This window comes from Rhinopithecus roxellana, chromosome 12, assembly GCF_007565055.1.
Source record: "Rhinopithecus roxellana isolate Shanxi Qingling chromosome 12, ASM756505v1, whole genome shotgun sequence".
In the NCBI taxonomy this organism is placed as follows: domain Eukaryota; kingdom Metazoa; phylum Chordata; class Mammalia; order Primates; family Cercopithecidae; genus Rhinopithecus; species Rhinopithecus roxellana.
In genome coordinates, this window is record NC_044560.1 from 85,782,136 (window position 1) to 85,926,314 (window position 144,179).

The 144,179-nt window shown below is 46.1% G+C and overlaps 2 protein-coding genes across 4 annotated transcripts; both read right to left on the reverse strand.

The window, feature by feature from the left end:
• Positions 1–44,576: 44,576 nt before the first annotated feature.
• Positions 44,577–49,348, reverse strand: SMIM12 (small integral membrane protein 12). Of its 3 annotated transcripts, none has more exons than XM_010385169.1 (2): positions 49,233–49,348; positions 44,577–45,514 (listed from the first exon to the last, which is right to left on the reverse strand). In XM_010385169.1, exon 2 carries the CDS (start codon positions 45,507–45,509, stop codon positions 45,231–45,233), a length of 279 nt encoding a protein of 92 aa, XP_010383471.1. In that variant the 5' UTR covers positions 45,510–45,514; positions 49,233–49,348; the 3' UTR covers positions 44,577–45,230. The 3 variants fall into 3 exon arrangements, with proteins under 3 accessions (XP_010383471.1, XP_030798643.1, XP_010383472.1); XM_030942783.1 differs by having other exon boundaries at positions 49,011–49,248; XM_010385170.2 differs by lacking the exon at positions 49,233–49,348 and adding an exon at positions 46,723–48,912.
• A 1,701-nt stretch (positions 49,349–51,049) lies between these two features.
• Positions 51,050–119,157, reverse strand: DLGAP3 (DLG associated protein 3). The gene is made up of 12 exons (XM_030913701.1): positions 118,958–119,157; positions 96,557–96,639; positions 93,631–94,788; positions 89,414–89,619; positions 89,016–89,088; positions 76,332–76,545; positions 75,752–76,065; positions 75,252–75,337; positions 59,236–59,720; positions 58,187–58,278; positions 56,631–56,774; positions 51,050–55,904 (listed from the first exon to the last, which is right to left on the reverse strand). Exons 3-12 carry the CDS (start codon positions 94,735–94,737, stop codon positions 55,686–55,688), a joined length of 2,940 nt encoding a protein of 979 aa, XP_030769561.1. The 5' UTR covers positions 94,738–94,788; positions 96,557–96,639; positions 118,958–119,157; the 3' UTR covers positions 51,050–55,685.
• Between the last annotated feature and the right edge of the window lie 25,022 nt (positions 119,158–144,179).

Sequence of the window (144,179 nt, forward strand, 5' to 3'; positions counted from 1 at the left end):
GCTTGGTGGCGGGCGCCTGTAGTCCCAGCTACTCAGGAGGCTGAGGCAGGAGAATGGTGTGAACCCGGAAGGCAGAGCTTGCAGTGAGCTGAGATCGTGCCATGGCACTCTAGCCTGGGCAACAGAGTGAGACTCCATCTCAAAAAAAAATTTAAAAAAAAAACCTAATTCCATCTTCCCATCAGTTGTACAAGTTAAATAATACCTTTTCAATTAAATTCATTTTCTTTTTAAATTAATCAGAATCCATTTCTATTGCTTTCAACCAAGAGTCTTGACTGGTAAAAAGCTTGTATAGTTCTCTGACACAGTCCATAAATGTCATTATCCAATCATTCATTAAAAGGTTGACCAGAACAGACCAGAACAGTCTCAATGCAGGCAACCAGCAAGCTTTTGGAAACCACACTTGAAAGTACTTTGACTGACTAATATCACATACATGACTGTAATGACACGTGGTAAATATCATGACTGTTCATTCAACAAATACTTACAGAGGGCCTGCTGTGTTCTAAGCATTGTACTAAGCTCTGGGAATTAGTAGAAAACAAAAAGATCTGGTCTCTGTTTATGAGGAGCTGAGAGTCTAACGGGAAAAGCAGAAGTTAAATAAGCATGTAAGATCACAAAATATAAAAATACTATGAAGGAAAATAATTTCCCCATGAGAAAGAAGAAGAAGAATATCTAATTTACCAGAGGATTCAGAAGAAATGGAGTCTAAAGTGTAAGTGGATATTGGGAGTAATCCAGGAGAAGAGAAGAGCATATACAAAATAGCAAAATAGCTAATGAGAGAACCTGAGAAACCTCACTATACAAAACAGATAGAGATACTGGGTAAACAGCAATCCTATTACTGGGTATATACCCAAAGGAATATACATCGTTCTATTATAAAGATATGTGTATGTTCACTGCAGCACTATTCAAAATAGTAAAGACATGGAATCAACCGAAACGCCACTCAATGATAGACTGAATAGAGAAAATGTGGTACATATACACCATGGAATACTATGCAGCCATAAAAAGAAATGAGATCATGTCCTTTGCAGGGACATGGACGGAATTGGACGCCATTATCTTCAGCAAACTAACACAGGAACAGAAAACCAAACACTGTATGTTCTCGCTTATAAGTGGGAGGTGAATGATGAGAACACACGGACACCCGAGGAAGGACCGACACACACTGCGGCCTGTGAGGGGTGCTGGGGAGGGAGAGCATCAGGAAGAATAGCCAATGAATGCTGGGCTTAATACCTAGGTGACGGGATGATCTGTGCAGCAAACCACCATGGCACATGTTCACCTATGTAACAAACCACACACTGTGCAGGTACCGCTGAACTTAAAATAAAAGCTGAAGAAAAAAATAAAGAAATGCTGGGTAAATTTTTACAAGCAACTTTTCAAGTGTAGCACTGAGCTAAACATAAAGACAACAAAACTAAAGAGGAAATTAAAACTAAAATGAATATGTGGGTACCAGTGCTTTTTTGTTGTTGTTGTTGTTGTTGTATTTGTTTTTGTTTGAGACAGAGTCTCACTCTGTCACCCAGGCTGGTGTGCAGTGGTGCAATCTTGGCTCACTGCAACCTCCACCTCCCGAGTTCAAGCAATTCTTGTGCCTCAGCCTCCTGAGTAGCTAGGATTACAGGTATGCACCACACTCGGCTAATTTTTTGTATTTTTAGTAGAGATGGCGTTTCACCATGTGGGCCAGGCTGGTCTCAAATTCCTGGCCTCAAGTGATCTACCCGCCTCAGCCTCCCAGAGTGCTGGAATTACAGGCGTGAACCACCGTGCCTGGCCTACCAATGGTTTTTGTTGTCCTGCTTTTGGTAACAAGGGGTTGGCTTCTAATGATGATGTAGGAATAAGGCACAAGGCTTTGGGCCCACTTGAGGAGGTTAAACTGAGACTCCTGCATAAAGCCAGTACACTGTCTGTCTCTCTCAGCCCTGGTTCTAGTAGGAGGAAAAACGCCTCACCTGAGATTTGGTAACCACTGCTCTACATGATATAGAGTTCAATTTTCTTTTTCTTTTCTTTTCTTTTTTTTTTTTTTTTGAGACGGAGTCTTGCTCTGTTGCCCAGGCTGGAGTGCAATGGCGTGATCTCGGCTCACCGCAACCTCTTCCTCCTGGTTTCAAGCTATTCTCCCACCTCAGTCTCCCAAATAGCTGGGATTACAGGCACCCGCCATCATGCCCAGCTAATTTTTGTATTTTTGTAGAGACGGGATTTCACTATGTTGTCCAGGCTGGTGTTAAACTCCTGACCTCAGGTGATCCACCCGCCTCGGCCTCCCAAAGTGCTGGGATTACAGGTGTGAACCACCACTCCCAGTCTAGGATTCAATTTTCTACTCCTTGCAAAGTCCACATACCTCCGACCTGAGAAATTAACATAATAAAGAGTCCTTGTCTAATGTGAATCTTAGGGTACCTAGAAGAAACTGACAGAAAATTATTCTTGAGAGATGTTTCCTCAAGCCAGGCCACATGGAAGTTCCATTTCTAAAAGCCCTACCATATCTGAACACCAATCCAAAATGACAAAATACACCAGAAAATAATGCACCATGAATGGGAGTATGCAAAAACAATATACAGAAGAATTTCACTTCCAAACACTTCAAATCATTGAACCATTGGTCAGGATTTTAAATTAATGTAATAAGCCAGGTGCAGTGGCTCACACCTGTAATCCCAGCACTTTGGGAGGCTGAGGTGGTCAGATCATTTAAGGTCAGGAGTTTGAGACCAGCCTGGCCAATATGGTGAAACCCTGTCTCTCCTGAAAATACAAAAATTAGCAGGCGTGGTGGTGCACACCTGTAATCCCAGCTACTTGGGAGGCTGAAACACGAGAATCGCTTGAACCTGAGAGGCAGAGGTTGCAGTGAGCCAAGATTGTGCCATTGTACTCTAGCCTGGGCGACAGAAAGAGACTCTATCTCTAAATAAATAAATAAATATAAAATTTATGTAATAGTTTGAATTACTGGCTTCAATACTTTATCCTTCCCTGCATCCACATCCTTGCCCTGGCCCCACTGTAGGCAGAGTATACTTTTACACCTTTCAGCTTAGAGCTTGGCTAGGTGCCTTGTTTTGGCAAACGACTTGAGAAGGAAGTAGCCATGGACGATTCCCAGACTCAGCTTTAAGAAGCCTGAATGCTTCTGTTTGTTCTTTTGTGCCTCTGCGATCATCACAAGAACTTCCTCGGGGTAGCTGCTGCCTTTCAGCCAGCGCCCTGAATGAACACTAGAAGCAGAACTGCCCCCAACTGACCACAGATCTACAGTGAAAAGTGGAGCCACATCGGCTGCCCCAGTTTTAGGCAGAGGCCCCCAGCTGAGCCCAGCCTAGTTCCAGCCAGTCAACAGACTCATAAAAATATGTGATTTTTGTTTTAGGCCAGTGAGTTTTTGGGTGATGCGTTATATAATATTATTATGAAAATATTCATGTGATATGAACAAGTATGCTTTATATTATTGAGAAAAAAACAAAAAGGTATCAAAAGTGAGGGAAAAAAGGTGTTTTTCTAAGTCCATGGAGAAAGAAATCTAAATCAAACACAGAAATAATTTTAGAAGTTATTGAATTTAAAAGCTAAGGGAGAATTCTGCTTCTACTCACAAATGACACTTATATGCAAACTTTCTTCCAACCATAAACAACTACAAAACCAGGCAAAATATATGAAGCAACTCCTTTTGGACATTGAACAATAGGCAGTGAAGAACTCTGAGAAAAGGGAAATAAAGTGAGCCGTACCATTGCCCCAGTTACTTGTGAAAACAGTTTCCAGGCTGCAGAGCAGGGAAGAGAAACCCAAACAGAGACCCACAGTCTTGCTGAATTGAAGAGAAAGAGATCAGAATTCAGGGAGGCAAAAATGTCCAGACTTTCTGGGGCAGAATACCACAGAAGATGGGGCTGCACAGAGAAAGAGAGTTCCAGAGATCTTCAGAAGGGTACCCTTGAGTGTTTTCCTAAGTAGCAATCACTACATGTATAAGATGAAACTCCTACGGCAATCATCAATAAAAAACTGTAAGCTGAACAAATCCTGGAGCTCCACAAGGCTAAGAATAGTTCATGTTTGCATCTTCCAGAGTGGAAAAACCATGGCATACACGGGGCATTGGATAAAGTCCTGACATTAGCATCACATAGGAGCAGGCTAAATTAGCCCCACATGAAATGATCCTCTTGACTCACCCTAACAAAAAAAGCAAACCTCAAGAAGATCTAATATCCCAACTGGCTCAACTGCATGGCAGAGCAATTCCAATATTTTATAAAGGAATACAACAAAACCCAGCATCCAAAAATTACAACTTACAATGTCCAACACCCAATAAAAAATTACCAGGCATGCAAAGAAGCAAGAAAAAGTGACCCAAAACCAAGAAACTATTTAATAAATAGAAACAGGCCCCTAAATAACAGAAATGATGGAATTAGCAGAAAATGAATTAAAAGAGTTACTTTATAAATATAAAAATATATTCTCAATGATATAAAGGAAAACATGAACATGCTGAAGAAAAAAAGGAAAATAAATTTTAAAGACCAAAATGGGATTTGTAGAGAGAATAAAATACAATATTAGAAGAAAAAAAGTACATTGGATGAGATTTACATTAGAATAGACACTACAGTAAAGATGAAGACACACCAGCAGAAACTACTAGAAATGAAGTGCAGAGAGAAAGTCATTCAAAAAGATTGAGCAGAGCATCAGTGACCTATGAGACAGTATCAAGTAGTCTAACAAAGAGGAAGCCTGAGAAGTAAAAAGAGAAAAGAGGGATTAGGAACAGCATTTAAAGAAAAAAATGACCAAAAAATTCAAATTTGATGAAAATAATAAACTCACAGAATCTCAACTAAGAAGCTCAATGGAGACCAAGCAAAATAAATATAAAGAAAACCACACCACGGCACATCATAATCAAAACTTGAAAATCAGAAATCTCAAAAGCATCCAAAGAAAAAATATTACACACAGAGGAACAAAAATAAGAATGAAAGAAAACTTCTCATCAGAAACTAAGCAAGCCAAAATCAAGTGCAACGTTTTTAAAGCTAAAAATAAAAAGAAAAACAAATAACTATCAGGCTAGAACTCTAAACCCAGAGAAAATATATTCCAAAAATAAAGGTGACTGATATATGCTACAACATGTATAAAAACATTATGCTAAATGAAGGAAGCCAGTCACAAGGACAACAGATTGTGTAATTTTATTTATATTAAATGTCCAGATAGACAAATCTATAGAGACAGAAAGTAGGTTAGTGATTGCCTAGTGCTGGAAGCTTGGGGGGCAATGGGAAGTGACTGCTAATAGGTACAAAGTTTCTTTCTAGTATTAAAAAAAGTTTTAAAATTGACCATGCTGATTGGTTACACGGCTCTGTGACTATACTACGGACCACTGAATTTGCATACTTTAAATTAGTGAATTGTATGTTATGTGAATTATATCTCATCAAAGCTGTTGTTTTTTTAAATGAAAGCTAAACAAAGACATTTTCAAACAAGAAAAAACTAAGGGAATTCATGCCAGCATATATGCACTACAAGACATGTTAAATGAAGTTCTTCAGGAAGAAGCAAAATAATACAGATGGAAATTTGGATCTACATAAATGAATGAAAGAGAAAATATTGTAAATGTGTAGGTAAACATAAAAGACACTTTTTAAAATCTCATTAAAAGATAACTGTGGCTGGGCACTGTGGCTCATGCCTGTAATCCCAGCACTTTGGGAGGACAAGGCAAGAGGATTCCTGAGTTCCAGACTAGCATTGGCAACATAGGAAGACCGCATCTCTACAAAAAAAAAAAAAACAATTAGTCCAGTGTGGTGGCATACACCTGTAGTCGCGGCTACTCAGGAGGCTGAGGCAGTAAGACTGCACAAGCCCAGGCCTTTGTGGCTGCAGAAAGCCATATACGCACCACTGCACTCCAGTCTGGGTGACAGAGTGAGACCCTGTCTCAAAAAAACAATAAAAATAAAAAAGATAATTGACTGTTTGAAGCAAAAAATAATGTTATATTGTGATGTTTATAGCATATGTAGGAATAAAACATGACAGTAATAGCTCATAGGCCAGGAGAAGAAAAAAAATAGAAATATACTATTATATGGTTCTTGTATGGGAAGCAGTATAATATTGCTTGAAGGTAGAATGTGATAATAAGTTAAAGATTAATATTGTAAGCCCTATGGAAATCACATTAAAAATATTTTTTAAAAGAGGTATAACTCACAAGCTAGTAGTAGAGCTAAAACATAATCATGTAGCTTCCACTTCCATAAAGATGACCTAGGGACCTTAGGACCAGAGGAATGACATGAGATGACAAAGTTCACTGGATTTTCTTTTGGCCTCAAAAATCCCAAATTTGGAGGTGAAGAAGCTGGCAACCTTTAAATGCCAACAGACACAGACCAAAAATAAAGCTCCAACAAAAGCCTACTCTCTTTAGCCAAAGGACAAGAAAACGGCAGCACAGAAAGAAAGAAACCTTTAGACAATAACCACTCTACTCCAGGAAAACACCAAGAAAAAACGATATAACTCACAATGTTGTATATGTGTACATTTGTACATAACGTTGTACAGTGTAGCCACACTCCTATCTATACCAGCAAAGATTGAGTGAGGAGCCTAGACGTTTACCTTCATTAGGCTACAACAAGGTGCTTCCAACACCCCTGCCAGTGTGATGTAGAGAAAGCCAAGTAGGGAGCCAGGAAATAAAAGATATACATATTTGAAAGGAAAAAATAAAATGTCCCTATTTGCAGATGACATAATTGTCTATGTAGACAACCATCTGTATTTCTAGAAGATAGCACTGAACTTAACATTAAAGTTAAAAATACAATACCACTTACAATAACCCAAAAAAATTGAGGTGTAAATCTAACAAAACAGGTGCAGGACTTGTTTCCTTAAAACTACACAATGCTGCCGGGTGCAGTGGCTCGCGCCTATAATCCCAGCACTTTGGGAGACCGATACAGGCAGGTGAACTGAGGTCAGAAGTTCAAGACCAGCCTGGCCAAAATGGTAAAACCCTGTCTCTACTAAAAATACAAAAATTAGCCAGGCATCGTGGTGCACGCCTGTAATCCCAGCTACCTGGGAAGCTGAGACAGGAGAATCGCTCGAACCCGGGAGGCAGAGGTTGCAGTGAGCCAAGATCACGCCACTGCACTCCAGCCTGGGTGACACAGCGAGACTCCATCTCAAAAAAAAAAAAAAAAAAAAATACACAATGCTTATGAAAACAATATTTAAAAGAGCTAAGTAAGTGAAGAGACATGCTATACTCACGGATTGGAAGATTCAACATAGTAAAGATGATAATTTTCCCCAAATTACAGAATTAATGCAGTTCCTTTCAAAACCCCAGCAAGTCTTTTTATACACAGAGACAAGGTCATCCTAAAATTATATGGAAAGGCAAAGGAACTAGAATAGCTAATAAAAACATTGGGGGGAAAAGAATATAGTGGGAGAAACCAGTCAACCCAATTTCAAGATTTATCACATAGCTACATAAGCCGAGCCACATGGTGCCATGCAGGGACAGACACATCAGTGGAGCAGAATAGAGACTTCAGAAATAGACACACACAAATATTCCCAACTAATTTTTGAGAAAAGCAATTCAATGAGGAAAGATAGTCTTTTCAACAAGCAGTGCTGTAGCAATTGAGCATTCATAGGCAAATAATAATAACAGTAATAATACACTTCAACCTAAGTCTCACACCTTATACACAGTGGATCATGGACTTAAATGTAAAATCATAAAATTTTAGAAATGAAATCTAGGGCTAGGCAAAAAATGTTCTTAGGCTTGACACTAAAAGCATGATCTGCAAAAGGAAAAACTGATGAATCAGACTTCATCAAAATTAAAAAATGTGTGCTTTGTGAAAGACCCTATTAAGAGGATAAAAAGACAAGCTGCAGAGAGAACAAAATATTTGCAAACCATATATCCAACAAAGGACTAGTATCTAGAATATATAAAGAACCCTCAAAACTCAACAGTAGGCCAGATGCAGTGGCTCATGCCTGTAATCACTGCACTTGGGAGGCTGAGGTGGGAGGATCACTCAAGCCCAGGAGTTCGAGGCTGCAGTGAGCCATGATCATCCCACTGCACTCCAGCCTAGGCAACAGAGATCCTGTCTCGAAAAAGAAAAAAACTAAACAGTAAAAAAAAATCCAAACAATCCAATTAAAACATGGGCAAAAGATGTGAAGAGACATTTTACTGAAGAAGATATACAGATGGCAAATAAGAATTTGAGAATGTACCCAACATCGTAAGCCATTAGGAAAATGCAAAGTAAAATCACAAAGAGGCTGGGCACAGTGGATCATGCCTGTAATCCCAACACTTTGTGAGGCTGAGGCAGGTGGATCACCTGAAGTCAGGAGTTCAAGACCAGCCTGGCCAATATGGTGAAACCCCATCTCTACTAAAAATACAAAAATAAATTAGCTGGACGTGGTGGCGTGTGCCTATAATCCCAGTTACTTGGGAGGCTGAGGCAGGAGAATCACTTGAACCCAGGAGGTGGAGGTTGCAGTGAGCTGAGATTGTGCCACTGTCCTCTAGCCTGGGCAACCTAGCAAGTCTCCATCTCTAAGTAAGTAAGTAAATAAATAAATATAAATAAATAAAATCACAATGAAATATCACTATACACCTATGAAAGTGGCTAAAATAAAAAATAGTGTCAACACCAAATGCTGGTAATGATGCAGAGAAACTGGAATCCTCATACACTGCTGGTTGGAATGTAAAATGGTGCAATGTTTCTAGAAAACAGTTTGTCAGTTTCTTTAAAAAGTAAACACACAACTATTACATGACCCAGAAATTACACTCCTGACATTTATCCCAGAGAAATGAAAACTTTTGTTTACCAAAAAAAAATCTGTAGACAAAAGTTTATAACAGCTTTACTCATAATAGCCAACAATTGAAAACAACTTTAATGAGGGAATAGTTAAACAAACAACAGTATATCCATACTGTGGAATACTACTCAGTAATAGAAAAGGAACAAACCATTGATACATACAACCTGGATAAATTTCCAGAGAATTATGCTGAGTGAAGTAAGCCACTCCCAAAAGATTAAATACTATATAATTTCATTCACATAACATCTTCAAATTAAGAAAATTATAGAAATGGAAAAAAAGTAGTAGTTGCCAGGGGTTATGGAGAAGGTATAAGTAGAAGGTAGGCAGGTATGGTTATAAAACGGCAACATGAGGGTGCTTGTGGTAGTAGAAATATTCTATATCTTGACTATATCAAAGTCAATAACTTGGTTGCAATATTATGCCATAGTTTTGCAAGATGTTACCACTGGGAGAAATTAGATAAGGATTCATGAAATCTCTCTGTATTATTTCTTACAATTGCATGTGAATCCACAGTTATCTCAAAATAAAAGTTTAATTTAAACATGTAATCATACAAAATAATTAATTCAAAAGGAGGCCAAAAAAAGGAAAAAATAAAGGACATATAGGACAAAGAGAAAAAAAATAACAAGATGATAGATTTAAATCCAACTATATCAGTGCTTACATTAAATGCAAACGATCTAAGCATTCCAATTAAAAGAAATTACAAAATTGGATAAGAAAGCAAGAGCCCACTATATGCTGCCTACAAGATACTCACTTCAAACATAAAGACATAAATAAATTAAAAACAAAAAGAATGGAGAAAAATATACCATGCAAATACTAATAGATAACTATATTAGTGGCTATATTAATACCGGACCAGCTAGACTTTAGAACAAGGAATATGACTAGGGATAAGAGGGGCATCTCATAATATAAAGGGATAAGTTCAAGAAGATGTAGCAATCCTAAATCAGTATGCACCTAGTTACAGAGTCTCAAAATTACATGAAGCAAAAACTCATAAAATTGAAAGGAGAAACAGATCTACAATTATAGCTGGAGATTTTAGGCCTCACTTTTCAGTGATTGATACAAGTAGACCAAAATATATATATATATATATATATATATATATATTAGTGAGGATTTAAAAGCCTCAAAGAATACTATGAAGCAATTCAACCCAACTGACATTTTTACAATTCTCCACATATTAAGCACAGGGTATACTTTTTTTTAATTCACATGAAACGTCACCAAGATAGACCAAATATTAGACCATAAAACCAGTCTCAACAAATTATAAAGATTTGGATCATGCAAATTATGTTCTTTGACCACAATTAAATTGAATTTAAAACTAAGAAAGATGCCTGGGAAAAACAAAACATTTGGAACATAACACAGAGAAATAAATCAAGGGTCAAAGAAGTTACAAGAAAAATTAGGAAATACTTTAAACGAAATGAAAATGAAAACACACACAAAATTTGTAGAATGCAGCTCAAGCAGTGTTTAGAGGAAAATTTGTAGCTTTAAATGCTTATATTAGAAAAAAAGAAAATACCAAAATCAATAATCTAAGTTTCTACTTTCAGAAGCAAGAAAAAAAAAAACTGATCCCAAAATAAGAGAAAAAAATAATAAAGATAAGAACAGATGGCTTATGCCTGTAACCCCCGCAATTTGGGAGACCAAGGCAAGTGGATTGCCTGAGTCCGGGAGTTTGAGACCAGCCTAAGCAACATAGGAAGACTCTGTATCTATGAAAAATTTAAAAATTAGGTGGGCATGATGGTGTGTGCCTGTAGTCCCAGCTAATCAAGAGGCTGAGGTAGGAGGATCTCTTGAGTCAGGGAGGTCAAGGCTACACTAAGCTATGATCATACTATTGCACTCCAGCCTGGGTGACAAAGAACGACCCTATCTCAAAAAAAAAAAAACAAAAAAAGAACAGAAGTCCTTATGAACAATAGAGAAAAATCAAACCAAGCTGACTTTTTAAAAATAAATATACAGATAAATAAAGTGGATAATCTACCAGCCAGATTGAACAAGACAAATAGAAAAAGACACAAATTATCAATATCAAGTAAAAAGAGTACAGATCCTACAGGTATTAAAAGAATAATAAGGATATATCATGAATAACTTCATGCCAACAAATTCAACAATATAGATAAAATCAGCACATTATTTGAAAATACAAACAATCAAAGCTCGCTCAAGAAGACATAGATAACCTGGACAGTCTTAAATAAAGTTCATAGTTTAAAACCTTCCCACAAAGAGGACTCCAGGCCTACACGACATCACTGATGAATGCTATCAATCGTAAAGAAAAGGCATTAACACTTCTACACAAACTCTTCTAGAAAACAGAAAAAGAAGGAATGTATCCCAACTTAATTTGCAAGCAAGCATCTGCCTGAGTAAAATAACAGATACTCACAAAAAAGAAAGAAATTACAGACTATAGCCGGGCATAGTGGCACATGCCTGCAATCCCAGCTACTTGGGAGGCTGCGGCAGAGAACTGCTTAAACCCAGGAGGCAGAGGTTCCAGTGAGCCAAGGCCGTACCACTGCACTCCAGCCTGGGTGACAGAGCGAGATTCCATCACCTCCCCCCCACCAAAAAAAAAAAGAAATTACAGACTAATACCCTTTGTGAACACAGACACATAAAATTCTTATAAAAGTGTAGTGATATATAGAAAAGATAATACATTATGAATAAGTGGGCTGATTCTTGGAATGCAGGATTGGTGTAACATTAGAATATCTGAAACACATCATCTCAAAGGATGCAAGAAAAGCATTTGACAGAATTCAACACTTGATGATTATAAACTCAGTTTTCTAAGAATAGACTTCCTCAATCTGGTAAAGAGTGTCTATAAAAAACCTACAACTGGGGCCTACCATGGGGAGGGGGGAAGGGGGAATGATTGCATTGGGGAGTTATACATGATATAAATGATGAATTGATGGGTGCTGACAAGTTGATGGGTGCAGCACACCAACATGGCACAAATATACATATGTAACAAACCTGCACATTATGCACATGTACCCTAGAACTTAAAGTATAATAAAAAAAAAAAAAAAAAGAAATGCAGACTCTCAAAAAAAAAAAAAAAAAACCTACAACTAACATCATACTTAGTGGTAAATTAGGCAAGGATGTCTGACCACACCACTTCTGTTTAATATTTTACTGTCCAGTGCAGTGAGACAAGGAAAAGGAAATAAAGTGATATATCTTGTAAAGGAAAAAGTCAAATTATTTTTATTCTCAGATGACATCATTATTTAGAAAATCCTAAGGAATCTACAAGAAGATACTAGAAATAATAAGTGAATTTAGCAGATCTCAATTTATAAGGCCAATATACAAAAATTAACTATATTTTTATACACCACAAAGGATCATTGGAATTGGAATTTTTAAAAACACTACTTGCAATAGCATTGAAATCATTTTTTAAAAAAAACTAGGCATCAATTTAACAAAATGTACAAGACCTCTACTCGGAAAACTATGACACATGGTGAAGAAAATTAAAGATCTAAATAAGTAAGATAGATACCATGTTCATGGATAACAAGACTCCATGTTTTAAGATGCTGGTTCCTCTGAAATTGATTTACAAATTAAATACAACCTGAATGAAAATCTTAGCACGCTTTTGGATAAAAACTGGCCTAGAAAAAGAACAAGATTGGTGTATATACCTTACCTATTTTCAAGATTTACTGTAAAACTACTATGATCAAAAGGGTGTGGTATCAACATAAGGATAAACATATAGAGAAATAAAACAGAATAGAATCCAGAAATAGACATATACATATATAGTCAGCTGATTTTTGACAAATATTCCAAAGTAAATCAGTGAGGTCAGGATTTTTTTTTTTTTTTCATTAAATGGTGCTGGAACAATTGGATATGGAGAAAAAAAATTCATGTCAGCCTATACTTCACACCATACATAAAAATTAACTTAAAATAGATTTAAAAGCCTAAACATAAGAGCTAATAATATAAAACTTCCAGAGAAATTCTTGATTTAGGTAAAGATTTGTGACATTGAATTCCTAACAACACAAGCACAAACCATAAAAGAAAATAACGATAAATGGAACTCCATAAAAAGTATTAACTAAAAGACATGAAATGATGCTCAATACTAGTCGTTAAGGAAATACAAGTTAAAACCACAACAAAATGCCACCACAAAACCCTGTAGACAACCTAACATGAAAAAAACTGATCATGCCGATAACATGGGTGAATCTCAAGAGCATGCTAAGCGAAAAAATCCAAACACAAAAGATACCATGTAATTACATTTACATGAAATTCTACAAAAATAAAACTTTAGTGAGAGAAAGCAGATGAATAGTTACCAGTTTCCTGATCTATAAAGTGGAGGAATCATCTCCGTAAGTACCTACCTTCTTCACAGGGTTGTTGCAAGTATTAAATGAGAATTAAATGAAATAACCTCTACAGAGCACAGTATCATACACATAAGAGTTCAATAATTGTTAGCTGTGTTTTAAAATGATTATTATTGTGGTAGAGCCTGCTAGGATTCACTCATATCACGTTGCCCTCTTCTTCCTGATAATGCTGCTGGACCTCATTTCTAGACTCCTTGAATCTAGGAGAACTACACAACTAGTTCTCACCAATAGAATTAGAGTAAAAATGATGTGTGTTACCTCTTAATAAGGTAGTTAAGGCTGCATTGCCTTCTCTATGCTCTGTTTGCTGGAGGATAAAGAGGATCCAATGGAGGACTCAGACCCTAGAAGACAATGGAACCACAGCATGACAGGGGCCTGAGTTCCTGAATGACTGCCTGGAGCAGAGCTGTCCCCATTGCACTGGACTCTGAAATAAGCAAAAACCAAACCTTTATCGTGTTAAGCAATAGAGAGCTGGGTTTTTGCTTTTGTTGTTGTTACAGTATTAGTCTAACTAATCCAATATACCCAGATATATGTATAACCATATACAATACTGCTCTATCCTTATCCTTCCTACTTTGAACACAACTCCTCAAAAGCCGTAGTTCATACTGAGCTCAGCCTCTCACTCTTCAGTTTCCATTCCTGGCCCTATACTTGAACCTACATTTTTACTTCCTGTTACAACCCAGAGTCTACAATCATTGATGAGCCAAATCTCCACCAACAGTCCAGGATGTTAAGTAGCACATCTTTATCGCTAGGCAGGGAGGCACAACCAAATGAACATGGCTTGGTGTTTCAAAGACCTAGACTGAAATCTCTGCTCTACAAATTACCAGTCACGTGGCCTTAGCCATGTGATATCATCTCTCTGAGCCTCAGTGTCACTATCTATAAGACTGGGATAATAATGTCTTCTTCACAGAGTTGTTGTGAAGATTAAACTAGGTAATGGATGTGTAAGGACCCAGCACAGCCTCTGACACACGTGAGTCTCTTGGTAGACCCAGAACTACTTTCCCAATCCCCAAAGACTACTAGAGCTGACCAGGCTCCCAGGGGCCAGCATACCATACAGAAGCCTGTGGATTAGTAGAGAGATGCACTCTCAGCCCCAGTAGAAGTGGCATTTGCTCAGCTCTCTTTCCTGTACCCATGGAAACAAAAGTAAGTATAGACCTCTTACTGGAAATACTGTAACAACCTCCTCTAAATCACACACTGACAATACTACCACCAACAGCAACAGTCTGATGATAGCTAAAATCTATTGGGTTTATTGTGTTGTACTCTCCCCATGAGAAAGTTGAGATGCTAGAAGCACATTTAATTTTCACAATAATTCTATAAGGTACATGTTCTACAGATGAGGAAAATAGGGCCCAGAGAGGTTATGTAACCTGCTGGAAGTCACACAGCCACCAGGTAGCAGAGCTAGAAATTAAATGTATTCATATGTTCAATCTTTCATTGATTGGGTCAAGAAATTGTTTCTGCCATGTGCCCTGTGCCAGGTCATATACCGGGCCTGAAGACAAAGATGCAGAGACACAAAATCCTCAAAGTGTCCCAGGGGAAACAGATCATGACTCATTAGCGACAGTCCCATGCAGAATGCAGCCTGTGCCATGGCAATCCCACTCTGGCCCCTTCCCCCAGCTCTGCTGCCTCCAAAAGCTGTGGAACCCCAACAGCAGCCCAGAGATGTTTCCTGAGGCTGCTGTTTTCCTTGGCCCTGAGGTGGGAGACGGTGTGCCCAACAAGGTGGAAAACAAGACAGAGGGTGGGGGAAGTAAGAGGACAGCAAATCTCCCCACCCCATCAACCTGTCTCTGTCACTGGTGGAAGCAGGGATCAGAGGGGGCTGCCTTTCCACCCACCCACCCACCAGCCCGTCCAAGCCATTGTTCCCTTGTTGTGACAGGGGGTTCAACTGGGGCCCACGGACTGGGGGCTTCCTCCCCAGCTCGCCGTGCTTGGACAGCTGGAGGAAACAGGCGGCTGGCCGGCCAGCTCTCCACTCCAACAACAACAGGCTGCCCGCCCACTGGCAGCCTCGCTGGGGGCCCAGCCTGGAGCCAGAGAGGCCACCCCACTCCACCCCATCACTGGCAAAACATGTTTTCTTGTTTTCCAGAGGGGAGGAGGAGGAGTGTACCCATGCTGAGCAAACACAGACACTGATAAGCATGGACAGGCCTGGCTGCCAGGTGGGGCTGCAGAGGCAGGGCCAGGACCAGGCTGGCCCTGGAGGTCATTCTGGCCAGCCTGCCAGGTTCGGAGTCAGGTCGGGGGACAGAAAGCGCCTGCCACTCCAGGAATAAAGCACCCAACCACAAGCCTTTCAGAGAAAGAGAAGAGACTGCCAGGCCACAGATATAATCACTGACCTCAGAAGCACAGCAGGCTAGCCTTCAAGAGTTGGAATGCTCTATCGGGTGCCTGCTCCTCGGCTAGTCTCTATGCCAGTCCCTTTGCCAGCAATATGCTTTTCAGTGCTTGTAGAGACCATGAGAAGTAGGGATTGCTGCCCATGGCCTTCTTCAGATAAGGAAATAGAGGTTTAAAGAGGCTGAGTGACTTGTTCAAAGTCACGCAGCAATTGGTACCCAATTGGGATATTAATTTTTATCTGTCTGACCACAGAGTTCATGTGCTTTTCACCATGCCCTGACTAGTCCCAGAGCCCTTTATATTTGTAGGAGTCTTTAGTTTACAAAGCACTTACCAGGTTATTGTATTAGTTTCCCAGAGCGCTGCTGCAGAAACCATCGTCAACCTGCCAGAGCTGTATCTCTTATCAGAAAGCTCACAACAGACCAGTTAAGTTAACGTCTTAGTTTGGGATCCCCCCTCCTTCACCCAAAGCAGGAGGTAAGGATTTGAGTGCAAAATGGTTTCTTTGGGGGTTGATCCCAGAAAGCTACTATAAGAGAAAAGCTACCATAAGAGAAAAGAGATAAAGAAAGGAGGAAGCCAATATAGGGTGAACAGGGACTGCTGTGGACAACTGGGGCTCAGTCCCATTAGGGACATCTTGGAGACAGCACAGAACAAAATTGTCCCCCAGAGATGCCGTCCAAGCCATTGTTCCCCTGTTGTGACAGGGGGTTCAACTGCAGCCCATGGACTGGGGGCTTCCTCCCCAGCTTTCCGTGCAGGAAGCTGGAATATTTATCCACCACTCCTACACATCATTGGTTGAGAGCTGTCCCCCGCATCTAAACTCTCTAAGCTTCCAGACTGCTCCATGATTAAGCTGAGTATGCTCCTGTATCCAGAGAATGTCCTCAGGCAGAGAAATGCAAGTTGACAGCTGTGCAAGGATGGTCAGTACCGAGAGGGTATGGGTAGGACACTGACAGCCCTGCCACTGTTGGTAAAGCAGGGAGCATCACCCCAATTTGTAGATGTAACCCTTGCTCCCCCAGGCCGCACCATCTCCATACCCTGTACACACAGAGACTCTGGCTGCATTGATACCTCTTTAGCTCTAAGGAAAAGAATGACCTCTCTCCAAGGGTCATAGCTCCTGCAGCCAACCTCACAGCTCTGAACACCACCAAGGGATTACGTCTTGCTGTCCTTGCCAATTCTGACCCTGCCCAGAGAGAGTCCATGTCCTTTAACTCCACTTCACCTCTGTCTTCCATTCCTATCCATGACCTTCCCCTTCAAAAGGCTGAGGCAGTATTTATTTTCCCTCTATTTGGGGGAGGGTCTTAATAGTACTGTCCAGGAAGCAAATAATCAACTCTCAAATACCTTTCAATCATTTCTCCAACTAGGCCCAAGGGCTCTTGTACAAACAAAACCCCTGGTGTCCACCAGCTCAGGGCCAGAGTGTTCCATGTATACCAGAGTGCTAGAATGAGGCCACACCAAGTGCTTCACTGCACAGACGAAGAAAAGCTCTAAAAGCCAAGTGATTTGACCAATGCAACACAGAAAGCTATCCTTCGAGTCCAGGTCTTCGGAAAAAAGGCAGGGTGTGTCCTGCCCCTGGAGGTTTATAACAGATGCTAGAAAGGGGTGCTTTGCTTTTGCTCTACCATCTGCATGTGTACAGGGGTGTGCCAAAGTGGGGGATGGGAGTGGTCAACCCGAGGTATGGGCAATAAGGGGGTGCACTGTCTCTAGCACATTTAAAAAGAACAATAAAGCTGCCTAAAACTCAGCCAGCTTTTTATTTTCACCATGCTGGCAATTCTAGAGGATATTAATGATAAAATACCCCCCAAAGGTGGGCTGCTCCCACCAATCCCCCAGTGCACTGCTGTACTGTGCTCCCCCTCTCCCTTACATGACCATGGCAGACATTACCAATCAATAAGGTCTTTCTCTCCCACTGAAGTGGGAGGCTGCCTCAAAATCCATCTTCCATGCATTACTTTAAGCAACTGCATTCTGAGCTGGCATTGGAACTGATCTCTGGTACCTAAGATCCCTGGAAGCTAAGGGTCGCCCAGGCCCTGTTCCATAGGCTGTTCTCTAACTAGACCCCATCCTGTCAAACTTAACCCAACTCCCCATCCCCACCTCTCTGATTTCACAGTCCTCCCTCATCTTTCCTTACTATCCTCAGCTCTATTTTTGCTCTGTCCTTATCCAACTCCACACCTGCTTCCTGCCCCAGGACACCTAAGGCCCTGGCCTGAGAATTCAATCCAAAAAGGCTTGGCGTCCTGCCAGTCTACCTCTGGGCTGTGCTCTTCCTCTGGCCAGACAGCACAACCCCACAGGGACCATTGGAAGGTGACTCCTCACCTGTGTATTCTGTCATCAATCCAACCTTGAACCCACCGGGGAATCCCCTTCAGGGAGACCAGGCCTTCAGTTCTTATGACTGTCTGAAGTTATATTATGGATTTGCCTAAAGGTTTACTGTCTGTCTCCCTCCATTGGGAAGTAAATTTCAAAAGGGCAGTAACCTGGTGTGTCTTATTCCCCAGTACCTACAGCAGTGCCTGGAACGTGGTAGGCACTCGATAGTCCTCGGTTGAATGAGGAAGTAAATGAGTTTTTGGCCCAGATTCACCTGGGGGAGGCCCCACACTCAGGATGGCTCTGCCTCAGGATGTAACCCCTATAACAGGCACACCTGCCTTTCACCCCACGTAAAACCTCAATCCCTTCTGCCACCCCATCCTCTGCCCATCAGCCACTCCTGTGCTCTCCTGCCTTCCCTCTGTGCTCTCACCTGTCCTCTGGTTCCCTGCAGTCTGGGTCTCTCCCCAGTACTTGTAAAATCAATCAGCAGCCCCAAGAATCGAAAGACAGGAGGTGGAAGAGCAGAGTATTTGAGGGCTAGGATGCTCAGATCAGATAGGCCAAACCAGTCATGTGACTCTGGGCTGGTTACTCAACCTTTTTAAGGTTCAGTGTATCTTCATCAACAAAATGACAAAAGTAGTAATACCCATTTCAAGAGTTCTTAAGGGATTAAAGAGGGAGCTAAAATATACCAGATGTGTAGTGAGTACTCAGTAATGTGTACCATTATTCATACTAAGTTAAAAGGCTTTTACAACAGTCCGGAGGAAAACTTCCAACCCACTCAGCTTCCCCCACGGCTTATAGGGATCCCTGAGAAAAATGTGCACAACTTAGGCTTGCATAGAACACAGGTTGAAAAACACTGGTCTAACTGCCACTTATTTTGCATTGCATTAATGTCCCTAATTCTTCATCCCTCCCTCTACCCACAGGCTATGTCCTAATGCTTTGCAGTTTATCTCACTGAAGAGGTAGAGTTTATTTCCTCACCTTTGAATGTGGCCTGGCCTGTGGCCTACTCTGACCAACAAAATGCAGTAGAAGTGACCACACCAGTCCTGCTGGGCCTCTAGAGGCCTTGCATATTTGTTTCTGCTCTCTTGTGCCTCCACCACAGCCAAGAGAACAAGCCTGGGTGAGCCTGAGAGAGAATAAGGGACATGTGGAGCACAGCAAAGCCATCCTGGTCATGCCAGCCACGGCAGTGTAGACCAGCCAACACCAACTAACCCCCAGACATGTGAATGAGCCCATCCAAGATCAGCAAACCTGCCTGCCCTGTGAGCCATAAGCCCTTACTGTTGTATAACGCTGAGAAAAAGCTGACTGATACATCATCCAGCCAGGTATTGGACCCCATTGTGATCTAGCCTCTCTACCAAAAGCTGACCAGCTTCTGCTCATGCAACCTCCACCAACAGGAATCAGATTACCTTCAGAGGCAGCCTACTCCAAAACTCTGTCTATATTTTGACCTAAAATCTCTCTATTTATACTTGAAGCCTTGAAACAAACTCCTAGATCCACACAAAAGAAGCCCAGTCTCTCTCCTAGGCCCATCTGTGTGTTCATTTAGAATCCATGCAGAATGCTACTGTAGGTGCCCATTCCTGCCTGTGGGGACGGCCCCTCTGAATCCTCCACTGTCCCTTTATCTCTAGGCCATCGTCTCTGGATTCTAAGTCTGGAGCCAAGATCACATACCCCTACCCAGCAGCCAGAAACAGGGAGGAGGAAATATCTTGCTCCCTGTGACCTCCATAGTGAGAGATGGAGCTCTGCTTCCCTCCAGGAATCATGAGATTCCTTTAAATCAAGGAGGAGGCTTAGGGTGCTGGGCAGGCAAAGTCAGGGGACAAGTGTCAACAACAGTCCCTAGCCTCAAAGACCTTATATTTTGGAGTAGAGGTGAGGAGGGACCTTAGAGATCATCTATTCAACACTTTCCAAAGTGTTATTGTAACCACAGCAGACAATTCCTGTTCAACTTTTCCTTTTTTTTTTTTTTTTTTTGAGACAGAGTTTTGCTCTGTCCCCCAGGCTGGAGTGCAGTGGCACGATCTCGGCTCACTGCAACCTCTACCTCCTGGGTTCAAGCGATTGTCCTGCCTCAGCCTCCAGAGTAGCTGGGATTACAGGCCTAATTTTTACACTTTTAGTAGAGTGTAAAAGTGCCACCACACCTAATTTTTACACTTTTAGTAGAGACTGTTGGCCAGGCTGGTCTCGAACTCCAGACCTCAAGTGATCCGCCTACCTTGGCCTCCCAAAGTGCTGGGATTACAGGTGTGAGCCACCAAGCCAGGTCTGGTTCAACTTGCATGTAAGAAAGTTGTGAGTTGGTTTTGAGTCTGCCAGGGACCCTCAGGTCACATAACCAGAGCAGGCCCAGATGAACCAAGCGTGCAACCACAGGGGGATCCTAAGGGCTCAGTCTGAGGAGTGGGGATTGAATTCAGAAGCTGATGCTGGCTGGGCGCGATGGCTCACGCCTGTAATCCCAGCACTTTGGGAGGCTGAGGTGGGCAGATCACGAGGTCAGGAGATGGAGAATAGCCTGGCTAACACGGTGAAACCCCATCTCTACTAAAAATACAAAAAAATTAGCCGGGCGTCTATAGTCCCAGCTACTCGGGAGACTGAGGCAGGAGAACAGTGTGAACCCGGGAAGCAGAGGTTGCAGTGACCCGAGATGGCGCTACTGCACTCCAGCCTGGGTGACAGAGCGCGACTCTGTCTCCAAAAAAAAAAGAAAAAGAGGAAAAAAAAAAAAAAAGAAGCTGAAACTGGCAGGGTCCAGTCAGATCGTGTGTCCCGACATCACCTCATTGTAAGATCCAATAAGATCACGCCTCAGTATCCTAGGCTTATAAAACCTGACTCAGTCCCAGCTCAGGGAGACACTGCTTTGGAAACTACCCCTGGCGTTCTCCTTATTTGTTACATGTAATAAAATCCCCTTGCTAAATCTTTCTTGGTTGTGGTCACTGGATTGATACCCACCAAGAGACCGAACCCATCCGTGATGTGATGAACATTATCAACAGAACACTGTAAAGAGGATGAGAAAGGTTCTGTAGTCAAATAAGTCGCTTGAGAAACACTGGTGAGCTTGGGTTCCTTCATTTCCAGACAGCTCAGAGTCTTTACTATGCCAATGTTCACTGGGAACATCTAGAAGAAATCAACAGCTTTTCCCTGGTTTATTTGACCATGCAACTCGATTCTTGTGGAGTATTTTGTAGGACTCATGTTCAGCAGATCACACTTAGGCAAACTGATCTAACCTAACCCCCTCATTTTCAGACAGGGAAACTGAGGGACTTTCCTGGCCTCACCAGGTCCCTGGCCTCATAAGAGTCAGCTCAGGACTCAAGGAAGGGACCAGTTCCCAGAAAGAGGAAGCAAAGATGGAGGTAGGGACCTGGGCCAAGGAAACTGCTCAGGCGGTGTCCAATTCCTGGTCTGGTGCTGCCTTCCCTGTTCTGTCTGCTGACATGAGCTCACCACCAGGTGCAGCTGAACAATGCACACTCTCTATGCCTTCAGGTCTCACTTCCACCTTCAGGAAACTCCTTCCGGGAAAGAGGGGGAAACATCATGGGCTGCACCAGGCGACTCAGCCCTGCCCCCCAGCTGCCTCCACAGCCAGAGGGAAGGGGCAGGACACTCCATAACCAGCAGGTGCCAGGGCCTGGTTATGAAGTGCGGATGCCGGAGTCCAGGCCCGGATCTGCCACATGGCTGCGTGACCTTCAGAAACAATAGTTAATTCTCTGAGCCTCAGTTTCTACAGCTGAAAAACAAAACACTGATCAGTTGAGACATTTCAAATGAAAGTATCCAGCAAAGTGTAAAGGATTCTGCAAATGTGGAGAGTTATTGTTACATTGGACATCAGATATGAAACAAACTTTCCTCTTTTTCCTAATGAGAGATCCTGAAAAAAGATTTATCAGATGGGTCACAGTAACCCTGGGGGCTTCCCTAAAAGGAGGTGTCTCCTATTTGGTTTAGTTTGACAGGGCTGTGATCTGCCAAGAAACAGAGATAAGACAGCATAATACTGAAGCGTTTATTCTAGAAATATTCACTGAGTGCTGCTATTGTGCCAGAACTTTGCTTATAGTCTCTCTCTCTCTCTCTCTCTCTCTCTCTCTCTCTCTCTCTCTCTCACACACACACACACACACACACACACACAATGTACTCACGCACACACCATGTCAGCTTGCACCTTCATCTCCACACCCTTTCTCTGATGGTCCAGGCTGCCTAGAATGTGCTGCCCTCGCTTCACCTGGTGAATTTCTATTCATCCTTCTCAATTCAGCTGAGGCATTACTTCCTCAGGGAAGTCTGCCCAGCCTCTCCTCCCTCCAGGCTAAGTTGGGTGCCTCCTTTGTGCTGCAACCATGTAGATTGTCATCACTCATCCTCCTATCCCAGAGTGACTCTTACCTGTTTGTACACCTGTCCCCTCTAATAGGTTGTGAATGATTTGAAGGCAATGACCCTTGAGCCCAGCCTGGCTCATACAGGTTGACTGAATGAATATGTGACCCAGCTTTCAGTTCTCCCTGTTGAGGGAAGCCTCAGATTTTGCCTCCTGCCAATCCTTGAGCCAAGATTCCACATGTCTTCATATGTCCTCCCAAGAAAATGCATACCCCAAAGCACCTGAGCACTGAAGGTTTTGTAAGGAAGTCAGAGGTGATGCACACACCGCAGCAAAGCCCCCCAGTACTCAGCAGACACGTGTATCCCCCAGTCTCCTTCCTATCAGCAGTAGTCCTCGGTGGAAGACAAAATGAGGCCCTCACCCCCAAGATGTCCATGTCTTAATCCCAGAACCTGTGAATATGTTAAGTTACATGGCAAAATGGAATTAAGTCTGCAGATGGAATTAAGGTTGTTAATCAGCTGACCTTAAGACAGGGAGTTTATCCTGGTTTATCAAGGGAGTCTGTAAAAGTATAAGAGGAGGCCGGGTATGGTGGCTCAAGCCTGTAATCTCAGCACTTTGGGAGGCCAAGGAGGGCGGATCACTTGAACCCAGGAGTTCGAGACCAGCCTGGGCAACATGATGAAACCCCGTCTCTATAAAAAATACAAAAATTAGCCAGGCATGGTGACACATGCCTGTAGTTCCAGCTACTTAGGAGGCTGAGGAGAAAGGATCGCTTGAGCCCAGGGGGTGGAGGTTGCAGTGAGCTGAAATGGCACCACTGCATACCAGCCTGGGCAGCAGAGTGAGTGTCTCAAGACAAAAAAAAAGTGCAAGAGGAAGGCAGAAGTGGAGGTCAGAGTAATGTGATGTCACTTGAGCTGGCTTAAAGATGGGGAAGGGAGCCATGTGCCAAGGAATGTGTGTGGCCTCTAGAAGCTAGAAAGGATAAGAAAACAGGTTCTCCCTTAGAGCCTAAAGAAAGGATGCAGCCTGCTGACACCTGGATTTTAGCCCAGTAAGATCCACTTCAGAATTCTGGCCTCCAGAACTGTCGGATAATAAATTTCTGTTGCCTGAGGCCACCACATTTGTGGTAATTTGTTTCAGCAACAATAGGAAACTAATACATTCTCTTTCTCGCCCTTGCCCCATACCATGCCCAGACTCTCCTGTCTCAAACAATTCAGTTCTGGCCCAAAACCTGCAGCACATCTCATTCAGTTAAACAAAAGCCCTGCAGTTGCCCAATCTATCTTTTTTTTTTTCTTTTTTTTTAGACACAGAGTCTCACTTTGTTGCCCAGGCTGCAATGCAGTGGCACAATCATAGCTTGCTGCAGCCTCAAACTCCTGTGCTCAAGGGATCCTCACACCTCAGCCTCTCAAAGTGCTGAGATTATAGACATGTGACATGGCACCTGGCTTACCCTCTTTATTTTATTTATTTATTTATTTATTTATTTAGAGATGGAGTCTCACTCTGTCGCCCAGGCTAGAGTGCAGTGGCGCGATCTTGGCCTCTGCCTCCCAGATTTGACTGACTCCCCTGCCTCAGCCTCCCGAGTAGCTGGGATTACAGGCATGTGTCACCATGCTCGGCTAATTTGTGTATTTTTAGTGGAAGGAGGTTTCACCATGTTGGCCAGGCTGGTCTCGAACTCCTGACCTCAAGTGATCCGCCCACCTCGGCCTCCTAAAGTGCTGGCATAACAGGCGTGAACCACCGCACTCAGCCTACCCCCTTTAAATAAAGAGTTCAGCAACCATTTGTTGTTACTCAAGGATATATCTTTTGACAAGAGGGCTTACCCCCTAGCAACTAGTCAAAGCATCCTTCCCAAGCAGACAGTGTGCTCCCTGAGGGAAGTACTGGTAAATGCAATTTTCTCCATCTTATCACTTGTGAAATAAGAACACAGCTAACATGTGGGAGTACCTGCAGTGGGCCAGGGACTATTGTTAGTGTTTCACATGTATTAATTTGCTTCACCCTCCCAACAACTCAGTGCAGCAGGTACTGGTATCATCCCCACTATATAGTAGAGGAAACTGAGACACAAGGAGTTCAAACAACTTGCCCAAGGTCACACAGCTGAGATGATAATTCAGGCAGTCTGACTCCAGAGTCTGGGCTTTTAATCATCACAGTAGAGTCTTCCAGTATACAAGTAAATGAATAAATGAAGTGAACGTGGATGCAGGTGTGGACGTACACCTATGTGTGCAGATGCTGACAAACAGTCATTATGACAGGTCACCTGTGCTTATAATCCCAGCACTCTGAGAGACTGAGGCAGGAAGATGTGCTTAAGCTCAGGAGTTTTAGACCAGCCTGGGCAACATAGCAAGACCCCATCTCTAAAAAAATTTAAAAATTAACTGGCCATGGTGGCATGTGTCTGTGGTCCCAACTTCTTGGGAAGCTGAGGTGGGAGAATGGCTTGAACCCAGGAGATCAAGGATGCAGTGAGCCATGATCACACCACAGAACTCTAGCACAGACAACAGAGCGAGACCCTGTCTCAAAAAACAACGAAGAAAAAGACAGGGCACCTCCCCTCAAGTTTCTCACAGTCCACCTGGGGAAGCAGGGGCGAACTGCATCCGCATCCACACAGAGCTGAGAGTTTTTCTGCGCAGAGCTCTGGGAGCAAAGGGAAAGGACATCTAAATTGGACTGGAGTGAGGGCTCAGAGAAAGCTTTCTGGAAGAGGTGGCACTGAACTGAGTTTTATAGGGTACATAGATGATCACTGAGTGAAATGCAGCAAAGGCACTGGGTCAAAAGACCCTGAGGCCTAAAGGAAAAATACAGGGACAGGACAGGGACACAGAGAGACAGAGAAACACTGACTGCAAATGGTAGAGGCAGAGAAAAAGCTACAGAGAAAGAGGCAGAAAATAGCTGATTGTGTCGTGACTGGCTGCTCCTGGCCCAACCTCCCTCCAGTCCTGGGATAGAAAATAGCCTGGCTGACCCATAGTGTGCAAAGCATTTCCTGTGCAGCCCTGGGGACCCCTGAGCTGTACTTTCTCAGGGGTGGGGCTGGCTGGAGTCTGGGTGTGAGGGCAGAGGAGGAGGGGTCAAGCAGTCCCGGGCCTGGATGAATTCTCCAGAGCGAGAGTGGCTGAAGATGGGAAGGCGCTGGTGTGCATATGTCAGGGTCCGTTTCTGCATACGGGTGTGCATGTGCCCTTGTCCGTGCCTATGTGGGCAACTGCACCTCGACCCATCCATGTGGCTAATCCTGGGTTTCCATGTGTCTCTACATGGGCATTGAAGGCCGGACGGGCACAGCAGGGCACAGTGGCCACCTCCCTATCTTAGGTACTCAGGCAAAGGGCAGGTTGAGCCTTCTTGAGGTTACAAGCCACCTCCTCTGAGAAGCTACCAGCTTCAGTGTTCCTGGAGCAGCTTCCGCTTGACTCCTGCCTGGTCCCCAAGGACACCACCTCCATGTGTCCCTTTATGGGTCAATGAACTAGTCCCAACTTTTACTGGGGACTGAGTGATCCAGAAAGAACTTTCTCTGGAGGCCTTTCCTAAGGAACAGGGGGAGGGGTTGGAGGACAGTTAGGCCTGGTTCCCAGAACCCAGAACATCTCATTGAGAAGGACACCTCCTTTCAGGAAGCTCTCACACTTCCCAAGTGACTGCTCAATGACTTCAGCCTAGTCCTTTTCCCCTGCGCCCTTGTGGAGTCCCTGTCCCCACCCCTAAGCCTCCACCAAGGTTGCTTTTTTTTTTTTTTTTGGAGACAGAGTCTCACTTTGTCACCCAGGCTGGAATACAGTGGTGCAATCTTGGCTCACTGCAACCTCTGCTTCCCGGATTCAAGCATTTCTCCTGCCTCAGCCTCCTGAGTAGCTGGGATTACAGGTACACACCACCAACCCCAGCTAATTTTTGTATTTTTAGTAGAAATGGGGTTTCACCATGTTGGCCAGGCTGGTCTTCAACTCCTGACTTCAAGTGATCCACCCACCTGGGCCTCCCAAAGTGCTGGGATTACAGGGCTCACAAAGTGCCAGCCCCTAAGGTTGCTTTTTAGATTAACTATCTTTAAACCAGCTCTCCCCATCCTGTCTTTATGCACTTTGTTATTTTATTCTCTACCCGTTAGACTTTTCTCATTCCAACACATGGAGATGGCTTTGAATCTAGAGCACAGGTCACTCCTATTCGATGGACCTGATTTCAGAAACATCCTAGCAGTAGCTGAGTGACCACCAACGGGGCTGCCGCAGAAGGACTCCTGCCCAGGAGGGAAGCTGGGCTTTCATCTGCAGCAGGGCAGATGCACCTGCTGCAGGGGCAGTACAGGTGAAACACGGGTTTTCAGGATGCCCAAAATGTACATTCTGGGGCTGGGCACAGTGGCTCACGCCTGTAATTCCAACACTTTGGGAGGCCAAGGTGGTGGAACACTTGAAGTCAGGAGTTCGAGACCAGCCTGGCAAACATGGTGAAACCCCATCTCTTCTAAAAATACAAAAATTAGCCGGGCATGGTGGCAGGCACTATAATCCCACCTACTGGGGAGGCTGAGGCAGGAGAATTGCTTGAACACGGGAGGCAGAGGTTGCAGTGAGCCAAGATCACACCACTGCACTACAGCCTGGGCGACAGAGCAAGACTCCATCTCAGAAAAAAAAAAAAAAAAAAAAAAAAGATGTACATTCTCTTGCTCCCCTCCTATGTTGGAGGTCTCCAGCCCACATCTCAGCCAGGATTACCTCTCCATGACCTTTGGTCTCACACCCTGGCCCATCTAACCACCAGTTAGGATCTTTGATTCCACCACATTTGGACCCATGGAGCTCCCCTGAAAAGTCCATAGAAGAGTTGCTGGGCTGGATGAATGCCAGCTTCATTGGCCAAGCCATGCCAGGCCTTCCTGGCCTTCAGGGTCTGCTCCCCTACTCCCCTGGTTTCCAAGCAGCTGCACCAATAAGGGGTGCTAGCATCCCCGCCTCCCCAATAGGAGAGCAATGAGTTTGTGAACTGAGGAAATAGAACTAACATTTGTTGAGCACATATCCTGTGTCTCCCTTAATCCACACAACAATCCTTCTAAAAGGACGCTGTAATTCTGATGAAGAAGGGCTTTCCAGATATGGCAAGTCAGGATTCAGAGCCGGGTATATCTGATATGTGGAAAGGCCAGCGTCCGCTCCTCCCAGCATATATTTACAAGGGGAGGGTCTGATATGGAAGGAGTGTGCAGGGGGCAGGCCTCTGGAGGAGGTCAGGGCCAGATGACCCTTCTCTGGCCCAGCTCCTAGGACTAGGGCAGAACCTCCGGAAGAGACAGGGGATCTTCTGGCAGAGGCCAAAGAACTTTCTTTCCTGGAGGATTTTGTGAGAGAATGCTCACCAGCTGCCCTGCTTTGGGGGCCAGTGACAAGGTATGATCTGGATGTGGTAAAAGGAACCTTCTTCCGCCTTCTTCATGAAGCTTCAAATGGCTCCAGTTCAATAAAGACCAACGGAAATATGGTGCCACCTGGAACCCGGGCTGTCTGCAAGTTTGAGGGCACCAGGACAGCACTGGACATAGATGGAAGTAATGAGTCCTCCAGCGGCCCTGCAGCCCTTCTGTGGCTTGCAAGCCAGGGCCAGTCATGAACTAGCAGCCTGTGAGCACATGAGAGATAACCCGGGGTCTCTCTGAGTAGGTAGAAGTCTGGGGTTCTAGAAATGGGGAGGAATATGAGGCAGAAAAAGTAGAACATTAAAGCCAGTGTGATTTCATTTGAATCCACAGGTTGATGAGGTCAGGGAAACTCACATCTCATGCACTTTTAGAGACGGGATCAGAAAGGCCAAGTCACTTGCGGGGGTGGAGCTAATGCCGAGCCTTAGTCTCTTGAGCCTGGCTCTACAGCCACATACTTTCCAAGACACCAGGCTACCTGGGCCACTCTTAACACCCGTTTCCAGACCTCACCTCAGTTCCATTTTTAAGGCTAGTGCACTTCTAAGAAATGACCAGCCGGGTGCGGTGGCTCACAGCTGTAATCCCAGCACTTTGGGAGGCCGAGGCAGGTGGATCACGAGGTCAGGAGTTTGAGACCAACCTGACCAACATGATGAAACCCTGTCTCTACTAAAAATACAAAAATTAGCCAGTCGTGGTGGCGCGCGCCTGTAATCTCAACTACTCAGGAGGCTAAGGCAGGAGAATCGCTTGAACCCAGGAGGCGGAGGTTGCAGTGAGCCGAGATCACAACACATGTTCTCCAGCCTGGGCAACAGAGCAAGACTCCATCTCAAAAAAAAAAAAAAAAAGAAAAGAAAAGAAAGAAATCGCCAAAGCAGAGAAGGCTGAGTCCATCCCTGCAAACCCCTGCCCTGCCCAAGAGCAACTGTCAGCCCTGTTCCTTCTTATAACATCACCTGAGGAACCATGCGCCTTCTCTGGGAACTGTGACCCCAACCACAGGCCATTGCAGAAGCTGCCTCGTCTTACCTAACACGTCTTCTTCCCAGATACTATTTAGTAGTCAAGGGACACAAGTACCTGGGCTAGTGTGTCCCTTCTTTAGGATTTTTGGATTTAGAAACCAAATATGATAGTGAGCCCTCTCCTGTGACTGACAGAACCTGAAACACAGAAGACCTGGGGGCTATTAGTGGCCCTGCTTTCCTCCACCTGGAAGAAATAGGTCTGCTGGGAGAGGTTGGGGCCACCCCAGAGAGAGATGCGGAGGTGAGGGGCAGGGAGACAGTACTGGGGAATCTCGTGTCTGTTGCCAAAGCTGCCCTGGGAACTAGTAAGGTCTTTTTGCCTGAACAAGTTGGATTTTGGTCACTTGCCTAAAGCCCTATCCAGCCCCCATATGCCCTTTCCCATTCATCCCAAGATAGGAAGGACAAAGGGCAGCAGCACCAGGGAAAAGAAAAGCCCTGGGGGGTGGGGAGGTAGAGGGAGGCCCCCGTTAAGACTGTCCCTTGGGTTTCTCCCAACAATGGCATGGGCAGTGACATTGTTTGTTTCTGGGACCGAGATCCCTCCCCGGATACCACCACCCCTTGGCTGGCAGTCAGGTGGGGTGGAGGTAAGAATTGGTGGTGAGGCAGTTGCCAGTGTCTTTGGAAACCTGGTGCCCGTGGACCACCTTTCTCACACAACTTCACACGGGCAGGGAGGGAAAGAGGAAGAGATCAGATGGGGACAAGAGAACAGCTTGTTCTATGCTACAGAGCAAGACAGTGACCCCAGGCTTGAATGAAAAGGGCCAGGAGACTTCAGAAACAACCTGGACGCTTACTTGATCACTACTCAGACACCCCAGAGTGGCCTTGCGCGGCCAGTTCTCTTTCCTTTGCCTCAAGATCTACAACTATGAAATGAGCAATGGGAGCAGAACATACTCTGGGCTAGAGACCCTGATCCCTCCCAAGTTTGGGGAAAACTTGGCCTCACATGTGATCCCAGATAGGCTCCTAACCTTGTCACCTGCCAAGCTCCTATGAATTCTAACTGCTGTGACTATCTGGGAACCTACCACGGTAGACCAGCCCACGGAGCCTTCCTAGACCTGTCCAACACCCATGGCCTCAGGTGCCAGGCTTGCTGAGCCTCCACTGTTGGTACAGCTGATGGGAAAGGACAGGAAGGTGGGACAGGGGCAGGGAGGGTGAGTTATTCCAAAGGCAAGATCCAGCCCAATGCTGATATCTTGAGGCCAGTTTGATGTTCACAGCAGACAGATTTCAGAATTAGGGTTTCAGGAAACAGGCGTGTTCAGAGCAGGATCCCAGTCCAGAGCTTAGGAGTACAGACACCCGACCCCGCTCCTCCAAAGGGAGCAGAGAGGGACATTGACAAGGCTAATCAGTGTCAGGAAGCAAAGCAGGGCTGATAAACTGTAGCAACTGGGAATGTGCAGCTGAGGTTAGATGGCTTTGGTCCGGGGGTGCCCAGGACTTATGCACACCAGGATGTTGGCAACAAAGCTAGTAATTCCAGAGACTGCAGCCCATGGAGGCTCAGGGAGCAGCCTGGCTAAGAGTGGTAGGATCGGTGCCTGTAGCAGAGGAGGGAGAGACTTCGAGCCACATGCTGGAACTACAATCGATGCTTGGGGGATGAGTCTGTCACTGACATTAGGGAAAAGCCATGTGATTGTCTATGGTTTCTGTGCCAAGGATGGGAGACAAAGGGAAGAACCTAGAGTGGCAGGTGTTGGGAAAAAGAGTCCTAGGCAGTTGTGGCTTCCCTGGGCCTAAGCAGTCACAATTTACACCTGTATGGGGGCCACAGAACACAAGGCAAACTCTGTCAGTTAGTAAGGCCTGGCCGTGACCCATCCGTGGAGCACAGGGCCTGTTTGGGCAGCTTTCTCAGTCCAGCCCCAGAAGTTCCTGGCATTTGAGTGTTAGACCAAGTGTGCACTGGATTAACTCCACCAATGGAAGAAGAGAACCAATATCAAGAATCCAAACCCCATAGACACTCCAAATAGTAGAGGGATACTATTTCGCTCAGTTCTCAATCACCCAAATCCTTTTTCCTCATTAATTTATTTCCTTCCACTTATCAGGTTCCATGGTTATATCACACCCTCTCGCTCAGCACCATTCAATAGGACATTGTGCAGTGATAGAAATGTCGGTCCCCACTGTCCAATATAATAGCCACTAGCCACGTGTGGCTAGTTAGGAGCTAATTTTTCATTTGTGTTCATATTACTTTTAATAGTCACATGTGGCTAATGGCTACCACACTGAACAGAGGCCTGGTTCTCCTATGCTGTAGGGCAGTAGGATCCTCAAGTCCAAACACTTAACTATATCTGTACACCAGCAATGATTAGAAAGGGATCTCTGCTCAGGGTAGGGCTGAGTGACAGAGACAAGAGGAGAAGGGAAAGAAATGGAAGAAAAACATGACTAGGTGAGGAGCATGTGCATTACCTTATTTTATCTTCACAGAGACCTGCAAAGTAAATATGATTAAGCTCAGATTATAAGTAAAGAGATAGAGACTCAAAGAAGTCAAATAACTTTCCTTGTCACACCATTAGTTAGGGCCAGAGTCAAGATCTGAACCCAAGTGTCTGCCTCCAAAGTCCATGGTTTTCCACCTATCAGACAGCTGAGAAAGAGAGTGGCCTCTTCCTGGCAGTGATGGGTCTCAGAGTTGAGCAGGTCAAATTCATGGGCTGCTAGACAGTTCTCTAACTCGCCTCCTCCAGAGCAGGTCTGCCCTGTTACAACTGCATTGATGTGAACTTCCAGAAATCAGACACACCCAGACTCACACACAAGGCCAAAGGCACATGGCCAGAAAAAATTATCTGTGACTGTGCCATCCATTAGTGCAGATAATTAATGGTCTATTTGATATTCTTGGCATAAAAAAAGGCAGAAATAATGCTTTGTTTGGGCTGATATTAAATATCTCTTCATAGCCCTGCTCTCACTAATTCACTTGCTCACTGGCAGACCAGGCAGTAGGGTCAGAAGTGAGCTACAAGGGAAGGAGATGAGGGTGGAGAAGGAACTCACATTTCTTAGACATCTAATAAGTGCCAGGTACCAAGCGAAAGACTTCAACAGATTATTTCAAGCAATGATCATCCCTATGCGGAGAGTAATCCTCATCTCACAGGAGCAGGACTAAAGCTCAGAGGGGTAGGGTGGTACATGCGCAAAGTTGCACCGCTGATAGCAGTGAGGGATGACTTCAAAATCTAGGTCTGCCTGACTCCAAACCCATGCTATGTCACACTGACCATTGGCAGAGATCTAGAAAGCCCATCACTGCTAATAAAGTGATGGACCTCCTTTCCAGCTCACTCTGGTATCATGCCTAAAGCCAGGCTTCTGTGTAGCCATCTCATCTCCCAGAAGTTCAGGCTCCCATGAGCAGGAGAGGACCCAACCCCCAACCCCATTGTGCAACCAATGACAATGAGAGCCAGGCGTCCCCTTTCTTACCCACCACTTGCCTCCCCACCCCATGGGGTGCTGCCAGTTCAGCACAATAGTGTATTCTGTGTCCAAAAGCCTCTGCTGGCAGCCCCTAGTCTTTTGCAGTCCCTCCAGACAATGGCAGAGCCGAAAAGCCCTGATAGCCAGTGACAAATATATGTGAATGACCAGCTCACAGGAAGTGGCCTTCAATAGTCCGATAGTTTCCTGTATCCTGACATTGTGAAGGCCCACTTCCTGTGCTGTCTCTGAAAATACAGCAAGGCAAAGCTGGGGGTGGGTGCAGAGGCAGGGTTTCCCTGTCTACCCCCTAGCCCAGGCTCCCCTATAATATGCAACTCTGCTTGCCTAAGGATGCCACCAGCCAGTCTCACCTGACTTCTGATTCAAGGGTGAATTCCTGGCTGGTCTCTGACCTGTCCCTTCACCTCTTAACCAAACCCCACCCAAGCCCAGTCAGAACAAAATGACCTATTTTTAAAGATTTTACAGGCTTCCTCAGTCTCACCCCCAACCCCCCTTCCGAGTTCCCAGGCCTTCTCCTGCTGGGAAAGGCTTTCTCATGTCTACTCACATACCTTTGCTGCATACTAAACCCATTTCCGCGTGTCCGCTGGTCACTCAGCCCTGAATGATAACCTTGATAGGTTTACAAATGCTCATTAAGTCACCCTTCAAGTTTATCTTCCCGGAGCCGATAATCACAATGCCTTCAGCTTCCTCCGTGTTACAAAAAGCAAAGCGAAGCAAGAGAGCTGGGGAAGCAGCGAGGCCTCCTTTATCTCTGGCTCCAGCTGGACTCAGGAAAGGCTCTCCCAAGTTGTGCCTCCCCGCAGCACCTTGCCTCCCAGCAGAAGCTGGCCCAAAAGATCAAGCGCACCTGCCAGTTACCAGGAAAGCAGCGGTAAGAGGGAGAACGGATGTCTTCTATGGAATGAGGCACTATGCTAAGAGCTTTCCCCTCACTTACTTGGTGAAGGAGGTAGTAAATCCCTATATTAAAAACTAGGACACAGAGAAGCTAAGTGGCTTTGCCCAGGGTCCCACAGCTAGTGAGAGGGGGAGCCATGTGGCCCACAGCCTAGTAAGAGGAAGCCGACAGTACCCACAGCCTTGCTTGGCACTGGGAAATGGTTTGGATATGGGGAATGGGGAGATTACTCTTTGCTCCCTCCTCTCACACCTGCTCTCAGGACCCTCATATCTCACACATGGAAAGTCATCTCCCAACCTCCTAGCACGGGAGAAACAGTGCTGGAGAGGGGCAGGTGGCTGCACCCAGTCCCGCCAACAGCCTGTCTCTGAGCATTACTCTCCAGGGTAAACGACGGCGGCACTGAATTAGCCTCGGCCCATTGTAGTCACTGGGGTAGGAGACGTAGTGGGGGTGGGGGTACAGGTCAAGAGGTGACAACCCATTCATTCCCTCCTAGTCATTAGAGATCTGAGAGCTGCAGCCCAGTCAGTCAGGAGCCCCGAGCCCAGTGTGTCCAGGAATCAGGGAAAACAAAGAGGTCTCTGGAGATGAAAGGAAAGAGGAGGGGAGGAAGCCCCCACTGACTTTCCCACCCTCCACCCTCCACTGTCCAAGGGGAAGAAAGGCCAAGGGCATAGCGAAGCTGGGAGGAACAGCCAGCTTCACTGGAGGTAGAACAGAGCTCCAAAGCCCGCAGACCTAGGCTTCACTTCCAGCACAACCACTCGCTCAACGTGCGATTCAGTTACTTAGCCCCTGAGTCTCAGTTTCCCCATCTATAAAATGGAGAAAACAACCCCTGCTTTGCAGGGCTCCTGAGAGGATTAAATGAGATATCAAAAGCATCCAGCCCAACACTTAGCCTAAAGGAGCTCAGTGAGCCGTTTTCCTTCTCCTTCTTTTCTGGGATTGTCTGCCTTGGGTTCCCAAGACTAATGAAGTTCACAGGAAAAGCAGGGTGGCTGCCTTCTAGCCCTTTTCCAAGAAGCCAAGGAACCTCTGCAATCCTAGGAGTCTGTGGACCTGGCTGGGCAGAAGGCAGCGGGTGGCTGGACCTAAAGCATCCATCCTTCTTGCCCCTCCAATGCTGGCTTCTGGGCCTGGGGGGACAAGAGGGCATGAGAGACCCAGAACTGCTGACCCCAGAGGAAGATGCAGGATGCTGGGGGAGGGCAGTGCACCATCAGAGGACCCTGAAATGATCTCAAGACCACCTAATAGGGCTGCGTGAAAGACTGATGGGGAGGTGGGCTCCAGGGCCAGGCAAAGCGCTTACTTGTCATCTATGGCCAATTCTGATTCCCAGAAAGTTTCTGAGCCACTTCCCAACCCGCCCTCAGCTTTTATCAGAAAACACATGCACTCAGAGAGGAAAGTCTTTACTAGAATATCAGCCTAAACCAACTCAGTCAGACAAGAAAATCTCCTGGAAAAAATAATAGAAGTGATGTTTGAACTCTCAGTGCTTTTTCTAAACCACTCCCTGCCAGGTGGGGTATGTGGAGAGCTGCAGAGCTCAGCTAAAACAAAGGTGGTGGTGTTACCCCCTTCAAAGTCACTGCTCATGGGGACAGCCTGGGTCACAGCCTAGAGGCGGAAGGGAGTCGAGGCTCTGATAAGGCAGGGGAAGGATGGGACAATGCCTGGGGCCTGCTGACTGTTCCTTCACCCCAGAGACCACAGGGATAATCAGCTCACAGAGCTTTCCGGCCTCAGGCGTTTAGTTCTGACTCTAAGGCCTCTTGTGGGAGAGAGGGAGGAGGACCCAACACCAGCCTCTCCCCAGGGTGGGCTGAGCACCTCCCCATTAAAGGCTCTGGCTGCAGCCACTCTCCTGTGCAAAGGGTTCCCCAGCGGCAGCAGCCCGCTTCATGCTGCTGCCGTCTGTCTTTCTGTTACCGCTGAAATGTGTCCCCACAAGATTCATATGTTGAAGTCCTAAACTTCGTATTTCTTCATAATATGACTGTATTTGGAGATAGGCTTTTAAAGACAAGATTAAGTTAAATGTGGCCATTAGGGTGGGCCCTAATCTAACCCGATGGTGCCTTTTTAAGAGGAAATTTGGACATACCAGGAGTGCACAGGCACAGAGAGATGCCCATGTAAACAGGCAGCAAAAGGGTGCCCAACTGCAAGCCCGAGAGAGAGGCCTCAGAAAAACCCAATCAAGTTGGCCCCTTGATCTTAGACTTCCAGCCTCCAGAACTGTGAGAAAATAAGTCTCTGTGGTAGGTGAGCCACTCTGCGGTGTTTCATTACGGCAGCCCTGACAAACTAACACACTTCCCCTGTCTGGGGGTCATGAGCAACAGTCTGGGGGACCCCCTCCGCATATACTCCCAAGAGCCACAGTAGCCCGAGCAGGATCCCCTCAGCTCAGTGCCACCCTCAGCCAACCCTCAGCTTCTCCAGCCTCCTTCAGAAATCTCTATCTGCCTGAAGGCCAATCAGTGAGCCAGCCAAGGCTGTGTGCAGGTTGGGATTGCTGCAAGACACCAAGGCAGTCCAGGAAGGGCCTGGGGACTCAGAGGGGGCCAGTGAAACAGGGGCAGAGAAGCAACAAACAGCACAGCCAACAGGCCTCAGGGCTGAGGATCATGGTACCCTCATGGTTCCCCAGCTGTTGGCCACAGGGTTACTGTAGGCCTGTTTCCCCACTACACTCCAGCACCCCCTCTTAGAGCCCAGAGAGAAATCAGGGTCCTAAAGTGTGGCTAAATGTATGAAATGGAAAAAACACTCCTAATCACAATAACCAACTTTTCCTAGTGCTAAGTATACGTGAGCCACTGTTCCAGATGCTTTGCTGTGTTTTCCTTGAATCCTCGCGATAACCCTATAAGTCATACATTAGCCCCATTTGACACAGGCGACACTGAGAAGAAGCTTGCAAAGGACTGCAGCTGTGAGAGGCAGTGCTGGGCTTTGAATGGGAGCAGTCTAGCTCCAGAGCTGAGCTTCTTGAGGAGAGTGGATTGCAGGGTGCGAGGTGGGGTGGGGTGGGGTCTGAGCCCATCAAGGCCCCAGCATATATCAGTGAGGTGAGAGCCAGCCAAGGACAGGGCTTTAGGGACAACAGCAGCTGAACAATCCACCTTGTCATCAATCAACCAAATTATAAACATACAGGACTCGCATCTGTGGGAAAGACTGTGACCTCCTACCCTCCCGCACGTGGAGAAAACAGCTTGGAGAGGATCAAAGGGGTAGAGGTACCCTAAGAGTTGATCTTTGGTCTGTGTGCTGGGAAAACAAAACTGGGAGGGGGACAGGAAAAGCAGGCTGCAGCCTTCATCAGAGGTAAGTCACATGAGCCACCAGAGGGGCTGTGGCTATGCCCTACGGCCGGCAGGCACCCAAAAGGGTTGCCCCTCATCGTCAAGTCAAGCAAACTGCAGGCCAGAAGCTGACCTTGGTTTGGCATGATGACAAGGTGCAAGCTGGAAAAGGGAGGGGGCATGGGGCGGCCACAGGGCCAGCTCTGCTAAGAATCCCGTTATCTTGGGGGAGCCATTTCCCACTCCAGGGGTAGAAGGAGAATCGTTGATTTTCTCTCTTTTAATTGAATCCTTAAGAATGACAGACAAGTGGAAAGAGGGTTTCATATAAATACAAGATTTATAGTCTGCTTCTTGAGGAGGTGGGGAAACCGGAGCCTTCCCCATCTCTATTTTCAATGCTTACAGGCTTCACCTGCCGGCCCACCCCACCCTCTTAGGCACGTGGCTAGAGGGAAGGCATGAAGGGGAAAATGGAGATAAAACAGAGACACTCCAGAAGCAGTGGCTCCCACAGGATCTCCAGGAAGTCATTCTCACCCCTTCCCAGGATTCCTCAAACCAAAGGGTTGGTCCAAGGGTCCACCGAGAGGCTGGAGAGCGTCACCTGGTAAGTGCATTAAGAGGATCCCTGGGCTCAGACCCAGGGCCTCGCTGGATTCCTTGGAGTTTTCCCATCCACCCTGCTGAGCTGCTGCAGAGCTTTGATCACTACTACACGAAGGGTTTCCTGAATGCTTTCCTGAGGACATTGTTCCCCACTATAGAGTCATCAGGGTCAAATTCATCATGGGCTATCCTGGTCCAGGTCCTACCCAGGAGGGAAATGCAGTCTTCTGCCCAAGTCCCAGTCCCCTAGAAAATTAAGCCAGCAGTTTCTTTAGGTTCATCCCATTACCAGCCTTGGGGAAGGTAATGCTGTAGCAAAACACAGCTGCCATTAGCTCTAAGCTGCCAGGAACCTCAAAGCACACACCTGGTGGCCCTGCTCCCTATCCTTCTGAGACCTGTCCCCACACCCAGCCCCAGTACCTGCTCCATCCCAGAATCACACTTCAGGGCCTCTTAATTCATTCAACATTTATTGACAATGATCATTTGTGAGGTACTCTGCAAGGGGCAGAGGAGTAAGAATTGGTCCCTGCCCTCAAGGAACTCACAGTCTAGGGGGGATACAGACACACACCAATCCCAGTGCCTTGTAACAACATTCTTACAGTAGAACGAACACAGGGCTAGAGAAGCAGAGCAGGAATGACAATCTGTGCTTAGGAAAACTGCATGTGGCCCCGCATGCTAAATCCTGTAGTGTAACTAGGGGTTTACCAGTTACCAGGCAGCCAGTGAGGGAAGTACCAGGGAGGCACAATGTGTAGGGCACATGGAGGTCTCAAAGTTTAAATGGGCATAACATATTCAAGATGTGGAAAAACTAGGTCCCATCATGGGGAACAATGGGAGATGAAGCTAAGGAGGTGGGCGGGGGCACGATGGTGAAAGAGCTTGCATGACATGCAAGGGCCTTTCATTTGCTTCCTGTAGGCGAGGAGCCAGGAAGGTCTTTAGAAAGAAAATGCTTGCAGAATGGGGAGAATTTTCAGGAAGAGGTCAAAAGCTCAGGCAAGAAACGAAGAGGACCAAAAGCAGGGGAGTAAGGGGGAAAACAAAGGATGGATTTCAGATGCAGAAGTGGCCACTACGGTGGGTGATGGAATCCATGGGAAGGAGGAAGGGCAAGATCAAAAACAACCTGAACAACAGGACAGAGGGAAGAGATTCTGCCAGACACTGCACTACGTGTCTTATAAACATAAACATTATGTCAATGTCACCACTCTGTGAAGTGGGCAGAATTCACCCCATTTTACAGATGATGTTCATAAAATTTAAATAACTTCTCTAGTCACACAGCTAGATTACAGAGTTAGGCTTCAAACCCAGGTCAACATTTCAACTATTACACTGTATGGTAAATCTAGACAGAGATGGGTGGTATGCTGTTTTGGATAATGATCTAGAATTTAGGGGGAAATTCAGAACTAGAGATATACATTTGAGAGTCATCGCCACTGGGGTGGGTGAAGCCACAGATGAGGCTAAGACTGTCCAGCAAGAAAACAGAGGCAAGAACGAAGCTGGAAGAACACTCACATTAGAACAGGAGGGAGCAGGGACAGGAGAGCTGAAAAAGGAAACTGAGATGTGGTGATGTCAAGGGAGAATCCTATGAAGAGAATGTTGTGTACTGCAAAAAGCTAGAATATGACCAGTATAGTAAGATTTGCAATTACAAAGGCTTTGAACCAAAATGCCCTCACCGCTGTATTGGTGGAGGCAGATAGCAAGCAGTAAAGAGCAACAAAGGGCATAGGGATGGGGTTGGGATCCTCGAGGAGCTTGGATTTAAAAAAGATTACCTTGGCCAGGCGCAGTGGCTCAAGCCTATAATCCCAGCACTTTGGGAGGCCGAGGCGGGCGGATCACGAGGTCAGGAGATCAAGACCATCCTGGCTAACACGGTGAAACTCCGTCTCTACTAAAAATACAAAAAATTAGCCAGGCTTGGTGGCGGGCGCCTGTAGTTCCAGCTACTCGGGAGGCTGAGGCAGGAGAATGGCGTGAACCTGGGAGGCAGAGCTTGCAGTGAGCCGAGATCGCGCCACTGCACTCCAGCCTGGGTAACAAAGTGAGACTCCGTCTCAAAAAAAAAAAAAAAAGATTACCTTGAAGTGTTGCAGACTCTGTTGCCATCCACAACCCATGAAGGAAGAGGGCCAGGCGAGATGGTTATACAAATTACTCCAGCTGCACTTAGCAGCTTACGCTCAGAGAAGGAGAAATGGACATTGGAGCGGGGGTTGGAAGTGAAGAAACTGGGCACTGACAGAGGGAATAAGGGTCCTAAGGACTTTGGATTCTTCTAGATGGAAAAGCTGTCCTTGCTGGGGCGCTAGTAAAGATTTTTTTAAATCTCAATAATTAGAAGGGCCCATTCAGCATTTTGAACAAAAAACAAAGCCAGGGTTTACTTTTGTATTATGTAAAAAGGATCTGATTAACAGATAATTGATGTTAACAAGTTTAATTCAAAAAGAATAAACTGTTTTTCAAGTACCAGAGGCACTGCTGGAACAGGATGAAAATGGATACACCAGTTACTAATTACTCCTCACTCTTCAAATTGATTCCCGTAAAGACTTCTACTTAGCAAATACTTTAAAATAGGCTGTGTACAGGAAAGAAATAATAGCACATGTATTTGTATTTTATTATTCAGACTGGCTGCCATCCCAACTAGATAAAGGAGGTTTTCCTGGGCTGTAATATCCAGCACTTGCATGTTTTCAGAGCACTCTAAACTGGTTTTCTCACTCTTCACAGGATCAGCAGGGAACACGTTCCCCATTTTGCAGGGAAACCAACGCCAGGAGAGGTGAAGCGGCATACCCCAGGTCACCACTCAGACCTCTTGCCTCCAAGTCCAAGGCTCTTTCCTCTCCCAATTCTCCTGATCTGTGACCTCCTGGGCATTCTGGCCAATCTGCTTCCCTCTGACTTTGCAGACTGCACTGATGGAACTACCACGAAGGCAGGTGTGAAGCCTGCAATCTCCTGACCAGCCTGTGCTTCTTGGTTCTTACCCAAGCCAGTTCTGTGAAATATTTATAAGCAGCTCTCAACCACCAGGTCTATGAGGGTCCCTATTGTCCCTCAGCCAAGGCTGCTCTCTCCCCGAGATCCCCACCTCACCAGGAGCACAAGGATACACGCAACTATTGCAGGAAACGTAGGTTCTTCCTGCAATACAATTCAAGCTGCTAACATTTACTGAGTACCCACTGGTTGTTGTGAGGATGAGGTAATGTATGTAAAGTTTTAGCAAAGTCTGTGACAATGTATGTAAAGTTCTTAGCATAGTCACTATGCTAAGAGGTAATTATGTAAAGTTCTTAGTCACTATGCTAAGAACTTTACATAATTACCTCATCCTCACAACAACCCAACAAAAATTCTTACCCCTATTTTACAGGTGAGGATATTGAGGTTCAGAAGGGCTAAGTGACTTGCCCAAGGTCATCCAGTTAATTGTTGAGGCAGTATTCATAATTTAAGTCTGTCAGACTGAGAATCCACTTTATTTTTCCTCTGCTACACTGCCCTGGCTCCCTACTTTACAAGTACTTAGAGATCTAAAGCAAAGTGGAAAAGAAAAAGTAAGGCAAGACGGAGGGGCTTTTACATTCTCACTGCCTGGCTCCCAACGCAGACTCTGGCAAGGCTAATTCCATGATGTTTCACTCAGCGACAGTCCCACCACCCTGGAGCCCTGGGGAGCTGACCAGAGTCAAAAGGCTCCCTGGCAGGCTTGTTCTGGCAGCTGCCCAGTCGACTTGTGCTAACACAGCAACAGGCACAGGAAAGGGTCTAGAAAGAGTGGAAAAGCACCAGACACTGAACCACTGCAGGGAGAGAAATGATTCCTGCCATGCTCGGACAGGATAACCCTATACTAAAGCCACCACCATCACAGGGCTGGGAAGAGACGGGGGGAAGTGGTGGGAGCAAAAAGCCCCAAGCATGTCCACTCACTCATGTGTTTCAGTGAACTGTGACTGGAAGGCCAGTCAAAAAGAGGGTCACTGCCTCCAAGGTGAATCAGCAAGCATGGAAGAAAACCGGTCTGCACCTTGGTTCATTCCAGCAACCCTGACCTGTCTGTACTGACATCCACATAAACCTTGCTATCTAATGTCACCTGAGCAGAGGCAAGAGCACATATACTATCTTACAGCCACTGCAATGATTGATCTCAGCCAGCCTGTGGGAAAGAAAGATCTAGCTGAGAATACTAATAGACTTGCTAGAGGAAGAAATTCAGTGACGACGTGCCCTTGGAAAAGAAAGTATTTAAAAGGGGGCACAATCAAAGTGAGACTGGAAGAAGGGAGCCACCTGGATTCCGAAAGATAGGGCTCTCTCGACCAGACACCGAGTGCAGGACAATGGGTGGTGACAGGGATATTTTAAAAGATCTGAAAATCCAAAAATGTCCGTGGGAAAATGTGTTTGCTGTTATTTCTGTAGGCTTTCCATCCTCACGTTTTTTAAGGATGCCCAAAAGGGTTTTGAGGGAAACCAATTCTGGGATCTAATATTTGTCACAAGCTGATAGATCGGAAAAAAAAAAAAAAAGAAAAAAGAAAGCATATTTCTTAGGTGTCATCAGAAGGAGGGGCAGTTTGAGAGGTCACAAACTGGCAGCCACTGGGTCAAATTAACCCCACGGGTAGGTTAGCATGCTTAGAATTTTGTAAAATGAACTATCAACACTTAAAAATCAGAAGGTTACACACACCAAAAAACTCTGAATTTCTAGCATCTTTTCTTTCTTTTTTTTTTACACTCTCTGGAGCTCTTAGAACATCTTTTAGAAAAATTCAAAAATCTGGTACCACTGGATGAGCAGCAGATTGGAAGGTGAGTCACCACTGCCCCCTTTCGGCAGGTCTGTACTTTCTGCCAGCATGGTGGCTCATCTGTCACCTGACCTTTGCCGGCACCAGTGTTTGGTTTAGCCCAGGGAAGTGACTGCAGGTTTGGTAATGCCCAGGACTGCCATAGGGTGGCAGCACTGGTGTGCCGATGAGGCCTGCTCATTTCAGCCAGAACCAGAAATCTCCTTACATGGTAGCTGACAGCCCCTCCCCAAGCTCCATCGGATTTGTTCCCTGCGAAGCAATAGCAGCTCATTTCCACATTCCCACTAGACCTCAGTGACCTAGAAGAAGCCAACGACTCAACCTGCTCCCTCCTCTCAGGCCACCACTAGGTCCTGGAAGGCACCTCCAGCTGGCACCTCTTCACAGCTGGCACCTCTAACTGTTCAGGAACTCCACCATCACCGACCTGTGAACACCATCAGGCCTCAGGAGAGACAGTCTAAGAAGCAGGGCCAATACCCACTCCCTTTTAGAGGCAGATTAATTCACGAAAGGCTCAGTACTGCCCTTGGCTGACTTAAACATCAGACGGCTTCAAGAGGCAACAGCTTCTTATGCTTCTTCCTGCCGTCTGCTTTTACTCCCCTCACAACCTTACCAGCAACATCTTAAGTGGTAACATTTAGTAGAAACTCCTAGAGCCCTTTAGGAAAGACATTTGGTGTTATGCATGAGATCCTCAAAACTGCTCATTTATCCCATTTCATCCAAAGTGACATTTACTATTTTTACTGTTTATTCCAAAATGCAGGAAAAGCTTCATATAAGACATTCATTGCAGTATCTAAACAAGTGAACAACCAGAAACAATTCAAATGTCCGGCAATATGGAAACGGTCCAGAATAAACTTATGCCATATTCCCACTTGATAGACAATTATGTTGCTATTAAAAACAACTACAGCCGGGTGCGGTGGCTCATGCCTGTAATCCCAGCACTTTAGGAAGCCAAGGCAGGCAGATCACAAGGTCAGGAGTTTGAGACCAGCCTATCAACATGGTGAAACCCTGTCTCTACTGAAAATACAAAGATCAGCCAGGTGTGGTGGTGCGCACCTGTAATCCCAGCTACTCAGGAGGTTGAGACAGGAGAATCGCTTGAACCCGGGAGGCAGAGGTTGCAGTGAGCCGAGATCGCGCCACTGCACTCCAGACTGGGCAATACAGCTAGACTCCATATTAAAAAAAAAAGAAAAAAAAAGAAAACTACAGGCCGCCAGGCACGGTGCCTCACACCTGTAATCCCAGCACTTTGGGGAAGCTGAGGCAGACAGGATCACTTGAGATCAGGAGTTCGAGACCAGCCTGGCCAACATGGTGAAACCCCCATCTTTACTAAAAACACAAAAACTAGCCATGCGTGATGGTGCACGCCTGTAATCCCAGCTACTTAGGGAGCTGAGGTGGGAGAATCACTTGAACCCAGGAGGCAGAGGTTGCCTTGAGCCAAGATCACACCACTGGACTCTAGCCTGGGTGGCAGAATGAGACTCCATCTCCAAAAAAAAAAAAAAAAAAACTACAGGCCAAGGCCAGAGGATCGTTTGAGACCAGCCTGGGAAACATAGTGAGACCTGGTTCTACAAAAAATAAAAAAATTAGTTGGGCATGGTGGCATACTCCTGTAGTCCCAGCTATTTGGGGGGCTGAAGTGGGAGGATCACTTGAGCCCAGGAAGTCAAGGTTGCACTGAGCCGTGAATGATGACCATACAAAATGGGAAAAATGATAATAGTGAGAAAAGTATATAAAATTAAATGTACAGTAATGATAACTATCTTTAAAACCTATGCAGAGAATTAGTAAAAGACAACCAAATGTTAATGGTTGTTATTAACGAGCTGGGACCATGGGTGCCCTTTTTAAAATCCCTACCAAATTTTCTTGAACGTGCGTATATACTTTTATAGGGAAAGGGGTGTGTGTGTGTGTGCGTGTGTGTGTGTGTGTGGTCTACTTCCATTTAGACTTGAAGCTGCTACGGCCAATTGTAATGATGGTAAAAAGGTTCCTGGGAATCTGTGCCTCCAGGGTTCAGTGCAACCGCACTAGTAAAGCAGTTTCCAGGGCTCCTTGGCACCCTTTAATACCAATGTTATCCTGCTCTAAAATGCCTGTACTTGCCTAACTCCTAAGAAGACTCCCAAATACCATCTAGATGATAAGATTCGATCATTATGGTTCTCAGATACCACTTTAATCAAGTTTTGCACTCTACAGTGATGGGGGTAGACGATGGGGACTGTTTTCAAGCAAATTCACGAGGCACATGTTCGTCCCTGCCCCAAAGTGAACAGTCTGGACTTCCCAGAACAGAAAAATGCTTTCCTTCCCGGGGGAATCCCATTCCTGAGCTGACAAGACAGATTTCAGTAAGAATGAGCACAAAGGATAGGTCAAAACAGTGAAGGGAGCCAGGTGCATATTTGAATTCTTCCCAGTGCAGACTGGAACTAGACATGCAGGTATCCCTCCTAAAGGCAACACCCAAATCCCAGCCATTCCCACTCAAGGCCAAACCGCCTGCCCACAAAGACTGACAGCCAACGTTCATCTCATAACACTCCTCCCAGCAGTGCACCAGTAAACTCAGATGCCTGAGTGCTTCTGGCCACCACACAACAGATGCGCCTTCCTCTTCACTGGCCCTTTGGCTGCCGCTGGGTCTGCCTGGACATCAAGGAGCAACCAGTATTTGTGTGGCTGTGTGGTGTGGGAGGGGCCAGAATAAGCAACAAAGCCAATTAGATGTGGGTTCTGGGGCTCTGTCAACATGGTAGCAGGACAAGTCACCGCCCACAGTAGGACCATAGGGCCCTGTGTCCTCCATCAATTCTTCTCTGGGCGGTTTCTGTTCAGCACAGCTTTCGGGGCAAATTCTAGCTTGTCCTTAAGGCTCACCACCTGCGTGTGGTCCTTGCCTAGAAGCTCATCCAGCTTGCGATCCTCCCGGCGCTCTGAAATGCTCTTTTCCTCCTCCACAGGCTGGGGGTCCTTTCCCCTGATGAACCATTCCAGGTGGTAGCCCACAGCCCCGACCACGAAGGCAACAGGGAATGTGACATAAGGAGCATAGGTACGAACCACGGTCCAAAACACAGGCCACATGACATCTGTGGAAGAGCACAAGGCAGCATTAGAGAGAACCCAGCATCACCTCCCACCAAATAAGAGCAACCCACTAGGGCTCTCCACTTACCAGGCAGCCTGGCACAATGTTTTTTTACTTTTTGTTTTTGTTTTGGTTTTTTTTTGTTGTTTTTTTTTTTTTTTTTGAGACGGAGTCTTGCTCTGTCGCCCAGGCTGGAGTGCAGTGATGCGATCTCGGCTCACTGCAACCTCCACCTCCCAGGTTCAAGCAGTTATCTGCCTTAGCGTCTCAAGTAGCTAGGATTACAGCTAATTTTTGTATTTGTTTAGTAGAGACAGGGTTTCACCGTGTTGGTCAGGCTGGTCTTGAACTCCTGACCTCGTGATTCGCCCACCTCGGCCTCCCAAAGTGCTGGGATTACAGGCGTGAGTCACCGTGCCTGGCCAGCCTGGCACAACTTACTGAGGACCCACCCCCATGCAGAGCGAGAGGTGGGTCCCTGAAATAATCTAGGAAATTTCAAAAGATTCCATTGTTCGGGAAGAAGAAGGGCTCTCCAGTTTACAGACTGTAATCTTTGACAAGTGCACACCAATATATGACAATGTTCCCCACAAGGGGACCTCTGAGCCTTACCTAATAGAGCTTCAAGCCCATTGACCCCAGGCCCTAGTTTGCCAACATTTCAAGAAGGGAAAAAGATGCCTTTCTCTGCTCTATGAAATTTCTCCATGAGCACAGCCAGCCACCTTTTCCCCATGACACACAATTCTACAATTCTCCACCATATGAAAAGTTGTTCCTTTTCCTCATGCAAAGCATAAGGAGTATATTTAAACAGTCAAATACATAATGTGTTACCTAATTATTCTGGATTTTAGGTAAATAGATAATGGTTTTATCCTATTCTGAACCTGGCTTTTCTAACAAGGGGACAAACGTATACTTCACAAATCTGCTGACTAACCCACTTTCAAAGTATCCTATCTTGGCTAAAGACGGTGGCTCACACCTGTAATCCCTATTACTCAGGAGGCTGAGGCAGGAGAAATCACTTGAACCTGGGAGGCAGAGGTTGCAGTGAGCTGAGATTACGCCACTGCACTCCAGCCTGGGCAGCAGAACGAAACTCCATCTCAAGAAGAAGAAAAAATTCCTGTCTTCAATGAAACCCATACCGTCGTATTTACATAAAAAGCTCCTGAAAATATCACAAATCATTATACATACTCTGGATACCGCAGAACTTGAAGATTTACTGTGAAAAACCACTGTACAAGCCCTGGCCGGGAGCTGGGGCGGGGGAGGGGGCGGGGAGGGGGGCAGGGAGGGGAGTGGAATTGTCTCAGGGCCTCCTGAAATGAAGTAGGGCAATGCCAAAGTAATGTAAAAACACACAAATTGGGTCACTCTAATGGCCATTCCATCTCAAATGATTATTACATTATCAATTACCAAAGATCATTCACAGTTATAATAACACAGCTACCATGTATTGAGCACTTATTACATGCTAGGCCTTGGGCTAGGCACATCGTATGCACTCTCTCTCTTAATCCTCATGTCCACCACGTGAGGTAGATACATAACCCACTATCAGAGGGTTAAGAGACTTGCCCAAAAGTATCCACTAAAAGACCTGTTTATGCCCCCGTAGGTACTTCTCCAACACTGCTATCTCTGATCTAAAGTGAACAATCGAAACCTCACCAAGCATAAGATGATTCTCCCCCTCTCTTTGGTTCCCAATTCTCTTTGAAGGAATCCCATTGTTCTCTGGACGTAACACTATAAGGCAGTGGTCCGCAACCTATATTTGGCACCACGGACCAGTTTCGTGGAAGACAATTTTTCCACGGATGGGGGTTGGAGACGGATGGTTTTGGGATGAAACTTCCAGCTCAGATCATCAGGCATTAGATTCTTATAAGGAGCACACAATCTGGATCCCTCGCATGCGCAGTTCACAATAGGGTTTGCACTCCTGTAAGAATCTAATGCCACTGCTGATCTATCAGAAGGTGGAGCTCAGGTGGTAATGCTTCCCAGCTCGCCCACCACTCACCTCCTGCTGTGCAGCCCAGTTCCTAATGGGCTGAAAACCACCACCGGTCTGTGGCCCAGGGGGTTGAGGATCCCCACAGTAAGGGAGCATCATGAAATTAAAAATAATAAATAAAATAAATAAATAAATAAAACTGCAGCATCTCCAACACTCCCCTCCTTATTGTCTTAGCACCAGGCACTATGATGACAATTTACACACTAACTATCATCTGATCCTCATAACACCTCTATGATGTAGGAATTATTAGCCCAGGCTCTTGTTAAGGCCACAAAGGCTCACAGACATTATGTTAACTTACCCAAAATCACCAGAAGTGATAGAGCCGCTGATTTTGAACCCAGGCCTCTCCAACTTCAAAGTCTACACTCTTTCTAGCGGGAAGAACACACTGCAGAGGTATACGGTTTCTGTCCAAATCCTGGATTTGGAGAGAGCTTCCTACAGTTTTTTTCCCATCAGCCTGGCATTTCATCACCTAGAAGAGCTTCCCTTTTTCCACACTCTGAGATTATACTTAGGGATTTGTGAAATTCAGAGATATAGCAACAGTTAAAAGAGGCACCTCTGAAGAATCCCAAACCTAATACTTCTTCATTTTACTTCCACCTTTAAAACAAGTCCTCTGTAGAAGTAGATGCTTCCCTAAATAGCAACTGTCCAGACTTTCAACTCTGTCTTAGAACATATCGAGCATGAGTTCACAACGATCTCTCACATGCAGCATAGTCTCTCTCTACCGTCCTGCTCACATTCTAATCATTCCCAAATAAGTCAATTCATTCCTTTATTCAACACTTATAACCACTTGCTCTGTGTCAGGCACGGTGCTGGCCTACCCTGTTTGCATTTCTCAAGACACTTTAAGCTCCAAAAGGCTAAGCACCATGTCTGTCTGGCCCCATTGTGCCCTATCCATCCAGGCACCTCTCCCACCCTGCCTGTCAGAGTGCCCAAAAAAGGTCTGCTGAACGAATGACAGCCCAAACAACTCCCTAGTGTAAAATCACAACATTCTCCACCCACTCTCCCCCAGAAGGTGGCAGGAGCATAACAGACGCCTTTGCTGATTACAAAAACCTAAAGACTCCATCATAGTCATCCCCAGACAAGGTATCACAATGAAAGAGGCAAAAGTGTCTGAAAAACACTGTGACGCATATTTCCAGCCCGGCATGGAGGACGTCTGCCAAAAGCATCCGGTAAAAGTCAACTGAGTTGCTGGGAAACCTGCCCCAGTGCGGGGGCCCGGAGGCCCAACGAGGCCAGAAGCCGTAGTCCTAAATTCAAGAACTGCTAACAAGGACAGAGGAGGCCTGAGAAGGTGAAAGAATTAACCCTGACAGTCACTCAAGCGCAGTCCAGGAATGGGAGCGCACGTGAGGTCAGAGTCCATCCAAATGGCTACCCTTCTCCCTTCTGTGGGGCTCCCGGTTCACTGCTCCTAGCCCACCTCATTCGTGGCCTCATCAACGTCCATCCTCACTGAGGTGCCGATAAGCCCTGTCTGCGGAGGGCTACCTGGGCTCCCAGACTGGGCACCAGAGCACCCGCCAGAGAGGGAGGCTGGCAGGTCTGGCCGGGACAGGGGTGGACCCTAGCGATCACTCCTCCCGTAACTCAGAGGTTACGGGCCTGGGCTGACCGGACCTGCTCGCCGGGACCGCGCGCTCACCTGCGGCCCAGCCCACACTCCTCAGTGCGGCCCCCGCTCTCCGCCCGCTCGCCGGGAGCACGGAAGTCGCCGCTCCCAGCGGCCCGCGGGACCTTGCCCTGTGACCCTGCCCACTGGCCGCCGGCTCTCGGAGCGCAGTGATTGGCTGAACTTTAGCCAAAGGACGGAAGGAAGCTAGGCGTCCGCAACCGGGCCCCACTGCACTGAAATGGACGTCGCGCCCCCTGGTGGCCTGGAGGTTTCTCAGTGCTGTCGCCACGTGCTTTCTGCGTGGAAAAAGTGAAAGATCATCCAATCATTTTTGTCAACTGATGTTTATTAGGTGTCGTCTAAGACCTAGGTCTTGGCACGCAAAAACAAAAGACATGATCCCTGACCTCAAGAAGCTCTTCTTAGGAAAGTATAATTTAGTGCTTTAAGACCTCTTGGGATCCGGGCTAGCTTTCTAGTGACCTGGGGAACATTATTAACCTGTCTGAGCCTCCCTTCCCCTTCTGTGTAGAGGTAATAACACCCATTTCGCAGGGATGGTGTGAGGGTGGGATGAGACAATATTTGTAAAGTACTGTGGCAGGCACACAGCCAGCAGGGAAATAAATGTGGCTAGTGTTAGTGTAAAAATAATTGAAATATAGTAAAACCTAAGTCTTACATGACCTCTTGGGTACAAGTATTCACTTCCTCCTCTGTATCCCCACTGTACCCTATACAGACATCAATTTTATCATATACAGAGTAGTCCCAAAGTTCAAACTTCTTAACGCTCCCACAAGGCCCTTCCCACCTTCATCCCACTAATCTCAGCCTGCATATTTATTTTGCTGCCACATACAAAACCCGGCAGACCACGCTGTTTCACACCCAGTTAATTACTGATGCTTTTTCATCTACCTAGAGTGTCCTTCCCACCTTTTTTTTTTTTTTCTTTTTAGTTTCACTCTTGTTGCTCAGGCTGGAGTGCAATGGTGCGATCTCGGCTCACCGCAACCTCCGCCTCCCAGGTTCAAGCGATTCTCTCCTGCCTCAGCCTCCCGAGTAGCTGGGGTCACAGGCATGCACCACCACACCCGGCTAATTTTGTATTTTTAATAGAGAAGGGTTTTTTCCATGTTGGTCAAGCTGGTCTCGAACTCCCGACCTCAGGTGATCCGCCTGCCTCGGCCTCCCAAAGTGCTGGGATTACAGACCTCAGCCACTGTGCCCGGCCGCTTTCTCTCTTCTTTTTTTTTTTTTTTTTTTTTTTTTTTTTTTTTTACAAGATCTCACTCTGTCACCCAGGCTGGAGTGCAGTGGCACAATCATAGCTTACTGCAGCCTCGACCTCCTGGGCTCAAGTGATCCTCCCACTTCAGCCTTCCGAGTAGCTGGGACCACAGATGCACACCACCAGGCCTGGCTAATTTTTGTACTTTTTGTAGAGACTAGGTTTCACCATGTTGCTCAGGCTGGTCTCAAACTCCTGAGCTCAAGCAATCTGCCCTCCTCAGCCTCCCAAAGTGCTGGGATTACAGGCATGAGCCACCGTGCCTGGCCATGCAGTACCCTTCCCGCCTTTCTTTACTATGCCAAATCGTGCTCTGGCACAATTTTCAAACTTCAGGGACACCTCCAGAGGAAGCCTCATACATAGAGTGCTTACCACGTTAGGCACCCTTCCCTATGATCTCAAAAGCTCAAAGCTAAGTTCTGGCAGTTAAGATGGAGAAAAGGGAACAGTGTTGTAGGGGCCAAGGTTCACTGAAAATCAACTGACAAAAGGCAGATTAATAGGAGAAAAGACATACAAAATTTTATTTTAACGTGCATAGCACGGGGTGGGGGTGAGGGGGTGGGAAGGGAAGGGTCACAGGAGAATGATTACCCAATAACCCAATGGGGTACAGAAGCTTATACACCCTTTTTCAAAGGGGAAGGGGAGAGATGGAGAATATAGACAATTCTTTTGAGGGAAGCACATGATTCTTAGGGCGAAAAAATGGACAGAAATTAACTTGAAAATGATTCTCTTTAGAATTTGAATGAGCCCGAGAAGCAGGCATCATCTTGTGAAAAATCCATCCAGGCGTAGTTGCCTTCCTCAGTCTTCTCTTCTGAGATAGATGAGATTTCGCGGAGGGGAGGAAGGCAATTTTGTTTCTTTTGGAAAGAAGTTTTCTTGATTAGATTAGGACATTCTAGAGAGAGTGCCTCCCTATACTTGGGAGAGAAGGTTAGAAGGACCTTGATTCTGAGGCAGCTTTGAAGGCCTCTCACCATGTCAAAGCGCCAGTCTTTGGGGTATCGCTTTCTGAGCCCCAACAGTACAAAGAAATATTTAGGAGACCGTGGTTAGCAGAACCTGTTCACTAACTGAATATGTGGAGATGAGAAGGGAACAGAACTGCCCAGAGTAACTGGCATTTGGCCAGCCAATCATGTGCTAGGCATTGGGGATGCAAAAATGGCTGGGACCAACCTGCCTCCAGAGTTCTCTGACTAAAGAAACAGATGGGTCTACAAAATGTCAACAGAATTTAAGAAATGTGATGACAGAAGTATACACACGCAGCACAGAGGAGGATCTTCAGCCCGGCCAGGAAGATTCAGGGAAGGCTCCCTAGAGGAACCAGGCCTTGAGCTGAGTCTTGAGTCATGGCTAGCAGTTCCCTCAAGCAGAATTGCTGAGGGGCTCAGGAGCATAGACTTAGAAATCAGATAGCCATGGGTTCAAATCCTGACTCTTGTCTGCTTATCTCAGAAAAGCTATTTACACTCTTTGTTTTAAAAAAAAGACAATAATAGTACCCACTCCTAGGGTTGCTGTGAGTATTAAATCACCTAAATGTGTATAAAGTGCTTGGCATAGTAGTTTGCACCTTCTCAGTGCTCAGTAAATGGTTATTGACATGTTAAGTATTTCCCAACTGTATTGCTCCTTCTGTAATGTCCTATGTCCATTCGTGGCATTACTCATTCATTAAGCCAGAAATCTGAGTGACACCTTCAAGGCGTCCCATCTTTGCGTTATTCTCCAGATCCAGCTTACAGCACGTATGCCTCCTAAATGTCTCTCAAAGTCAACATCATTATCTCTTACCTGGACCACTTTAGCAGCTCCCTCAATGGTCTCCCTGCTGTCTTGTTGCCCCCTCCAGTCCATTTCCTGTCTTTTGGCCATAGTTTTATCTTTCAAATAAAACTATGAGGCCTCCATCTTAGCCCCCCACCCCCAACTCTATGGGTCCCTTCTGGCCATATCTCCTCCACACCCTCCACAGCCACCATAACCTGTCACCCTCTCCAGCCTGTGCTTTCATTCCCAACACACATGTGCCTCCACGGCTTTGCCCAGGTTTGTCCCTTGGCCGGAAATGAATTTCTCCCTTCTCTTCCTTGACTACAAAATGCTAATTCATCCTGCAAGATCCAGCTCACAAGGCAGAAAGCTCTCCCAGACGGCCTGTGCTATGGTTGTACCCTCCAAAACTTCCACTGAAATTTGTCATTGTAAGTATTAAGAGGTGGGACCTTTAAGAGGTTATTAGGCCATGAGGGTTGCACTCTCATGGGTGGAACTGACGCCCTTATAAAAGGGCAAGTTCAACTCCCTCTTGCCCTCTCTTACCTTCTCACCTGCCATGGGATGACACAGCAAGAAAGCCCTCACGAGTTGCCAGCACCTTGACACTGAATTCCCCAGCACCCAGAACTGTGAGCCAATAAACACCTGTTCATTATAAGTTACCCAGCCTGCGGTATTCTGTTATAGCAGTACAAAATGGACTAAAACACCCTGGTTGCTAGAGGCTCTCTCCTCTCTCAACCCCTGGGCCCCTCTGGGAGAGCAGATCTCCCTTTGCACCATAACTTTCCGTTTATGTGCCGGCCATGGCCAGACTGTAAGCAACTTAAGCCAAAGGACTGGACCTAATCTTTCACTGATCTATGGCGCTCAGCATAACTACCTAGGCCACAAGAACCAAAGGAGACTCATCCACACCAGACATAGAACAGTCTATGAAAAGTCATAGACCCATAAAATGCTGTATAATGTAAAGGTTAAACTCAGACTCAGCCACTTCCTGGCTTCATGGTTTGAGGTAAGCTGTTTAAACCTCTCCACGCCCCAGTTTCCTCATCTGTAAATGGGGATGATAACAATATCTGTTTTACAGCGTTGCTCTGAGTTCAAACCTCACCCATGCCCCAATTTTAGAGATAATAAAACAATCTCAGAGAGGTAAACTGACCCAGCCTTTCTACTGGAGACCCTTGTACAGTCATCCAATTTAAGTCTTCCCAAACCTGGCTGCTCAGAATCTTGTGGAGCACTTGTTAAAACCTTATTCGAGGGCAGAGTCTATTCACTAAGTCTTGGACCAGGCCCCAGAGTCTGTATGGGATCACCTCCAAACTAACTGCTTTTGGGAATTCAGATCACATTAGAGCCCTCCTCACCTTCCAGGCTCATGTGAGTTTGTATTGTGGACCATCTGTTGCTTTTCAGAAGTTGTCTACCAAACCAGTCTATAAAACGTTCATGCCACTCTTCTGTTCAAAACCCTTCTATGGCTCCCTACAGCCCACAAGACTCAGGCTGCCTGCCTCAATGAGACCCAAACACTGATATAATCAAGACCCTGTGCTCCCAATGTCTCTTCCTCCTCCAGGTCTTTGCACAGCTGTTCCCTGATCTTGGAACATTCTTCTCAACCCTGGCCCTCCTTCAGCAGCTAATCCCTAATCATCTTTCTGGCACTCACCCCTGTATTTTAACTGCTTGCTTATTTGTCTGTTTTTCCCATATGACCATAAGCTCCATTAAGGGTAGAAACTACATCTTGTTCAAGGCTATTCCTGTGGCGCCTGAAAGTGATAAATGTCTGCTGAATAAATGAATGAGAAGAATTAACTGATCCAGTGTGGCCCAGAAAAGCAGCCAATCCTGTAGGATTTTCCTCCTGCCTGGAGGCGACACACCAATTCAAAGGACTGCTCAAGGAGTGGAAAGGGGCTTTCTGGGTGGAGAATGCCATCAGCCCTCTCTGGTCTAAGAAGCCTGCAAAGCTAAAAGCTCATGATTTCGCATTAGACATGGGTCCACCACATTTAGCCCTGTGACCTCAGACAGGTCGTGTAACCTGCCCTGAGCTTTGGCTTTCTCTTCTGTTGTAAGGACCAGCCACATTCATGTAAAGCACTCACCCCTTGCCTGACCCACACTGGTCACTCAATAAAGCCATCGATACTAGGTTCTGTTTGCCATTTAGCTTCCCAGGAGAGCTCTGTTCTTTGTACTTCCTCTTCCCCTACCCCAGCCTCCACCAAGGTGGCCACCCATAGGAGGCATCAGAAAATGTGGCAGGACTGAAGTTTTTCTGCTGCTGATCAGGAATGACTGGAGCAGAAGGAACATTGTGTCCCTAGGGGAAGGGAAACCAATTATTTGTCAATACCTAACAATCACCACACTCCCGGTTTATCAAGCACATGCTGTGTGCTCGGCGAGCTCTGGACTTCCCTCTCTGGGGGAACCCTGGGGACTGGGAGGAAGAATGGGATACATCGAAACCGGAATAGCGGAGAAATTGACACCCTCCCCCTCTTCACCCCACCTGGGGCCCTCCAGGAGGGTCCAGGTCCTTACTGTGGGCATCAGGGGGCCGAATCTCCTTTCCACCAGCTGGCCCATCCCTGGGAGGAGCTCAGGCAACACCCCTGCTGTCTCCAAACCAAGAGAGTGGGCTCCCGGCCCCTTCTCCCTTCACCCCCGTCCTCCCACACACGGGACGGAGGTGGCCTCTTCTGGAGAGAGCAGCTGGCTCGAGTGCAGTTCTGCCGTTTTATTTTTCCTGGGATACTCAAGGGGATGTGGGAACAGCCACAGGTGTGGTGAGGGGAAGCCCCCATCTCCCCTCCCCAGCCGCTGGGAAAGGGGAGAGGCCCAGGCGCCCTGGTCCTGGGTTGGTCCAGCCACTGTGGTCCCTGGGCCCAGTGGGCAGAGGGCTGAGGATGGAGCCCCTGGGAGGGTGGGGCGGGCTCCTAGGCGGGGTTCGGGATTCTTCATAAAAAGCCACGAAGCTTGATCCCCACGAAGCCCAGCCCCGCGGGGTGGGGGGAGGGGACGCAGAGCCCAGATGTGGGGCCCGGCCCGGCCTGGCCCGTGGGGGGAAAGAATGGCAGAGATGGTGCCCATTGAAAGGAGGTGGGGACAAAGCGTCGGACCAGGTGGGCGGGGGATCCAGGTGAGGGGCGCAGGGCGGAGAGGCACGGCCCCCTGCCCAGCCCGGGCGCCTTCGCGTGGGGTCAGGAAGGTAAAAAACCCACGAGAGTGTGACGGGCCCGAGGGCTGGGGCGTGCGGTGCCGGTGGGGCGGGCGCACGGGGCGGCCCGCGTTCACAGTGACCTCGACGCTGGGTGTACAGTACGGGTGGAGAACCGCGGGCCCAGGCCGGGCTGGGCGGGCCGGACCGGTCACAGCCTGGTCTGGGCCTCGGGGATGTAGATCTCGATGCTGTCTGCGCTCTCGGTGGCCGAGCTGTGGCGGAAGGAAGCGGCGCGCTTGGCCGCCAGGAGCCGCTTGCGCGCTTCCTGCCGCTGCCGGTCCACGGAGTCCAGGGAGCGCTCCTTCACCGGCACGCCCCGGCCCCGCAGGGGCTTCTTTGGTATCGGCGGAGGGACCTTCTTCTCCTCCTGCGGAGCAGAGGACAGCGCTGAGCTGGGGCGCCGAACTATTCCAACACCTCAGTGCCCGCCCCCGCACCCCCGCGCCCGGAGCGCTGACGACCGCGTGGCTCCGAACGCGATGGCGCTCAGAATCCGCCACGGATCCCATGACCTGAAGCCCCACCTGCGCCTGTTCCGACAAGGTCAAATCCCACATTTTCCACCAAAGCGCAGCGCGTTCGAGCGCCCCCTGGTGGCGCCATTCTCAACAGCTCGCATCAGAACCGGGTTTTCACTCGGGGTCCTGACCCGGAGGAGGGAGTTCCCGACCCAGGCTCCGCAATGAGGGTGCACATACCAGGCCTCTGGCCCTCATCGCAGACAAGGTCCAGCGACCTGGCGGCTGAGGGGACTCTCAAGGCTCTGCCCTGGATGCCTAGGCCCTTCCTTCTGTAAGGTCTACTTTTGCCTTTTGCTCCCTCCAGCTGCAGCCGCCACTCCCTGCCCCCCGCTCCCCCGCGCTGAGGAAGCCTTGGGGTTCTGGCAGCTCAAGCACTGATGAGCACTGGGGCCAAGCAGATGGCAGTGGCCACGAGCATGGTCACTCTGGAAGGGGACTATCACCTGTCCAAGGCTGCCCTTGCTGCCTATGGGTCCCTTCCTCTGCCCCCTTGTTCATCCCACCCTTCACCTCTCTGGGGAGGGGAATTTCCCAGAGTCTGGCCTCTTTGCCTAAAGGGACCCCAGCCCCACCTTAGGCTCCAGGAGTTTCCAGCTGTTGGCCTTGAGTTGCTGTAGCTCCAGGAACTTGAGGGTCACATCCTCGATGGAGAGCTGTAGGAGGTCCCAGAAACCCGCCAGGTCCTGGAAGGTGGGCACAGGGAACGCAGTGGGATCCTGCAGCAGAGGAAGGCAGAGGGAAAGTGATTGGTCAGGGAGATCTGAGCCCCAGGCAGGACTATCCCGTGGGAACCTGCCCCCGATAATTCTTCATGGGTTCTTTTCTATTTTCCCTAAGTGCTGGCCAGTCTGAGAAACAAAGGGAAAGAGTACAAAAGAGGCAAATTTTAAAGCTGTGTGTCAGGGGAGACATCAGATGTCGGCAGCTTCTGTGATGCCCCCAAGCCACAAAACCAGCAAGTTTTTATTAGTGATTTTCAAAAGGGGAGGGAGTGTACGAATAGGGTGTGGGTCACAGACATCGCATGCTTCACAAGGTAATAGAATATCACAAGGCAAATGGAGGCAGGGCGAGATCACAGGACCAGGGTGAAATTAAAATTGCTAATAAAGTTTTGGGCATGCATTGTCATTGATAGTATCTTATCAGGAGACAGGGTTTGAGAGTAGACAACCCATCTGACCAAAATTTATTAGGCAGGAATTTCCTCATCCTAATAGGCCTGGGAGTGCTACAGGAGACGGGGGCTTATTTCATCCCTTATCTACAACTGTAAAAGACAGATGTTCCCAAAGCAGCCATTTCAGAGACCTCCCCTTGGGAATGCATTCTCTTTCTCAGGGATGTTCCTTGCTGAGAAAAAGAATTCAGTGATAGTTCTCCTATTTGCTTTTGAAAGAAGAGAAATACGGCTCTGTTCTGCCTGGCTCACAGGCAGCCAGACTTTAAGGTTATCTCCCTTGTTCCCTGAAAATCGCTGTTATCCTGTTCTTAAGGTGCCCAGATTTCATATTGTTCAAATACATATGCGCTACAAACAATTTGTGCAGTTAACGCAATCATCACAGGGTCCTTGGGTAACATACATCCTCAGCTTACAAAGATGACGAGATTAAGAGATTAAAGACAGGCATAGGAAATCACAAAAATATTGACTGGGGAAGTGATAAGTGTCCATGAAATCTTCAGAATTTATGTTCAGAGATTGCAGTAAAGACAGGTGTAAGAAATTATAAAAGTATTAATTTGAGGAATAAATGTCCATGAAATCTTCACAATTTATGTTCTTCTGCCATGGCGTCAGCCAGTCCCTCCATTCGGGGTCCCTGACTTCCCGCAACAAGGACAAGAGAAAGTCCTATCCACTTTTACTGCCAGGAACCTCAGCCTGGGAGAGTGGGTGGGGGCTGGGAGACAGGGGGACAAGAAAGAGCCCAGCCCTCCCTTCTTGTGCACAAACACCTGGCCCTACCTCCAGGCACAAGATTGACAGCTACCCCTGCAGGCATGCAGGCCTGGTCTCACCTCTGGTACACACACAGTCTGGGTCACCTGCCTGTCTCACCTCCAGCACACACACACTCTGGGTCACATATATCTGGTAGGATCTACTACTACGGGCACTCACCATGCTTTGCTGACACAGCCGGAAGAACTGCTGAACCTTCTGGGACAGGAGAAGTTGTGTGCTGCCCACAGCACTGCGGATCTTCTCCAGGACTAGAAAGCAGAAGGAAATTCAGGGAGGGAAATGATGCATCTCCTTCCCCAGACTCCAGGAAGTCTGCCCTGAATGCTGACCCCTCGGTTGCTTGGCACTGTCTATCCATCAGTCTCCTCCAGCCCCAGCCCCATCCTATCCTCAAGTTCATAACAAGTTCTTGCTCCACTACACCAAGACTGTATCCTCAGACCCTGATGTTCCCTCCTTCATACAGCCTACATTTCTTGAGTGCTCATCCTCCTTTATCCTTTCTCCCTCCCATATCAGCAAACAGACAGAAACCAGCCCCAGCCTAGCCTATAGCATTGGCCAGGGCATTAGCTCAGTGACCACCCATTGGCTAAGCTTTGTTCATCACTCATCAGTGCATGCAAGACTCCTTGGCTCTTTAAGAATGACCAAGTAAGTTAATGTACGTAACACATCTTCATAGTCACTGTCCCCTCAACTCAGAGATTCTGGAGTAAGACTGTGTCTCTCAGTGGATCTGACTTACAGGAAGGGCCAGGCTTTCCCTCGGGCCAGGGCCATGTCTCCCTGGCTGAATCTCCCTCATCTATGCCTCAGACAGGATCTGACATTGTGAACTGCCTCCCTCTCTGTAATCTTGGTCCCACCACCTGGATCCTCACACCAGTCCAGATCTTAGTCCCCATAAACTTGGTGATTTGGACTAGTAGCCATCCATAGAAGGTCCAGCCCTTTGGCCTGCATTGTCTGCAGTGCCAGCCCCTGGCCTCTAAAGCTGCACCGTGTGCACCCTGCTCCCTTCCAAGAGCTCCCAGCATGCCTTGCTGCCAATGTTGACCCGCCAGGCTCCAATGCAGATCAGTGAGGCACAAACTGAAGGGGCCTCCTGTTACACTGCAGCCCCAGCCACCCCCATCAGGGTCTCCTGAGCACACACTAGGCCATGGTCCCCAGAGTCCCCTCATTCCGATGCCGTGACTCACTCTCCTCGGGTAGCTCATAGTCCTCCGCCTCACGCTCCATCTGCTGGCACCAGTGCTCCAGCTTCTCCACCTCTGCCCGCAGCATCTTGATGAACCACTCGCCGTCCCGTGGGCAGGGGGACGCGCGGCCTGAGTCGGGGAGGCTACGTGAACCGCGCTCTATCCAGGAGTCACGGCGGCCGGCCCCGGGGCCGGGGGTGGGGGCGGGGGCAGGGCCGGGCGACCCATCGGTGGCCGGCGGCTCATACGGCAGTGGGTAGCCCTCGCGGTAGGCCCACTGGCCCTGCGTGTGGACCGTGCGGAAGACTGAGTAAGTGGGGGCCCGGGGCCCAGGCTGGGGCTCAGAGGCGTGCCTCTGGAAAGAACGTCCAAACTGCAGGGCCTTGTCTTCTGTGGCAACCGTGGCCAGTCCTGCCAGGCCCTCCAGCTCCAGGTCTGCCTGCACGCCGGCCGTCACACTGTTGGAGCGCTTGAACCTTGCTCGCCTGGGGAGAGGGGTGGCTGTCATCCCCCATCGCCCAGGCTCACGCCAGCTCTCACCCCCACCCCAAGCCAAAAAAAAGGAGGGGAATGAGGAAGGGAACCTACAAAGTGATGGACATTAACCTATGCACTTTAAATATATTGGTCCTTGCAACAGCTATGTACATAATACACCTACCTATTGCACCACCTCTAGACAGGGGTGATATCCAAACTATTTAGCAACCAGTTCAGTCCATGGACAGAGCAGATGCTGGCATACGCCAGGCAGAGCAGGCACAGACCAAAATGCTGCAGCAGTGCCCTGGAGAGGCTAGATTGTGGGGTGGGTCAGAGGAGCCAGGGTGGTGGCTCTTTACCAGTGAAGGCAGAAGTATTTCAATTTTTTTTTTTTTTTTTTTGAGATGAAGTTTTGCTCTTGTTGCCCAGGCTGGAGTGCAATGGCGCGATCTCGGCTCACCATAACCTCTGCCTCCTGGGTTCAAGCGATTCTCCTGCTTCAGCCTCCTGAGTAACTGGGATTACAGGCATACGCCTTTTGTCTCTTTTTGGAAGAGACAGGGTTTCTCCATGTTGATCAGGCCAGTCTCAAACTCCCAACCTCAGGTGATCCGCCCACCTCGGCCTCCCAAAGTGCTGGGATTACAGGCGTGAGCCACCACGCCTGGCCAAAGTATTTCAGTATTTTAACAAATGCTATGTCTATGCTAGTTTACACCAGCTGCACTAGAGTGTCCTCAGCCCTACCTAGAGATGAGTAAACCAAGTCAACCCAGCTTCAAAGTAGCAGAGCCAGGATTTGGACTCAGGGCTGCTGGGCTCCACAGTCCAAGCACTTCGCACTGCACCAGCTGCTAGAACATCACAGGAAGAAATGCCTTGGAGCAGCTGCGGGTGGAGTGGGCCTGCAGCTGGGAGGACTTCTCTAGGGACCCCGATGGCTCAGCCCAGAGCCTGGCCAGACACAGTAAGTCAGTGCCAGTGGAGCTGTATTAAGTTGTTTGCAGGAATGACATAGGGCTTGGAAATTTCTTGTCTTTGAGTTAATAATATGCAAATCTTATGCAAACCAGAAAGTCAACTGACCTTGTTCATTTTTTCCCTGAATTCAGAGCTCTTTTCTATAAAGAAGTCAGCGGTCCCTTAAGATGCATGAGGTTGGGACCAGGCAATACTTTAAGAAGTGGGAGCCAGGAGATGTGGGAGGTGGGAGATAAACAGAAGATCAAGGTTTGGAAATTCAAGGACCACAAAAGAAAAGCCTGTGTGTCCTGAGCTACCTCCACCCCTACATGGTCAGAAGGGATTGTGGGGCCAGCTCTACGGGTCCCTCTACCTCCCCAAGAGACTCTCCCAACCCCCGCAACTTCAGCCTTCCTCTTGCTGCCCAGGCCTTCTCTCCCTGCCTGCCTGCCTACTTCTCTCCAGCTGGCAGGCTGCCTGCTGGGAGCCTGTTGCCATAGAAACCAGGCCCAGAAGGATGCTGCAGGACCCAGGAAGGAGAGATGCACTCATGTGCAGTCTCCAACGAGCCCTATGTCCCAACCCCCACCCAGAGAGGGAGAAGGAGAGAGAACATATCCTCATTGCCTCCCACACAATCTTCCCCTCAGTGTCTGCCCTGTCCTGCCCTGGTCAAGGCCTGTACCACCATCTGCCCTGATGATTAAACTGGCCTCCTTTCAGATACCTCTGCCTCCATGAGTACCCTGCAGAGGAAGAGCATGGGACCAGGAGTTAGCTCTGAGTTCTAATGCTGGCTTTGTCACTGTGTACCTTTGTCACTCACCCTCCATCTAGGTCATCCAATGTGTATGTGTATGTACTTAAAAAATATATATATATATATATATATATTAGATATAAATATACACACATATATACATCTAAAAATACACACATATATACAATTATAGAAATAGATAAGTAATTGCCAAGGTAGCTCCTCTCTCTAAAATTACATTTTGCATATTTTAAGATCTGGGGCCCTCCCCAGTCCACCCAAGACTGGAGTAGTCTTCCTAAAGCTGAGCTCTGCCAAGTCATTCCTCTGCTCAAAACGCTTCCACGGTCCCCTACTACCAACAAGACAAAGTTCAGACTTCCTGTACCAGCATTATCTGAGGCCCTGATGCCCTGGACACAGTCCTCCTCTTCAACCTCATCTCCCCCACATTCTCCTTGTTCCCCAAGTTGACTCCAAGTCTTTGCACACGCTATTTCCCTGCCTGAAATGTCCATTCCCTGCTTAAGTCCTGTTTCACCTGTTTCACCCCCCTCTCCCCCCAAGACCACACCTGAGTACCACACCTCCCTCAGCAGCCCTCCTGGCTTCACAGGCAGCCCTGCCGTTCAGGCAGATTGTTCTTTCTGGTGAGAGTCTTGCGTGTCTAACTGCAGTTAGGATGCACCTTGACTTGCTTTGAATGTTCGTGTGCCTTTGTGCTCTAGTTAGCTTGTGGCTCCTTCAGAGCTACAGCTGTTGCAAACCACAAAGGTAATGGAGGGGTTTGCTCCAATAAATACGTGCCTGATAGTCTGCCATGCCTGTGTGCTTTCCTGTCACCCCTGCTAAACACAGCTCTGTCCTTCGGCACTGCCATGTTCACTGCCTTCCACCTGTCCTCTGAGATGTCCTGAGAGGATCCCATTCCATCGTGATGGAAACAGTATGGAAACAGCCATACTGCCGGGAACAGAAGCACCAAGTGCCCCAGGCTGCATGCTTCTCAAGTCACTGCCTCAGTGAGCTCTCTCACATGTCTGCCTCAAAGGAGACCAAGGAAGTCGAGGAGCCGATGGGATGACCGGAAGCACAGTCCTCACCAACGCTCCCGGCCAGCAGCCAGAGATGTGTACAGCACAAGCAGGAGGTGCTCATCCCTATGCAAGTGGCATTTAAAACCAGCAGTGTGGGCCAAGCTCACCCAAGAAAAGAACAACGGATCCAAGATCCAAACCCTGGGGAAACATGGACATTTCAGGGGTGGGTGGAGATGGTGCAGCTCATAGAGGAGTCTAAGCCGGAAAGGAAGACTGAGAAAACCAGCAGAAAGTGACATAAAAGCAGAGAGGGGACAGAAAGGTCTCATGAAGGAATGGGCAGCTAATATGGAAAACGCAGCCGGTTAAGAATGAAAGGTGCCCACGGATTTGGCAATCTGGAAGCCACGGGTGATCCAAGCAAGAGTGGGTTTGGTGGAATGTGGGGGCAGATGCAGACTGCAGCAGGTTGTCAGGAGGTGGAGAAAACTAGTCAAGGCAACCCTCAAAGAGCCTGGCTGAGAAGGGAGGAAGGCAGAAGAGAATGTACTGTTAAAGAGGGATATTTTGTTTTGGGTGCTTCTTGCTTGCTGTATCCCAAGAGGAAAGAACCTGTAGGCAGAATAATAGCCACCAAAGGAATCCACATCCTAATCCCCAGGACCTGTGAAGAATATGTCACCTTCCACAGCAAAAAAGGAATTTGCAGATGTGATTAAGTTAAGGATACTAAGAGGAGACTCTGCTGGATTATCCTGGTGTAATCACATTTTGTAAATTAAAGAGGGAGGCAGAAGAGTCAGAGAAGAAGATGGAACGACAGAATCAAGGTTGGAATAATGCAACCTGGGGACTCAGCCCACCACTGCTGGCTCTGAAGACAGAAGCAGGCTGCAAGCGAAGGAGTGCAGTCAGCCTCTAAAAACTGGAAAAAGTGACTAAATGGATGCTTCCCAGAGCCTTCCAGAGTCCAGTTCGAAACCCCATTGAGACTCTGACCCCAGATAATAAATATGTATTGTTTTCTATCACTGAATTTGTGATCATTTTTTTCAGCAGGAATACGAAATTAACACAACCTGTAAAGAGAAGTGGAATGAAGAGAGAGAAGAGAGAAGGAACCAGATATAAGGGGGATAAAAAAGAATAACATCTTCTGAGCACTTAGTATGTGCCAGGAGAAGCACTTTCCATGAATAAACACGCTCAGTCCTCACAAACAGTCCCACTCTATGGGTGTTAGTATCAGCCCTACTAATAGATCAGAAAACCGAGGCTTAAGGGAGTTGACTCCTAAAATAAAGGCAGGGCTGTTGGAAGAGACAAGGGAAGAGATCTAAGTAAGCTGGGGTTTGGCTTGGAAGTGGACAGAAGTCCCACCAGTTGACCCCAGTCATCACAATGAAATGGGTGATAGGGGGTGGTTATCTGCCGGAGATGTCTGGGGAGTAGGGAAAGGAATGAAAATGAGCAGCTTTAGGGGGGGCATTAGAACAGAGCGGTTAGGGCCTTGTGCTCTGGAGCCTTGCCCAGGTCCAAAACCCAGCTCTGTGGCTTGTGCCTCATTTCCCCATCTGTAAATGAGAATGATAATAGTAACAGTTCATAAGATTGTTGTGAGATAATATCCATAAAGAACTCAGAACAGCACCCTGCCTGCCCATTGTGTTAGCTATTCTAGAGAAGTAGAATGGTTTGCAGCTCTCACTGAAAAGAAAGGGAGCTGGACAAACACAATCATCGGAATGTAGCACTGAGAACCCGGCTAGGGCATTGTAGTTATTAATTATTATGATTGCTGTTGATCATTTCCATCTGTTCTCCCACAGCGCTTTGAACAAAACTCTTTTATACTCCATATCACATTGTATCATTGCTGGTTATTTGCATAAGTGTCTCCTCACTAAATAGGGCAGTTCATCACACAGAAACGTTGGCTGGTTGGTTGGTTGGTTGGAAGGAAGGAAGGATGGTAGAGACCACTAACTGTCTTCTAAGATCCACTCTCCACTTCCCCCTTAGTAGCAGAACCCCACCATTTTATGTTGGATGCATGGCTACTTTGAATAAAGATTCTTTCCCATTCTCCCTACCAACTAGATGTAGCCATGTGAGTAAGTTCTAGCCCATGAGACAAAAGTAGAAGTGGCATGTGCAACTTCCAGAAAGTGTCCTTAAAAGGAGGAGGTATGCCCTTCTTTGTCTCTTCCTCCTTCCCAGTCACCAGAATGCAGACATGATGGCTGGACCTCAAGCAGCCATTTTGAAACATGAGACCAAAGGGAAGTGCTAAGTGGGGTGGGGGATGAAGAATAAGATAGAAGGCTCTGGGCCCTGACACTGTGGGGCACCTACCAGACCTCAACTAAGTCTCCCTGGATTTCCTCTAAGTAAGAGAAAAATAAACTTCTATCATATTTAAATCACTGTTGTTTGGGGGTTTTCTAGAACTCACAGTCAAACCCACTCCTAACTATAACAGATGAATTTTTAGAATAGTGAAGTTCAGGGCTTATGTCGCTATTTAGTTTTGGATTTGGCAGTATTTGCTGTGGTGTCCACCAACAGCTGTCAGCACAGGATGGAAACTGGCTTCAGCTGTGAATTGTCATTAATGCGTAACAATGCGTTCACAGTATTTTCTCCCAAGCCTTTAAATGTGGCTGCAGAAGCCTCCTCCCTTTGAGTTCTCCAAGGTGACAATGATTACATTCCTGATGATTCTGCTAGTTGTTATCATGGTTACTTCAGGGAGAGTTTCCACTGTGATTCTACTTCAGGGAGAGTTTCTACTGTGATTCTCTGGGGGATAACATAAAAGCCTCTGGGTAGAAGCTGGATTATCCCAAGAGACACAGTATCCAAGGAAATCTCAGTATCCAGAAGTTGTTGAGAGGTTTTGCCAGGAGTATTTGGCAGCAGGCTGGAGGGGTGGGAGGGGGAGTGGGTAGGGAGGGGGAAGGACGGTGTCATTTCAACTAGGCATAGCCTTCAAACTAGCTGCTATAGAAGCTCCTGTGTGAAGGCATCTAAAAGCCTAAACATATAATCAAGCAGGGCTCACTGAACCCACCACTCCAGCCTGGGGGCTGTGACAGGGATGCCAAGCAGAGGCTAGGGTGGGAGATTCAGGAGGAGTCATGAGGGTGAGTCAGGAACTGTCCTAAAGTTGCAGGCTCAGGAATGGAGGCGGCATCTGCGCCCAGGGCTTTGGGCAGTCAGCTTCTCGTTGCTTTTGCAGGACTGTTCTTGGAATATAACTTCATGGAGATGGAAGCTTCCTTCCCAGGCCTCAAGGGGCCATTCTTTCAGCATATACCCTTCCCAAGGTCCCAAAGCTATAAATGACCATAATGTTAAGGAAAGGGTAGGCAGGTCTTCCTCCACAGAGTTCTCCAGGTGGCCCTTAGTGGGCACAAGCAGGTATGAGTAGGGATGTCAGATAAAATATAGGACTCCCAGTTGAATTTGAATTTCAGATAAATGACAGATTTTTTTAGTATAAGTTATGTCCCAAATATTGCATGTGACATATTAAAATGTATTCATTGTTTATCTGATCATCAAACTTAACTGGGCATCCTGGTAGTTTTTGTTTCTTTATTTTGGCGAGTTTTGCTGTTGATGTTGTTGGTTTTGTTTTTGCTAAATTTACAGTTTAAGATAAGGTCTTTCTGGGGGGAATCTAAAGGTGGAAGATACAGGCATATCCCCATGGTTAGAGAGAGTTGGAGGCAAAAATCCCATTTTCGATGACTTCAAAAGGCCACTTGCTAATATTCAGCAAGGCATTTGATGCATCCTTTTATCATGGCCCAGAGTGTGCTGGGTCTAGGGAAACAGGTGCCGTAAGGACACATTGAGACACGGCTGGTAACTGATTAAGTATGTTCTCTCTCACCACAAGGCCTTAGCATATGCTATTCCTTCTGCCTGGAATCTTATCTTCCATTTTTCACTCAGTTAATTTTTGTTCATCCTTTAGATCTCCATGCAAATGTCACTTCCCAGGGAAGCCATGCCTGACACCTCTGGCAGACTCAAAGCCCCATAGTCTACACTGTCATGGCTCACATGCCTCTCCTTTGCGGTACCTGGCACAGTGGCTATGTCATTCATGAGATTCTTAGATTAACTTGGTGGTAAGCTTTGCACGGGCAGGAGCTGTCTCTGGTTCTGCTCACCTTTGCATCCTCAGTGCCCAGCACAGTGTTTGGCAAATAATACAGATCCAATAAATATCTATGGACAGATGAATCTTGGCGGGGGTGTGTGCGGTGGAGATAGAACTGAAGGGGTGCCAGCCCCCTCCTCGTATATTCTACGCCAAGTGATCACTGATGCTGGGCAACTGGAAGGACTCACAGACAATTCCCAGACAGAAGGGACAATAAGTCCAAAATCCTCACCCAAGAGGTGAGCAGGGAACATCCTGAAAGCCAGAAGAGAAGAGATGTTTCCTGCCCAGCAATTTTTAAAACCAAAGCACAGAGAAAGAAACAGATACTGGGATGAGCGAAACAGCAGTAAGGACAAGAGAGTCAAAGAAAATGGGGCTGGGCTGTGTGCGGCAGGCTAGGCCTGAATGCTGGCCAGGCGAGGCTGCTGGAATTCATGGCTCACTTTTATGCACCAGTTGGGGCATGGTATGTGAGGAGTCAGACTTAAAGTGCCAGGGACATAAGGGACAGAAAGGACTATGCAGGTGTATGACTAAGGACACCTGCAGCAGACAGGCCAGGGAGCCTGGCCAAAGAGATGGGCCAGATTTCCCCTCTCCCCACCTGTCACTCCCTCTGAATTCCCAGTGTGATCACCTGCCCCAGGCAATTTGGTTCTTTAGATGCTTATTCAACACCATGTCCTCTCCTCAGTCCGCCACATCAAGACCTCACCAACCACTTACACGACAGCAAGGAAGGCCACGTTCTCTGCCTGTCCCTGCCCTTCCCTGACTTTCACTCCAAAACACTGCTGAAATTGGCCCACTTCTCTCTGTATCCACTGCTATCAGCCTTACCCAGACCACTGATCAACAGAGTAGACTGAACTAACTTAGGAAGCTCCCACTCACACCCTAAACACATAGAAATGCTGGGATTTAAGAAATCAAAAAGGCGTTTTTGCTACAATGCAGGGCTTGAAAATAGGAATGAGAATTTTCAGGGTAACAGAAACAGGAAGGAAATTCAAAACCCGTATAGTCAGAGAGGGTCTAAGCCAAGTGAACCACAGGGAGATCAGGCCAGACATATGCTAGAGGCTGGATGAAAATGCTGAAGGAGGATGAGAGGAGAGACCCCAAACCTGTGCAGCAAGGGGAGCTGGAAAGAGATCTGTGCACAAAGCCAGCAGCCAAGAAGGTCTGTTTCATTTGCAAACTTGGACTGGAAACACTCATGCCAGGGATGCAGCAATGTGGCCTAGAAGGAGAATGCTGGGAAATCAGAACATGAAGCCTTCCTTGTGTGGGGGTGTGGGGTTCAAATGAGTATTACCCTCGTGAAACACAAGAAACGTCAAGCCTCAAGGGAAGATACTAACTTTAAAATTTCAAGCAATGCTTCAGCATGAAGGAAACTGAACCAGGAGGAAGAAGAGGGCAGTAACAAACAATAGTGAACACACAAATTATGGAAACACACTTGTAAATCTAAACTGTTGAAGCACAAAAGATACAACAGCAGCTGATTTCGCAGACTTTTAAAGAGGTATAATCAAACTGCTAGATAAACATAACATGGAAGATGGGAGGAGAAAATTAAGAAGGAAATTAAAGTGTTCCAAAAGTCTTGTTTTGTGCCTAAGAGGGACAGAAGTACTGACTAATGTTAGACTTTATTAGGAAAATATGAAATTAAGTATATCTGTTAAATTTTTAAGGGAAATCACTACTAAAATGTAAACTTCCAAACCAGTGGAGAGAAGAAGAGAAATAAAGTAAACTCTATTGACTGTTGATCAGTTCAACGTAAGATAAAAAGTAGGAGAGGGAGACAGCAAAGAAAAAGCATGTCAACTAGAAAATTTTTAAAGTGATGATAGAAATAAACTCAAATCAGTAAAGAAAAATATATACATGGATTAAATATGTCTAAACTCTAGTTACATATCGCTTATAAGCAACACGTATAGGCCAGGCGCGGTGGCTCACTTCTGTAATCCCAACACTTTGGGAGGCCGAGCCAGGTGGATCACCTAAGGTCAGGAGTTCGAGACCAGCCTGACCAACATGGTGAAACCCCATCTCTACTAAAAATACAAAAAATTAGCCAGGTGTGGTGGCACATGCCTGTAATCCCAGCTACCCAGGTGGCTGAGGCAGGAGAATTGCTAGAACCCGGGAGGCGAGGTTGCAGTGAGCTGAGATCATACGAATGCACTCTAGCCTGGGCGACAAAGCAAGACTCATCTCAAAAAAATAAAAATTAAAAAATAAAAAGCAACACATCTAAGACATAAGGATATAGGAAGGTCGAAAATAAAAGGATGGAAAAAGATGTATTGGAAAATTAACCAAAAGCAAGCAGTCATAGCAATAAAAATCAGGCAAAAAAGACTTCAAGGCAAAAGCCATTAGTAAGGATGAAAAGCAGCCTATTTAATGACAAAAGAGCCAAGCCACCAAGAAGATACAACAATCACAAGCTTGAATGCTTATAAACAGCACATTTTCAAACTGAAGTACAAATTAACAAAGTTACCAGGGAAAATGACATATCCACAATCGTGGTGAGAAATTTGTAACACACCTCTCAGAACTGGTAGATCAAATGTACAAAAAAAGAGATAAACATTTGAAAAATATAATTTATAAATTTGACCATATATGACAGTGGTCTCCAACCTTTTTGGCACCACGGACTAGTTTCGTAGAAGACAATTTTTCCAGAAGTTGCAGGGGGGCGTGGTAGGGGATGGTTTTGGGATGATTCAAGCACATTACATTTATTGGGCATTTTATTTCTATTATTATTACATTGTAATATATAATAAAATAATTATTCCACTCATCATAATGTAGAATCAATAGGAGCTCTGAGCTTGTTTTCCTGCAACTAGACGGTCCCATCTGTGGGTAATGGGAGACAGATTATCAAACATTAGATTCTCATAAGGAGCACACAACCTAGATCCCTCACATACACAGTTCACAATAGGGTTCAGGCTCCAATGAGAATCGAATGCTACCGCAGATCTGACAGGAGGCGGAGCTGAGGCAGTAATGCTCACTCGCCTGCTGTGCACCTCCTGTTGTGCCTGGTTCCTAACAGGCCATGGACAAGTACCAGTCCCCCGCCCGGGGTTTGGGGACCCCGATATATGATATACAAATATATAATGAAGGAAGTCTCAACAAATTCTAAGGAATAAATGTAACAGATACATAATATGACCACAATGGAGCATATTTAGAAATCTGTAATGAAAAGGCAGTTCCCTGTCAAAAAAATTCATTTGAAAACTTAAAAAAAAAATTATTGTAAAACTTCATAGGTTAAAAAAGAAATTATGAGAAAAGTGATGAAAGATGAAAGTTACATCTTCAGAAATGTACAATAAAAATGCTGCTTCTCAAAACTTATGAGATACAGCCATGAAAGTATATAGATATAAGGGAAGTTACAGCCCTAACAGCACATGTTAAAACATAACAAATATTGAAAGTTAGGGATGAATTCAAGACGCACAAAAAAACACAAACACAGCAGATGAAAGAAAATAATCAAAAGTAGCAGAAGAAAGGAAATATTAAAGATTGCTCACCAAAACCAAACACTAGTTTTTTTAAAAGACAAATAAAATATAAATTTCAACATACTTTTTTTTCTTTCCCCCCCTTTTCTTTCTTTGACACAGGGTCTCACTGTCTCAAAGACAGGCTGAAGTACAGTGGTGTGATCAGAGATCATGGCAGCCTCAAACCCATGGGCTCAAGTTATCCACCTGCCTCAGCCTCCCCAGGAGCTGGAACTACAGATGCACACCACCAAGCCTAGCTAATTTTTGCATTTTTTTGTAGAAATCTGGTCTCACTATGTTGCCCAGGCTCATCTTGAACTCCTGACCTCAAGCAATCCTCCCACCTCAGCCTCCCGAAGTACTGGGATTATAGGTGTGAGTTACTGTGCCCAGCCTAAAAATATATTTAAATGATAAAATATACAAACCTCAGGCAAGGCTGATTCAAGAAAGAGAAGCAAGACATAAATATATGGTATTAGAAATAAAAAGGGAGCCAAGCACAGTGGCTCAGGCCTGTAATCCCAGGACTTTGGGAGGCTGAGGCAGGCGGATCACTTGAGGTCAGGAGTTCGAGACCAGCCTGGTCAACATAGTGAAAACCCATCTCTACTAAAAGTACAAAAATTAGCCAGGCATGGTGGCAGATGCCTGTAATCCCAGCTACTCGGGAGGCGGAGGTTGCAGTGAGCCAAGCTCGCATCACTGCACTGCAGCCTGGGCAACAGAGTGTGACTCTGTCTCAAAAAAAAAAAAAAAAAGAAGAAGAAATGCAAAGGGAGATATCAATATAGAGATGCAATAAATATTGATAACACATTTTAATACTATGAGAAAGAATATTTGTGCCAAAAACTTTGAAAACCATCAATTTTTATAAAATGTTTCCTTTTTTAGAAAAATATAAATCACCAAAATGATTCAAGAAAAAAAATAAAACCAGAACAGGTCAATAATCACTAAAGAAACTGAAGCTGTAATTTTAAAAGTCTCTCCTACCCGCAAAAGCCATCAGACCTAGATAATTTTATAGGCAACCTTTACCAAACCTTAAGGAATAGATAATTCTTGTCTTACAGAAATTGTTCCAAAGAACAAAAACACAGAGAAACCTACCAAATTCATTTTAGGAGCCTATCTTAGCTCTAATACCTGAATTGAATAACAATAAAAAATGGTAAGCTTATAATTATTATGATTTATCACTTATGATATGTTCATAAATATAAATGAATTAAAATTTTTAAGTAGCAACTGTTCAAAAATCTAATAATGTATATAAAAATAACATAGCAAAACTGTAACAAAATCCCCTAGAGCTCCATATACCTATTCTTTGTCTTTAGGCATGAGAACCCTGATTGTTAGCTATGTAGTTTACACCCTCCACATTGCTTCCCAGCTAAAAGACTATACACAGCCTCCCTTGCAGCTAGGTGCCACCATGTGATGAGATTTTAGCCAATGTAATGAAAGTGGTTGTGTGTAACTTTCAAGAAGTCTTTTTAAAAAGGAAGGACTGCATCCCTCTTCCTCTTTCCTCCTTCTCACTGGTCAGAATGCAGACATGCCTGGGGGAGCTTGAACTTGAGGTCCCTGGACATGAAGTGATGTACAAAATAGAAGGAGTCTGGAGTCCTTACATTGCACTCCCTACATCTAAGCCAGCTTTTTTTTTTTTTTTTTTTTTAATGAGAGAAAAACATACTTGTTTAAGACACTACTGAGGCCCTGTGACTCACAGCCAAATTTAATCCAAACTGACAATGGGATCAAGCAGGGTTTATCCCAGGAATGAAAGAATGGAAAATCCATTCATATAATTCACCATGTTACACATTGAAGGAGAAAAATCATGATCATCTAAATAGATTCTGAGAAAGCATTCAATAAAATTCCACTCATGTTCTCTATTTTAAAAAATAAAAATAAGATGCTTAGCCAACTAGGAATAGACAGGAATTTCCTTAACCTGACAAATGGTATCCATCAAAATATGTAGCAAACATCATCTTGAAAAGCATAGCCACTAAAGTCAATACTACTCAACAGTGAACAGAAGTCCTATTCAATGCAGTATTACAAGAAAAATAAATGAAAAATACAGATTTAAAAGAAATATCTTCATTCGCAGAAAAATAACTGAAGCCCATCATGATTTTCAAATAACCTATGAGACTAGTAAGAGAGACCTAATTCAGCAGCAACGTTACTGAATATAAAATCAACATACAAAACATAGAAAACCTAACAGTAGAGGCCAGGCGCGGTGGCTCATGCCTGTATTCCCAGCACTTTGGAAGGCCAAGGCGGATGGATCACCTGAGGTCAGAAGTTTGAGATCAGCCTGGCTAACATAGTGACACCCCGTTTCTACTAAAAATACAAAAAATTAGCCAGGTGTGGTGGCAGGTGCCTGTAATCCCAGCTACTCAAGAGGCTGAGGCAGGAGAATGGCGTGAACCCGGGAGGCAGAGCTTGCAGTGAGCTGAGATTGCGCCACTGCACTCTAGCCTGGAGGACAAGAGCGAAACTCTGTCTCAAAAAAAAAAAAACCTAACAGTGCTCCCACACACTAGCAGTGCCTAGTTGTAAAATACAATAGAAGAAAAACATCCCAATCACAATAGCCACCATACTGCAAAACACAATCACCTGTCTTCTGGATCATGAAAAATTCTCCTAACTAGCCTTCTCGTTTCCACTATTACTTTCTTCTTTCTTCTAATTCATTCTCCACTCAGCAGCTTGTGATCTTTCATGAACATAAGTTAGATCATGTTACACTCCTTTTTTAACCTTTTCATGGCTACTCATTACTCATAATTAGATTCCAAGTCCTTATCATGTCCATGCTCTGCATAACCTGCCCCCTGCCTGTTCTCCAATTAACTCCCTCCCCACTCCCCTGCCCTACTCCACACCAGCCACATCGGTGTTCTTTCAGTTCCCGATGCATGTTAAACTCTTTCCTGCCCCAACACCTCCACATGTGCTAGTCCCTCTCCCCAGAATGCTTTTCCCTCCAGTCATCACCTGAGAATTCTTAGTCAATCCTCAAGTCTCAGCTTAAATGTCACCTGCTTAATCTAAATAAGGTCCTTTCTCTCTTATCTCCTCCTTTTTTTCTTTCATATTCCCACCTAATGTGCAATAATATTCCACTACCTATTATATCATAATATGTAGTCATATTTTTAGTCAAGGATTATTCATTGCCTTGATTTCCCCCTAGGCCATAACTTCTGTGAAGGCAGGAGTCATGTCTTTGATGTTTCCTAAAGCATTTAACACAGTGCATAGGAGCTATCATACAACACGTGCTTAGTAAGTATCTGATAAATGAGTGAATCAATGAATGAATGACAAGAGTTTGCTGATTTAGCAAAAGCCTCAGCTAGAAGGCCTGCAGCACTCTTCCCAAGATTCAAGGGTTATCAGGAGGAATGTGGGGACCTCCCACCCCCATGGACCAATCTAGACAAGGAACCAAAAAGCCTCTAAAGGGAGTGAGTGGGCTTTGTGGTCCATGGGATAGCACTAGAGTTGGGGGTGGGCAGAATTCAAACCATAGAGTTGTATCCATCCATGACTCCCATCCCATCTCTCAGTAATTCAAGTCACAGATTTGCAAATTGGGTTTGCCACAAAATGCTGTTTTTCTGAAATCTTTGTGGCACAGTAAAAGTTTGGAGCATAGCAGCTTTAGAAGTCATGCAGGCAACCAGGGCAGCATTCTGCCACCCTCGATGAAGGCATTTATAGCCCCAGGAGCATAGAGAACTTCAGGGAGCCAAAGCAGAAGTTGAGAAAAATGGTGAATCCCATAGGAACACCAAAAAGACTTGATCAGGCACAAACACAAGACATCCCAAGGACATCCTAGAAATAGCTGGGGAAATCTGGGCGAAGGATGGCAACTGGGAATAGAGCTATGAGGAATCACTGCTAGTGGGACACTAGTTTTTTGTGTTTTGGGTTTTTTTTTTTTTTTTGAGACAGTCTTGCTCAGTCACCCAGGCTGGAGTGCAGTGGTGCAATCTCAGCTTGCTGCAACCTCAGGCTCTTGGGTTCAACCAATCCTCGTGCCTCAGCCTCTCGAGCAGCTGAGACTACAGGAGTGTGCCACCACGCTCAGCTAATTTTTGTATTTTTAGTAGAGATGAGGTTTTGCCATGTTGGCCAGGCTGGTCTCGAGCTCCTGGCCTCAAGTGATCCGCCCACCCTGGCCTCCCAAAGTGCTGGGATTACAGGCGTGAGCCACCGCACCCGGCCTGGGACACTAGTTTTATTCCTCTAGTCGTATGCCTGCGAAGCTCAGAATACCATGAAACCATTATGGCCAGCCCCTGGCAAGTTCCCACTCTTTCTCCCCATAGGCACCCAACAGAGAGGCCTCTTTCTGGTATCCTCTCCAGAGCTGGCAATGCTAATTCTTCCGTGAAAATTAAGGAGTCAATTAGTCTGAGGCCACCTAATGCCAGAATAGTGGCTGCTGGTAATTGTACTATCTCGGGTACACCACAGACTCAGGCATGTAATAGGTACCCCCGACTGGTTAAATGCTTGTGTGAGCCAAGTGAGGAGGAGTGTTATATCTGCCAGGGGCCCCTGAGAGGCAATCTTCCTGTTTGTTTCTTTTTGAGTTCACATACTTGTACACCACAGGATGTAATAAGGGATTGGCAGATCCTGTCATCCCCTGGAAAGGACAATTGCTGGAGTCCTGCTCTGCACCTACACGTAACCTTTCCCAACCTCTCCTTCCCTGCAACTGCTGTGGATCTCCCGTCTGCCTCTGAGCACCTGGGGTGGGCATGGGCACAAGAACTCTAGGTTTGATGACTCCCCTGGTGACATCTCTGTGGACAGCCTCTGTGGTTGCTCTGACCATCCTCTATAAAAAGGCTTGGTCTCACCTCCAGGAAAAGAGGATGTGCAGGGAGACTGGGCTAGTGGGGACACTATGCAGCCCTCTCTCTCTTCCTGTCCCCCAACAAAGCCTGGGCAGTCCCACCGTGACCTACCTCTTGTCCTCTTCCACCTGCACGCCGATGGAGTGGAACTCCCTCCGGCTCCTGTTCTCGGTGTCTGAATCTGAGATCGTCTCCACCTGGTGGCAGGGTGGAGGAGTCAGTGGCTGTGGCGAGCCAAGGTGAAAGCCCTTCCCGGGGAGAACGGCTAGCAATGGCTGCGCCCCAAGCCAGCTGGCAGGTCCTGCAAAGACCATCTGCCTGAACAAGATGAGAGACCCAGGCGGTCGGTCACAGGCCTCAAAGTGGCAACCACGGGGCACGGCCCTCCATCCCTCCATTAGCCAGGAGGATCGATGGTGCCAGGACGAGGAACGAGGGAGTGGGCGGAGGCTGGCTGGAGCAGCCCCGTCGATGTCTAGGCACGGGGCTCACTTGCAGCTCAGGGGAAGCCAGGAAGAAGGTCGATATATCCAGAAGGCCGCTTCCGGCCCCTCACCCCAGCCCCAACCCGCCAGGGTCCGAGCCCTTGTGGGCGCCTCCCCGTTCCATACCTGCACCCCAATGGACGGCCGCCACTTCCGCTGCCGCGCCAGGCTCCTCAGCTCCTCCCTGCCAGGGATGGTCTTGATGATGAGTGTGGGGGGCTTGGGGCTGGCCCGGGGCGGCACCGGCGCCAACTCCAAGGTGCGCGCACCCATGGCGGGGCCGTCCAGCCCGTCGGCGGAGCTGCAGCGCCGGGCGGGGCCCTCGGCTGCCGTGAAGCTCTCGTGCGCGGAGTCGGTGCTGCTCTGGGCGGTGATGGAGATGCGGGGCGGGGCCTGGCTTCCCGGCGGGATGGGGGGCGGGGCCTTTCTGAAGTTGAAGGCTGTGGCCGGCGCAGGCAGAGACGCAGTGCGTGAGGCTCGCGGCCCTGCCTGGGTCCTGGGCCCGCGCCCGACTACCACCTCAAGAGGCCCTACGGGACCCTGCAGCGGCTGCTGCACACACGCCAAGGGACGCTCTCCCCGTCATATCCGACCCCGGGAGCGAGCGATCTGCGCGGGGTCACAGCACAGTCGAGGGGATGGTCAGAACCCGGACCCAGGGCGCTCTCCAGCCTAGGGCCGGCCAGGGGCGGGGAGGTGTACTCACAGGAGCCGGGCCTCCCTGAGACAGCGGCAGGGGTAGCAAGGAGGGGCAGGCAGTCGTCGTCTTGAGAGCAGCCGGCCTGGATGGCCCGGAGGTAGCTGTGGCTCCGCATGCGGAAACAGCCGGGCAGGTCCAGGGCGTCCACGGCCTGGGACTCCAGCTCCCCAAACACGGACCCGCACACGGCCTCCAGCTGCTGGTTCAACTCATCGCTGAGCTGGGGGGCAGGGGGTCGGGAGGACAGTTACGAGGTGCTGGGAGGGGGTGGAAGTCCCTGGGGTGCTCTGCCTTGGGAAGACTTCTCTGTATCTGCAGAGACTGTGGGCGACTCTTCCACATTTGAACTAAAAGGAACCCACTTTGCAAACAAAGATGGGGTCATCTCTGCTCCATTCTAGCTCCCCAGGCTTGTCTTGGGGCCCAGTCTTTCCTCTAAATATTCCACCCCCACCCCCACCTCCACCCCACCTATGCCTCTTCCAGGTATCTGTCTGGCTGCACCCCAGGCTGCAGACCACCATGTTTTCCTCTCCACCTAGCCCCAGCCCCTGACGTTTCTCTCACCTGACCCCAACAGAGAGGACCAGGGACCTGGCATGCACCCTCCTGCCCAGTATGGGGGTGGGGACTACATGGAGGACACCTTTTATTGTATTAGTTATAATCCATTACATTACAAAATTGACTGAAAATTGATATATATATCCATTAGTTTCCGTCCTGCCACTTGGTATTTTATATGTATATTTATATTCTCTCTCTCTATATATATATAAAATACCAAGTGGCAGGACGGAAACTAATGGGTAAGTGATGGAGCAAAGTTATTAACCTACCAGTGTCCCGAGCTTTCCCCCACCTTCTACCCACTTACTCGGGTTCTGCCTTAACCTGTGGGCTCCTTCTCTACCCTCCCCCACTGAGGAAAGCTTAGCCATTGCTGGATGAGGTTCTTGGTTTTGTTTTTGGTATTTTGGTGGTGCAGAATCCATGGTGTTAAAAAAAAAAAAATTTAAAGCATGAAAAAAAGCAAAACAAAAATTTTGTTCATGGAACTGTGCCGCACACTACCACACGAAGACTAAATATACCACAGAGGTTGCAGCTTCATTCACATTACATGAGAAAACTGGTGCCAAGAAAAAGTAAAGACAGGAAAAGGTGCTACCAGAGGTAAGTGCTACCCCCAGAACACAGGTGACAAAGTCCTGAACATTGCTCAAGATGGGCACATATTTAACCCTGAGCTTCCAAGCAGGCAAAGCATCAGGGAGTATAGCCTCAGAGTTGCCTGTATGGGCTATGAGTGAGACCTCTCCAAGATTCAAGTGCTTGCTCTACCACTTCCTAGCAGAATGGCCTGGGAAAGTTAAAGTTTGGGGGCCTCAGTTTGCTCACCTGTCAAATGGGAGTGATAATGGTACCATCTTCATAGGGCTATTGAGGGGACTCAAAGAAAAACACGTGAGGCTTTTGGTACAGGTACTGGAACATAGTAAGCCCTCAGCTAGTGGCATGTGAAGGTCTCAGGGCCTCCCTAGTAAACACAGACCAGATGCCCAAGAGAACCACAACAATTCTTGTCCCTGAGACTAAGAGACAGTCATCCCCTGTGGATAATTATGTAGAGTCCATTGGATGAAGTCATGGACAAGGTCCTCGACAGCATCCCATGGCAAACGTAACAGCAAGTATCACATGGCTGCATCTTGTGACATCTCCCAGGAAAGATTCATGGCATTGTATTTATGTGCAGTCAACAGAGGCTCAAAGGAGTGGCCTGATCCATGTGTAAACTGCAGCTCAATGTTTCCATAATTCAGCCTCCAAAGCATAACGTGATTTTACTGGATTCTACTTCAAATAGAGCCATTTCTATTCCAATCTATTAATGGGCAAAAAGACCCAGAGAGGGCAGATGAATTGTCTAAGGATGCCCAGCTGGTAAGTGATAAAACTGAAATTAAATGTCATGCTTCCTGGCTCCCGTGTAAGGCTGATTGAGCAACAGAATCTCTTGGGGAGCTTGTTAAACCTACATTAACTCAGGCCCCACCCCAAGGATCTGAACCCAGGGTTAACGAAACACCTCTCTTGCTTTGGCTGCTTAGAAGCTCAGAGTCAAATTTGCTGGAGATTTAGATTCAGTGGTTTCAGTGTGGGCCCACTAATTAAAAAGAAGGATTGTCTGAACTTTTTGAAGCTTTTTCTAAAGGAGCCTCATTACAAGTGTATGGAAATCACAGGCCATGGAAAAATCAATCTGAGACCCCATAGAAGTTAAATTATCTCATACTTGACTGTCACAAGCCACACTTGTGTGACAGTTGTGGCTTTCACCATGATGCTCTGTCATCTACCTCTCAGTCTTTCTGTCTCTGTATTTCTGGGGCACCAAGGACAACAGTTGCCAGTGTATTTCCTAAAACACAGGAACTGAACTAAGTCCTGCTATTTCTGGGCTAGGCTCAAGACACTCCCCAACTAGAACAAATGCAGCCCAGAGTGTCCCTCTTGGAGCACAGGGGAGCTAATCTAACCCTAGCAGAAAGCACGCTGGTCTCGAGTCCAGACACCAGGGATGAAAGGAATCTCACTCTGTAGTATGTTTCTGTATCTCTAGCCCTCTTCTGTGTATAAAGCACTAGGCATAATATCTGGCACACAGTAGATGCTCAATAAACTTTAGCTAGTATTAAGCAACAAGAGGCTCTTAAATCAGTGACAATACCACTCAGAATGAGAAGTGCCTCTTTCCCTGGGGTTCTGAAGCTCTTGAACTCCCACCCACAGGCAATACTCACAACCAATTCTATCCAAGGCAGACAAAAAAGGGTGAACAACTCCCTGGGGTCATACACCTGCCAGCTCAGCTGGCCAAGAGGAGCTTCTGGGGTTCCAACAGGAGACCAGGACACAAGGAAAACACAGACTCAAGAGACTCTCAGAGAAATATTGCACCCAAGTTGATCTTTACTATCTTACAATTATAAAACTGTAACATTGTACTGTGAATGTTCCTATTATCCCTGCACTGACTTCCACCCTGCTTCCCTCAACACCCACTTACAGGAGAGTCAAAGTCAAAGGATCCTCTTGGGATGAGATCCTTAGCCTTTCTCCAAACCGGACTGAGAATCAGTAGGCATTTGCAAGCTCATGGCATATTTAAAGTAAAAATGCTTTGTGTCTAATTGGAAATTGTCCAGACTAGAGTTGGTGGGTCCAACAGGGGGCCAGGCAACATCCTGTATACTTTACATGTGTTATTTAGTTTAGATAACCTTTAGAAAACTCTCCCATTTCAAAACATTGGATAAAATATAACAAATGTTGCTTTATATGCATAGCTGAGCTCACAAGAAAGCGAGATAAGTCCCCAGGGGACAAAAGCAAATCAGAATATTAACTGTATGAGCCAATGCTGCAAACAGCCCAGTGGAGGCGGGAAGTGGGGGCAGGGGCTGTTGGTCTCAGCATTTTGGTAAAGACTTAGGTTTTAAACACCCACTTGGGCATAGAAGGAAGGCTTTGGGCCCACATGAAGCATGGAATTGGAAAGGAGAACCTGCATAAAGTTAGGAAAAGTGAAACCTTGGATGAAAATGTAGACTAGAATAAAAAAATTAGTCATCACCACAGGCTGATGACAAGGAAGCTCGTCTGAAGTACAGGGATGGCGGGAAGGGAAAAGAGGCAAATCCCCTAAGAGTCTGTACCTACAAGCTGGTCCTCACACAGCCATAGTACTGTGTATCTGCATGAACCTTCATGGGCCACACCCCCAAAATTAAAAATTAACATAAAATTGTCCCAACCCATGGATATTCTAACAGAAGCAACTGCAAAATATTTCCTGGGGAACTCACTCCTAAGCTGCTCATGCTTCTCACAGATAAATTTCCAATAAAGGTGAGTGTACTATGTGGGAGACAGCCTCTGACATAGCTCCTAATGATCTCCATCTCCTGGAACTCACACCCTTGTGTAATCCCTTTCTCATAAGTATGGACTGGACTTACTGGCCCACTTCTAATGAATGGAATATGGCAGACACAATGGGATATCACTTCTGAGATTAGGTTACAAACAGACCATGGCTTCCATCTTAGACACCTTTTCTTATTCTCTTTCTCTCAGAGCATTTGCTCTGGGGGAGGCAAGCTGCTATGCTGTGAGTAGCCCTATAGTGAGGCCCACATAGAAGAAATTGATGTCCCTGGTCAGTAGCCAGCAAGAATCTGTAGCCTGCCAACAGCCATGTGAGTGAGCATGGAAGCAGATCTTCACCCAGTCAAGCCTTGAGATGCTGCAGCCTTGGCGAAAACCTTGATTGCAACTTTGTGAGGCACTTGACCCAGTCGCACCCACAGCCGGGCTGCACTCAGGATCCTGACCCACAGAAACTGTGACACAATAAATATTCATTGTTTAAAGACACTACATTTGGGGATAACTTACATAGCAATAGAAAATACAAATTGTGACATAAACAAAAACCAAACTTTTATTGGGTTAAGCCATTGAGAATTCAAGATTTCTCTGTTATACCAGCTAGTGCTACCTCAGCTAAAACAAAATAACTTTTAAATGATGTTTAAAAGTTCTAAGCTTAAAAGATAAAACTGAAAACAGAAGAAAATAAGACTCTAAAGCAGGACAAAACTGTCAAAAACCACCATTTTATCACTCTGCAAATCAATAAAAGACATAGGACAAAGAAACATGTATTCATAAAAATTACTGAACTTTGGGTAAGAATAGCATGACTCTATAGTATCCTGAGGCTGCCCTCGTTCACCAGGTCCCCAACGCTATCAGTTGCAATACTTCAACAAACGTGGTGCCGCATGTGAAAAATCAGCTGCTTCACTGCCTCTGCCAGGGAGCTCCACTTAATTTGGAGCATTGCCAGTTATAATATCAAGAACAGGGAAGGCCGGCAGCACTGTTAGGCTGGGTTTCAGCAATGTTTGGGCCAAAAAATGGACTGGCAAACTAGCCAGGAATTTATCAGAAACTTCCAGGGGGTGAGACAGACCTAGGGAGTTTAATCAGCTCTCCACATATTTTGGGTTAACTCAAAGCTGGGTGAATGCACAGCAGAGAGCAGAGAAGCCTGAGCCACCCACACATCCCTAACCAACGGAGCCTATATACGTGTGCAGGGGAAATAAAAGAGTCTGGTGAAGAGTAAAAGCCAGGGTAGGTTTGAAAACAACCTGAACTTTGCCCTCCCCAGCTCACACGTAGAACTATAGGCAGAGAGAAAGTCTAACTAGGTTGAGGTTCTTGAGCACAACCTCCGAAAAATCTCTGGCTGAACACTAAGCTATGCAGATATGGAGGAACCCCCTAAGAAACAAGGCTTAAAAATAAAAATAAGAAGGAAATAAAACTGAACGGAAACATTAGAGGCCACATGCAGTAGGGAAGACAGATTTCACAGATTTCATTCACATTAACAAACAAATAAAGCAATAACAATCTTCAAGAGGAAAACATAAGAATCTAGAATTGCTACAATATAGTAGCTAAAATGTTCAGTATTTAACAAAAAATTATAAGATATGCAAATAAACAAGAAGGTATGCATATCCCCAAATGTTGGATTTATCAGACAAAGACTACAAAGCAGCTATTATGAATATATCAAAGAATTAAAGGAAACCATGTTTAAAGATTTAAAGGAAAGCATGACAACAATGACTTCATGAATACAAATCACAACAGAGAGAGAGATTAAAAAAGGAACAAATTGAAATTCTGGAGCTGAAGATTATAGTAACAAATTAAAAATTCAGTAGAGGGGGTCAACATAATAAATGATCAGTAAACATGAAGATGGATCTGTATAAATTATCCAGTATGAATAATGGAGAGAAAAAATATTAGACAGAAATGAACACAACCTCAGAGGCCTATGGGACAACATCAAGCATATCACCATACATGCAATGGGAGTTCCAGAAGGGGGAGGAGAAAAAAGAGAAAAAGGAAGAGATAGGGCAGAAAAGATATTTGGAGAAACAGTAGCCAAAAACTCTCCTTTTGTTTTTGTTCTTGTTTTTTGTTTTTTGTTTGTTTTTTTTTTAGAGATGAGGTCTCACTATGTTGCCCAGGCTTGAGTGCAGTGGCTATTCACAGGCACAATCATAACAATCATAGTGCACTACAGGTCAAACTCTTGGGCTGAAGCAATCCTCCTGCCCCCACTTCCCAAGGGGCTAGGGCTACAGGTGCCCACTACTGTGCCTAGCTACCAAATTTAATTAAAATTAAATTAAAATTAAATTTATTTTAATTTAAAATTAAAATTAAATTAAACCAAATTTAATTAAAATTTAAAATTTAATTAAAAAACAAAAAACATTAGAGATCAAAGAAGCCCAATGAACCTAAAGTAGGCTAAACGCTAAGAGAGCCATATTCACACAAATTATAGTTGAAATGTTGAAAGCTGAAAACAGAGAAAATCTTAGTAGCCGCACAAGAAGAACAATTCATTACATAGAGGGAAGCAACTCACTTTTCATCAAAAACAATGAACACCAGAAGGCAGTGGAATGGTATATTCAAAGTGCTGAAAGAAAAATAACTGTCAGCCAGGAATTCTATATCCAGCAAAACTATTCTTCCAAGATGAAGTAAAAATAACATTTCCAGATGTTACTGAATAATTGTAGACTGAATAATTTATTGCCAAGAGACTTTTATTATGAGAAGCACTAATGGAAGTCCTTCAGGCTAAAAGGAAAGGAAAGTAACACCCAATGGTAACTCAAATACAGAAGAAGAAATAAAGAGCACCAGAAATGGTAAATATGTGAGTAAATACAAGAGCCTCTATAAATATATTTTCCTCACTTCCTCTCTTAACCTCTTTAAAAGACATAAGATTACACAAAACACTTATTATAATACCAATGTTTGTTTATAACAAGTGTTAGGTTTAAAACATATATAGGTAATATATGACAGTAATAGCACAAAGGGGGAAAACGAGTTATATTAGAGCAATGCTTCTATATTTTACTGTAATTATATTTTGATAAGCTAGGATATACATTGTAATTCCTAGTGCAATCACTAAGAAAGTAACTCAATTTGTATAGTAAAAAATTAACAAATAAATGTAAATGGTACACTAAAATATTTATTGATTTAATACAAAAGAAGACAGTAAAGAAGGAACAGAGGATCAAAAAATAATATGAGACAATCCAACCACATCAATAACCACATTAAGATGTGAAGGCCTGGCTTTCAGGTTCATGCCTGTAATCCCAGAACTTTGGGAAGCCAAGGTGGGTGGGTCCCTTGAAGTTTTGAGACCAGCCTGGGCAACATAGTGAAGTCCCATCTCTACAAGAAATACAAAATTAGCTGGGCATGGTGGTATGTGTCTCTAGTCCCAGCTACTTGGGGAACTGAGGTGGGAGGATTGATTGAGCCTGGGAGGTCAAGGCTGCAGTGAGTCACGTTCATACCACTACATTGTAGCTTAGGTGACAGAGAAAACCCTGCCTCAAAAACAAATTAAATAAATAAAATAAAACATGAATGGACAAAACATTCATTCAAAACGCATAGTGATAAGATAAAGCAAAAGAAAAAAAGAAAAAAAAGAACCATTAGGTGCCATGTACAAGAGACATACCTTAAATCTGAAACACAAACAGTTGAAAGTAAAAGAATGGGGAAAAGATACACTATGCAAATTATACCATGAGAGAATTTTCCAGAATTGAAGAAAAACATGAATCCACAGATCTATGGAGCACACACATGAACATATCATAGTGAAACTGCAGAACGATAAAATCAAAGCAAGATCTCAACAGCAACCTGAGAGAAATTAAAACTACCTACAAAGACAATCGGGTTGATAGCAGACTCCTTAATGGCAACAACAGACAGATGACAAAAGAATATCTTCAAAACACTGAAAGAAAATAAATGTTAAGCTAGAATTCCCACAATAAGCTAAACTGTATCAAACAGTATGGGTAAAATATATTTTTTGTTAAAGTTCAAGTTTGCTACTAACAGATATTCACTGAAAAAATTACCAAGAATATAGGAGGAAACAATGAGATGTAAGGGGGTAAAGTGAGGAGTAAAAAAGGTAGAGATGTGAGTATATATAATCAAGAGCTAATAATATAAAAAGTAACAATAATAATGGAGACTAATTTGACAGGTTAAAAGGTAGAACTAAAATACTGGGCAATAAGTCCACATAAGAAGGGAAGAAGTCAAGGAAATTAAAGTGTCCTAAGATCACTTAAGTATTTGAGGTGATGGGCATGTCAATTCACTTGATTTAATTATTCCACATTGTATTCATAAATCATAACATTACTTTGTACCCCATAAATATATACACCTACAATTTATCAATGTATAATAAAAATTAAAAGTAAAATAGGCCAGGCATGGTGGCTCACGCCTGTAAACCCAGCACTTTGGGAGGCCAAGGCGGGCGGATCACGAGGTCAGGAGATCGAGACCATCCTAGCTAGCACAGTGAAACCCCGTCTCTACTAAAAATACAAAAAAAAAACAATTAGCCAGGTGTTGTGGCGGGCACCTGTAGTGCCAGCTACTCAGGAGGCTGAGGCAGGAGAATGGCGTGAACCTGGGAGGCAGAGCTTGCAGTGAGCTGAGATCATGCCACTGCACTCCAGCCTGGGTGACAAAGCGAGACTCTATCTCAAAAAAAATAATAATAATAATTAAAATAATAATAACAATAAAAATAAAATAAATACTGAAAGAAACCAAAGAAGAACTTAATGAATGGAAATACATCCAATATTCAAGGACAATAACACTTAATATTGTTAAGAATACAATACCCCATCTATACATTCAGGGCAATCCCTTCAAATTCCCAACTATATTTTCTTATAGAAATCAACAAGCCTACCCAAAAATCATGTGTGTATGCAAAGGAAACACAAAACACAAAGCAATCTTTAAAAGGAGTAACAAAATCGTGTAATTTCAACTTACCAAAATCAACACTTACTACACAGTTACAGCAATCAAAGCATGTGGTAATAGCATAAAGATAGGTTCATGCAGACCAATGGAATAAGTTTTAAGGTTCATTAATAAACACATGCATTTACAGTAAATTGATTTTGAAAAAGAGGCCAAGAAATTTCAATGAGGAAAGAAAAGCCTTTTCAACAAATGATGCTGGGAAAATTGGAAATCCACATTCCAAAAGATAAAGCTGGACCCCTAACTCGAATCACACACACACACACACACACACACACACACACACACACATACTACTCAAAGTGGGTCATACATCTAAATATACATGTTAAACTACAAAATGCTTAGTAGAAACATTAGAGTAATTTTTTGTGATCTTGCATTAGACAAAGATTTCTTAAATTTTGCACCAAAGCACAATCAAGAAGAGAAAAATTGATGAATTATGCACCATCAAATTTAAAATGTTTTTTCCTCCAAACAGCAACATAAAAAATATAAAAATACAAATCACTGAATGGTAGACACCACACCAGCTGACAGCTTGATCAGATTTCTAGCCTCCAGAATTGTGAGAAAATAAATTTTTGTTGCCAAAAAAAAGAACAAGAAGGGAAGAGGTCATCAAAATCAAAATGTCAGCCAGGTATGGTGGCTCACGTCTGTAATCCCAGAACTTTGGGAGGCCAAGGCAGGTGGATCACCTGACGTCAGGAGTTTGGAACCAGCCTGGCCAACATAGTGAAACCTGTCTCTACTAAAAATACAAAACAATTAGCCAGGTGTAGTGGTGCAATTATTCGGGAGGCTGAGGCAGGAGAATTGCTTGAACCTGGGAGGCGGAGGTTGCAGTGAGCAGAGATCTAGCCACTGCACTCTGACCTGGGCAACAGAGCCAGACTCAGTCACACACACACACAAAAAAATGTCCTAGGGTCTCTGCATTGTTCAGGAGGAGTACAGAAAAAACTGTCAGCTTCAGTCATTAAGTCAAATATGCATATGAAAATTATAAGGGTAACCACAAAGAATAAAATAGGATATATAACTACTAAACAGTATGGAATTTGGTGGGGAGAAGAATAAAGAAAACTCAAACCAAAAGGAGGCAGCAAAGGAACAGAAAAGCATCAGCCCGAAGGCAAGATAAATAGAAGTCACAAAATAAGATGATAGAAATAAATCCAAGAGTTAGGGCCAGGGTCATCACAGTACCCTAGGTTTAGGCCAAGGGGTAATCACAGATTATCAGTAATCACAATAAATATAAATGTACTAAACTCTCAAGCAATTATCAGAATGGATATAGGTAAAATGTAGCTATAATTATTTTCAAAAAATATACCCGAGACGTAGACAAAAGGCTTTAAAGTAAAAGATGGAAAAAGGTGTTCTAGGCAAATACTAAACAAAAAAAAATAGACTTAAGGGGAAAAAAAGTATTATGAGACATAATAGGGTGACATCTCTAGTGCTTTAAACTTATTTCATCTTCTATAAAGCAAGAATAAGAAGCCATACCTCCAGGCTAAATATGTCAAGTATATGTGATATTAGATAGTGCAAAGTACTAAGAATAAGGAAAAAGAGCAGGAGGAAGAAGGCGGAGAAGACCTCAACAATGACAGCACAGGGAAGGGGAATAGGAAATGTTGGAAGGGGGGCATTAAATTAAAATTTTAGAACCTTTGGGAAAAGACCTGAAAGAAGTGAGGAAGTGATCCATGGGAGTGTCTGGGAAGGTGACACCCAGGCAAAGGTAGTGGCAAATGCAAAGGCCCTAGGGAGTCTAGTGTGGCTGGAGTGGGAGGGAGGGGAACAGCATTAGAAGAGGAACTCAGAGGCAGCTCCACTCCAGCGAGGTCACCAGGTCATGCAGGCCTTGAAAGCCATGGTTAGGTTCCTGAGTTTACTCTGAGCAAGGTGAGGGTTTTGAGCAGAGGAGTGAGTGAGTGTGATTATAGTTTTTAAAGATCATGCGGGCTGTAATGAGAGAGGATGAAGTGGAGCAAGAGCAAATACAGGAGACCAACTAGAAGGCATTGCCATCATCCAGACAAAAGGACATGGTGCCTGGAAGAACCAGTAGCAGTGGAGGTGGTGAGAAGCGGTTGGATCCTGGATATATTTTAAAGGTGGGACCAGCAGGATTAGCTGAAGGATTGGAGGTGAATTGTGAGAGAGAGAGTGGTCAAACTGACTTCAGGCTTTTAAACCAGAGCTTCTAGAAGGATAAAGTTGTCATCTGAAATGGAGAATTCAGAGGATAGAGCAGCAACTGCGGCAGCGAGAGACAGGAGGGGATTGTGGAGGGTGCGGGTATCAGCAGTTTAGTTTTGGACATCTTAAGTTTGAGATGTCTACTAAACATCCAAATGAGATTTCAATGCACAGTTAGACATATATGCCTGGCATTTACGGGAGAGTTTGGGCTGGAGATATACATTTCGTAGTCATTAGGCTCTCAGCCATGAGCCTGGACAAGATCACCTAAGGAGTAGGTATAGAGAGAAGTCCAGGGGCTGAGCTCTAGAAAACTCCAGTGTTCACATCCTGGGGAGTTGCAGAGGCACCCAAGACACAGACTGAGGATAAGCAGCCAGGGAGAGAATCCAGGAGAATGTAGAGGGCGTGGTGTCCTCCAAGCCAACCAAGTACAGTCTTTCAGGAAGGAGGGAGTCTTCAACTGTGTTACATGTGACTGATGGGCCAGCTAAAATGAGGGCTAAGCATTTAACTCGTGGGTTTAACAACATAGGCTGGTCTGATGTAAAAAGAGAGCTGTGCCAATCAGATTCCCTGGTTCAGGCAATGGAAGAGGAATACTGAGAGACTGCAGCAGCGAACAATGGGAGCCAATGTGGATGGTCTTTTGCATTGCATTTTTTCCCCAGCATACAGTAAAAATAGCTAACCTTTATTGAATGCTGGCTATGTGCCAAGAACACTATTATGATGCCTATTTTTAAAAAGGGAAAGTGGGGCTCAAGAAAAGTCAAGTAACTTGCCCCAGGTCACTCAGCTGGTAAGTAGCCAAGCTGGAATTCAACCCCACCTCATGTGTTTAATTACTAAACGGCGCTGCTTCCGTCTAATTAAAGGGAAAGTCTGTACTTAGATATGGAACTCACATTCTCAAATGCCATTTTCGGGCCAAGTACCTTGTGTTTGCATACATTTTCTCACGGAACTCTCACAAAACCCCTGCAAAATAACTGTCCCTACTATTGCCATTTTAAAGACGAGAAACAGAGGTGTTGAAAAGTAAGGTCTCTTGCTTGTGGTTCCTCAGGACAGAGGGGCAGGGTGGCAGAATTCAGGCCCAGATCATGTCTGAGACTGTAGCTTGGCCTGTACCCTGTCTGTACAAATCAATCCTACCTTTTACATAGAGGCAGGGAGGAAGCAATCGGGCCTGTGGAGAGCCCCAGGGCACTGGAGTTGCCCTTACAAGCTCATCACTTTGAGGACACTTGGTGGGTTTTAAGGCTGTCATTCTCTGAGACTCCCAGCCTGAGTCAGCTCCAGGAGTCCTAAGGCAGGTTTCCCAGTTTCCCCAGAGCCAGGCCTGAGCTCTCTCCATGGGCAGACCCTCTGATTTTAAGTCCTAAGCGGAGCAAGGGATTGAATCCCCTTTTCACTCTTTCCTCCAGGCATACTGGGCCTCTCCCTTACCTGTCCAGTGGTGAGGGAACGGCTGTAGCCAGGGATGGAGCTCCGGGGGTGGATCCGGGGTGGGACACAGCAGCTGGGAAGGTCAAAATTCCAGAGTCAGAACAGTGGACTGCTAGGAGGTGGGGGAGGGGAGATAATAGCACTGGGGCCCCTGAGCAAGTCCTATTCCTCAGAACCCCCAAAGAGAGATCCCTTAGGAGACCCTGGGTAAAGAGACTCCCAAAGAGGCACCAGAGAAGGACTCCCACCAAGACCCTCCCTTTATGTGGACCAGAGTGAGACACCCCAGTTGAATCCTAAGCAGGACTACCTGACTTTCACCCACTCTACACACATCTCCCGCAGGAATCCAGCATCAGCCTCCCGACCCCGCACCCCCCGGCCCTCCCTGTCCTTACTTGATCCTGGCCTGGTCCACGCTGGAGGAGCGACGGGTGGTGAAGCGTCGGGCGACTGCTTTGGGAGATGTCTTGGGGCTGCCGTCTGAGTCTCCGCTCTCCTCATCCCCCATGGCTTTGATGTAGCTGCCGCTCCGCATCCTGCGGCAGGGGATCTCCCCATCCTTGCCACCAGTGGGGTAACCCCCCCAGTCATCTTGCGGCACCTGCAGGAACAGGGGCCTCTGTCTCTCAGACTTGACCCTAGTAAATCTAGAGGCCAGGACTCTTTCCCCACTGCCAGTGGGAGGTGCTCTGCCCTGGCTTGGACAGGCACAGTCAGGTACATGCAGAGGCAGAAGGGGAGGGTCTCAGGCTGTCCCCCTCCCTTACAAGAGACACCTCGTCATCCTCCACAGACCTTCTGCACTTAATTAAGGGCCACCTAGAGAGTCTGAGGGAGTGACATGCCAGGCGTCAAGCGGTTGATGATCAGAGGCCAAAGTGACCTGTGTCAATTCCATGCCCGGCAGTCAGGCATCACCTGACCTCAATCAACCTTCTACCCCTCCTTTTCCTTCATCCTTTCAACCTGCTTACATTCCAAATCCTCTCTCCTTCCCCGCTGTGGGGAGCCACAGAGGGCTTCATGCAGGGCAGTGACATCAGATTTGTGTTGCAGAAAGAGCTCTCCCACAGTCCAAACAGAGGCTGGACTGTGGAGGGCCAGGAGCAGGGCAGAGGCTCAAGTGGTGAGAGGACGACCAATTAGGAGGCTGACGCTGTTATCCAGGCAAGAGATGATGAGGCCTAAATTAAGACAATGACAATGAGGGGGAAGAGAAGGAGATGGAAATGAGAGGTGTTAAGGAGCATCAGTGAGCCTGATTAGACGTGGGGGATGAGGGGGCGGGAGGAGTCGAGGATGACTGCCAGGCTGTTGGCTGAGGACCTGGAGGAGGGTGCTGCCGCTCACTGAGCCATAGAACCCCAGAGAAACAAGTCTGGGAAAAGGTGGTAGGGTCGGGGTTGAGCACCTTGAGCTTGGCATAGAACTGTTGAGCAGGTGGTTGGATGTTTGGTTCTGGGATTCAGTGGGGAGATCGGGGTTGGAGGCGGACATGTGGGAGTCATGGGCGGCAGCTGAATCCATAGCAGTGAATGAGACAGCCCAGGGGAGAGAAGAAGAGAGATGAGCAGAGATCCACTGACATTTAAAAAGGGACTGTGAAGAAAGGAAGAGGAGCCTGTGAAGTCACCTGAGAAGGAGTGGGCAGAGGGGTAGGAGGGAAGTCAGGAAAATGCCATGTCATAGAAACAGGAGACATTTCAAGAATAAAGGGAGTCGATTATGTCAAATGCCACAGTGCGTTCAGAGGTTAGTAACTCAGGCTCGGGAGTTAGAAGATTCATGTGCAATTCTGGCCCCATCACTTGCTGGATAGGTGAACTTAAGCAAAACGGATTAACCTCTAAGTGTCAGTTTCCTTGTCTGCGAGTTGGTCGTGATACTTATGCCTACATCGGAGGGTTGGTGGCAAAGATAAATGAGCCAATAGAGAGTTTCCAGGACATAGAAAGTGCTCAATAAATGGTAACAATTATTACAGGCACCGAAAAGTACCTTTTGAAGACAGCTCTCAAGAGATCATCTGTGGCCACTGCCAGGGCATGTCAATGACAGGGAGTGTGGAAATTAGACCACAGTGAGGGAAGAATTGAAGGGAAGTGAAGAAGAGGCGTCTATGCTCTAAGAACTTGATTATGAAGGACATGGAAGGTGGGATGGAGCTGCAGAAATATTTTTTAGGATGCAAGCGACTTTGGACATGTTTTCAGGATGACAGAAAGAGCCAGTAAAAATAGTCTTTAAACCTCAGAAGGGAGGAGAACAGTTCAGGGATGGAGGGGGTCATGAGGAGATGGGCTCAAGCCCTGGAGGAAGGATCAGCCTGGGATGGGTGGTCCCAGCTTTTCCTATGAGCCAAGGAAGGGGATGAGCGTGGCTGGGAATCTGGATGTGTCTAGAGAGATGCTGTCAGGAAGCTGAGGGAGTCTGTGATGTCAGCCTACACTTCGGAAAATGAGGTGTAAGTGAAGACGTGGGGGAGAGGACTGGAGGAGGTAGGGAGGATTTAAAACCCTTGTTGTAAAGAACAGGTTAAATGGGGTAGGGATGGGAGCTCCAAAAGGGGTAACACCTCAGAGACAGCATAGGGTTCAGGGGAAAGGTGGAGACTCTGGGGATGAGAAGGAACCCACGGGGAGGAGGAGGCCTCTTCGAGGGGCTGGGGCTCAATCGGAAGATGGGAAACAAAGAGATGAGACTCCATAAAGAAACAGGGGCTCAGAGTGGACAGAGGGATTCTGGAAGAGGCTTAAGACAAAGCCGGTATCCAGTGGGAGAAACAGGGCTTCAACAATCGGATTGGGAGTCCAACAAAGACACCTGGCCGCATGTGGCCAGTCTCCCCTGCTTTTGTACCAGGGGAGCACGAGGCTTTCTGGAGGGTCCCTGTAGCTCCTTGGTTCTTCCCCACATGGGCTCAGACATCCCAGTCCTCAGATACCCTGGAACTCCAGACCGGAGGGATCATTCCCCTTCCCCATTCTCTACAGAGAGCAGCAGGCAGGTGGAGAGAGGCAGGCCAGCAGATGGGAAGGCCACACTGCAGGGTTCCCACTCTAGCCACTGCAGAGCTCCTCACTCCTCTGCAGGACACTGTGAGGTGCATGTTAAAAAGGAAGCCCCCAGGGAGGTCAGGGCAGCCCTGGAGAAGCAGCAGGGAGCAGCAAAATGGCAGCGAGTCTTCAGGGATGGCAAGGAGTCGGCTATGGGGGAGAAAGGATGGGTGTTCCCTCCCTGGACCCTTCAGTTCCCAGCTTAGAGCACCTCCCTACCCAGGGAGGGGGCAAACTAGGCCAATCCAGAAGTCCTGAATCCAGAAGTCCCTTCTTATTTGCTCTGTGGCCCTATGTGCTCCCTTGGGCCTTCATGAGTTCTCCAGGAGAGCCCTAACTTGTGCACAACTTACCTAGCAAGGCCAATGTCCCACAAAGACACATGCAGACTCTGTTCTCCACACCTTTGAACATGTTGTATGGTCTCTTCCCAGAATACCTTTAGTCGGCACTCAACAACTGCAACTCCTCCACCAAGATTCAGCTCAGGGGACATTCCTCACCCAGGTCGGTGAGGTGTCTCCTCTGTGTTCCCAAGAAGCCCAGGGCTCTCTCCTATCACAGCCTCATCACGCTATATTCTATCTGCTTCCTTGTCTATTCCCACTGTACACTGTGAGCTCCTCACAAGCAGCATCTGTATCTTCATCTTTGTATCCACAGCACCCAGGAAATGCTCATTGAATAAATAGATCCGTATCAACTATGTGGAATGCAGAAATACACTGAACCTCCAGAATTTATATTGACTTTTTCTCCTAAAATTATGGCATGACTTAAGAAAACGATGTGGGCTAGATGAGGCTGGGGTGAAGTCTCCATAAAAAGTAGGAATCAGAGCTCCTGGCCTCACCTGCAGAGACCATAGAGATGGCAAGAAAAGATGAGAACAGCATGCCAGCTATCACCTGCACTATCCACTCCCAGGAGGCCCTGCCTGAATTGTATCAGGGCTGAAATCCAGTTTGTCCCCTAACCTAGGAAAACACATGAGACACATGAAACTCCCAGGACCCCTCCACAGCTTCGGCTGTCCCACCACAGGTACCCCGGAATGACAAACTTCAGCAGAGGCACATTCTGGAAATAACTGATCTTCATATTCAAACATGTGGGCCACCCGGATTATAGCAGAAAAGAGGGCTGGAGAAGGCTTTGGGGCAGGAGAACTGCTTTCCAACTGCTGACCTTCAATCTTAAGAGCAGCCACAGCTAAGGTGCACCTCAGTATCCTGTCCACTGCCTGTCCTCAACTTCATTATGCCTTCAACCTCCTAAGACAGAGATCAGCACAGCCTGTCCAAAACAGTAAGTCAAGGGGAAGTCTCCAGGGACTGACACATCATTAGAACAGAAGGGCCCTTCGTTGCACAAATAGGGAAAGTGAAGCCCCAAAGGAGCTCAGAGTGACCCAATGGGGCAGGGCAGAGCCTCCCAGCATCCAGGCCCTCCATCACAGGGACAGCTGGCTCTCACCCAACACTTTCCACTGCTCCCTGGTTGACAAGACTGGTGAAGGCTGAGGATCCTGTTCCCCAACCCCCAAAAAGCCTCACCTGCAGATAGTGATAAGTCCTGGCTTTGGCCTTGGTCTCCGGACCCAGGAGCCCCTTGCCTGGCCCGGCCCCCGGGTATCCATCCCGGCCCTGGCTGACCATCATGGTATGCCAGGCACTTCGCTTGACCGACTGTCCATCCAGTGACATGGACATGCCAGTGCAGGCAAGGCAGCGGCCTTCCGACCCGCCCGAGCGCCCCTTGAAGCTCAAGTCCCGGTAGGACCCATCTGGACCCTCCAGGCAGAAGGGACCACCAGGCTCCCCAGGGGGCCTGCCACCCGCCAGGAAGCCGCTATCACTGTCCAAGTTGTCATCGGAGCTCCACCAGCCTGTGGACTTGGCCTGATGCCGCCCATCCCCCTTGCGGTCCTTGCTCTTGCTCCTCTTGCCGTGCCGGGACTGGTGGTGGTGGTGATGGTGGTGGTGATGGTGGTGGTGGGAGGTGTGGGGGCCTCCAGAGCCTGGGCCAGGGTAGCTGTCTCCTCCAGAGCCACCTCTTCCCTCAGCCTTGGGCCCATTATAGTCCCGCTTCCCTGGCGCCTCCAGAGAGTGGGACTTGGCAAAGAGCTTCTGCACAGAATGAACCAGGTGCCGGATGCGGCTAGGGCTCTCGCTGCGGGGCTCTGGGGCAGTGCCAGTCCCTGGCGCTGGCCCGGGCCCTGCCCCTGCTGGCCCTCGCTGGTATGGTAGTGTGTGGAAGCCATCTTGTTGAACTGGCAACTGCTTTTCAAACTGATCCAGGAGTGTAGGAGGCAGGCGGGGGGCACCCTTGCCCTGTGGGTGGCCCACACAGTCTTCACAGGTGTCGAAGGGGCTCTGGCCAGGGTACATCCTGGGGAAGGTGCTGCTACCCCCCCCAACCCCGGCCCCCCCTGGCCCTCCCTCAGGGCCTACCGACGGCCCCTCACTCAGGCTCAGGGGCCCTTCAGGAGAAATGTGTCCCAGGCCAGCTCTCGGGGCACAGAAGCGGGGCTCAGTGGAGAAGGCCTCCCTGGAGCCCAGCAGGTATGGGGCCCTGGCAGCTGGGCCCACGTCCATATGCTGCTGGTCAGCAAAGCGGGCTGGGCGGGGATGGCTGCCTCGGTCGCCATGGTAACCCCTCATGGCCTCAGCAAAGGCTCTTCATAGTCTTGGGGGCCAGGCCCCAGGAACCTCCTGGAAAAATAGGGAGAAAAGGTATTTGAATTGAACAGCCCTCTTCACCTAAAACCATCTTTTATTAGGCATCCTTGTATCCCTTTAGGTAATACATATCAATTTATTATGATTAATTTTACTATCCTCCCACAAATGGACTAAAAACTCCTTTAAACAGTCATAATAGACAGATAGACACTCAAGGGCACAAAGTAATCCCATCATTCAACGAATGCCGCAAATCCGATAAATACTTATTCACAGGAGGATATTCCCTCAGTCAAATGGGTTTTTAAATGTCCTTAGAGACTGGGCACAGTGGTTCACACCTGTACTTCTAGCACTTTGGGAGTGCAAGACAGCAGGATCACTTCTTGAGCACAAGAGCTCAAAGCTGCAGTGAACTATGATTGTATTATACCACTGCACTCCAGCCCAGGCAACAGAGCAAGACTTGGCCTCTAAATTTATATATATACATATATTTGTTTGTTTTTATATTTGTAAATATATATTAATAAATATTTATAAATGCATATATATAGAAATATTTACATATATACATAGATACACATTTATTTGTAAATATATAGATATACTTTGGGATGTGTGTTTATGTGTGTGTGTGTGTCCTTAGATTACCAAAAACAAAAGAATACCCAGGGAGACATAAAATATTCAAAGGAACCAGTCTTTAGGTGAACTAGCTTTTAACAAGCTGGCATTAGGCAAATAGATCCACAGCCACATATCTACCCCAACCCTGCCCTACACCCCACTGTTGCAAGAGCCAGGCCTCAGGGTCACAGCTCCCAGCTGCTGTGAACAAAGAGAACACTGGACCCAAATCTACATATCCAGCACCATCCCACAGAGCAATCCCTCCCCTTCCTTCCACACCCTGTGCATTCCATCTGGCCGCAGGTTCCTTCTCCCTCCCCTGTGGACTGAAATAAGGAGAATCTGAGATGACTCTTCCTCCTTCCTCTTCTGGGTTCCAAATATTTCCCCCATGAAATTACCCCTTTTGCCTTTTACTCCCCACCCTCCACTCCCATTCCACTGGAGAGGAATCATGAAGGAGGAAAATCCGTGAAGAAGAACAGCAGCTACACAAAGTAGCATCTGAATCCTAAACTGGGATTGGAACCCAGGAGTTCCTCCTCCCAGGAACAGAGGGAATGCAAGACAGGAAAGCGATGGAGAAAAAACTCAGGAACCAGTGCTCCTGGCCTCCATCCCAGGTTTGCCAAGGCTACAGGACAGAGAGGTCAGCTCTCAGCAAGAGCTGCCTCCAATCAGGACTCCAGGAGCTGCCAGGATAGGAGCTACGGCAGGAGGGAGTGACAGCAGGAGGGACAGGGACAGAGGAGCTGGCAGACGGTGCCCTCCCTCATCCTCGACCAGGCTCCTGGGCCATCTGCTGACTAGGAGGGATGACAGCCTCAAAGGCTCCAGACAGCGGCACCTCCGAGACTCATTCTCTTTCTCCCTGCCACCACCTCCCCACACCCACCTTTCTTCAGATCCTGCCCATCTCTCATCTCCTACTATTTCCCAAGTACTTGCTATATACCAGGTATTGTGCATACCTGATACTCTCTAATCTCACTGAAATCTTGTAATGCAGATATTATCCACACTTACCCATGAGAAAATTGAGCTCAAAATGGTGAGGTCACACAGCCAGTAAGTGGATGAGTCACTTTGAATCAAGATTCAAACCCATTATTCTGGCATGAGAACCTGAGTCTAATCCCCGCTCCCAGACTCTTCTATCACTCACCATCCAGGGTGTCCCATCCTTGATGTCAGGATCCCCACCACCAGGCAGAATCCTAACTTCAGAAGGCTCAGGACCACTGGCTCCTGATGGAAAAGAAAAGGATGGTAAGCAAAAGGGGAGTGACGTTTTCCCACCGTCCTCAGAGGACTGGTCTCTGGCCCTGACAGTTTCCCTTCCCAACCCCCCCAAACCAGGACTGATTGGATCCGCCATGATGCAGAGCCTTTGAACCCCCAGGGAAATGAGGTTGGCTTCATTATTCAAATACATGCAAATGAGCTTACAGGTTGGACTACCTCCAACTGCAGGTGTTTGTGGGATCTGTCCATGGTGCTGAGCCACTGCATTTTTTTTTTTTTTTTTTTTCCATTGCCCTCAAATATGATTCCATTCCACAAACATTTGTTGAACAGCTACCATAAGCAAGAGAGTGAGAAGTGTACAGAGGTGATTTCAGAGTGGTCCCTGTCCTCAAGGGGTTTAGAGTCTAACAGGGGAACAACCTCTCACGTGACAGAGTTATTTCAGGCCACTTTATTTTTGCACAAACTGTACCCTCCTCCTAGAATTTCCTTTCATCCACCTCAAAGCCCTCCCCTTGGCTAACACTTACTCATATTAAGCCCCACCTTCCCTTAAAGACTTTCTGTGCTCTTATTCTAGGTTATGCTCTTTATCGGGCTTTTATAACACCCTGGGTGTCCCCATGAAAGCAGCCTTCACATTGCATTGAAAATGTCTGTTTCAGTTTCTGTCTCCCCACTTAGAATGTGGTCTTCTTCAGGACAGGAACCAAGTCCTATTCATCTCTGCATCTCCAGCACCTAACTCAGGGCTTTGCCCAGAGCCAGTCCTTAATAAACATTCACTAAGTAGACGAACAAATGACTGTGCTGTAAAGAGGTACCAAAATGTTAGGCTACTTCAGATGAGGATGGGACCAGATTCAATAGAGGGCAGTCAAGGAAGACTTCTCAGAGGAGAGGGTGTTTGTGATGGAGTACAAGATGTCTGTGTGTCCCATACACATAGGTGATGGGGAAGAGAACCTACCCAGTGGAGGAAACAACAAGCACAGGGAGAAGAAGTGTGCAAATAGGAAATTCTAAGGGGTAGGCTCAGAGAGTTCTGGCAGACAGGGAATGGCAAATAGTGGGAATAGGAGAGAGAAAATCAGAAAGTAAGACGATCCTGAAGTTTGCAGCAGCCGTGACTGGAAGACTAATGATGCCATTATTAGACACAGGGACATCAGGAAGAAGAGCTAGCTTTGCAAGCATGATTAATAGTAGTGGAAAAGGCACAGTCAGACATCAGGAAGAACTTCCTGGCCCTGAAGGATGTGAGACAATGAAGAAGACTGTGGTTTCCTAAGAATCTTCCATAGAGGACAGGGTGAGACATACCCAGCCCCTGGCCCACCCTGGAGCCTGGACTGTAGAAGCTGTTGGTTACACTGCCTAAAGGGAGACTGGGGTGACCTCACGGATACCAACTGCCTGGCTCTGGATGACAATTCTCCTCCATTGCCCTTCTTTGGGGAAACAGAGGGAATTTCAGGTCAAGACGGCCTCTCAAGTAGTTGTTGAAAAAGCACTTGGGGCCGGCGCGGTGGCTCAAGCCTGTAATCCCAGCACTTTGGGAGGCCAAGACGGGTGGATCGCGAGGTCAGGAGATCGAGACCAACCTAGCTAACACGGCGAAACCCCGTCTCTACTAAAAAATACAAAAAACTAGCCGGGCGAGTTGGCAAGCGCCTGTAGTCCCAGCTACTTGGGAGGCTGAGGCAGGAGAATGGCGTAAACCCGGGAGGCGGAGCTTGCAGTGAGCTGAGATCTGGCCACTGCACTCCAGCCTGGGCGACAGAGCGAGACTGCGTCTCAAAAAAAAAAAAAAAAAAAAAAAAAAAAGCACTTGGAAGCATCTCTCTGTCTTGGAAAGAAGATGGAAAGACAGCCTGGTCTTTCATCCATGTCATTCTCTTTCCTCTTCCTGCCCCAGGCAAGACCTGTATCTGAGACTCACGGCACAAAAGGCCACTTTGGCAGAAGCCCAGACCGTCCCATTTGCTCTGTGTGTGGCGACATCAAGCTAGGGCCTCATGGAACTTCCCAGGGGTGGACATTCCCAGGTGCCCCTCTGTCTCCTGCTTCATGCAGGTGCTGCTGGCAAGCTGCTCAGCTTTCATCAAGATCCTATGAAACTTCAGCCCCTCTGGCATCAATCCACATTCTCCTTGCTCTTGTCTTGGAGAAGATGGGCCCTATAATTGCTGCTCTCCAGACAGATCACCCCTCAACTCCTTTACCCAGATCCTACAGGGCAGCCCTGTATAGTGAAAAAGCACAGGTCCTGAGACCAGAACGTATGTGACACCTGACATACCAGAGGCGGCCTACCCTCTCTAAGCCTCAGGATACCTGCTCACCTATCTCCCAGGATTTCAATGGGTATCAAATAATAAAATCACTCTTACAAACTCTACAAGATTAATACAGTGTAATCCCTCATGAGAAGCCTTTCTTTGGATTTACAAAATCCCCAGTGTCCAAATAGTAAACAGTATAATCAAAATCCAAATTACTGGGAGCAGGAGATATCCAATTTATGGATTTTCTAAAGAAAATATTTAATTAACAACTGGCTTCCTCCTATATATTGTGCTTTATGATCACATTTCTCCCCCTACATCACCCGCCTTCACTCCGTTACTAAACAAAATCAATGGGAGGGAAAAACAAGTGAGGAAGAGACTAATAATTCAGTCCATCACCATGCCCTATGGATTTTGCTTCCTAAAAAAAAAAAAAAAGATGTGCCCATTTATTCCATATCCACCATATCACTGTTGGCTGACTCGCTAAAACTCATTCCCAGCCTCCTTGTCCTTATCTCGGCCTCCTTTGTAACTAGAGGCCACATGATTCCATTTTGGTTAATGATATATACATGGAAGCATAACGAGGGTTTCTGGGAAAGACTTTGCCTTTGTGACCAAAGGGGTAGGAATTGCTAGTGCCATCTTTCCTCCCCTTATTTTTGGCTTGACTACAACCATGATGGCCAGAGCTAGGGCCGCTATCTTGCCACCACAAGAGGCCTAGAGAACTGCAGAGATGTCAGTTCTGACATCATCCGGCCATGGAACCAATATGAACAGTTGCTTTACTCCAGGTCTACATATGATAAGGAATGCGCTCTTTATTTAAACCACTGTTGGCCAGATTTCCTGTAGTATTTGCAGCAGAAAGCACTGCTAATGAATCCAACTGTTCCTGAGAACACCATCTCCTGCCTGCATGCCTGCACGTCTTCTCCTAACTGGTCTCTCTGCTTCCGTTCTTACCCCGCTCCAATCCAAATGGTCACTTGAAAATGCAAATCTCATCATGTCACTTCTCTGCTTAAAACTCTTCATTGGTTTATTGATGTTCTTAGGATAAAATGCCTTCACTTGTCCAACAAGACCTGCAGGGTCTGGCCCTTCCTACTTTTCCAACATCCTCTCACAACATGCCCCCCTTGCTTTCTCTGCAGCAGCCAGGATAGTCTTTTGTCAGTCCCATGATCCCTCGCATCACGCGGCCTATTCCCCCTGTTGGGAAAGCTTTTCCTACCCACCTCTGCCTTGCTAACTCCTACACACCCTTCAGATCTCAGCCCAGTTGTTGCTTCCTCGGGGAAGCTTTCTCTGGCCTCCCTGACTAGGTCAGATCCCCCTGCTGTTTGCTCTCAAGGCACCATGTACCTGTCTCTTATACTGTTACCATTTAAAATATGTGTGACTCCTAAATTGTCCATCTCTCCCACTAGAATGTAAGCTCCACATAAGTGCAGGAATTGTATCCATCTTACCCACTGAATTGTCCCCAGTCCCTAGAACAACACTTAGCATATGGCAGGCATTTGTTGAGTGCATGTGAGTCTACAAAGAACAAGATCCTTTCATTTATGATATTTTATGTGATTCCCACAACTATTCCAAGGGATAGATATTGTCCACACCCCACCACCTTCCAGTGTACAAAAGAAGAAACTGAGGTTTGGAGAGGCTAACTTGAGCTCCTCAAGATCACACTGAGAGCTGCTGTCAAAGCCAGAAGTCAAATCCAGTGTTGGCCAATTCCAACGCCTTAGCTTTTCTCCATCTGTGTTGCCAGCCCAGAGAAGTCAAACTTATTCAATGCCATTCTGAAGTGAGCACAGTAATGAAAGTGAATGTTTTTTTTTTTTAAGTAAACAAACAAAAAGACCTCATCCATACATATCTCCCAGAGCTAACCAGAGTGTGATTTAGCCTTTTCCCATGTGTGGTGAGCACTGAGTTTATACTAAGCCCAAGGTCAGATTGGTATAGAATAAAGGACACTCCCTGAAGTCCTATGACAATTCTGGGTGCCGGTGTTATTTTCCCATTTTTATTGCACCAAGTCATCCATCCACTATCCCAGGACACAGAGAGCTCCCCGAATGGTGAGAGGGCCGAAGGAAGCAGCCACTTTAGCAGTAGTCTATGGTTGGCTGGAAAGTGGTGAGTGAAGGAGTCTGGGAGGTTGCCGTGTGTGACAAATTCTTCTCTGATGCAGCTCAAATCTATCTGGGAATGGAAGAAGTGGCACAGATGCCGTCACCAAGAAATTACCCAATTTAGCACCAACTACACAATCCAGCAATTAGTTTCTTAAACCGGAACTTGCTGGGGGCTGCCAGGCTGGCGGGGTTGTTGTTACAAATCTCACTGGGAAACCAGCTGTGTAATTCACCAGGAGGTTGTCACTGCCCCAAGCAATTACCTTCCAGAAAAAGAATGGAAAATGGGAGAAGGAGTCAGAGTGTTTTCTCTCCCTCTCCCCTAGGGCCCTGCCCAGCCAAATCAGTTGGTTTTCCTTTCTTGAGACCTAGGCAACTCACAGACTCCCTTGATTCAAGCAGTTATTGGTATGGACTCTGCCATCAGACTCTGTGGGCTCAAATCCCTTTCCACTCACTTAATGGCTGTGTGTACTTGGGTAAGTGATTCACCTCTCTTAACCTGTTTCCTCATTTGTAAAATGGGGATAATATTAGAGCCATAATAAAGGTGTGAATGATGTAAGGTTTAACAAGGTAAAGCATATAAATCCCTTAGCACTGTCCCTGGCACATGATAAATACTCACTAACGGTAGCTATCTTTATCATTGTTTCCTCCATTGGTTTACAGTGACATTGGGTAGGTCACTCAATTTCTCTGGATGATCATCTAACACCAAAGATACTCACCTGGGGAAAAGATAAGGCGTTCTTACTCTAGATTGTCCACATCCAGGTACCCAGAGATCCAGGTGTGTTTGACAAAGGCCAGTATCTCAGCGTTTGGCACAAAGTGATGCCTTGGGCCAAGATGAAGATTTCAAAAATCAAATTTTAGCCAATTCACTCCTTCCCCAGGAAGCTGTCTGGGAGAGCTACAAGCTGGACATGACGATCCAAATAGCAGCAAAAGGTTAGAGTTGTTCCCTTGTGAAGGTCAGCCCTATCCAATCCCCTCACCTGGAGACTATGAGGTCATCCCCACATCAGTTCCAACACAGTAGAACTTCCAGCAAGTGAGGCCTAGAATTCATTTTGCTGCTTTCAGCCTGGCTCCTCCAAGCCTGTGATAAGCCATGTGTGTCCCTAGGATCCCAAAGTTTTAGGCTTTGTCTACCCACCCCCTCTCTCTGTGTTAACCAACCAGTATAGACAGGATTGTGCCTCAGTTTCTCTGTCCAGCCTTTCACACTGGGAGCCCTAACACAGAGCCTCTGACCTGCAGCTCATACCCCTGATTATTCAACTGTGCCCATGGATAGGCATCCCTCTGCCCCCTCAGCCCCTGGTCTCTTCCTGCATCCAGTTCTGCCTGAGCCCCCCTGACTAATTTGACACTGGCCTTGCCCAGATGCCTGGATCTCTGTAGTTGGGCTGGTGTCCTAGTCCCTGGCCTCCCTCAACCCCACTACCCACCCCTGTTGCTGAAGACTTGGCATGCCTCGTATCCAACCCCACACCTTAGGACCCCAAGGGAAATCACCTCCTCTTCCCCTCACTACCCCAGAAAATGGAGAAGGAAGAAGGGGAAACAGGATGGAAGGAGGGAGGCTTGCCATTTTATTCACTCATCTTTATTACTTTATTTAATCAACTCTTCCTAGGGGCTTAGGGCAGAAATTTTACAGAAAATGGGTTTACAGCTCCAAAACACTCGAGCCATTTAGGCAGATACAAGTCTAAATCCATCTCCTGACCCACTGGACAGTGCTCAGCCTGTGAATAACCCACACTACCTATAATCTCTTTGAAAATCCCACCTCAGGGGGCTTTGCACTTGATGTTCTCTCTGCTGGAACACTCTGCCCCAGATATTCCCATGGCTTCCTCTGTCTCAGAAGAGACAGAGAGGCCTATCTGACCACTCACTCCAACTAAAGTTGAGCTGCAACCCTGGGAATGCTCTACATCACCTGCTTCATTGCCCTCAGAGCACTGATTGCCCTTTGAAATTATTTTCTTTGTCTATTGTATGTTTATAGTATGTCTCCCCATAGTAGAACATAAGCTCCAGAAGGGCAGGGACTGTGTCTGTTTTGTGTGCTGCTGCATTTTGAGTGTCTAGAACAATGCCTGCCACTAAACGGTGTTTAAAAAAATACCTATTCTGTGAATGAATGTTTTCCCTTGCTGCCCTCATCCACTCTGCTCCTATGTACAACAGCCCACAGAAAGGACCTCCACTCCTTTCTCTTCAAAGGCTTTGGAGAGTCCTGGAGAATCTGGTATTAGAAATCCAGCCTCTATACCCAGGGCCTTGTTCATAATGTTTGTCTAGCCACTCTGCTTAGCAGGTAAAGATGGTTCTTTTCCAGTTGCATCTAGGTCTCCCCAGATATGTCCCTTTGTAGAGCTCAGGGAAGGTAGTGGAGGGAGAAGGGAGAGTAAGAAGGAAAAAGGTGGCCCTCCCCATGCTGCAGAGAGAAAGAATGAGGCACAACTTTCAGGGATGGACTGCAGGAGCAGAGTTCGGGGTCTACCACCTAGTCCCACACAGGTCTCTTCACTCAGACTTGCTGGGCCCCAGCTCCCTTCCCAGCTAGGGCCATGTACCCAACAGGCATCGGAAGCAGAGCCTGGGTTTCCTCCTCCTTCTCCAGGGCGGCCAAAGGCCCTTTGAGACACAATTCAGCCTGATCAGCCTCACTCCTTCATGCCCCCTAATTGCAGCCATAGCCATCTGCTTCCAGCCTTTTCTCAGCTATCTCTTCCTTTTCTGTCAACTGAACCAATTCTTAGGCTATGCTGCCTTATCATTTCCACTTTTCCCCTCTCCTGAAAGTCTCTAGGGTCCTTCTTTGGGGAAGACTGCACAATTGCTGAAAGGGAGGACTTCTAGGATCAGAACTCTTCTAGGACCAGAACTCTTCTAGGACCCTTGTTAGGGGCAGCTGGTGAGAAACTGTGGCTTCTGGATCTTACGCTAAACTGTTTTGAGTTCATATCCCAGGTCCACCACTTACTAGACGTGTGGCCTCAAGGAAGCCTCTTCGCGTCTCTCAAGTTCAGTTTCCCCATTTTCAAATGGGAGCAAGAGTAGCCCCTTTCTCACTGTGATGTCACGAGGACTAAGATAGTGAAGGTAAAGTATCTAGCAGGGTGCTGAGGGCTAACTATTGCTAACTAGGGAGAAACTACTTAAATGCATGAGACTTGGAGACAGGGAGAGGATCTCTAGACAGCTTTGGGCAAAGGCTGTAACTATCCATACATGACTTGGTTTGGATCAGAAATGGGTAGTCTGAAAACTCATCTGTTTCATACATGTAGGAATTTCTGTTGGCCTGGGCTCCTTTTGAAGACCTCCCACACCCTGGCTACCCGAAGACAGCAGAGCAGTCCTAGTAGCCAAAGATAGTGGCATCTGAGAGGACGAGAGGACCTTGATTTGCAGACTCCCACAAACTCCTGTAGCCAGGGTTAGTGGCCTCTCTTACAACTCCAGGGATCTGGAAGGGAAAGCCCAGCAACCTCATAGCTGGGTATTGGAGAGCCAATCATCCACCTCCATCCATTATATCACAATCTATCTTTATGACCATGAGCAATTTGTGTTATCTGCCTGAGCCTCAGTTTTCTCATCTGTAAAATGGGATCACAATACCTACCTCCTTAGCTTGTGGCAATGAGTAACTAAGCTGACCTATCCAATGCAACTGCACATATATCTCCCTATGTTGGCTTCTTTTGACTTTAGCACCAAAGCACCTTCTTTCATTTGCATGTGATTTGGGCTGCTGCTACTCTAGCTTCCAGGATGCTCCACATCTGAGCCTGCCAGGGCCATCAAAGAATAGCAGATAGGAGCCCAAGCCCATGGCAGGGGTCCACTGGGCAGGAGTTTCTCAGCCTGGCCACACCAATGACCTTTCCTACTCTCTGGCCCAGGCATCTGGTCCCCTCCTTGTGTCCAGAACTTGGGACTGCCTCCTGGATTAGCACATTGTCCTGTAAGCTCTCTGTGTGAGCTGGGACAGGGGCTTCTAGCAACAGGGCCTGAGCCCTCTTTCTGGGCCTTTCCCACAGAAGAGTCAACCACAGGAAGCCAACCACAAAGGCTGACTGGTTGGCTGACTGCCAGGTTCACGTCATGGCAGCTCCCACCCCTCAGCTCTGCCTGAAACCCTGCCTGACCCTGCCCCAGCTTCAGGGATGTCTATACCTCTGCTCTCTCTGGGTTTCAGAGAAGACAGCCAGGAGCTGAGAGACACAGCATGAGAGCACACAGAGAGAAAAGGCAGCACAGACTGCAAAACCCCTGTCCTCCCAACCTTAAACCCTCTGGTGCCACGCAGGTGTACTCTCTTCCAAGAGGCCTCCCCTACAAGTGCCCTCCCATCAATCCCAGGACACAATTGCCAGCTCCTCTTGGGTCTCATACCTCTATTCCTTCCCCACAGTAGGGTAAAGAGTTGTTTGTAAGCTGTGAGTTCCTTGAAGGCCAGGATTCAGGGGATCTATCACTACATGGACAGACATGGCATACAGTAGGTGCTCAGTGAGTTCAGGGTCAGCAACTGAGCCATCAAGGAGTGTCCCACAGCTGAGGCGTAGCGAAACGGGGAGAAACGGGGGGAAAGGAAGGCAATGACTCCCTGCAGCTGGACCAGACCTCCCCAGCAGATAGAAGTGCTCCAGCGTGATGTGGCTTTCCTAAAGAGCTGGAAGTGTCCTGTCTGGGGAGGCGTGCAAGCAGAGGACCGCTTTGCAGGACGGTACAGTGTGCATTCAAGCACTGAATACATTGAATACATTTCAGACCAGACAACCTCTGATGCCTTTCAACTCTGAAGTCTAAGGTTAGGCTCCTGAATACCTACAATTGTCCAGACCCAGTGTTAAGTGCTTTAGATGTTTTTCTTCGTATAAACCTCACAACTATCCTTTGCAGTAGACGCTATCATTACTCCCATTTTATAGGTGAGGAAACTGAAGCTTATAAATGTAAAGAAAATTTCCCAAGGTCATACAGATGGTGGAAGAAGGATTTGAATCTCAGTCTGGGTCCAGGCCTGACCAAGGCCCAGGCTGAACAAACACTTCCATTTAAATTTTATTTTATTTATGTATTTATTTATTTATTTAGAGACAGAGTCTCGCTCTGTCACCAGGCTGGAGTGCACTGGTGCGATCTTGGCTCACTGCAACCTCTGCCTCCCAGGTTCAAGCAATTCCCCTGCCTCAGCTTCCTGAGTAGCTGGGACTACAGGCTGGTGCCACCACGCCTGGCTAATTCTTTTTTGTAGTTTAGTAGAGACAGGGTTTCACCATGTTGGCCAGGATGGTCTCGGTCTCCCTGACCTCATGATCTGCCAGCCTCAGCTTTCCAAAGTGCTGGGATTACAGGCGTGAGCCACCGTGCTCGACCTCAGAGCGCCTTTAAAGTAGCATGTCTCCCTGACCAAACTAGTCTGAGGAGGCCAATAGGTGGACCCCAGTGTGCCCTTTCTCATTACTCAGCCCCGGGAAACCTTCCATCTCTGTCATCGTTTCCTCATACACAGCTATACACGGCCCCAAGACTGCTCATTCACAAATTAACAGGTGTTCAGCCAGAGGCAAATTACACAGCCACACAGTCATCCACACACAACTTACACAGCACCTGATCTCATCTATATAGTCACTGTCACGCACTGTACACAGATCCACACAAACTTGTTCCTAAGAGGGTTCATACACCTCATGTGCATTTCCATCTGATAGATCCTTTTTCCTTTTCTTTTTTTTTTTTTTTTTTTTTTTCCCAGATAGGATTTTGCTCTGTCACCCAGACTGGAGTGCAGTGGCACTATCACGGCTCACTGCAGCCTTGACCTCCCAGGCTCAAGCAATCCTCCTGCCTCAGCCTCCCGAGTACCTGGGACTACAGGCGTGTACCATCGTGCCTGGCTAACTTTTTATTTTTTTGTAGAGACAGTGTCACTATGTTGCCATGGCTGGTCTTGAACTCCTGGGCTCAAGATATCCTCCTGCCTTGGCCTCCCAAAGTGCTGGGATTATAGGCTTGAGCCACCACGCCTATCCATGCAATAGACTTTGATGCTTGTGTGCATAGAAGCTGCACAGATACAAAACCTTAAATACGTGTCCACATGTTTATCCCCATATGACAGAAATACACGACCATTTCACAGCGCTTAGGCACCCACATCTGCTCAAGATCACTCACCAAATCCTCCCCAAACAAGAACTTTATCCATTGTTCCCAGACCCAGTACTACACCCAGGTGGGCCATGATGCTCCTTCTCTCTGGGGTTGGCCAGGCCGTCCAGAGAGGGGAAGAAGGCTCAGCCTGCCTGTGATGGATGGAATTAATCTACTGAGCTGGAGAAACTAAATAATTAAATCCCTAATCACCCCCCAAGCCAGCCCAGGCCAATATAGCTGAGGGAGGGAGGGGGCTCGGAGGCCCAGACCAATATCCTAGAGAAAAGGAGGGGCTTGGGAAATGAGGCAGAGGCAGAACCCTCTGGGGGGTCTCTCAGAGGAACTCTGCCAGCCAGGCATACAGACAGACAGACAGACAGGCATGGTTCTCCAGTGCCACAGGCTCCCTTTCCACATGGAAATGAAGCAGCTTGGGAAGACGGCCTGCCACCATCCACTGACACAGGGAGAGAGGAGGGGCAGAATCCTACTTCCACCCTTCTGGAGCCCTTCCTGCTTCGCCTCGAGGTGTGTCCCGGGGGTCTATGGGGATGGCAAGCAGGACCCTCACAGCGTCCAGGGTGGAGGCAGACAAGGGGTCTGCTCAATGCAGAGCTGATGTGGTCTCAGCCAGGCCTTGGCCCACCCCTGCCCCTCTGAGAACAGACTCAGCCTGATGCAGATGGCAGGGGAGGACCCCTCCACACAGATTCACCTGCTGCCCTTAGGAAGTCGGTCCAGCACGTGGCTAATAGGCTGAGGATGGGGCAGAGGCCTGGGCAGGGGGGCTCAGGAAATCAGCCGGGGAACAGGCCCCAGTCTGATTGGCTGAAAAGTGGGTCATTTTCCTTTTGAAAAATAGTGAGAAAATGGAGAAGTAGGTCGGGCTCTTATCCCCTCAGCCCCAGGCACCACCCCCGACTTGTGAGGTAAGGAGAGAGGGAGACGCCTGAACATGCCAAAGCCCCATATACCCTAGGACCCTGGCCAGGACCCCACAGTGCGGGAAGCCAAGGTCATCATTACTCAGGACATCCAAGGACATGCACACTCCGAGGCCAGGGCTGGAACACCAGCCCCACCCTGCCCCAGGGGATCTGGGGTGAAAGGAGCTAGGGCCGGGGCCAAGCTAGAGGGGTGGGGGCTTCCACACGCAGGACCCTGAGGAACCCCTCCCATCCCCGTGTCTGCTGTGAAGCCTCCTCTCCTCTCTTCTCCTCCCTTTCCTCATCGTCCACGTGGGCAGAGTCGTTGCCATGACACCGCGGGCAGGTGGGCGGCTCTGGCGGCTGCTTGGGCCCAACCCCCATGCTCACAGCCCAGGTGGGAGGGGAGCGGCTTCAGCACCCTGGCCCCTAGCCCAGATGAGAGAAGAGAGAGGCAAGAGGCCCCCCTACACCCCTATAGCCTGGAAGGGGCTCTACCACTGGCTCTCAGTCATGAAGCAACCCAGCCCCGTGCTTGCAGGTCCGGGGGAGGAAGTGCCAAAGAGGATCTTAGGCCTTGACCACTCCCCTCCACCAGAGGTCCCTGGAGTGGCATGGGGTGGGGCAGACCCCCAACTCCCACTTCCTCCTTTTCTTAGCAGCTATCCTCCCAGCTTTCCCTTCATGTCTTAGTCTCTTCATGCTAGCAGCTGATTGGTCCTGCCTGAGGTTTAACCTCAGTTGCTCATTTTTGCCACACAAGCTCAATTCTCCATGCTCTCTTGGGAGAAAGGAAAACAACCAGGCCGGGCACAGTGACTCACGCCTGTAATCCCAGCACTTTGGGAGGCCAAGGTGGGCGGATCACTTGAGGTCAGGAGTTTGAGACCAGCCTGGCCAACATGGTGAAACACGCGTCTCCACTAAAAATACAAAAATTAGTTGGGCGTGGTGGCACATGCCTGTAATCCCAGCTACTCAGGAAGCTGAGGCAGGGGAATCGCTTGAACCCAGGCGGCAGAGGTTGCAGTGAGCTGAGATCGTGCCACTGCACTCCAGCCTGGGTGACAGAGCGAGACTCCATCTTAAAAAAAAAAAAGGAAAGGGAAGGAAACAACCAAAGTCGAGACACTCAGAGAAATTCCTCCCCTACTGCCAGGCCACAAAATGTCTTATAGAAATGGGGATCCCTTCCTCTAGGTCTCCCCGTGTACCTGAATTCACATCACAACCCTGGGGACAAATCATTCCTAAGTCCATACTTGACTAAGGCATCCACACCACCAGGGTAAAGGACCAAGAGTGGAGCAAGAGAAGAAGGGAAGAAGGGAAGAGGTTGGGGCCAGGCATTAGAAGCTGCCTGAGGATGCTGTCCCGCCCCTACCATATCTGGCTTCAGGAAGTCTGGGCCATGCCTGAGCTTTCCATCTCTGAGCTCTGCGCAGTCATTCCCCTTCTCTCTACTCCTCTCACAGTCCATGTGCCTCTCTCCAAGTGTCTCTAAGTCTCTATCTGTGGCTCTGACCTCCTAAGACTATTCCTTTGTTCAAGACCCAGCTCCCGACTCCTGTTCCCTATGGCAGGAGCCCTGTATCACTGACAGGGTGGAACCACAGAGACCCCTGCGTGGCAGGCCTCTGCAGCCTGGCTGGCTGGAATTAACATACATGGGATATTGGTGACAAGATCCAAAGGAAGGGAGAACTGCAGTCGGCATTAGCTGGAGGGTGTCCAGCCTGTCATGAGGTGTTCATGACATACATACCACACATACATACAAAGACACTTTTACTTTCCTCCTTAGCCTTCCACTACTAAAACAGCAGATGTGACTTAAGTACAAGCACATGCATGTATATTTGTGCAAGCATGTGTTTGTAGATTGTGTCTCCTTTTCTCCACCCCCACTGCTGGTGTTCTACGTCAGGCCACTCTCATCCTAATTGCTCACCAAAGCTATGACAACAGGTTCCTAACTGGTCTCCCGGCCTTGCGTCTTGTTCCACCTTGATCCTTTCTCCTCACTGGCTGCCAGCTATGTAAAATTTCTTTATTCAACAAGTATGTATCGAGTGCCTACTCCAAGCTGAATACTCTTCTGGACACTGTAGATACAGCAATGAACAAAAAAGATGAAGCTCCGGTGTTCATGAAGTTTATATTCTAGTGGAAAAAGAGGGATGATAAGCAAATATATAAAATAATGGTGGTGGCAAGTACTGAGATAAATAATAATAATAATGGAGTGAGGAGATAGAATGACAATAGGCTATTTAAGATAGACTATTGGGGAGGTCTTTCCAAATACGTGACTTTTGAGCAAAGACTTGAATACAATGAGGAAGTGAGTTGCCTGGATATCTGGGGGAAGAGCATTTCAGGCTGAGGGGAAAAGCAAGGGCGATTGCCTCCACATGGAACTGTGCTTTTTATGGAACAGAAAAGAAGCCCACGTAGGAGTGGCCCCTGAGATCCAGGAGGTAATAGGGGGCTTTGCACACATAGCACTCATGTTGCTCAGGATGCACTACACTTTGGATTTCACTCTGAGTGAGACGGAAAGCAAGTGGAAAGGAAAGACCTCATTTTACTCTGGCTGCTTTTTGGGGAAGAGTCTTGGAGGTGGGGCTGGCAAGGGTGGAAGTGGGAAGACCATCTGGAATATTTCCTGTCACTGAAATACCTGTTCCCACAGTTGCTCACCTGGTAAGCACCTGTTCAACTTTTAAGCCTCAACTCAAAAGCCTCCCCTTCTATGGATCCTTTACCAAACCTTTCCGTTCCCCACTCCAGAGCCAACCTACCTCTCTTTAGGTCCCCACTCCCTCCAATGAACACTTAAGTGTATCTACCCTCCTTAACACTCTCCTTATTTGGTTCCAGGTCCTTTATCCTCCCAAGATTGCAAGTTATCCGAGGTCAGGGACCATCCCTAGTGCCCAACACAGCATGTGGCACATTAGAGGCATAAAATAACCACTGGTTGAATGAATGGATGCATTGGGTGAGGCACGTGTGATGGGGAAGGATATGTTTGCAAGCTATTGTTAACCTGGATGAGTGAGATGCACAAATATATGGCCATGGGTTGTAATCAGACAAATGTTAGCATATGCCCACATATTTCTGTATATTCTGTTCACATGTATATGTGTTAGCATGTATGTGCATGCTGACAAATCCCCATGTTGGTATAGACACTCCTGTAGATTTGTTAATGGATGTACATGTTAAAAAGTGCACCTATGTTGATATATCCCTATTATGGCACAGACAAGTAATATGCTCATGTACCTGTACACGTGTATTGCCACGTCTTGTATGTGTGAGGCTTATGCACTGCACTTGGGCTCCCCTCTTGCTCACTATCCCTTTCATCCACTAGGCCCAACTTGTTGGATTTTGAAACCTCTGTAGCAATGTTAATATTTATGTCCCCATCCTCTTTCCCCACAGACAGCCCTGAGCACCACAGCATCTGAACAACCTGAAGCCTGGATTTCTTACTCGGCTATCCCCAAGGCCTTATAGGTTTACCCTCTGCAAACTCCTTTCATATGATGGAGAAGAGTTGGCTCCCAAGGACATGAGAATTTGAGAGACTTCAGAGAGCCTACTTTCTGGAGAAGAGCTACAAGTAGCAGGGTGATCAAGTTCAAGGTAATGGGAAGACACTTTTGGGTAGCCCAACATCCAGTCAGAATTGGTCTCTATCTCTCTTTCTCACATTTATTCACAAGTTTGGCTCAACTTGTGTACATATATTCATATGTGGTTGATACGGTATGTATATGCATGCCCCACATACATGCTCACATGCATGCTTACACTCACACATATGCATTACTGGATAAGCACACCACACACACACACAGACACACACACACTGGTTTAATTCAGTAATTTCCTTCTCATTCACATATATACATGAATGCATACATAGAGTCATACATATATATATACACACATTCACACTTATACAAATAATGTGCTTATACACATATACACAGCATATTCACACATATTTATGTACATATACACAGTCATATACCCACTCACAGGCAGAAATACACATGCATGTCCATGGAGTCCCAGATCTTGCAGAGATATCCAGCCCCTCCCCTGGCTTCTATCCTGTCCACAAAGTTTGTATTCTCTCCAAGTACATCACAAGTTTGCGTTTGCTCTCTCCTCTTGCTAGTCTCCCACTTCTCTATTTGGAAAGTTGTTCCTGTTATCAATGAGATATACCCACTCCTGGACACATCCCATTCCCACCCACTCTCAGGGGGTAAAGAAACGTCACTTTTTAAAAAAGAGCTCTGTCATGCCCTTATCCCATGCCTAGAGAAACGAATATTTCCTCAGACAACCTTGGCAGGAGTAACAATAAAGTAGGTGTACCTCTTCAAACCCAGGAGACAATCCCCCCGTATATGCAACCCCTTAACTCTGAAAAAGAAAGAATGAAAGAAAAGAAAGAGAAAATATCAAGGCCAAAGGCCTTCCTCCCAGTACCTCTGGGTAAAAGTCTAACACTCTCAAACTCCAAAACAGTTATTGGGGTAGAGGAAGAAACAGTAAGGAAATTAAATGTGAGCACTAAAACCTCCTAGGACACCCCTTTTCTTCCCTAGAGGGCAACTTCATGATGAGTGAACCCCTCCCTTCCCAGCCTGTGGGCCCTGCCAAGGGAGAGGGTAGACCAGGGGGCTTAAAAACGTAAAGGGGGTGACCTGGGCTCAAATAACAAAAGAAGCAAGTATTTTAAAAACAGAAGCTGGGAAGGGAGCAGAGAGGCAAGCTGCAGACACCTCCTGGCAGGGAAGCAGCTGCTGGAACAGTGGATCAGGAAGAGCAGGACTCTCCAAGGGGCCAGGGAAAAGGGGGTGGACATCTAGCATTTCATGTGGGGGTGGAGGGGTGACTGCTTCAGGCAGGAGCAGCAGCTCCAAAGTAAAGTCTTATCAAAGCTGTTATGTAACCAAGGGAGCTGAGTGGAGCACAAACACCTCCCCTCCCCAAACAGGCACCCACACCCACACCCACCACCTCCCAGCACCCACAGCACAGGAAAACTCAGCTCCTCCCAAGCAGCTAGAGAAGGCAGGAATCATCTTGATGAGTTACATCAAAAACATGATGGGTGAGGGGCTCCTTATGAACTACAAGTCACATCTGGGAAGGGATCAACTGGTTCAGTTTGAGGTCCCTAGATTCCTCTCCCTTTTCTTGAACTCTCTGCCACACCCAATTTTTGTCCAGTATTATCTGGAAACTGTCTCCTTCCTCTCCTCACAGGGAGGATCCCATTTGAATATTTGATTGTACTCTTGGGGACGGGAGGTGAAGCCACCATCAACCCTTCCTGCCTGTTGTTCCCCTACAGACTCATCTGCATGTCCTGACATTTGGCTCTCATCCCCCTGGGATGACAAGGGAAGGGACCTTGAGAAATAACTCCTTGCTCTATCCCCTGCACAGTTACAAAGACAGTGCATAAGAATACAGATACTAATGACCCTGACTCTAAGTAATAAGGAGAAAGATATCCAAGAGAACTAAAGACTGAGATCCAGACCTCATCCCTCCATTTGAATATTTTTTACTCCCCCAGATCTTCCTCTTTTCCCACTGCCCTGTCTCCAGTAGCCTCCTCCTTCTCTTCTCCATGGCACTGAACAACCCCACCCACTCCTTGAATCTTTTGCTTAAAAATCTTCCTCCCCAACAAAAAGTCTCTCCCAAATGCTGCTCTGAGCTAGGTTTGGAAATGGACAGAACACAAGACAGGCTTGCAGAATATGTCAGTGTCCCCTGTCCCAAATCCCAAAGTATGGTGGGCAAGGGAATATCAAGCGGTCAATCAAGTGATCCTGAACTCCTGAGCTGTAACCACCCCACACCTAACCAGAAAGAACCAAGTTCTCTTAATCCAGAAGCACCTTGAGCCTGAATTTCTGGGCCCCAGTAGGTGAAAGGCTGGTATCAATATCTCTGAGCTTGTTGCGCTAAAAAAACGTTCCCAGGAGATAAGATCTCACAGGCACAAAATCGTTCTCCAACTCTACCCCAATAATAACAGTAGGATGGTTTTGGAAGGGAGAGGGGGAACTGAAACAGCAAAAGAGGAGAGGGGCCCCTTGGCGGAAGGGTTCCTAAATACCACTAACAACTGTGAGACCTAAAACATAGGAAGAACCCCAAATACATATTTCCATCCAGGGACTCTGCCCTTGGAAAGTGGGTCATCTGGGAGAATTTTTCTAGTGAGCCCTTCCCACTGCCCACCGCCTTTCCACCATCGGGACCGAACGAAGCCTCATTCAGCACTCGGGACAGTTCCGAAGGCGCAAACCCCCGCCGAGTCCCATTCAGCACCCGGGACAGTTCCCAGCGACATTCCCGGCCCTGGTAGTCAGAAACCCAGGCTGCCAGGAAGGAACAGGCTTACCCCACCACACACCCTCTTTAGAACAGAAGCCCCTCTCCCCTGCCCCTCCCACTGTCGCTCCCATCCACCGGGGGCACCTGACAATCCCCCCCACCTTCCCTCTATGTCCCAAGAGAGAAAAGAAACCCAGACATGGGGCTTCCCTGAGGGAGCCTTGAGAGAGGACCCCACCCACCTTCCTTCAGCCCAGAGCCTCTCAACGCCACTCACAGCTGGTTCTAAAAACCACTTTCCTTCTTAATCACCACCCCAAAAATAAAAGAAATACTCACGTGGGGGCTTCCAGCCCTGCAGACAGATGTGGTGGGGGGAGGCAGAGAGAGGTAGCTCCCCAAACCCTGTTCTGAGCCCCCTTTCTGAAGGAGCCAGCTCCCATCTGGACTGGGGGGAGGAGAGACATGTGGAAGCACTGAGTGAGGGGAGGGGAGAGGGGAGAGGGGAAGAAGCAGGAGCGAAGGACTGCGGGGCGGGGGTGTCGAGATGGGGGCGAGGGAATCCTTTTTAATTGCATTCTCTTCCCATGTCTACATCAGCCCTGCAGGCTCAGCTCTTTAATATTTACACACAGGAAGAGGAGAGGATGAGAAAGAACAGAGAGTGAGGGGGGCAGAGACTACCTGAGCTCAAAGGGCATAGAAGCAGGGACCTTTGGGAGCTAGGAGCTTGGGCCCCTGACACCATCCCCAGCCCACTTCCACTCTGAGCTCTTGACTGGAAGGAAGAAGAAGGAACCCTGGGACCATTCTGTCCCTTTGTTAACAAGACACTTTGAAGCTGCATCAGAAAAAGATCAGATCCCCACCCACATACCTGGACACCCCCACAAACCCAGATTTCTTGGGGGCCTTATGTGCAGATGGTAGAGACAGTATTCAGGCACAAGCATGTTCTGAAGCTTGGAAGCATGTTTGCCTGTGGGCTGCTGTGTAAAAACACATGAACATGTCAGCTAGCATGTATAAGTTTATACAAGCATGTTCTGAGTGTTTTCACATGTTAACAGCCCACACAATCATATGCAAGCCTATGTAACCATATGTGTAAACCAGCTTCCAAGCAGCCTCCCCGCAGCTCTCCAGCTACAGTCCCAGGGACAAGGCCACCCACTTCTCCAGACTCCCTTATTCCCAGACCCCTCCCTCAAAGCCTCACTTTTTCTGTCTGTGACATGGGAAGAAGGGCTGATAGGAAGAGATGCTGCATGGAGCCCAGGGGCCTGACAAGTTATTAGCAACGATGAGCTGGCAGCTCGTTACCATAACGATGGTGCCACTGCCTCACCCCAGCTCAAACCCAGACTCCCCAGACAGCAGGAGGCCCGCTGAGCCAGCAGCCTTCAGACTGGGGAGGGGCAGGGTGGATAAAGAGGAAATCAAGACATAATGCTTGCATAGTGGAGGGTACACAGCTGTTCTTCCAACCCCCACTGAGTGACAAAGCTTTGACTCTACCAAGTGGGAATGAAATCAGAATCTGGGAAGGTTTCCTGACCATGGGGATGGTAAGACCAGAAGGGGTCTTTGGAAGCTCCTCTAGGCAAAAGTTTTTATCATCATTTGCTCCCTTCACCACCTCACCCCCAAAAAACTAAAACGCAACCAAATATGGGGCCCCTTGCTGAATTTCAGTCTCCCCACCTGTAATATGGGGGCAATCCCTTTATCATTTGTCCTAGACTCCTGGAAGATTTCATTAGAAAGGGTTTAGGGGTAACTACAGACCCTTCCTAAATCAGACAAGCCCCAGAAGTTTCTCTATTCATTAGGAACCCAATAAGGTAAGGAATAGTCCATCCAGCTAGAGGCAAAATGCATTGGAAATTGGGGAGGATGAAGGAAAACGAGCTTAGCCAGCTCGAGCCCCAACATCAGCTGGAAGAGATGATGTTAGGTGTCAGGCAGCCGCTGAAAGCAGGTACTAACATGAAAAAGTCTGGGAGTCTGGCCTGTAGCAGCTCCAGCCCCTCACCATCAGGAATCAAGACAAGACAAGCCCATGGCCTACCTCGATGGTGGGTGTGGCTAGGAATCCCCATCCCCAGCAACATCTGTAGCACCCTCTCTTTGGCAAGGAGTCCCAAGTTGAAAGATGTACAGCCTTAGGCTTTTTGAGTCTTCATTTCTTTTCCAAAAATCCCCTGTATTCAGCTCTGATGGGGGTGGGGAGAGTTCAGGAATAGAAGGCAACATGGAGGACTGCAAAGTTCCTGGTCTAAGATTAGCCTAGGAACCCACAAATTTGTTGTGTGACCTTGGGCAAATCTGCTCCCTTCTCAGGGCTTCAGAGTCCCCAGTTTGTAATGAAGACACTGGACCAAGTCAATTCTAAGGTTCCTCTCCTGGCCATCATTCTACAGCTACATACAAGCTCACTCCTTGGATGTGAGCCCCCTGGCACAAAATTCAGTGGGCCCTGCCTGCCAGATCAGTGGGGCAGTGGCGGGTGGGAGATGCGGGGGCTGTATGTGAGGCCGTTCATCCTATGTTCATGTTCCTTTTAGAAACACCTGCCACCCTAGCCCTCCCAGCTCCCTTTTTAGACCCTGATTCACTGCCAGCTCACGAAGCCTCTCCCTCCCCTCCCTCCTCTCTTTTCCCCCCCTCTCTCTTTTAGGCATTGGCAGCTGGGTGCAGAAGTAGCCCCAGCACTCAGGGAATGCTGCGCAGAGGTAGAGGGCAGTGCCCCCAGGGTCAGAGTACACACCAGGAAGTACCACTCTCTAACCTTGGCCCAGCCCAGTGCTTTGGGTGACTGAAAGACCTGGGCTGAAGTCTTTCTGTACCACTGACTAGCAGTGTGTGGTTGTGGGAAATGCGATTCATTTCTCAAGCCTCAACATCCTCATCTGTAAATCGGCATTATATTTGGTTGAACCATGTGAAATTTCTGTTTTTGTAGGTTAAATAAAAACAGTTGAATATTGGCAATTTCATATGACTTAACGTGATACCTGTCCTGCCTGCTTCCCAAGGCTGTTGGGGAAATAAGAAGAGTTCAGAGGGCAGCATTTTCAAAAGCCCTGAACTAATATGAGGGCATTATTTTATTATTATTACTTCAAAGAGCTTAGTACAGACCCACCCGGAGCCAGTGGACTGAACCAATGACCCAGAACTTGAAGGCTTGGGACTTGGAAGTCTGGGAGAGCGCCACCTGCTCTGATGACTAACAGGGCAGACGCTTCCACCTGGCCTCCTCATCTCCTAGCTCTAAAAGGCCCTCAGTGAAGCATTATTGAGATGACACAAGTTCCCAGGCCCCCAAAAGGAGAAGCAGCACACACAGGCACATACTCCAGCTCACCCCAGATCCCCCCTCCCACCCACCAGGGACCTCAGCATGCAGGAAGGACACGACCAGCAACATCCCAGAGGGCACCCCCTGAGGTAGGTGAAGGTAGAGACCAAGGTGGGGAGTGCCACATAGCTCTTGCCTGAATGAAGGGTCAGGGGTCCCCAGAGAAGGGGGGATGATCTGACCTGGGAAAAGTCTCATCTCCCTGTCCCATATCCCACCAGGAATGGGAGGACGGTGGGGGGACAAAGCACAGGTGTGGGTGATTCAGAGTGAACCGTGCTCAGATACACTCTCTCACACACAGCCAACGCACGCGCGCACACTCGCGCACACACACACAGTCACACAGGGCAGATACCGGGACGCACTCACAGAGATAGTCACACCGGCACATACATCCATTCACACACTCACAGAGACACACACGGGGACAACACACACACATTCACTCACATGTCCACAGATACATACACAGTACCACCCTCCACACTCACGCTGCATACACCCACTAACATGCACACACACTCTCGCCCACAGTGGCACACGCACACACGGCATACACTCACCGGCACACACAATCACCCACAGACCCACACAGCGACACGCACTCACATTCACACACCTGCAGAGGAAACTTCTCTCCGGATCTCCCCAACACTACGACTTCCCCCCCCAACCAGCGGGCTACTCCCTCCCAGACCCAAGCCTCCAGCCGGGCGAGGGCTGGGCCGGGGCTGCCCCAGCGGCCCTGACCGGGAGAGTGGGTCCGCAGTCCGCGTGGTCCCCCGCCCGCCCCTCGGGTCCGGCCCGCTGGCAGCCAGGCCGGGGCAGGGGCGGGGGCAGCCGAGGAGGCCCAGCCCCTCCCCCCTCCCGGGGCCGGGAGCTGAGGCCGCCGGAGCCCGGGGCGTGGGCGGCGCCGGGGCCGCAGCCGGGCCGAGCCTGGGGGGCGCTGCAGAGGGCGCCGCAAGCGCGGCCCCGTCCCCACTCCTCCCCGCGGCTTACCTGGCCCGGCTCGGGCTACGGCCGGGTTACATGGTGCCAGCGGCCCGGGCCGGGGGCGCTGCGGCGTTGGGCAGGTGGGCAGGGACCGGGGCCCAGCACTGCGGAGCCCTCAGCTGAGGGGCCGCGCCGGCTGCGGAGCCCCGAGCGAGCGCCGAGCGGCAGCGGGCGCGAGAGCGGGAGGCGGCCAAGCCACGGAGGCTGGATTTCCCGGGGACCGGGAAGGGGAGGCGGGGGGGATCCCGCCCGCGCGCTCCGCCCCCGCCCCCGCCCCCGCGCAGGGCGACCGAGCCGGGAGAGGGAGAGGGAGAGGGAGGAGGACCGAGCTCCTCGCCCCCGCGCGGACCCAGGAGAGCCGAGGTCGCCGCCCGCGGGCGGCCGCCGGGGTCCCCGAGGAGCGCCCACCTCGCTGAGCGACGGTGCTGGGGGCGCCCAGGGTAGGGGCAGGAATGAGATCCCCCTCCCTGGGGACCCAGGAACAGGCACCCGAAGTGTCACGGTCACGCACAGCCGACCTGGGCACAGGGACCCAAGCTCGGCGGCGGGCGGGCGGCCGGGGGCCAGCTCAGCCTCACTGACCGGGTCTCGCCCCCAGCCGAGGCGCAGTCACGCCCTGAATGTCACACACAGCTCCCAGGCCCGTCCGCTTAGGAGACTCTCCTTCGGGCTTTCCCAGTCGGCCGCCCGACCTCAGCTCCTGGCCTGGGGTCAGGGAGCACCCCCTCTTCTGCCCCAGCCCCTGCCAGGATGGGGCGCTGTGCCCGGCCTCGGAGCCGCTGGCAGGCATCCCCCACCCACAGTCCGCACAGCCGAGGCATCCCCAGTGTGGAGGGAGAGCCCCGCTGTACCTGCCGCCTGTGCTGGGCCCCCGCCCGTGCCCACTGTGCCCGCCCGCCTGTGGGCCCTGAGCCTGGGATTGTGCTGTGTCGGGGTCGGGGGAAAGGGACTGTGCGAAGCACAGCTGGAGGCTGCGGAGCCGGGACACAGGCTGCGGGAGCCGAGAGGCGGAGAGCTGACTGCAGCAGTCCCCTGGCTTGAATCCGTCTTGGCGCCCGGAGCGATGCTGTAATTGGGGGGAGGGGGCCGCGGTGGGGAAGCCGCAGGGGGAGGGGCTGAAGACGTGGGGGAAGGGGTGGCTCCGGATTCTGGCTTTCCAGGGTGCGTGTGAGGGAACACTGCCTCCGGCGCTGAAAGTTGGGGGTGGCGGTTCAGTGGGCATCCTTAAAGCCCTCTTCCCTCCTCTACCTTTTCTGGTCTTGAAAGCTTGGGGTGCTGAGGTGTGGGCTTGGGAGGCTTGGGAGACTGTCCACCTCTCTAGGAATATACCTTGGAGTTGTTCTGATTCAACGGCCCCCACCCCGCACCCCAACAACTTCCTGCTCTCTGTTTCCTTGTGGAGCCACCGGCCCTCCTCCCTGTATAAAGGGGGAAACCGAGGCAGGGGACGGAGAAGCCAAAGACCCAGAAGAGCTGCAACTGAGAGCCAAGACCTCTTTTCCTCAGGGAGATGATGTTTTAAGATGCCACATTACATTAAATAACATAAGGGGCTTGGAGAGCCCTCCTCCCAAGGGAGACCTAGAAGTCTGGTAAGAGACTAGTAGATTGGTCACCTACCCTGCTGCTCACAAGAACAGTTCATTGTCTCTTCAATCATGAACTGAGGTTGCAAACCATTTCCAGCCCAGGGTTCAGTCAAGAGCAGATGTCAGAGAAAATAAGAAAGAAAGTTGTTCCCAGGAACCTACTTTAAAACTGAAGGAAACATCTCACTTTCTGTGGAGCATAAGAAGAGCCCTTAGGCCTAGCGCGGTGGCTCACGCTTGTAATCCTACCACTTTGGGAGGCCAAGGGGGGCAGATTACCTGAGGTCAGGAGTCCAAGACCAGCCTGGCCAACATGGTAAAACCCCGTCTCTACTGAAAATACAAAAAATTAGCCGGGTGCAGTGGCACGTGCCTGTAATCCCAGCTACTCAGGAGGCTGAGGCAGGAGAATTGCTTGAACCCGGGAGGCGGAGATTGCAGGGAGCTGAGATTGTGCCACACTGCCGCCTGGGCAACAGAGCCAGGCTCAGTCTTAAAGATAAAAAAAAAAAAAAAAAAAAAAAAAGAACAGCTGACGGCCAGGCGCAGTGGCTCACACCTGTAATCCCAGCACTTTGGGAGGCTGAGGCAGGCGGATCACCTGAGGTCAGGAGTTCGAGATCAGCCTGGCCAACATGGTGAAACCCCGTCTCTACCCAAAATACAAAAATTAGTCCGGTGTGGTGGCGGGCGCCTGTAATCCCAGCTACTCAGACGCTGAGGCAGGCGAATCACTTGAAACCAGGAGGCAGAGATTGCAGTGAGCTGAGATGGTGCCATTGCACTCCAGCCTGGAACTCCATCTCAAAAAAAAAAAAAAGAACAACCATCACAGAGGATGCTAAATAGCACCACAGTGTTTTCGCAGTTCTAAGACCTGTATTTTGTAAACTATTCTGAAACTAAAAAGCATCTTACAATAAATGAGGACATTTAATATGACTCTTCTACCTTTCTGTTAAAGCTATCAGAGTTGGTGCATTTTAGAACATGAGAACATGATGTTATTTTCATTTGTTCATTCAACAACCCTTTACTGATTATACCTGGCACCTTGCTAGCCTCTTGGGGGCATACAGATTCATCAGACAGGCTTACCTTAGGCAGTGTTCTCTCATAGCCATCCAGTGATTAGTAAGGGAGATGGAGATGTAAACCAATAATTACTATACGGGCCAGCTTCATGGGACTGTGACCTGTGCAGTTGTACAGAACCCCATATGCAGAAGGGCATCACGCTTAGTAGAGTATTCTGCTGTCACTGTCTTAAAATTGTTAATAATTTTTGAACAAGGGGCTCACCCTGGACCTAGCTCTGCCTAGGTGAAGAGGACAGACAAAGAAGCACAAAAAGCTGGGCGCAGTGGCTCACGCCTGTAATCCCAGCACTTTGGGAGGCGGAGGCAGGCAGATCACCAGGTCAGGAGATTGAGACCATCCTGGCTAACACGGTGAAACCTTGTCCCTACTAAAAATACAAAAACAAAATTAGCTGGGCGTGGTGGTGGGCGCCTATAGTCCCAGCTACTCGGGAGGCTGAGGCGGGAGAATGGCGTGAACCTGGTAGGTGGAGCTTGCAGTGAGCAGAGGTAACGCCACTGCACTCCAGCCTGAACGACAGAGCGAGATTCCATCTCAAAAATAAAAGCACAAAAGAAGCATTTGAGTGGAGTCTCAAAGATTGGGAGATAGACTTTCAGGTAGACAGTCACATGTGCAAAGACAGAGACTCACCCAGTGTCAATCAGACAGTATGACAGGTGCCTGGTTTGATCTTCCCACTGAAAACATGATAAATAGCAAAACAAAACAAAAAAATAATAATAACTTTTATTAAAACACAATAAAGAAGAGAATATATATGTATAAATATGTATATTTTTAATATTCTTAAATGTATCAATGTGCTGACAAGAAAATAAGAATCACTCCAGCCAAAATCTAGGTAAAGGCAGAACCAGAGAAGTAAGCACAGCACTGAAGCCAACTTTAGCCTTGGGGGCTGTGATAGATGAGTTGCAAAAAGAGCACCAATTCTCTACCTCCAACTGAATCCATCTCCTTTGCCCTATGACTTTGCAACTCCCTGCATCAAGAGGTGGACTCTTTGGAACAAGGATCTCTGAGGAGGAAAAAAAAAAAAAAGAAGCAGACCCTGCTTTCCCACCCCTTAAATCTGAGCGGACTTGTAACTTGCTTTCGCCAGTGGAATCTGGAAGAAACCATGGTGTGCCAGTTCCAAGCTTAGGCCTTCAGAGACATGAGTACTTCTACTCTTTCTTTTGGTCTTCTGCCTTCACTATAAGAACAAGCCTCAAGCCTGAGACAGCTGAAGGATGAGTGACAAGGTGGAAGAGAGCTGTGCCATCACAACCATCCCAGCTAAGATCATCATGGACCAGCCTGTAGCCAGCAGATCTCCAAACAGGTGAGAGAGCCCAGGCAAGAGCAGCAGAGATATCTACCTGTCCACAGCTGACTGCAGACACATTAGTGAGACCAGCTGAATGAGAAGAACCGTTGAGCCAATTTGAAGACTCTTTAGCAATAATGAATACTCATTAATTTAAGCTACTGAGCTTTGGTATGGTATGGTATTATGCCACAATATTATGGCATTTAGTAACTAATACAGGGTCATTTGCTGACAGATGAAATTTAACTTCAGTTTTCATGATCTCTCAGGGCACCAGAGATAAAAGATAAAACCCGAGTCTGCCCAACATGGTCACATACTCCCCTGCATAAGCTTAGAACCCCAAAGGGCTGTACTCTCAATGTACAGGAGAGCTAGAAAAACTCGCCCCATCCCCAAACCTAGGAAATTGTAAGCAAATTGCATGCTTTACACCTCGGCAGTAGTAACGAGTGTAGGAAGGAAGCATCACCTCCTGAGTATCCATTACTACAAGTTAGATTTCACACCATATGCAGTCAGATCCACTCTACCTAGAGGATCTGGAAAAACTCAAGCCAATAATTTGGTATAAAATGTACCAGACTGGTAGTGCCTCAGGTGCCCAGCAGAAGCAAATGTAAATCTTTGTCTCGGGCCTCAAATAATTTCCACAGATAAAATTCCAAAGAAAATTAATGACTCACAGTTAAATGTCTATCACTGAACAAGGAAACATGGCACTGTAAACAAGAAACAATGTGATTGTTCATTTTTATGTGTTAACTTGACTGGGTTAAGGGATACTCAGATAGCTTGTGAAACATTATTTCTCAGTATGTCTGTGAGGGTGTTACCAGAAGATATTAGCATTTGAATCAGTAAACTGAGTACAGATCCGACCTCATCAGTGTAAGCAGGCATCATCTAATCCATTGAGGTCCCAGATAGAGCAAAAAAGGCAGAGCAAGGCAAAGCTGCTTTCTTCTTGAGCTGGGATATCCATCTTCTCCGGCCCTTGGACATTAGAGCTCCTGGTTCTCAAGCCTTCAGCCTCAAACTGAGAGTTATACCATTGTCTGCCTCAATTCTCAGGCCTTTGGGCTCAGGCTGAATTACACCAATGGCTTTCCCGGTTTTCCAGCTTTCAGGCAGTATATCGTTGGACTTCTTGGCCTTCATAATTGTGTGAGCCAATTCCCCTGATAAATCTCCTTCGATATGTCTACATGTAGACCACTGGCTCTGTTTCCTGGAGAACCCTAACTGATACAACCAGCAAAAACAACACAGAATAGAAAAATACCTGCAAATAACAACTAATAGTATTATGAGACACAGAATATAAAATAACTATGTTGAGTATATTTAGAGAAATAAAATAATCTTGCTCCTTTGGCTTATTTTTCTTGTCTTATTGTGCTGGCTGGGTCCTAGAGTACAATGTTGGATAGAAGTGGTGATGGTGGGTATATTTGTCATGTTCATAACTTTAATGTTTCTGATAGTTCTTCTTTAGGATGACATTTATTATAGGGTTTTTGGAGACCCTTCTTGATCAGGTGAATGAAGTTCCACTTGATTTCTAATTTACTGAGAGTTTTTATCAAATGTATGTTGAAATTAATCAAAGGCTGGATCTTTTCACTTGATCATATAATGTGTTCAATTATATTTAGAGATTTTCCTAATATTAAATTTTACTTTCCTAGGATAAACCCAACTCACTCATAGAATGTTATGATTTGTTTTACACAGATAATATCATCAGACTCAATCTGTGAATATTTTATTTTGGACTTTTTGCATCTATATTAATAAACAAAAATAAGTCTGACATTTTCCTGTCTTTGTTACCTATGATTTGGCATCTAGGTTAGTCTAGCTTTGTAGAATTAGTTGGGGGAGTTTTACCTCTTTTCTTTTTTTTTGAGAGAGAGTTTCACTCGTGTTGCTCAGGCTGGAGTGCAATGGTGCGATCTCGGCTGACCGCAACCTCCGTCTCCAGGGTTCAAGCGATTCTCCTGCCTCAGCCTCCCAAGTAGCTGGGATTACAGGCGTGCGCCACCATGCCCAGCTAATCTGTAGCCGTGCCCAGCCACCTCTTTTCTTTTTCTCTGAAAAAGTTTGTGTAAGACTGGAATGATCTGTTATTTGTAAGTTTTTGTGAGATTTGTGTAAGACATGTGTTTCATCTGTAGAACTGGTGTTTATTCATTAACTTTTTTTTCCTATCGCTTCTATTTCCTTAACAGGATGTATTAGTCCGTTCTCACACTGCTGTAAATTACCCAGTTCTCATTGAGACCGGGTAATTTGTGAAGAAAAGAGGCTTAATTTACTCACAGTTCTGCAGGCTGTACAGAAAGCATGACTGGAAGCCCACAGGAAACTTACCATCATGGTAGAAGGCAAAGGGGACATGAGCACATCTTCATGTGTAGGAGCAGGAGAGAGAGACAGCAAAGGGGGAAGTGCTATACACTTTTAAACAGCCAGATCTCATGAGAACTCACTGTCGTGAGAACGGCAAGGGGGAAATTCACCCCCATCATCCAATCACCTCCCACCAGGCCCCTCCCCCAACACTGCGGATTACAATTCAACATGAGATTCGGGTGGGGACACAGAGTCAAACCATATCACAGGACTATCTAAAGTACTAGTTCAGGCTATTTTTTCAACCACTTCTAATAAGTTGTGTTTTTTGGGGTTTTTTGGGGGGTTTTTTGTTTTTTTTTTTTTTGAGACGGAGTCTTGCTCTGTCGCCCAGGCTGGAGTGCAGTGGTGCCATCTCAGCTCACTGCAAGCTCCGCCTCCCGGGTTCACGCCATTCTCCTGCCTCAGCCTCCCGAGTATCTGGGACTACAGGCGCCTGCCACCACGCCCGGCTGTTTTTTTTTTTTGTATTTTTAGTAGAGACGGGGTTTCACCGTGTTAGCCAGGATGGTCTCAATCTCCTGACCTCGTGATCCACCCGCCTCAGCCTCCCAAAGTGCTGGGATTACAGGCGTGAGCCACCGTGCCCGGCCATACACTGTGTTTTTAAAGGATATGTCTATTTTGTCTAAGTTTTCAAATGTATTGCCATAAAGTTATTATAAAATTATTCTATCATTTAAATATCTTCTTTACCTATAATTATGTCCTCCTTTATAATATTTATTTGTACTTGCTTTCTTTTTCTTGATTCACATTGCCAGAGATCCATATTTTAATCATTTTAAAGAATCAGGCCAAGTGTGGTGGCTCACACCTGTAATCTTAGCACTTTGAGAGGCCAAGGTGGGTGGATAATTTGAGGTCAGGAGTTTGAGACCAGCCTGGCCAACATGGTGAAACCCCCGTCTCTACTAAAAATACAAAAATTAGCAGGGTGTGGTGATGGGTGCCTGTAGTCCCAGCTACTAAGGAGGCTGAGGCAGGAGAAGCGCTTGAATCCAGGGGACACAGGTCGCAGTGAGCTGAGGTCGCACCACTGCACTCTAGCCTGGGTGACAGAGCAAGACTCCTTCTCAGAAAAAAAAAAAGAATTAGGCCAAGTGTGATGGCTCACGCCTGTAATCCTAGCACTTTGGGAGGCTAAGGTTGTGAGGATTGCTTGAGCTCAGGAGTTCAAGACCAGCATGGGCAACATAGTGAGACCCCGTCTCTATTCAAAAAGAAAAAGAAAAAGAATCAAATGCTTAGCTTCCTAACTTTGTTGATTTTCTCTGTTGTATCTTTTCTAATTTGTTGGTTCTGCTCTCATTTTTATTATCTACTTCTTTCTACGTCCTTTGGGTTTACTCATTCTTTAAGAAATTGCTTAAGTTGAAAATATAATTCCTTAATTTTCAGCTTTTCTTCTTTTTTGATAGAACTGTTTTCACCGCATCTCATGTTTTCATTATCATTTAGTTCTAAGTATTTTAAAATCCATATTATGATTTTTTTGACCTATGAGTTATTTGGAAGTGTATTTTTCATTTCTAGATAGTAATATTTAGTTTATATTTTTGTTATTAACTTCTAACTTAATTGAATTGTGATCAAAGAATCTTGTCTGTATGGTACTTATTCTTTGAAGTTTGTTGAAACTTGCTCTGTGACTAGTATGTGATCAAGGTTTGTAAATGTTCTGTGTGTGTTCGCAGCTGTCAGTCTCCAAGGTGGCTTCATTTACTCTCATCTCATTGTATGTCTGGCCTTGGGTAGCCTCCTCCCACACTGGATAATAGGGCTAATATGTACAAGCAATAGAATTTGCAGAAATGACAGTGTATGACTCCTGAGGCTAGATCATAAAATACATTTCAGCTTTCACCTTGCTGTCTGAGGTAGTTCAATAGCTAACTCTGGGAAGCTAGCTGTCATGTCATGAAGACACTCAAGCAGAACTACATGGGGCAGAACTGAGCCCTCCTTCTGAGGCAGGAAGTGGGACTCAACTCCAGAGGTGGGGACACGGGACCAAATAGACAACTATCTAAAACAGGGCTGCGGCAGAAGCAGCTTTCTATAAGACATGCCCCCCACAGTGTGCCATGTCAGTTCACCATTGCACCCAGATGTTACTGTCCCTTTCCATGGCAATGACCTGACCTGGCAATGAATCCAGAAGTTAACACCATTTTCCTAGAAATGTCTGCATAAACTGCCCCCTAATTTGCACATAATTAAAAGTCAGTACAAATATGAGTGCAGAACTGCCTCTCAGCTGCTACTCTGGGCACACCGCCTATATGGTAGCCCTGCTCTGCAAGGAGCAACACCTCTGCCGCTACTGTGCACGGCCCATTCAATAGAAGTTGCTATCTAACACCACCACTAGCCCTTGAATTCCTTCCTTGGTGAAGCCAAGGACTCTCCTGGGCTAAGCCCCAATTTGGGGGTTCATCTGTCCTGCATCACTTCTAGTCATTAGCACCAACTTTGTGATTATGTGAGTCAGTTTGACAGCAGATCCTTCGGCTCCAGTCAAGCCATCAGATGACTGTAGCTCCTGACAACATCTCTCTGAATTTCATCAGAAATCTTAAGCCAAAACCACCCAACTAAGCCACTCCTAAATTCCTGACCCACAGAATCTGAGAAATAATAAATACTTGTAGTTGTTTTACACTACCAAGTTTCCGCAGCAATTGGACAACTAAGACAATTCTGGAGAAGATTTTGTAGTCTCTGACTGTAAAAAGCAGAATTATGTATATGTTAACCCTCTGTTTTTCAATTTCATTGTTCATATCTTCAACATATTTACTAAATTTCTGTTTGACCTATCAACAACTTTTAAAATGTGTTGAAATCTCCCACCATGGTGGAGGATTTGTCTACCTCTTGTCTATGGTAGCCCTATTAAATTTTCTTTACATATTTTAATACTACTTTATTAGGTGCATGCATATTAGGATCAAAAAAGGAAAAAAATAAAATTATCATTATTTTCAGATGACACAATAATTCACCTGGAAAATAAAAAAGAAACTAAACAAATCGTTAGAGTACTTGTACTTACCAAGGAATCTGGATAAAATATCAATATACAAAAGTCATTTGCATGTTTATATTTGCACAATAATAAAACATAATTTTTAAAAGTATACCACTTACAATCATTACAAAAAGTTATATATTTAATAATAAATATAATGAAAGATGAATAAAATTATGAATATTTACTGACAGTCATTTTTAAATACTTAATAAGTGGAGAGATATTTCACATTCATGTATTTAAAAATTATAATTTGCAATGATGTCAGTTCTTCCAATATTAATCCCTAGATTCAATGCAATTTCAATCAAAATACATGCAATTTGATAACCTGATTCTGAAATTAGTATGAAAAAGTTAAGAACCAGGAACTAAGTTACAATTTTTTAACTTTTTATCATGACAAATTTCAAACATAGTTTTTAAATAGAATAGAAAAATATCTCCCCATGTGTTGTTTACCCAAATTCAATGATTATAAACTCTTAGCCAGTTTTGTTTAATCTATGTGTGTGTGTGTGTATATATATATATATATATATTTTTTTTTTGAGATGGAGTCTTGCTGTGTTGCCCAGGCTGGAGTGCAGTGGGGCTATCTCAGCTCACTGCAACTTCCACCTCCAGGGTTCAAGTGATTTGCCTGCCTCAGCCTCCTGAGCAGCTAGGACCACAGGTGGGCACCACCATGCCCAGCTAATTTTTGTATTTTTAGTAGAGACAGGGTTTCACCATTTGGCCAGGCTGATCTCAAACTCCTGACCTCAGGTGATCCACCTGCCTTGGCCTCCTAAAGTGCTGGGATTACGAACGTGAGCCACCATGCCCAGCCATAATCTGTATTTTCTACTCTTCCCCTCTTTGTACTATTTTGAAGCAATTGCCAAACATAGTACTTTATCAATAAATATTTTAGTAGCTATCTCTATAATAAAAGAAATTTTTGTTAAACATAATCACAATACTATTACCACATCGAAAAATTTTAATAATTTCTTTTTTTTTTTTTTTTTTTTTTTTTTTTTTTTTTTTTTTTTTTTTTTTTTTTTTAGGCGATTCTTGCTCGTCGCCAGGCTGGAGCGCAGTGGCGCGTCTCCGCTTGCAATCGCCTCTGGTTCACGCCAATCTCCTGCTACCTCATAGCTGGAACAGGCCCCCACCTCGCCCTGCTATTTTTTGTTTATAAGACGGGTACATCTCCAGGAAGTCCGATCTCCGACCTGTATCCCCGTTCGCCTCCAAAGTGCTGGATACAGCTTGAGCCACCGCGCCGCCAATAATTTCTTAATATCATAATATCATTAAATATCTAGTTAAATATCCAATCAAATTTCTCTGATTCTTCTTATACATTGCAATCAGTTGATGTCATCTAAGTCTTTATCTTTTTTCTGAGATGGAGTCTCACTCTGTTGCCCAGGCTGAAGTGCAGTGGTGCGATCTCGACTCACTGCAACCTCCGCCTCCTGGGTTCAAGCAATTTTCCCACCTCAGCCTCCCGTATAGCTGGGATTACAGGCATGTGTCACCATACCCTGTTAATTTTTGTATTTTTAGTAGAGATGGATTTCACCATGTTGGTCAGGCTGGTCTCGAACTCCTGACCTCGAATGATCCACCCACCTCAGTCTCCCAAAGTGCTGCGATTACAGGTATGAGCCATAGCTCCTGGCCCACTTAAGTCTTTTTTAATCTGTAGGTTCCGTCCTTCTTTTTTATTCCAGCAATTGTATTTGTTGAAGAAACCAAATTGTTTATCCTGAGAATTTCCCAGTTTGGGTTTTGCCTCTGAAGTTTTATCATATTTCTCTATGCCCTGTATTTCCTGTAAATTTATAATTAGTTTTAGAGGTTTGATCAGATACAGGTTCAATTTTTGGGCAAGATTTCATTAGTAATGTATATTTCCATTAGTAGATATATCTTACATATCTTTTGAGTAATGGTTGCATAGATATACATACATGTAAACTTTCAACAATCAATACATTTAAGATTGTATATTAGGTTGCATATATTAAGATCTATACTTTTAAGATGCACTTTAGTATGTGTCTTTTTTAACTCAATAAAAATGAAATAAAAGTAATAATTTGGTTCTCTTGCATATTACAAAGGTGACTAATAAGGATTTTGTGGGGTTTTCTTTGGTAAAATTATAACTTTTTTTTTTTGAAACAGGGTCTCACTCTGTCACCCAGGCTGGAGTACAGTGGCACAATTACGACTCACTGAGGTCTCAACCTCCCAGGCTCAGATGCTCCTCCCACCTGAGTCTCCAGAATAGCTAGGACCACAGGCACATGCCAACACCTCCAGCTAATTTTTGTATTTTTTGTAGAGAGAGGTTTTTCCCATGTTGCTCAGGCTGGTCTTGAACTCCTGGTCTGAAGTCATCCACCCACCTCAGCCTCCCAAAGTGCTGAGATTACAGGCTTGAGCCACCGTGCCCGGCCTTTGGTAAGATAATGAACTCACGCGTTTAAACATGTTTGATATATTTTAATCCACTGAAGGTGTTCTATTATGCTCTATTTTTCCCAAATTTGACCAAAGGTAGCTTCTTTAAGTTGGCTGCTGGGTCCTTCACAAGCCCATATTTGGTAATTTCCTTGTTTTTTAATACAAGAAAGCATTTCAATTCAGTTTGTACATTTTCTGTACAAAATAGTCATTTTTTCCAAGGATTCAGAATGCTTTTAATTCAAAATGGTATTAAAACCTTCAAACCGGGTACTAGGAGATCTCATTAATTAACCTAAACACTTCTGAAGAAGAAGAATAAAGAGGTGTTATTTGCCTTATCAGGATCAGTACTTATTAAAAAGATATAGCATCAAGACCATGTGGTGCTGGCTCAGAGAGACAACATGATCAGTACAATAGACTAGAGAGCTCAAAAACATATTTATATGTGGAACTTAGATGTGTAACAGTGGCAGCATGGCAGATAAGTGGAAAAAGGAGGGAAAAGGATTACCCGTTTTGAAAAGTAATTAATTGAATTCCTACTTCACACAATACACAATTCATCTCCAGCTGGATTGGGTTAATGATTTAAATGTCAAATGCAAAACTCTTAACAGAAGTTGCGGGCAGGCACAGTGGCTCATGTCTGTAATCTCAGCACTTTGGGAGGCTGAGGTGGGTTGATTACTTGAGGCTAGGAGTTTGAGACCAGCCTGGCCAACATGGTGAAACCCCGTCTCTACTAAAAATACAAAAATTACCTGGGTGTGGTGATGTGCACCTATTGTTCCAGCTACTCAGGAGGCTGAGGCACGAGAATCGCTTGAACCCAGGAGGTGGATGTTGCAGTGAGCCAAGATTGTGCCACTGCACTCAAGCGTGGGTGACAGAGGGAGACTCTGTCAAAAAAAATAAAAAGAAGTTGCGCTTGTCTGGGTTCTTTTGACAAACAGAACCAACAAGTATGTGTGCGTGTGTGTGTGTGTATGCATGGATGAATAGATAGATAGATAGATAGATAGATAGATAGATAGATAGATAGATAGATAGATAGATGCATAGATGCATAGATAGACAGGTAGATAGATAAGTATAAGGAATTGGCTCACACAATTACAGAAGCTGAGAAGTCTCAATATCTGCAGTAAGGCAAGCTGGAGACCCAGGAGAACTAACAGTAGAGTTCCAGTTCAAGTCCAAAGACGGGAGAAGAACTGACGTCCCAGCTTGAAGACAGTCAAGCAGAGAAAAAGAATTCTTTCTTCCTCAGTTTTTTTATTCCACTCAGGGCTTCAATGAACTGAATGAGGCCCATCCACATTGGGGAGGGTGATCTACTTTCTCAGTCTGCAATTTAAATGTTAATCTCATTCAGAAACACTCTCACAAACACAGAAATAATGTTTAGCCAAGTATCTGGGCACTCCACGACTCACTAAAGTTAACACATAAAATTAACCATCACAGAAGTATAGGTAAATGTCTTTCTGACCTTGAATTAAGAAGATTTTCTTAAACAAATTGAAAAAAAAAAAAAAACAAAAAAAAACAAAAAAAAGCACTATCTAGGAAAGAAAAGCTGGATACCTTTGACTATATTAAAGTTAAGAACTTCTATTCATAAATCATCTTAAAGAAAGTGAAAAGACAAACTATAAATGGAGAGGAGATATTTATAACAAGCATAACTGGCCAAGAATCAGGATCTAGGATTTTTTTTATTTTTTAATATGAACTCCTTCAAATCAATAAGAAAAAGGCAATCGAATAGAAAAATACATGATACATGAATAAGATACATGAGCAAGATACCTAAGCAGGAACTTCTCAGAGAAAACACATATAGCAGATACACGCTTGAGGACATGCTCAAATTTATTAGTAACAAGGGAAATGCAAATGAAGACCAGAATGAGAAACCAATTTGCTCTCATCAGATTGGCAAAAATTAAGAAATCTGATAATCTCAACTGTTGGACAGAATGTGATTCAACAGGATTTCCTACACATTTTTGGTGGTGTATAGATTAGAATAATCATTTTAAAATAATTTGGCTCGCAAAGTTTGCCATTCATAGTCCCTCAAGGATAACATTCAAAGTTTTAACAACGAGTACTACATGGGACTGACCAAGCAGAACAGATCCAGCCAAACCAGATGCTAGCCAATAGTTCTGCTGATGTGTACTGGCTGACTACTAATCTTACATACACTTAAAACTTAGCATTTCACCCCTAGTTATCAACATGTACCCAATGGAACTTCTGCTTATATTTAATCAAGAGACAGATACAAAAATATTCATAGCAAGATTGTTTGTGGTAGGGGAAAGAAAACTAGAAGCAACCAAATGCCCATTAACAGAAGAATGGATAAAATAATCATAGAATAGCCACACAATGAAATATTACATACAGCATGCAAAAATATGAATAAATCTAAGTGAATATAATATTGAGGGTTTTTTTGAAAAGTCCCAGAAGATTATATACACCATAAAGTGACTAAAACTGAATAATATTTGGGCCACAGATACATTTGATAAAACTATAAAAACACAGGGAATGTAAATTACAAATTTGGTAAAAGGCGAAAACTTTATACAATTTGAAGAGAAACCAGAGTACAAATCACAAATTTGGAGAGGAGGAGGCAGAGTTGTAGGATAGGGGAGAATCAGGGAGAGTGCTCTTGTAGCTCGTGAGTTGGGTTGTGGGATTCTAGGCATTTATTACATTCTTTTACAAATATCCACAGATATATACTCATACACAAATAAGAGGTCCATGTGCACTGATGACAGTGAACCATAAACCAAGAATTATGATTTATCCAATTCTATGAATCTTAAGTCATTTAAAAAAAAGACAAAATATGAGCAGAAAACAGAAAACTTTAAAGAATGACCAAGCAAATAAGGAAAGGACCTAAACGGAGCATCTAGAAGTGAAAAATATAACTGAAACATGAAACTCAATAAATTGGTTTTACAGCCGACTGGAAGCAGGTGCTAATAGAATCAATGAACAGGAAGAGAGAGCTGAAAAATACACACAAAAAGCATCCTAGAGAGAGACTGTGAGAGACAAATTAAGAAGGGAACATGAAACAGCCCAAGTTATATCTAATCCGAAGCCCAAAAGAGAGGGAGAGAATGGGGCAGGAGCAATATGTGGAGAGACAAGGGCTGATTATTTTCCAGAACTGATGAAGGTATCAAGCTATGGACGCCCAACAAATTTCAAGTAGAATAATTAAAAGGAAATCGAGACCAGGCACAGCAGCTCACGCCTGTCTTCTCAGCACTCTGGGAGGCCAAGGTGGGCAGATCACTTGAGCCCAGGAGTTTGAGACCAGCCCGGGCAAGAAAGACAGACCTTGTCTTCACATAAATACAAAAAAAGTAGCCGGGAGTGGAGGCATGCACCTGCAGTCCCAGCTACATGGAGGTTGAAGTGGGAGGATTGGTTGAGTCTGGGAGGTTAAGGTGGAGCTGCAATGAGCCATGATCGCACCACTGTACTCCAGCCTGGGTGACAGAGTGAGACCATGTCTGGAAAAACACACACACAGACACAATAATAAGTTCTGGTGGGTTTCAGACACACACACACACACACACACAAAACTCAGATTATATGTCTATATAGATATATATTATATATAGTATATATTATATAATATATTATATTGATATATAAATAATATATATTTTATATTTTATATATATATAATCTAAGCTATCACAGCCTGTGAGGTCGATGCCTATATCATTAACCTCATCTCTTACCACTATCCCCACACAGTTTAATCATTCTGAAATGGTACTTGGATTTCCACTTCCTTTGAATGTCTCTTATTTCAAATTTCCTACAACTATTTTGGAATTTATACATTCTTTCTGTTCTTTTAATGATTGCTCTAGAAATTTTAGCATATATACGTAACTTATCAAAGTCTGAAGTTAATCAAACTCCAAAATACAAGAAATTTGGACACACCGTAACTCCATTCTTTCCTCTCTCTATATATATATACCTACTCACACAGACACACAAAATTGTCGTTTTAATTCTATCTTTGAAAAACCCACTAAACCTTATTGTTACAGTTTTATACACTCAAGATCTACTTACATTTATTTATTTATTTATTTATTTATTTATTTATTTATTTATTATTTTTTTGAGACAGAGTGTCTTGCTCTGTCACCCAGGCTAGAGTGCAGTGACACAATCTCAGCTCATTGCAGCCTCTTCCACCCAGGCTCAAGCAATCCCCACTTCAGCCTCCCAGGTGGCTGGGACTACAGGCACACACCACCATGCCCAGCTAATTCTTGTTTATTTTTTGTAGAGATGAGGTCTCACTATGCTGCCCAGGCTGGTGTTGAACTCCTGGACTCAAGCAATCCTCCTGCCTTGTCCTCCTAAAATGCTGGGATTATAGGTGAGACCCACCATTCCCGGCCCTATTAATCCACATATTTACCATTTTCTTTTTTATTATTTCTTGCATCCTAGACTTTCATGCTGAGATATTATAAAATCTCACAAAGGTCTGGGTGCAGGGGCTACTTCCGAGTAGTCCCAGCTACTCGGAAGGTTGAAGCAGGAGGACAGTTTGAGGCTTCAGTGTGATATGATTGTGCCAGTCAATAGCCACTGAACTCCAGACTGGACAACATAGTGAGACCCTATCTAAAAATATAAAAATTAAAAATTTCATGAAGGTAAGCAGAAATCTCAAATTTTCTGAGATGTTTATTTTCTTCTTCTTCTTCTTCTTCTTCTTCTTCTTCTTCTTCTTCTTCTTCTTCTTCTTCTTCTTCGTCTTCGTCTTCGTCTTCGTCTTCGTCTTCGTCTTCTTCTTCTTCTTCTTTTTTTTTTTTTTTTTTTTTGATACAAGGTCTTGCTCTGTCACCCAGGCTGAACTGCAATGGCGTGATCGCGGCTTACTGCAACCTCCTCCTCCCAGGCTCAAGCAATTCTGCCTCAACCTCCCAAGAAGCTGAGACAACAGGTGCACACCACCATGGCCAGCTAAGTTTTGTATTTTTTGTGGAGACGGGTTTTCACCATGTTGCCCAGGCTGGTCTCAAACTCCTGAACTCAGGTGATCCCCCTGCCTCAGTCTCTGAAAGTGCTGGGATTATAGGCATGAGCCACCATGCCCAGTTAACCTAGAATTTTTGCAAGCAAGCAAAATGTGGAGGCTTTAGGCCATGGCTAGCCAAGCCATAAATCTGTATACTCAGAACCAACCATTCAGGGAAGGGCCTCTCCACAGTGGCAGTTGACTCCAATCATTGCCATGTGCCATTGTTAGTGGAATTGAAATGCTGCTGCTTTGGCTTGATGCCTGAGATTAAAGTTATCTCTTGTGAAATGGAGAGAATGATTTTTCTGTGTTATGCTCAGTTGGAGAAGTCCTGCAGTAAAATTGCTTGAGCTGTTAGTTATATGGCTCTTTTTCTCATTGCCATGGACATCCAGGCAGGGACTCCATAACCTCAGGCCCTAATGATTTCACAAGAGTCAAACTCCTGCTGCAACTCCATTCCTGCTGATGTTATCGCCACCACCACCACTAGGAACCAATGAAGCAGGAACTCAGCCATGCCACATGCAGGTGGAGCGGGAATTTGGCCGTAGCCTGAAGGCCATGGAACTTGGAGGCTGCATTGCATTCAAGGGAGAGGTTTGTGTTTTTGCTCCTTGGAAGTAAGAAAGAGATGCTCCCTTTGAGGAGTACTCAGTGGAAGAGAGGAGGGGATCATAGTAAGGTTGACTGAACCTCATCAGGTTTTAGAGATTGGTGATTTCATTCTTTCAACTCAAACTCATAACCCATGTCTCCCAGGGTGCACATCTACCACCGGAGTGACCAAATTGAAACTATCTCCAGTACCAGCCTCTGTCTTGTATCTAGAACCAGCACTCCGTTCCACTACTTAGGATCTATTGCTAGAGTTGGTTCATGTGCCCAACTCCTTCTATTTATAGTGAGTCTCCCTCACTGACTTCTGATCTCCTTCCCTGCCCTCCGGCTTCTGTTGGGGTCACCCGCAGTCCATAGTCTTATTTGTATATGTCTGAAATAGGTCAGGAGTTCTCTTCAGAGATTACTCAGGCCTTGTGTAAATCATAAATACAAATGGATACAAAGGGAAGAGATTTGCCTAACTTTTCTCCAGAAGACCTGAGCCCTAATTTATACCTAATCATTGCATTCTGTTACATTTATATAATTTAAAGCAGTTTTAGAGGTACATTTTTAAAGTACATTTTTTCATTTTTAATGAATTAAATTTTTTAAAATTTAAATAGCTTTATTAAATTGTAATTGCATTGTATATGTATATAGATGTGTATATATCTACATACAGCACATAAATTAGAAGTGTACAATTTGATAAATATGTCACAAAGTAAACGTATGCCTGTCACCATCCCAGATCACGAAACAGAACATTATCAGTATTCATGTATATGTTCAAGTTAAGAAGGACTCGGTGGTAGGAGAAAGAAGAGCCCAAGATCATCCCAGAGTTTGGTTTGGATGACTGAGTGGACTGTGGTGCCATTTACTAAAATAAGAAACACAGGAAAGAAAGGAGGTATGGAGGAGAAAATTATAAGTTTGATTTTAAACATGAGTTGAAGATGCCTATGGAACACACAAAATAATATTTCTAGTACTCAGTTGGAATTATGGGATTAAAACTCCAGAGAAATGTTGGGGCTGGATAGGTAGGTTTGATGACAAGCACATTTTTGTGGTTCTCCCACACTTGAGATAGAAATTTTTAATACCAAATCATTGACATTCTTGGGATGTTTCAATGCTTTAGGAAATTTGCTTAACCTCTCTATCCCCAATCTCCTCATCTGTAAAATTGGGATAATCATGGTACCTACCTACTTTACAGAATTCTTTTTTTTTTTTTTTTTTGAGACAAGGTTTCACTCTTGTTGCCCAGGCTGGAGCGCAATGGCATGATCTCAGCTCACTGCAACCTCCGCCTCCTGGGTTCAAGTGATTCTCCTGCCTCAGCCTCCCAAGTAGCTGGGATTACAGGCATGCATCACCACACCCAGCTAATTTTTGTATTTTTAGCAGAGACCAGGTTTTACCATGTTGGCCCGGCTGGTCTCAAACTCCGGACCTCAAGTGATCCACCCACCGTAGCCTTCCAAAGTGCTGGGGTAACAGTGTGAGCCACCATGCCCAGCTAATTTCTGTATTTTTATTAGCAATGGGGTTTCACCATGTTGGTCAGGCTGGTCTCAAACTTCTGACCTCAGGTGATCCACCCACCTCGGCCTCCCAATGTGCTGGGATTACAGGCATGAGCCACCGCATCCAGACTTACAGAATCCTTATGAGTAAATACTGAGTATTTAATGAGTAAATAAATGTAAAATGCTTAGAACAATGCCTGGCACGTAGGAAACACTCAGCAAATGCTAGTCACTCTTGCCTATGGGGACAACAGAACTAAATATTTGAAATGAGAAGTGCTCTCAATATCGAGATATTTACAACTGCTTACTACAAACAGGTGTTAGGGAAAAAACCAGATGAACCCAGCCAGTAGCCTCTTTGAATTGAAGCAAAAAGAGTCTGTCTTTGGTCCCTGTGCTTTAGAGGGCCTTACATCACACACACACACACACACACACCCCACAATTTATTAAAGAACACATGGATATCTGTCTCTCTAAATCCAGAGCTGTTGAAATTGTATTTAATAATTATATCTTAAAAGGCTTAAAAATAGCAACAATTGAGAGTATTAAATATAAACTTTGATATAAAACGTTGGCATGATATTCTTAAAAGAATAATGTTATGTTTTGATATTTAGCCAACAAAAGCACATTATTTCCAGGAAAGAAAAATATCTATTTTCTAGGTTCAGTGGAAAATATTTTGAAATTTGATGATAGAATGGACAAACATGTAAAATGGATAAAAAGGTAATGATAAACAATCACCGTCTGAGATGGCGAGTTCAAAATGAAATTAATAATTTAACGGGCAACATAGTGAAAGAAGAAATAACAGTCGGCCCTCTGTATCCATGGTTCTGCGTCCAAGGATTGAACCAACCAGGGATTGAAAATATTCAGGAAAGGAATGAATGGTTGTGTCTGCACTGAACATACACAGACTTTTTTCCTGTTACTATTACCTAAACAATACAATATAACAATTATTTATATAACATTTACCTTGCATTAGATATTATAAGTAATCTGGAGATGATTTAAAGTATACAGGAGGATGTGCATAGGTCATATGCAAATACTATGCCATTTAATATCAGGGACTTTTGCATTTGCAGATTTTGATATCCAAGAAGGTTCTGGAACCAGCCTCCCATGGATACCAAGGAACCACTGCATACATAAAATTTCAAAATGTAACTATTACTCCATTCAACCAGATTGTGCAGGAACCAGAGTCATGTTGAACAACTAACTTTAATATATATAACGTGAACTACCAGAAGAAAATATGGAAGTCAAAAATAATTAGCACATCACTAGTTTTATGCTTGCTGTAAGAAGTACGAGATTTTTTAAAATTGGGATGTAATTTATAGGCAACAAAGTGCACAAATCTTGAGTGTACAGAGCCACTGTTACATATGTAATTTCCATCAGATAAAAATACAGAAATTTTCAATACCCCATAATGTCTCCCTTATGCACTATACCAGCTAACACCCCTCAAGAAATATTATCAGTATTCTGAACTCTATCATCACACGATATTTTACCTGAACTTTATATAAAAAGAGAACCCAAAGAGTGCAATTTTCATGTCTTCTTTTGCTCAACTTTATGTCTGCGAGGTTCGCCCATGTTACTGCATCCAGTTAATTCTTTGTCACTGCTGTGTAGTATTCCAGATACAACTATATCATAATGTATTCATTCTACTGTTGAGTAACATTTGGTTCACTTCAAATTCGTGCCTATTACTATTAATGCTGCTATGAGTATGCTATAATACATGTCTTTTAGTGGACATATGCATTCATTTCTCTTGGGTATACACTCAGCCCAGGAGCTGAGTTGCCCAGTCATGCATTATATGTTTGCTTAGCTTTAGTAGATGCTGCCAAGTAGTTTTCTAAAATGTTTATGGAAATTTATACTCACATAAGCAATATATGAGACTCCTAGCTTCTCTATATCTTCACCAACTCTTAGATTTGTCAGTCTATTCACTTTAGCCATTCTAAAATTAGATGGATATGAGGTGGTACCTTATGGTAGTTTTAATTTGCCTACACTTGATAGATAATGACGTTGAACACTTTTAGAAATGTTGATTAGCCATTTGGATATCTTCTTTTGAGAAATACCTATCCAAGTCTTTTGATCTTTTTGAAACTTACGTTGTCAGTCTTTTTAAAAAATTGCTCTGAAAGATTTCATGATATAGTCCAGTTATGAGTTCTTTTTCCAAAATATGTATTGCAAACATTCCCTCCCAAGTTGCGGTTTGCCTTTATACTGTCTTAAGTTTGTGATTTGTTGAGAAGATTTTTATTTTAATGAAGTCAATTACCAGTCTTTTAGTTATTCTTATGTCCTGTTTAAGAAATCTTTGCCTGGCCAGGCACAGTGGCTCACACCTGTAATCCCAGCACTTTGGGAGGCTGAGGCAGGCATATCACCTGAGGTTGGGAGTTCGAGACCAACCTGACCAACATGGAGAAACCCTGTCTCTACTAAAAAATACAAAATTAGCCAGGCGTGGTGGTGCATGCCTGTAATCCCAGCTACTAGGGAGGCTGAGGGAGGAGAATCGCTTGAACCCAGGAGGCGGAGGTTGCAGTGAGCCGAGATGGAGCCATTGCACTCTAGCCTGGGCAACAAGAGCAAAACTCCATCTCAAAAAAAAAAAGAAAAAAGAAAAGAAATCTTTGCCTACCTAAAAGTTGTAAAGATATTCTTCCACGGTTTGTTTTGAAAGCTTTGTCCTTTTACACATACATCTATGCTCCATACCCAATTATATGGATGATGTAAGGTAGGGATATGGTTCATTTTTTTCTCTATCACGTATTTAAAAGATCTTCCCCCTCCCACTAAATTGCGGTGGGGCTTTAGTAAGAAATCAGAGGACAGTATATGTGGGGGTCTGTTTCTTCCTCTCTATTCTATTCCATGGGCTATTTGTCTGTTATTGAATCAATTACACACTCTTGTTTTTGGGTTTTTTTTTTTTTGTTTGTTCGTTTGTTTGTTTGTTTTGAGATGAAGTCTTGCTCTTGTCAACCAGGCTGGAGTACAGTGGCACGATCTCAGCTCACTGCAACCTCCGCCTCCTGGGTTCAAGCAATTCTCCTGCCTCAGCCTTCCGAGTAGCTGGGACTACAGACCCATACCACCAAGCCCTGCTAATTTTTGTATTTTTTTAGTAGAGATGGGGTTTCACCATGTTGACCTGATTGGTCTCAAACTCATGACCTTGTGATCCGCCCACCTCGGCCTCCCAAAGTGCTGGGATTACAGGCGTGAGCCACCGCGCCCAGCTTAATTACATACTCTTAAAGCAATACGCGTCTTGACTTCCGCTTTGAGCAATGATGGAGTAATAGGGCCCATGCTTACCCTTCTACCCAAATAACTAGGAAACATGACAAAACACAAGAAACTATTTTTTTCATACATCAGACAAATAGTACAGAACTGTGAACTTGAGAAAAGGAAAATAAGCATAGTAAGCCCTGTGAATCCTAAACTTCCTACTTGAGGATATATTCTGGACCATGGTGCAGGATAATAGATCCCAGCAGAGTATGGAAGTCTTGTTTAGTTGAGGAGAAGAGAAACTGTCTCTCATGGAGCCTACAGTAGTTGCAAGTAGCAGGGCAAAGTTATAAATAAGAAGAACTCGATAGAAAAGGAGCTTCTGAAATCTGTTTAGGGGTCCTCTTGAGTTTATGTCAAAATCTAAGCCATGCATGAAAGGGTGAACACCACAAAGCTAGATAAAGAACATGTAGAGAGTTGTAAAGTGGAAATTTATCACAGCTCACACAAGGTTAGGAGACATTCAAGCTCTGACCAGTCAGAGTGAAGAGTCTTCATTGAACACCCTTGGCATTTAGTAAAGAACAGAAGGGTAATGTATTAGTAGTAGAGACAAATTATCTGTAGATCTGGCTGAGCACAGTGGCTCAAGCCTGTAATCCCAGCATTTGGGGAGGCCAAGATGGGTGGATCACTTGAGGCCAGGAGTTTGAGACCAGCCTGGCCAATACAATGAAAGCCCATCTCTACTAAAAATACAAAGCTTAGCCGGGTGTGGTGGTGCATACCTGTAGTCCCAGCTACTCAGAAGGCTGAGGCATGAGAATCAATTGAACCCGGGAGTCGGAGGTTGCAGTAAGCCAAGATGGTGCCACTGTGCTCCAGCCTGTCTGGGCAACAGAGGGAGACTCTGTCTCAAAACAAACACACAAACAAAAGTCTGCAGAGTAGAGACCATTCCAGACCAGCTCTCATAAAATTTAAAAACAAGTCTCAATCCTCAATATCAAGAGGATCAATATGATCTTAAAGTAGCTTCACTGCCTCACAGGACAAAGCCCAAAGTTCTTTAGGGAAAGACACTAAAATTCTGTAACATACATTTCACAATGCCCAACATCCAATCCAAAAATAACAGATACACCAAGAAACAGCAAAATGTGATCCATAAACAAAAGAGTCAATAAAAACAAACATCAGAAATGAGAAAGATGATGGAATTAGAAAACAAAATAGCTATCATAGATATATTTAATATATTCAGGAATTTGAAGAAAAATATGAATATAGTGAAAAGAGAAATGGAAGATTTAAAAATTACTAAGCCAGGCATGGTGACTCACATGTGTAATCCCAGCACTTTGGGAGGCCAAGGCAAGTGGATCACCTGAGGTCAGGAGTTCAAGACCAGGCTGGCCAACATGGTGAAACCCCGTCTCTACTAAAAATACAAAAATTAGCCAGGTGTGGTGGTGGTCACCTGTAATCCCAGCTACTTGGGAGGATGAGACAGGAGAATACTTGAACCTGGGAGGCGGAGGTTGCAGTGAGCTAGGATTATGCCACTGTACTCCAGCCTGGGCAACAGAATGAGACTCTTTTCGAAAATAAATAAATAAATAAATAAATGGAACTTCTAGGTATGAAAAATACAACATGAAAAAAAATCACTGGATGGAATTATTATCAAATTAGAAATGGAGAAAAAAATATCAGTGACACAATAAAAACTATTCAAAATGAAGAACAGAGAGAGGATAAAAGGGTGGGAAAAATAAACAGACTCAATGGAACAATTTCAAGTGGTTGAATATATTTGTAATTGGAGTCACAGAAAAACAGGAGGAGGAAGACAAAATACTATTTTAAGAAACAATCCAAAATTTGTCCAAATATGGTGAAACCTCTAAAGTCATTGATCCACAAAGCCCAAAGAACCCAGAGCAGCATAAACACCAAAAAATGCACATAAGGGCATATCATACTGAAATTCGTAAAAAGTGGTGATAAAGGGAAAATATTAAAAGCTACCAGGAGAAAACACAAAATACGAATAAGAGAAACACAAATAAGGATGGAAGCAAATTTCTTATCAGAAACACAGCAAGTTTCAGAAGATAAGGAATAACATCTTGAAAGTACTGAACAGAAAACAAAAGCAAAAAGACTCCATCAACCAAGAACTCTATATGCAGAGAAGATACTCTTCTAAAATGAAGAAAAATGAGTGAATTTATGGTATGTAAATTACACTTAGATAATGCTGTTTTGAAAATCAAGAGAAGCTAAAGTTTGTTTCAGACCAAAATAAACTGAGATAATTCACAGTCACCAGGCTTGCACTTGCAGAGATATTAAAGGAAATTCTTAAGGTAGAAGAAAAACGATCCTAGATGAAAACATGGATCTACACAAAGGAATAAAAAGTGCTGGAAACAGTGCCTATGAAAACATTTTTATTATTTTTTAAAGTCTGTAAACCATAATTGATGGAGGGGACATGCGGAGTTATTGTTCAGCGGTATAGAGTTTCAGTCACGCACAATAGGGAGGTTCTGGGGGTTTGCTGCACAACAAAGTGCATGTAGTTGAGAATATTGTAGTTCACACCTGGAAATTGTTGGGAGGGTGAATTGTATGCTATGTGGTTTTTTTCTGCCATGATAAAAAAAAACATAACTGATGTTTAAAGAAAAGATAGTAATAATTTGTTATTGGAGTTTATAACATATGTAGAAATCA

Bases quoted from the DNA above. Each gene is read 5' to 3' on its own strand.
- SMIM12 (XM_010385169.1), bottom strand. From the start codon at position 45,509: ATGTGGCCTGTGTTTTGGACCGTGGTTCGTACCTATGCTCCTTATGTC.
- DLGAP3 (XM_030913701.1), bottom strand. From the start codon at position 94,737: ATGAGGGGTTACCATGGCGACCGAGGCAGCCATCCCCGCCCAGCCCGC. The intron at 76,546-89,015 runs GTAAGGGAGAGG...CCTGCCCCCCAG, and splicing joins GTTCCCTCACCACTGGACAG to CTCAGCGATGAGTTGAACCA. The intron at 75,338-75,751 runs GTATGGAACGGG...CCCTGCCACCAG, and splicing joins GGCCGTCCATTGGGGTGCAG to GTGGAGACGATCTCAGATTC.